General features: G+C 44.8%; 2 protein-coding genes and 1 long non-coding RNA gene across 7 annotated transcripts; 2 read left to right on the top strand and 1 right to left on the bottom strand.

The window, feature by feature from the left end:
- Positions 1–17505: 17505 nt before the first annotated feature.
- Cep85l (centrosomal protein 85 like) lies at positions 17506–97070 on the bottom strand. 3 transcript variants are annotated; one of them, XM_003479744.5, is made up of 13 exons: positions 96856–97070; positions 82093–82251; positions 75413–76188; positions 52365–52483; positions 48399–48516; positions 42394–42573; positions 40639–40791; positions 38942–39096; positions 34204–34321; positions 33682–33732; positions 26196–26303; positions 24454–24685; positions 17506–21293 (listed from the first exon to the last, which is right to left on the bottom strand). In XM_003479744.5, the coding sequence occupies exons 1-13, from the start codon at positions 96899–96901 to the stop codon at positions 21130–21132; spliced, it is 2379 nt and encodes a 792-aa protein (XP_003479792.3). In that variant the 5' UTR covers positions 96902–97070; the 3' UTR covers positions 17506–21129. The 3 variants fall into 3 exon arrangements, with proteins under 3 accessions (XP_003479792.3, XP_063091173.1, XP_063091174.1); XM_063235103.1 differs by having other exon boundaries at positions 38942–39090; XM_063235104.1 differs by lacking the exon at positions 96856–97070 and adding an exon at positions 94484–96577.
- On the top strand, positions 27923–38525 carry LOC134472789 (uncharacterized). Its single transcript, XR_010042777.1, has 2 exons — positions 27923–28170; positions 34102–38525. It is a non-coding gene; the product is annotated as an uncharacterized LOC134472789 (long non-coding RNA).
- Positions 65375–71714, top strand: Pln (phospholamban). Of its 3 annotated transcripts, none has more exons than XM_013143387.3 (3): positions 65375–65554; positions 69837–69941; positions 70630–71714. In XM_013143387.3, exon 3 carries the CDS (start codon positions 70699–70701, stop codon positions 70855–70857), a length of 159 nt encoding a protein of 52 aa, XP_012998841.1. In that variant the 5' UTR covers positions 65375–65554; positions 69837–69941; positions 70630–70698; the 3' UTR covers positions 70858–71714. The 3 variants fall into 3 exon arrangements, with proteins under 3 accessions (XP_012998841.1, XP_012998839.1, XP_012998840.1); XM_013143386.2 differs by lacking the exon at positions 65375–65554 and adding an exon at positions 69053–69181; XM_013143385.3 differs by lacking the exon at positions 69837–69941 and having other exon boundaries at positions 65402–65554.
- Positions 97071–119513: the final 22443 nt, after the last annotated feature.

The following is a 119513-nucleotide window of genomic DNA, read 5'->3' as shown; positions in this document are numbered from 1 at the left end:
CTCTGAACCCTGACTCTCCTGAGCCTGCTTCTACTTCGAGCTGGAGTTAATCCTCACAGGGACCTCAGTTTGACTCAGGGTGGTTTCAACCCTGGTCACTTTTTGGTATAAAAACTCCTAGACAAAGAGTTCTTGTGGCAACTCACTTTCAGTTTCCATCTGGATTACTGAGCACTCTCTTTTCTCTTCTAATAAACACTCCTATCACCCTCCTTTGTCCTTGACTTCATCCTTCAACTTCGTGAGACCTGGACCCAGACTGCAGTCACAGTTCAGCCTCAGGTCTTCAGGACCCATGAGAATGAGGGGCAGGAGGCTCCCAGAGCAGCACTCGGAGCCAGCATTCAGTGCCTCTCCATCCTCCACAGCTCCCGGACCTTGCCTGGAGCGCCCAGCCTAAGAGCTGCAGAGTGTGGACCCTCTGATGATGCCAGCCCTGCAGCCTTTGGCCTGCTGCTGCCCTGGACATCTGGAGACCACCGAGTCCACTCAGTGTCACACTGCTACCACAGCTGGACGGAGGCAGTGCTGCCCTTGGCTGTGTTTCTAGAACTGACATCTGCAGACTTCAAGAATTGGGTTCAACTTTCACCACCCAGAGAGAGGAATAAAAAATAAGCCAGAAACAGCCTCTGCATTTGGGTGCAGGGGCAAACAAGGCTGAGCTGCTGAGCTCAGAAACCGTCGCCCTTTCCTGTTGCTGGATCCCCACTCCCCCAGAGTTTTGAAGCCCGAAACGAAGGCCTGGAATATCACAGGAGTTCAGCCATGAGAATGTATCAGGCATACTCTGGAAGTAGAAGAACATATTTGAATTTATCAGGACAACTGCTCCTCTGGGAGAAGAGGGGTGTGTGTTTTACAGGGTTGCCATTGTTACACATTCCTAAGAGGGCATGTGGCTGTGGAAAGGATTTTCTAATTCCTGAGCCACCTCTTCGTTTCCTCTTGTCTGGGATGAAGTCACTGTGCTATCTTTATAGTTTCATTATCATTTCCCCAGCAACACATTAGGCAGCTATAAACAGAACAGGAGGCAGAGCCAAACGCACACGACCTGGTGGGGGCTGGGTTGGATGCTGGTCTGTATAACCCAAAGCAATCCCAGGGAATGTTAGTTAATGAGTAGAATCCTGCCTGTGGCCTTGTTCTACAGCAAGGAGAAGAAATGTTCCAGGTAATGGCCTGACTCCTAAGGTGAGGTGGTGACTCGTAAATATTCTTTCTAAAAAAGTCGCTGGCTATTGATAGAGAAGAACTTCACTCTTTCTAGTTTACCTGTGAAAATCATTTCAAATGGCATCGGTGGCACCAGAAGGTCAGAGGCAAGACTGCCTGTTCGCCCGTGGGAAGGCTGGCGCTGGCCTCACTAAGACTGAGGATCCATTCATTTAAAAAAATCCCCCGGCAAGGCAGGCTCTCCCCTCGGCGCCATCAGCTTTCCTGTGGCACCCTCAGCCGTCCTTGTGGGCTGCAAGCATCTGCGGGGCCTTTTATCTCCAGGGTGATCAAAGCACAACAGGAAACCTTCCTGACCTCACTCTGGCCTCTGCTCTGGAAAAGATCACAAGTCCTCCCTGGGGCGTTCCGAACACGTGCGTGTTCTTTCCTTGAATTCTGAAGAGAGTTTCCACAGCAGGCTGCTTGGATTCTTATTTTATCACCACACCTAGATGGAATTCTCTGGTTTTAAATGACAGTGTAATATATTTTTTTTCTTCTATAGCTATATTTTATTCATTGAGTGGGGTGTAGCTTGGGTTTGGTCTACTTTCTGGGAATATGTTTTATATGGATTTTTCTAACATTTAACAGCAAGAAAATAATTAAGTGATTAACAAATTACTCTCCTGTTTCAGTGTAGCTAAACCTACTGGGAACCAGAAAGAGTTGTTAGAGTTAAGAAAACAACTTTCAACTCTGTATTTAAAAATAGAAAAGAGGGGAAAGCACTGTTCCATCAAAAACAGAACCTGAAGAAGCAAAATGAACCATGTGCGGACAGGTAAGTATGCAAACTCCCCAAGGCAGGAAGTGGCTGAGAGTGACTTGTGCTCAGAGGGGCTGGGTGTGACAGCTGGCTAGGGAACCACCACCTAAAAAGTCTGTATAGAGACGTAATAACACGTGTTACGGAAAAAGTACAGTGCACACACCAGCATCACCACTTCCTACAGAACTCATTCTGTCCCCTGTCCTCTGTCCTCTGTGTGTGAGGGCCACTGGCCTTGCCCTCTGTCAGCTCCACCTGGGAATTCGAGGCACAGGGAAGCCTGGACTTAGAGAGAAAAGATGCGCTTCAGATCAAGAAAGGTTTTCTAGACCCTGAAACCGGGCAAAAAGAAATACATTCTTCTGGAAAGAAGGGTCCGAGAGAGGGCCTGAGAGGGAGTCACTGGGGGTTTAGACGGGAATGGTGGCCTTGCTTCTATAGTGACCTTGGAGGACACAGACCTAGTGTATCTGAGAAAGGCATTTCAGGGCCACAGAACCTCCAAAGACAGGTGTAACCAGAAAGAAAAATTCTCAATAAAATATTTTTCAAAGTCACTTGTCAGCCAGGATTGGAGTGATCGATGACTGATGGCAACACAGGCAGGAAGTAAGGAATGCAGGGTTAGAGCTGCCGGTGCGCTGTGGGCAGCGTCTGCATTCAGATTTGTGCCCCTGCATCCTCTGAAGCAGAGTCAGGGACACAGACACAAGTTTAGTGGAGGAGGGTTTGCCCACACATCTAGAATCATCTCTACCCTTGTTGCTTTAATTTGGTTTTGAATTAAGTACCAATGTTCTGAGTGTGAATTTAAAATTCTGGCAGTTAAGAAAATAATATGTTACCGAAAAATACAGAAAAAGAAGCATAGGTCCTTTGCTGGTTGGTACAGGGTATATAACAATGGCTTGGTTGGAAATCCCAGTTGAGCTGTTCGCACTGAAGGACACTCTGTGCAGGACAGTGCTTTTTCTAAGAATTATTCTTGTCAGACTCAGAAGGAAAATTCATGTAAAAAGTAGTTTGAGCCTTAAGCAGAATTCGAGAGAAAAATGAGAAGAAAATGACAACTTCCTTAGGTGAAAAGGAGGCCACGCTAGCAAGAAAGGAGAGGGAAAAGGAGATAAACCCTTAAAGAGTCCCGATGTGAAGCTGGGGCAATTCCTAGACTGAGGAGGTTATAATCCGCCCGTCTGCAGAGGCCCGTCACCTCTCCTTCCAGCCAGAATGAAGAGCCAGGCACACATCTTGGATGTCTTCCTACTGCGGGGCCAGGAGACCTGGGATATCACTTTGGGCACTGGAGAGTATCAAGCACAGCACCTACAAATCAGACTGGGACTTTCTGGCCTCGGTTTTGGTTTTCAGGCTGAGAAACTGTGGTGAAGATCAAGAGAGAAGCTGTGACCTTGGCTGTGGGCGAGAAGCTCATGCAAATCAACTGTCCCCTCAGGGCTTGCTTGGATCTCGCACATAATATTCACCAATGCCCACTGGAATTTCAGGGCTTGGTCTGCCTGAAAGCATGTGTTCCTGGCACTTCGGTGGCCGTGACCAGGTGCTTAGTTTCTGTCAGTACCTGGAGATGGGGCAAAACTGCTTCACACCAAAAAAACAGCTATCTGCAGAGGAACCTAGGTCATAAAGCTGTGTACCCTACTGACCAACAGGGCCTCCCCAAGCCGGGTTCCCTGCCCACCATAGACCACACTTCCACACATCTGATCGGCTGGCCCCCCACACTCGGGAGCTTTTGTGGGATTACATTCCCACCCTTGTCATGTGTGGGCCTTTCCAAGATATTTTCTGCAGTCACTGCAGGCTGCTCGCCAAACACAATTGGCACAACAGAGCCACAGGATGTCTGGGGAAGGATGGGAGACTGAGGTTGCAGTGCACCAAAGCCAGAAAGTGAGGCCAGAAGTTCCCATCAGTGCTGTCATAACAACAGTCCAGCATGTGTGCTCAGACTTCACAATAGGGCACAGTCAGTCTGCACTCAGTAGAAACCTTTCTTAGGCTTCCTCCCAGTGAGGGAGACACTACAATCCACTTCCTCAGGTGCTGGACCACAGCAGGGAGCCAGCGGCCATGACACTGCAGGACCCCAGGACAGCAATGCCCTGGGCTAAGCCTTAATGTACAGGGCACGGGGCGCACAGATCCATTCTCAGCGTGGGATGTTCCTGGCTGTTCAGAACGTGGCTCTCTTGAATGAAACCCGTCAGACCTTCCGGTCAGAAGCAAACTGGTCTGACAGCTTCACTAACAGGTGCAGGGAGGAAGCGCCCACCAGACCCATAACTGTGCTTCAGATGGTTGGGGAAGCAATGTCTGGCACAGCAGCTGTCACTTGAGTCACTGTCCAACTAAGTCTATAGTAATCAACTGTCATTCTCTGAGGGCCATTTTGGCCAAAGACCAAATGGCCAACAGAGGTGGGGAGGAATCGCCACTCAAATTCTCCCAGATGGATGGAGGAGCTGACCTCTGCCCTTCCACTGAAAACACAGCACTGTCCCAGCAAACCCGTCTGGGGAAAGGGGTTTGGTGGTTTCCGTGGGTCTTTCCTGTTGTGAAAGCTCGGACTTCACAGGACACTTCAGTGTGGGGTTTCTGCAGGTTCACAAGCCTGCACACTCAACAACGCAGTCTGGGACTGGGGCGCCCATGGCCCTCCAAAAATCTGAGCCTAGACAGGAAATCAAAACTTGGCCATGTGAACCCACCTCAACAAATTCCTCCCAAACCAGCATGGCTTTTCTGCACCCCGATGGGGAACCCCAGGACCCATGCCCATGAGTATTTTCCAAGTTTCTCGTGGCACAAACTGACAAGATCTTGCCTCTTAAATGTGTGAGTTTCCCCTCCTCAAAGGAAATGCTTTACATCATGTTATCTGGGGTCCAGTAGGAACCAAGTCTCAGCATAAAATAAGTAAGAGCCATGTGATAATGGCCAAGCCAAGAGAACCGACACTGCCTCCGCCCCAAGTCAATGACTTCTTCCGGGTTAGGGTCAGGGTCAGGGACTAATTCTCCAGGGCAGAAATCGCCAACTTCTATTTCCAAAAAAGCCTCAGTGAAATTTAGGGGTTTATAGTCCTCTTCAGAGGAATCTTCCCACATATTCCCATGCAAACTCAGGGTCCAGCTCCTCCTAGCAGGGCCTTGCTGTGACACAGACACTGGAATCCAATCTGCCTGTCATTCAGTCATTTTCAAGCTGAAGTCTGAAAGTTTGTGGGATTCGACTCTTGGTCCTTGATGACAGGAAGCAGGATTTCTCTTAGGGCTTTATTTTAATCTTCCTGTGTATTGACCTGGGAATTGAAAGCTGTGAACTGAACTGCAGAGGAGGAGAGCAGGAAGTCAACAAGAAGCAAGCCCTCGCTGCTTCAAAGCTGGCACCAAACGTGGACCACTGCGGGGAGAACCAGATGCCAGCCCTTTCTGACATGCAGGTAAGGAGACAAGAAGAGCCAAACCCCCCTCACAATAAGCGACCAGCTGACCCAAAGAAACATGGGCTGTGATGATAGCAATGAGTTAAAACATAATTTAATGCTTGTAGTGTTCAGTGTTTCACTGACTGTGCAGGCCTAAAGCTGGTAACCTAATCATCTGTTTGGAGGATAACAATATGCAGTGTAGCACCTATTGAGATCTCCTTCTGAAGGTGGTGGCCATTTTAATTTCTTATTATCTTATTTTGAAGTCCTATATGATTCTCATTGTTTTGTTGCACTGGGTTTATTCTGGTTTGTCTTGTTTGATTTTATTGTGTCATAGCAATGAGCAGCTATTTCAAAGATAACAAGATATATTATGGTAGCCATTTTGAATTTACTATTATCTTGTTTTGAAGTACTTTGTTGTATTGTTTTGTTTTTATTGGCTCTGTTCTGTTCTGTTTGGTTTGGTTTTCCTATGTCTGAAGGTATGGGCAGCTATTTTGAAGACAACAAAAGGCATTATGGTAACCATTGTTGATCTCCTGTTATCTAGTTTTGAAGTCCTATATCACGCTGTTTTGTTTTGATTGACTTCAATCTGTTTTATTTTGCTTGTTTTATTCTCTTTCAAATAAAAATTACCAAAAAAAGACATGAATTAATCACTTTTGTGAGGCCTCTGTTGTTACTTGGAGCACCTGATCAAAACTTACCTTTCTCACTGTCACTAAAACTACTCTGTGACAGCAGATCTTAGTCTTCAAAGCCTGGTCTTGCCAGGCAGTGCCATGGTCATCTCACTTCTGACTGCAGCAGATCCAAACAGCTACTCCAGGTTGCCCAGAACCAGCTCTCAGAACCCAGCCTCTGTCTCTGAGCTGGTGTGGGTGTCGCCGAGCTCTGGCTTAGAGCCAGGGACTGGCAGGCTCCAGTGCCCCCACACAGCGCGACAACAGGGACCATTCACTGCCAGTGGACCTCATTCGTGCAAATCCCTAAAGCAAACTCCAAAGCCACACGAGAAGTTGGGGAACTGCAGCTGTGTGAGGTCCATGGGGGCAAGGTCACCGGGAGGGATTGGGAGGTTTCATCTTACTTTATTTTTAGTTTTCTTCAGTGGGCAGCATGCTGGTTTCACAAGCAGAGCTTTTAAGTTGTTTGTTGATCTGTACATTTATAACTTACGTGATTTTATTACTTAGGCCAATTTAGATGCTATTTTTGTAAATGTAAAATTTCCCACATATTCTTGTGAAGTTCTCAGAGACAGGACTGCTCTGTGAGGGGGGCTTTGTGTCTCTCTGAACCTTGCCACTCCTTCTGTGGGAGAGGGGCCTGCTCGCCCAGGTCCTAGCACAGCAGAAGCAGAGCTAGGCACTTTCATTCTGGCCCTCTGGGCTCCCTCAGAGCCAGGCATGGCAGGTGCTGCACTTCTGGGCCTGGCACAGTAGCCTTGGGCTTGGCCTCCCTTCCCCCACAGGAGGGGCCACCAGAGTTCTACGAATTTCTCAGCCAAGGCCAAGGTGCGAGTCAAGGCTCCTCCATTAGCCCAACTGCCTTCAGTTCAGCATGAAAACAATATGCTTCATATCCTGTTGGCTTTGGCTCCAAGCCTTGCTCTCTAATTTGTCTTCATCACTATGCAAGCTGACATCTCGGAGCCGTTTGGCTGTTTCTCTGTGTTATGGTTTGTGTCTGGATGTCCCCCCAGAGCCCTAGAGGCGGGCCTCTAGAGTTTATGACTAATTCATGGTCCAGTGCTGGGATTTTGGGTGTGAGTGCTGCATCCAAGTGAGTGTGATCTACATACAATATAGGAAGGACAAAGAGTCTTCTCTCCATGCTCCTCCCCTTTTGCTCTTGTTGCTTGTGTTGTTTTCCACCATCATGAACTGTTGCCCTATGCCATGTGCTATCCTGCCTTGGAGCTAGCTGATAATGGACTGAAACCCCCACAAACTGTGAGCTAAATAAACCCTTTCTTCCCTAATTTTGGAGGTCAGGTATTTTGTCTCAGCAACAAGAAAAAAGTAACCAAGGTACTGTTTAAATTCTACTGGCCAGAGCTCTAAAGTCTCCACCAACCTGACATCCTGACAGAAGATTCCGGAGAGGAAGTCTCAAGGTCTCTTGGAATCATGTGCCAAATTCTTCATCTGCAACATCAAGCCCTGGTGAAGGCTTAGCCCTAATGACCAGGAGGCCAGGTCCTGAGACTCATCCCCCTGCTCTCTAACATCTGGCCAATGCCATGAGCCACATAAGAAATAGGGAATTCAGCTTCAAATCTGTGAAGGGTCCTGCACACCCCAGGCAGGGCCCTCTGGTGGAGACAAGGTTGGGACACATTACATGTATTGGGACCTATGAAGATCCTGGTGTACGCGGAGTCCACTTAGCAGAACCCGACAAGACCTGGCAGAGCAGCTGTCTTTGCAGGGCAGATGCCGAATCCCCACATCCCTTGGTCCACTCAGGGCAGCTCATTGCCTGGGACAGAAAAAAAGGGAGCAAGTTTGGTTCTCATTCCCAAAAGTGCAAGGGAGGAAGTGACAGGAAATGTAAGTGTGGGCCCTGGACACTGCTGCGGGGCCCAGTTCCTGTCAAGCAGCAGGCTGGCCCCACTTAACCCATGCAGAGCTCCAGGCAGATTGCTGTCCTGACCCTTTTTAAGAGGAGCAGAAGGAGGTGAAGGTGACATTTCCAGTCCTTGCGTTTTCCCTGTGGTGTTAAAAACCAGCAAAGACAGCTTCTATTTGAGTTTCATTTTTATACTTCCCAAAGAGAGGGAAACACACAACACTCATTTTCTGGTTCCATGTCACAAATCCTCATTCAGTTCAGCAGTTGAAAAGAACAGGAGCCCTGCTGCAGGCTGACACAAAAAGTGGTGAGGGCGAAGCTAAGAATAAAGCACCCCAGCAAGGACGGCCCTGGGCAGGAGGGCAGTCAGGCAACTGCAGCCAGAATGACCCTGCCCCTGCACAGGCCCATGGTGCAACATGATTGAATATCTCCCTGTGTGAGGGGGGGCCTCTTGCGTCCCCCAAGAAGCAGAGATCATCTGTGTGCCAGGGACTCACCTTTCCTGACAGGAGCCAGAGTGTAAAAATGGCATCAAAACCCAGTGGTACTGAGGCCAAGAAGCAGAAAGCAGCACTGCCCGCTGGCACTGCCCACTGCAGCTACAGGAAGCCTTGGCCTGCATCTCATGGATGCCGCACTGGCCTGTGGGCACCTGTGGGAGCCTGGCTGGGCCACCCTTCCTGGATCCCATTGCAAGGGTCCCATTCAGTGGCCACAGTCAGTGACGCCATTGCCACGCACTGGTACTCTGTGCCCTCACACTCAGCCACCACGGGCCCTGACCACCACCCTGGCCAGCGTGGGCCTGGGAGCACAGAGCCATCTCAGAACCTGGTGCCGATGGGGCGGGAAGATTCTCACCGACGGGCCCGGGTGAGGGGAGCTGGTGGGATGTTGTTTTTAGAACATTCTAGCAATCAGATTCAGAAGTTCATTCCAGAAACCAAAATTAATGGTGCCAGGTAGGATGCTTCCATGTGATGAATTAAATGGAAATAAGAATCTCCCCTTTGACATATTTTCAAAGCCTTCAGTAATGGAAATCACTGTTGCTTTGGTGACCTCTCGTGCTTAAAGGAAAACTTAGGACCCCATTAGTGAGCCGGTGGTCAGAGCTAAAGTATTCATCAACATTCATTCTGGAGCCCTGGAGAGGAAACTGAATTCTAAGAACCTGGAGCACAGGCTCCAAATCCTGAGAACCTGCACCAAGGACCCTGCACCAAGGACCCACACCCTAATGCTCTCGAGGGCCACAGACCCCCACAGGATGGGGGCTGGCGGCTGGGCACAGAGCTCTTCCAGCCTCCGCACTGCAAAACAGGGTGTAGAGGACAAGGGGCTGGGGATTTAGCTCAGCAGCATAAGCGCCTGCCTTGCAAGTGTTCAGCATGAGTTCAGTCCCTGGTACTTACAAAAGAAAAAAAGAGGACAAGCCTTACTGCTCTAGGGTATTGTTCACGGTGTCAATCTGATGTCAGAAGTTTAAGGGCCAGAGTCCTTGTAACACCCTCAGCCTGTGCAAGAGGAGGACTCCAAGATGGTGTGAGTGCTGCACTCACCCCAGCGGAGCAGCCTGCACACAATAAAAAGCAAATGAGGAGGGGCTGATTGCTTCTTCGGAGGAGGAGCTCCAGTCTTGGCCTTCAGCTAGGACATCATCTCCTGGCTTCTGGCACAGACTGTGTGGCTTCCTCCTGGGACTCTTCCACCTTCCACTGTAGACTCATCAGTGTCCATCACAGACCCATTGGCCTCCTGATGCAGACTTGCACGGGACCCTGCAGTCAGCTCCAGCCCTTGGGCTGGACCTTCAGTCTCCAACGTGCAGACTCCCTCTGCATGCTCCCTCATCTGACTCTGTGGCTGACCATCGTAAGCTGATCTTGTAATTTCTTATACATGTGTCTATCTTGTGTTATACCCATTTCTCTAGTAAACCCTGACTGGTACAGGGGTAGGAGGAAAAGAGGGCTGAGATTGAGTGTGAAGCCAGAACGAGATACCTACAACCAAAATGCAGAGAAGAAATCAAATGCACCCTCTGGAAGGACATCAGGGCCACAGCACTCCAGTGGTTCCAGGAAGCCCACCGGCCTCCTGCTCCCTGAGGAGTGAAGCCGAATGGCCTGACTCACAGAGTGCAGTTCTGATTATCTACCTGCTTCTTCCGGCAAAACAGGCCACTGGAGAAACAAACAGCTGTGCACAGAGAGACCCACAGTGTCCTCAGGCCACAGTGCAGTAACTGCAAGGACGCACCTGACAGCTCCCACAAAGCATAGCACACACCTCCCTGCGCTGGCAGAGTTGAAGCTCCAGGCAGAGGGAGGAGCCGTCTGGGCTGGGTGTCCACAGGAGTCCGGAGTGGCGACTATCCCCTAGCCCACTGCAGTCCTGCATGGTGCTCGCAGGCAGAACGAGGTCCTCAGTCCCATACTTCAGGCTGCACAGTGGCGGGAACTCTGCGAGGGCCATAGTGAGGGTTGTGGTGGCCAAGGAGAGGATGTGGGCCAGATGCCAAGGGGAGGGGAGACCACTGGGCCTAGAGAGGGAGGACTGCGCCTGCTGTGGGAGTCTGGGCCCCAGCAGACAGGGGCACAGGGATCCCATGGCCAGACTGGACCTGAATGTCTAGCAGTCTCGGAGAGCAAGCCTAGCAGTCAGGTCTATGGCACAGGTACCCAGTATAGGCTCACAGCCTCGTCCTCTTCCAGTCTGAGTTCTGGGCAGCAGTTAACACGGCTGGCAGAATTTAAACACAGCCTGTGCAGGCCAGGCGTAGAGGTGCATGACTGCATCCCAGCTCCTCAGGAAGCAGAGGTGGGAGGGTCTCCTGATCCTGGGAGTTCAAAGCAGCTCAGGCAGCACAGCAAGGGCCATCATCAAAACAACAGCACTGGCAAATGTGTAGAAGCGCAGCAGGGACCAGTTAGACACTCACCTCTCTGCCAAGAGTGCCCTGGGATGTGGGGCAAAGCTGGGCTCTGACAAGGAGTGTCCGGGGTTAGGGCAGCTGCACATGTGGCCGTCCCCATTGTCTACTCAGAGTGCACCCTCTCCAGAGACCACCAACACCAAGCTCACCCAGCTCTGTCCCAGCCCTCCAAGCCAGGGGGCTCACAGAGACCTCTGCTGCCCTCACCTGGGAAAACATCCTTCCAGCACTTGCCCCCACCCAAGGCTGACCTGCTTTTCAGCCCTACCAGTGCTACCTGGATCACAGGACAGAAGGCTGTGATGAAGCTCCTCCCCCACTGTCACTTGAGGTCCCAGCTCCAGCGCCTGCTCCTCTCGTGCTGTTTATCCAGACAGGGAATAAACTGCCATCCATGTAAGCCAAGTGTGAGCAGGAACCCAGCATGGTTCTGCTCTGGGGCGTGGGCCTCCCAACAGCAGATGCCTCCTGGGAAAAGCGGCCTTGGCCCTGCCACACAGTGGGAGTCTCGCACTTTGCCCAGGGGAGAGCTGTGTGCAGCTCAAGAAGTGGATGCCCTGTGTGTCTCCTGTGTGGGGTCTGACCCCACCGTGGAAGCCCACAGCCAGTGCACATCCATGTGGAGCTGGCTGACAGGGCCAGACCTGTGCTGGTGACCCTTGGGCCTGGCCAGGCAGAGGCATGGGGATCTGAGTCTCAGGTGACCTCCCAGGCAGGCCAGGGGTCCTCTGACACAGAGGGTCCATGTCAGTGGGCTCTGGTCTCCAGGACTCTGAGGGGATTGGCAGCAGGGGCTCCTGCAGGGCAGTTTGGGCCTTGAAGACTCAGGCAAGCGAAGTGCATTTCATTCATGCCATGATCGGACCCGGGGAAGCCAGTCCCATGTGCTGGACATGGGGAGAAGCTGACAGCCAAGACAGGAAACAATGCCAAAAGCACTCAACCCCTGCACTTGAAGAAAACTCTCTTTTGAGTGGGCATCCAGTCTTATCTCAAACTGGCAGCTGTTTTCAGTGCATTTAATGGTGGCCTGGTCCATGTGTCCAGTGGGGGCTCGCACCCGTGGCCTTTGCACTTTCATCAGCCAGGCTTGGACAGGCAAGCATTCGAGGTTAGATGTGAATCCTCAACAGCCATTCCCTCGTCTGCTTGCCCAGTGACGGACAGACAGATGTTCAGCTGGGATCACCACATCCTTTGTCCCCAGAGGGAAGAGGTAGATGGGGCAGAAGAGCAGCCTTTGAGGGCAGAACTCACACTGCACCACCCTCAGACCCCTGCCAGGGGGAGCAGCACCACTGTTTCCTGCGAGCTCCATCCTGGGCCTCAGCCTCACTGTTTTCACTTCCTCCCGTCTGCAGACCTGGACGGTCCTAATGGGAACGGAGCACACCACCCAGGAGCCTCCGGATGGTCACCTGCAGGTGACACTCGCCTTTTGCACTTTGATGAGTGGACTTTTCCAAATACTCCATAAGAAACATACTATTTTGTTAGTTAAAAAGTATTTTTAAAGTCAGGGCCATGTGCTTTGTATGACCCTGTCTCAGAATAAAAATTAAAGAGGGCTACAGATGATGGGTTGTAAAATATTTATTCTTAATATGCTCAAGAAACAAGTGATAAAACTGAAACCCAGCAGGAAACTGAAAATTCTAGGCCAAGAAAAAACTCTGGGACTGAAAGATATAATAATGATTATAAGAACACAATGGGAGGCTTTCCACATACCTAAAAAGAGAAGTAAGGAACTGGATGATGTGTCAGAAGAGAACATCCAGAATAAAGAGGATCAGATCAAAAGCAGCAAGTGACAGGGTAAGAAGAGGAGGTGCAAGGCCTGGGGCGGGCAGGGCAAGAAGGGAGAGAGACGGAAATTCTGGATAACAGTCCAGAATTTCCAAAGCAAAGGAAGGACATCAAGCCACAGATTCAAGGTTTTATCCAGTCTAAGCAGAGAAAAAAAAAATGAAGCCAAGCCACTGGTAGGTGGTGATGGAAACACTGCTAAGACTAAAGAGAAAGAGACCGCAGGGGTCCTGCCACAGTATCAAAGCACCAAGGGGTCGCACATCATGCCCAGGGAGACTTAGGCCTAGAAAGTGGTTCAGAATATAAAACTCAAATAATCAGTGTATTAACAGAATAAAAAATTCATTTTCAGTGATACGAAGGCACAGGATATGTAGAAAGCTTACTTAGAATGAGTGAGGCCCCAGGTTCAAACCCCTGGAGTACAACACACACACACACACACACAAACCGAAAACCAACAAATCCTGCAGGGAAGCCAGCCAATCACCACTCCCCGCCACCCGCCCCACCCCTAACGCTGCCCGAACCCTGGCCCATGCAGCTGCTTACCAGGCCGAGGTGACACTGGTCTAGGGTCCTACTTAGCGGTGTTGGGAGAGCAGCCAATGCCCTCCTCCCCCTCATCCTCCTTCTTGTTTTCCCCCTTCTCTCCCTCCCCTCAACCTCCATCCTCTCCTCTCCCAGCTTTTCTCACTCCTCCAAGCCTCTCCTTCTCCAGTGTCACCCAGCTGTGTCCCAGTGCCCCTCTGGTGCCAGGTTAGGAGCCCCTGCTCCTCCACCAGACAAGGCCCCCGGTCTCTGGGCCTCTGCTTCCCAGGTCTGGTATTGAGGCCCAAGGGTCCAGATGGAGGAGGCTGACAGGAGAGCACGTGACCAGTGTCCCATGTGGCGTGGCCTGGCTCCACATCAGGATGTCCTCTCTGGGTCTCTCCCGTTAGCCCCTGTGCCTGACCACTGGGCTTCTGTCCATTTTCCTGTGTGCTTCTGTTTCATCAAATGAGGATTTTTACAAAACCAAACAACCAAAAACTACACTGATAAAAGAATTAAGAGATTAAAGTTCAGAAGGAGAAACCAAATCACTTAATGGGAAGGGAAGAGAAAGTAGGCAGCAAAACCATTTCACTGGGCGGAGTGACCATTGGTAGGTAGGCTTGCTGGAGTGAGGCAGGGAGCCCCGAGCTGGCCCTGGGGGTTGGGGGCTGCGATCTGCATGCTGAGTCGTTAGCAGATGGCTCCAGTCCTCTGTGTCTTCCCCACTTAACTGGAGTAGGGGGAGCCCCTGCATCAGCTGAGACTCTCAGCTGCCCTCCCAAATGGGGATGTTAGTTTTTTATTGGGCAGATGCTCTCACCCAGGTGCTGGCACCCAGGCACTGTAACCAGGGTGCCCCAGGTGCCATAATGTTTCCTGCACTTCTCACTCAGGACCCCAGCACAAGCCAATGAAACCCCAGGCTGTGCTGGGTGCAGCTGCCCAGCTGTCTGGGCCTCACTGGCCTGTGGGCTGCTGCTCTTTCTTCTGTGTCCGGGACGCCAGCTGCCACTGTCTGAACGTCCCCTGAAAGCCTAGAACTCGGGGCCCACACTATGCCTAGCTGACTTGGAGACAGCAGGGCCAGGCAAGGTGGGGCTGTCGCTGCCAGAGTGGAGTAAGAGGGAGAGTGACCGCACTGTCTCCCTGCAGTACCCAGGAGCTGCACAGATGCCCGTGCCTCACCCGAGCCTTAGGTGAGGCACCTCAGCCCCAGGATCCAGCACATGCTGAGCCCTGAGCTGTGCAGGCCAAGCCACCACGGTGGTCCAGGGTGCAACTCAGCACTTGCAGCTGCTCGGGTCTGCTCTGGGCTGGCTGAGGACAGCATCTTTGAGCCTCTCACAGCCTTGCTACCAGGGGCAGGGGCGGCAGGGTCCGGGACTTGGCCTGGCTGGGGGTGCCAGGCCCTAGTTGCATGCAGTCCTGTCGGGCAGTGTGGCCTGCACCCTCAGTGTGCTGACCACAGCACTGGCCCAGCTTCCCTGCTCCTTGGGTTGAACCCGGCAGCAAGTGCACAGCCTGGCATCTTCTAGGACCCTGGCTCCCCAGAGGCTCGGGCTGCTGTCCACCTGACGGGTGGGACTGGAGATGAACCAGCTGTGCCACAAAGGGGACCCAACTGCCCTGAAAGCCAAGCTGTCCCAAGCTCCACATGTCACCACCGGGCATTTCTGACTCCAAGTATCCAGCCCCACGCAGCCATGAGGAAGCAGTCAAGGCTGGACCTCGGGACACTCTACTGATGCAGGGCGATTCCCCGAATTGTCACAATACAGTTATGGGCTCCAGTTTGATTTTTAAAACCCTCAAATGACAAACTTTGGAGTGGCAGAGTTTTAGGTTTCTGTCAGATGGAGCCAGGGAAGCAGAAATGACACAGCACAGACAATGAGAAGTCTCTCAGAGCTGCCGAGTGGCTGTGTCAGTGTGGGAGACGGAGCCAGGTCCGAGATAGCTGGAGCCTAAGACACCACGAGACCCATGCAGAGACAGGCTGAGGACAGCAGGCGTCCGCGGTGGCTCTGAACACCTGAGGGCCCCAGGCCCAGGTGGGAGGGACCTCTGGGTACATGTGCTGTTCTGGGGGACAGTGGCCCAGCTCCTCCCCTCCTTTCCCTGCCAGCCCTGGAGGCCAGTCTGGCTCCACTACGCAGTCCACTGTGATGTGCAGCCCAGGTCAGCAGTGCAGAATCCAGCTTGGTTGAACCCACAAGCTCTCCTCTCTGAGGCCCCAGGAAGCAGCACCTTGGTTTACGGACAGCTGTGGTTCTGTCTGTTACGCCATGCGGAGCTTACAAACAAAAACAAAAGCACCCGTGAGCCAAGGCTGCGGTCTTTGTTAGGGCAGTGGATAGCGGACCACTGGTCAGCCACAGCTCGGCTGAAAGGTGTGTCCCCAAGCCATTCTGTGTAGCTGTCAGGGAAATCCCTTCCTAAGCAGGTTGGGATTCGGGCTTGTCCGAGGCCTGGTGCCTTTCCGCATGGCCAGACGTGACTCAATGCACCCCAGTCACGGGGAGGCCCACCATCCCGGTGCTGAGCCACCCCAAGGAGCCCAGCAGCAATAAAAATGAAGTTTCACCTTGGAGAAAGGATAAACTCCTTCTTAACCTGCCATCTGTGCCCATGTCCTCACCCATACAGAGATAATCATTAGCAGAAGGTCACCACCACCCTCTGAGTCACCTGAAAACCACTGGATTATTGTGCATGCCCTATGAAGTGTGGCTGGGGCCTGGGGCCCTTTGTCCCTGCCATCCTGAGGCACCCACCTCCCAGCCCTGGCATGCATTACTAGGTTTATTTCACCGCCCCCCACATCGTATCCCTCACACAGGCAGCTGGGGATCTTGGCCAGGTCCCCAATAATCCCAGGCTATCAGGGTGGCCATGAGGTAATCACAGGGCTCTTCAGAGCAGACAGAGAATGGGAGCAGTGGCAGAGGAACCCAGGACTATGCCTCACCTTTGCAGACGGGGAAAGAAGCCCAAGCTGAGGACCTGAGAAGCTGGAAGAGGCAGAGTAGGCCGTGCGGCCAGCACCCCTGGCAGCCCTGGGGACCCCTGTGCCAGATGGGAGACAAGTGCCGTGAGGGCAGATCCCTAAGAATGCCTTACGGAGCAGATGGGTCACTAGAAAAGGTTCCAAGGGGATCTGAAAGGAGGTGACAGGAGGTCACTGGGGTCCAGCAAGGGCACTGCCTCCCATGAGTTCTGACATTGTGAAGATGCACAGTCCTCTGTGCCTGTCTGTGACATAGCCAGGGCCCAGTAGCACTCGAGCCTGGGAGCTGGGAACTGAGGGTAACTCACCTGAGATCCTTTTTACCTCAGGTGCCCCAACAGAGGGCACTTCCTGGGTTGTTTTAACCACCACAAGTCATTAACTTTAACCACTGTCTTATGGTCAGTGTATAAATGAAAGACAAAACTTCCTTGCTTCTTTATTTGGAAGGGCTGCAGGAGTACGAGTTACGTCATTCTCCAGACCAAACTCTCAGATGCGACTGCATTCCTTTTGAAACCTAAACTTTGTCTCCTTTTCGGCCTGACCTGAGAGACTGCCCTTGCCCAGTCCATACACACTGCGGAGCACAGAGGCAACTGCTGGTCCGAAGCTGAGTGGCCCCGGAGATGGGAGGCTGGCACATGGCCACACCTCAGGGACAGAGCCTGTCCAAGCCCCTCCATCTGTTTCCCGAGCTGAGCTCCCCTCACTGTCCACGACTGGCCACAGGCGACCGTGGAGCCAGAGGGTCGCGGACCAGGGCCCCAGAAACCGCGGGCCCAAATAACCTTCCTCCTCTTCCTCCATGGTGCTTCTCGCGGGTTTCCTGTTCCAGCAAACAGACACTGACTCGTTCACCCACACTCTCAGCAATGTGGGGAAACTACTGGAAAACCAGGAGAGATTTCAGATGCCGACATGGATTTGTAACGGCACAGGAATTCTGTACCTGCGACACCTATTGTCAGCAGTGCCCAACCCTCCAAGGGAAGCTTGAGGAAAGCTCTTCAGGAACTGAAGATAACCCGGAATGGACCACAATGCAGAGGCCTTCCAGCCACAGTCCAAGAAGCCCCAGTACTCAGCAGACTTTGGCCTTGCCATTGGAGGTCGGGAGAGAGCCTGGAATTTCAGACAGACTCTCATATTAACAGTGGGCACGAGGAAGCTGTACATCTTTTAATAAAAAATTTATTTCTCTGTAAATACAAATTCCAATATCAACAAATAATAGTCCAGTGAAAAAACACTAGGCATTAACATTGAAAACTTTTTTAGTTTAATAAATAGAACTTTGGCATTCAAAATTCTAGCTGTAAACTCTATTACAAAACAAACCAACCCCTTTACAAAAAAAAGGAGGCAAAAATGATAGTCAGAAGGCATAAGCCAGCCAGTGGCTTCACATTCCTTTTCCCAGTAATGCTCTTGCTTACGTCAGGGATGCGGTATTTACACGAGGTATCACGGGTGGTTCAGAAACTGAACCGAGATGCACAGCACCGGCCGGGGGACTGCCCGAGCTCCTGCTCTCCGCAACTGCCCAGCACCAATGCGATGCCCAGCTCACGCTCCAAGATTTAAAAAACAACTCATACATCATCTACACGAACACACATATGAACACACACACACGCACATGCATACGCACTCTGTTCTCCAGGGAGCCCTCGCTCCACAGCAGAAGCTGGGCCCGTGACTCCTCACGTGGCCCCATTATGGAAACTCTGCTCCAGGCTCAGCTCTATCTGCAGAACAGGGCACAGGAGCCACACCTCTCAGGGAGCCTAGACATAGAACCAGGCATGCACTCACTGCAGACAAAAGGCACAAGAGGTTCTCTCCCTAAGCAGCGGTAAACACTGGTGTTAGACTTCCTGATCAGACATCACCTCCTCCTATGACGCTCAGTATTTCTCTGAAATACGAAACCTCTCAAAATCCTTCCCCTCCATGATTAAATGTGTGACACACTCACATGGCCAACACTACTGATGGCATCTGGGAGTGAAGCTGGAAACCGTACTCTTTGTATCCAGTAAGAAATAGCTTCTCTTCCGTATGAACACTGAGAGAAGGCTCACGAAGGGAAGCAAGGTGACCCAGCTGAAGCTCCAGGAGAGGCCCAGATGGCCGTGGGAGCAGCCTCCTTGCGCTGTAGTGTGCAGTTGGAGGAGAAAGCCAAACCCAGGGCACCCTTGTGGTGTGGCCAGGGACAGCCCAACGTGCCCTGCACTGAGCTGGTATCCTTACAACACAGGGGGTTCCTTTAAACAGCACCTGAGGGTCCCTCACAGTCCTGTGCAACACGAACTGCCCACCAGGCTACAGGTCAGACAGAGACACACAACACTCACCTCAGGAATACTTTCCAGGTCTGGGGTTGTCTCCAGTAAGCTATTTAGGGATCCCCAATTCAGTGCAGTAAACTGTCACACCAAAACAAATTTCATTAAGATATAACACTGTTAACATTAAATAGGGAATCCTATTTAAAATATTCAAAGGGCCACACTTTTAAAAAATAAATTCAGGCATCGCTCACCTAATCAATGATTACACTTTCTAGAATCAGAGCCACCGAGGATCACAAATAGTAACCAACAGCTCACCCTACTCTCCAACACTGCAGGAAATGATGGCTCTGGGCCTGCAGTCGCCTGCTCGAGTGATCTGACCTTCTGCTCAGAGCCCTGAACCTGAGCTCAGTGAGCGAGCTGGAGTTTACCCATGGCCATGACACATGAGCACCCCACAGCCAAGCGCAGAATGAAGGAGGGCTGGACATCTCAGACTTCCTGCCATGCGCAGGGACTGTCTCAGTGCACCTGGCTGTAGTAACAGCTTCACTGAGCAGCCCAGGCCAGCGAGATGAGAGAGAACTCTGCTTCAGGACGACACCAACACCATCACCATTTTAACACAAGATGGGGTCCTGGGAAGGGCAAGTTTCTGAGAAGTAAAAATCAGAACTAAACACAAATAGAGTAACACTAGTTTTCCTCGCCCAGATTCTCTCCAAGCATTGCAGGCCGCAGACGGCTCCTTCTCCCTGCACCCGGCGCCACTCTCCCCCACCCAGCACACAGCCTCAACTGCAGTGCAGGAGCAGCGCTCTGCTACCTCGAGATATGGGAATTAGATTCTGTAATTTCTTAGAAAACTTTCTACAACAAAAAATTATTTTATCCCAAGTAGGCCAGAGAAGAAAACCGTATTCAAAACAGATGAAAACAAACGATCCTAACTTCATCTTAAAAACAAGACCACTGCAAAACTCTAAAACTAAACTAAAAACCTACAAGACATTTAAGGAAGAAATGAAGGACCCAAACTGGCAGGTCAGTCCATTTATTTCTGAAGTCCTGGTGGGACAGTGTGAGAGTCACTGCTACGTGTGGCTGGTGGGGCCGGGCAGTGCCCACTTCACTGTGAAGGGCCAACTTCACAGCTTAACTCTGGCTCGGCAGAACCCTCTGCACCCCATTTTTGGTGCTCTTTTACTACTCTGACTGTGTTCAAGCACTGACTTTAGAAACCAACTGAGCACACTGGACAGCCATGCTCTTCCAGTCACTAAGTCCTGCCCGGGTGGGCCCCTCAGGGTCAGCGCCTCTGCCAGGCCATCTCAAGTAGGCCCCAACCTGCCAGGCTCCCATGGCACAGGAAAGGGAACTCTTTCCCAGAAACAGCCGCTGATGATCTCCACCACGCAACACTGGTCCACCCCAATGGGATTGGTGACATCTGAGGGTCCGGTCACCATTAAGAGTCCAGAGCTGGCCATGATGCCGGGTACTCCAGGCTGCATAAGTACCCAAGGGAAATCAGGCAGACTTCCGCAACACCAGCCAGCTCTCTGGCACAGGCACACGGATGTAGGTACCTGCACACCTGAACGTCCACCCTGCATGCAACTGCACCACGCCTGACACCTGGTGGAGCAGGCCTGGTCAACTTCACTGTACACACAGCCCCACCTCAAGGAAGCATACCTCACGGGGCATAAAAATCTCAGCTCTGCTTAGATTCTGTTTTGTGATAGGGTTAGTTCAGAGATAAGGAATAGGAGCTGGCTTTTTCCTAAGGTACTTTAAACTTTAAACAGGTACAAAACTGTTAAACTGTAAACATTGAAATGTGGATAAATAAGCTACTCTTCCAAAGTCTCTGTCAATCTGTCTTTAAAAATGATGATCTGGGCCTCAGAGGGCTTGCACTAATCATACAGACGGCTCTGTTTACAATGATACGTGTAACATGTAAATAAAACCTGGAAACATTAAGAGGCCTGCTAAAATCAGTTCAAATGACGTTAAACCTTCTGGTGATACACAAATTCCCTACAGGACCAAAAGCCACCAAGCCACAGCCTCAGCTCGGTGACTGTTGGGCACAAATGGGGGGCCCTGCTTCCTCCTGCCCCACACCTGCCTGCTGCACAGCCTGCCCCGCCAGCCCTCCCTTGGAAGCTCTACACTGTGACCCTTAAAAGCCTTAGAGACTTTGTGAATAACATACACACACACCCAAACCCCACGCACACGTGCACACACAGTGACAGAAAACTACAGGAGCAAACAACTCCTACCCCTTCTGAAGGGCACTGTTCACAGCCTGGCCCTACAATCAGTAGTTTTAGAAAACAGATGTCTTCTTAGACTTTATCACATCTTTCAAATGGTAATTTGATTTTTTGCCTAATAGCCCTTCACAACCTCCTCACATACATCATTTGCCTCAATAACACAAATCCACAGCCCTGCTAAGTCAGCAGCACTTGCGGATGCCCGCCGTCATCATTGGGTGATGCAGTTGTCCCCCATGTCCTGAGCATAGCTGTCGGATATCGTCGTCCTCAGCTGGTCGATGTCCCTCCGCAGCTGACACACGTCCGACAGCTTCTTACTGAGCGTTTCTGGGCTGTGGTCAATCTCCGTGTCTTCAGCTGAACAGTTCATGGCTGTGTAAATAAAGCATGAAGGAATGTCTGACATTTTGCTTTGAACAGACATTCCAGGATTTCACCTTAATCATCATGGAAATCCGTAATACGCACTGAATATGAGTGAGGCTCACGTGAAAGCATGCCTTACTTGACATTATATACTGTAGAGATTACCTAGCTGGTCCTCTAAATAAATTCTGCCAGCTAAAATGTACAAAATTCCTACAGTGATACCACAAATTCAACAGGCTTCCTGGATGACTATATTCAAAATGAAAAGAATATCCTCTGAAGTTTCTTTCAAGCTCATCTAGAGCCCTCAGTGCTTCCCATTAGACAAAAATTTGAAAATGTTTGCATAGCAAGAGAAATTATCTTAATTTTTATGATCACATGCCAGGAACCATTGAAGCTGGAAACTGATCACACGTGCAAGGCTGGAGGGTCACCATTCTAAGAACAAAGAGCACCTGGGACAGCCACTTGAAGAAGCTGCTTCAGCCCAGAGAACACCGACTCCCAAGACAAGCTGAACAGTGGGCTACAAGGACAAGTGTGTCATGTGACATTAAGTTGCTAAAAGGTATGAATAAACGCCTCTGCAGTGAGGAGCCAGCACTGTTCCTCCCATCAGGAGGATAAGGGCTCCATCTGACCCCAGCTTTGTCTGTTCTTATTTTTCTCATCCTCTCGCTGTCCTTAACCCCAAGAACCTTAGGAGCCACATGGGTCACGGACGGCAATCACAAAGTGAGTTTCTAACTGGCACACAAACACTAATTTTCAAAGTACATGGAGAGGCTACTGGGACTCTGCACTCCCCAGCAGCTGGGCCGAGTGGGCTGCTGGCTGCCAGGGTCTGCCCATGGCAGGAGGGCCCGAGCCAGCAGCTCGCCTGACTTCCAGGATGTCCTCAGTACAGCAAGAGGAGCTTCTCCTGCTCCAGCAGCCTGGGAGCTGTTGGGGCACCCTCAGGTAGCTGACACTTCAATAAACATGAGCTCAAACTCTGGCTCTGTACCCACTTGTGGTGAGTGCTGCAGGTGCCCTGCCCACAGGGAAGAGTGGCCACCTCGCTGAGGAAGCAACAGATTCCCACTCACCAGGTGGGCCAAGAAAGCAGAATGCAGGCAGGCACAGAACTGACAGAACAGAAAGCTCCAGTGTGGAGGCTCGCAAGGCAGGCAGGTGGGCACTCCCTGCTGTACCACAGGAGGAGGTTACTTCTGGGAAGCTGATTTCCAATTCCAACAAATCACACTGGCAACAAAAGGAGAAACGGATTCATGGAATGAGAGGACCTGGTGACAGAAACATCGGTCCAAGGCTAGACTCCAAGACCATTAGGTAAAGCTGGCAGTGCAATGGAGGTCTGATGGCAACAGAGCCAGAGGGGAAGGGTGTCATCACCAGCTGGGCAGGAGTCCATGACAGCACCTGCCACCTGTATAAAACCTGGGTCAGGCGGGAGGTGGCTGTGGAGCAACTCTGTGTCTGTGAGTCCCACAACAGAGCCAGTCTATCATACTTGGTGATAGGGGCCCTGAGGCCTCCAGGCAGGGCGGACAAACATCTGTCTACTCAGGGGTCTGCTAACACTAGATGACAGCCAGACCTCAGGGAGGCTATTTGAGTGAGTCCCAAGTGAAGAGAGAAGCCTGGGACCCCATGAGCAAGGGGCGGAAAAGTCCACAGAAAGCAGAACTTGGTGTAGAAATCCAGCGATACGCTGGAGGCCTGTGCAGAACAGGCAAAGGGTGGAGCCAGGCTGTACCCCAGGCTGTCACTACCAGGTCATAAAGACTCGAGGGTTCCGCTGGGTTGACAACCAGCTGGCCAAGCCAGCTTCACACATGCAGCTTGACGACCAAGCGAGTAGGCAGGTGGCAGCTGGGTGGAGAGGCTGCCCATCACTCCTGAGGACAAGGACGGCTCTGCCACCATCAGTGGTGACATGAGGACTACTGTGTGGGTGGAGGTAACAAACGTGGAGGGGTGGGCAGTGCTGCGATGGGGCAGGGGCCCTTCACTTCTTGTCCCAAGGCCATGTCCGACCACAGCACCCCAACTCCCAGGGCCGATGCCTGATCTTGCTGGAAGAGCCACAGCAGCACCAGCGCGCTGGGCCTTCCGCCTTCCCCAGCAGCGCTCTCTGCTCTGCCCTGCAGCCCTGTGGTCCCTGGCTCCACAGCAATGCCAGGTGCACCACAGCATGCTCACTCAGTCTGTGTGCAGCAGGCAAGGCTGTGCCCAGCCCAGTTGCAGCCCCAGTGCCCAATGCCAAGTGAGCGAACACTCTCAGTCTTCAGGGGCTTTTGCACCCATGCTGTCTACACACACACTCTGAGCAGGGGGAAGCTGAGCACAGGGACTCCCCTCACCACGTACTGAGAGTTGGTACTGGTTCTGCCCACAGCAGAATTTCTCTGAGGAGACTGGAGGCAAAGCCAGCCCTATCAGAAGAACGTACCATCTCTCAGAGTGGTCACCCTCTTCCCAGAGTCCCTTTCTGCTCCGCTACAGACCTGTGTGTCAATGCCCTACCCATGTGGAGCCACTGGTGGCAAGGAGCACGAAGGGCTCCCACTGGCTGAGGCCTGGGAGTCCTGGGAAGGGGCGATGCCGAGGGGTCTGCACAACAGAAGTGGCTAGGAGCCAGTTCCTGGGAAAGCACTGTACTTGCACTGAGCCTCTGAGAATCAAGCAGTCATCATCCTGCAAATACTGTACCAGTGACCAACTGGCCGTCACTCATGTCACTGCGGGGGGCTCTGAACCACCAGTGGTCCTTGCACAACCGTCCCACAGGCAGCACAGGCTGGGGTACAAGATGTCCAGTGAGACAGCCATGCAGGTAACAGTGGTGGTTCAGGCTGGCAGTAACGTGTTGAACTACACAAGTATCATGTGGACACCAACGGAAACACTACTGCTTCTCAAAAAGCAGCCAGAAGTCCAGGCACATGGTCTCAGACTGAGCCAAGGCTCCTGCCAGACAGCCTCCATATATGCTGTGGCTGTGGCCCCTGGCCACTTCTGTAAAGCAATGAGGCCATTCTAGGAGAGAGTGGCTAAAGCACAGCCTCCAGAAAGGAAAGCAGGAACAGAGTAAAGGGGAGGGCAGGCAGAGCTCCTGGTTCACCAAGACGGGTTTTCTAATGACTGAACCACTTACACCTGATTCCCAGCAGTAACGAGAGGTTGGGCTCCTTGCCCTGGGCCCTCTGGTTGAGAATACTGCACAGTGCCTTCAAGTCGAACAGGCAGCAGGACATCTCCTTGAAGAGCTGATCGATCACTGCCAGGTCGGAGAGTGGCGCTGTGGGAGGCCCCGGCTGTTGCCTTGGAGGCTCTGACTCCTCACCCTGGCCTAGCAGAGAATGAGACTCTTCTGTCTGTCTGTGGTTCTGCAATGGATCCAAATATCAGCTGTTAGCATAGAGGAAAGGCACTCAAAGCCATGCAGGCTGACAGTTCCCGAGTCTATGAACAGAAGTCCATTACCAAATGTTTCACGTGCATGCATTACACAAACCAACTGCACACACAGCAGGGAGAAAAGAAAAAGACTGGTGTATATGATGGAAATGGTTCTTCCTGACACCCTAGAGTAAGCCCAAGAGAAAAAGCATTAAAGCCAAGCAGTCTCAGGTTTTAAGGGTTTCTCTTATCACAAACATCTTGGTTACACATCCATTGTCCTGTAAATGAGACTTATTTTAAGGACAAAAAAGAACTTCAGGACACTTTCAGCCTCATTCAGTAATTTTGTTGCTAGTGAAAGTAGTAATTAGTTGCTTTGTAGTTACTTTGTCTCCATGTTAGGCAGGCACAGTGGGTGGTACACACCTGTAACCCCAGCATTAGCCACTCCTGCAAGTTGAAGGCCAGCCTGGGCTACACATGAGTTCGAGGCCAGCCCGAACTATGAGGGGCCACACTGTACCACCTGACCACGTGATGATCAACCGGATTGTGTACATGCCTGGACACCGTACAATCCGATTAGGTGAGCAACATTCAACAATGTATTTTTACCCCCTCAAAAATGTGACGTGAGTTTCATGAGGTCTTTAGCTCTGAAGTGCAGCTTCAAGAAATAAAAGGGAAAGAATAAGATGAGTAACAACCAGGAGGAAGCAATTAGACAAACCTACAAGGTGGGGCAATTTACAAGTCTGAGAAAAATGGGCTTCCAGTCTTTAGCAATGCCACATACCCCAGTGCCAGATCCCAAAGGCTTCCCAAGCATACACTGCTAAAATACAGGGACCTGAGGGTTTATAAGACACTACAATCAAATGCAATGAGTAGTCCTTGATTAAATTTGTTTGCAATGCCACTAAAAAGTATGTGTGGAGTGGGGAAATCTGAGTAGAGCCTGGGCAGCCTCACATGCCAAGGAATCATTACTCCAGTCGGGTATGACAATTACAGCTACTGAGGAAAATGTACTTACCCTTTGGAACTGTGTTCTCTGGCAGGTAAGGGTGAAATGTGAGCAAAGTATGTATTTTGGTGTGCGTGCTCAACACAGCCCAGCCCTCCATCTCACACTGTGGAGGCGGTGTCTGTTCCTGTGGCAGGCTACCACCACCACCAAACCCCACCCCCCTTCTCAATGGACTTTCAAGGGTGCTTTTGTTTGTATTCCACTTGTGCCCTATTTTCTCAGTTTGGGGCCTAACTCTGCATAGCATCTGACTTGGCTGGAGTGAAGTCTGTACAACTGTACTCCGAGATACAAGAAAAAGAAAGGTTTGTGTTCCTATCTGATTTAGTCCTAACAGATTTAATTATCTGGCACGTAACAATCAAGCTCCAGTTTAAAAAGTATTCTATTAATTTATACAAACTAAGCCTTGGTTGAAAGAGCTGTGGATCATCTCCCAGGCAATCCAGGTTTCTCCTACTCACCTCAAGCAGTACTTCTGTTAATTTCTGGAAGTTTCTTTCTTTCCTCTCCAGCTCTTCCATCATCTTCTGTGTGGTCAACTTCTCTTTAGAAAGCTTCCCTTGGATGGACTAGGACAACAACAGCAGCAACCACGTCAAGCCAAGCATGGAGCTCGGAGACGGAATTGCTGATCTAATGCAGCAGCCAGTAACACTGGCTCTGCCAGCTGCGGAAGACGGCAGAGGGGTAAAAAGATGCGCAGCACACGCTGGGGGGCAGTACACTCCCCTTCTCTTAATTTTCATTACTGAACTGTAAGCTCCAAACAGTTTCTTTTCTTGTATAGTTCTAATAAACAACCACAAACCTTCTAAAACAACCCATGTCACTTACAGAGCACATAAATTCTGGGCCCATAAATTCTTTCCTGGTTGCATCTAATTGAACACTGTATGGAGATTTATTTACTTAGCTGAATATTTATAATTTCTGGCCTGATGATATTATGTGGCTGTAATCCAGAATTCAACCTAACATTCTTAATGTTTGTGATTGTTTATTAGAATTACATAAAAAAGCATCACAGATAAACTACTTTTTATAACTTGTATTTTAGTAATGAAAATTGAACAGAAAGAGGGCTATTTCCATAATGCTGTAATATTATGATCATTCAGCATCATGCTGAATGCGATAATTAGCTACTAATGTTTCCACAAGAGACTGAATTTAAATCAGCAAGGAAGTGGGCAGTTCTCTGCATGGGAATCAGTCACAAGTGTGCCATAGGGCCACTTGTCCAAAGGAGGAAACTGGATTCAGGAAATAGCATCAAGCTCACAAGTCTCGGGCCAGGCTCAAGGAAACGTGAGAGCAGTTCAATACAGGAGAAGCGCACAGGCAGCAGAGCTCAGGCTATGTGCAGTCCTGGGCTGACCCGGGTGAGGTAGGGCCATAGGCTGGCTGACAGTAACACGCCACTCAACTTTACTCCTTTATCTTAAACTGTATGAAAAAGCATACTTCTGAGGGATAAGCAAAAAAATAGAAAAAATTTTAACTAGTTTTCTTATGGTCTCAAATGAAGACAACATAGAACACAATCTGATTCCTAAGCCAACTCTCCAACATGAAGCGCAGTTCCAGCAGTTCCCAACACCAGCGCTCTCTAGCCCTCTCTCTCTTTTAAAGCATTCTATTAACAAGTAGTAAACAGTTCCTTTTTGGTATTTTACCTAAAATTCACACAAGTGTTTGAAATACATATTAGTATTTATAAATTCAAATGCACAATATATTCTGACACATTAATCCATGATACCAAGTGTTACTTTCAATGTGTACTAGACAGGAAACCTAAGAGACATTTCAGTTTATTCTGCCAAGAATGAATAATGTATGTTATTTCACAAAGGATTTTGCAAAGCATTTTTTGAGATCTAAGATTTTTTTTTAAAAAAGAATTGTTCAAAATGGTGCCATTGTTCTACACAGAAATTAAATGACCTGCATGCATTCTCTTCTGTGATAAATTTTGGGCTTTGTGAAATCACATTAACAACCCGTGGGTGGCTCACTGAACAGGTCTGTCGGGGATTAATAAAAATTTGAATTGTGTCCAGTGTCTACAGCCTTCCTCACATTCCCGGTGAGCATTTAACACATTCTCTAAGTCACGAGCCTATCAGGATCGCTTCTGAGTTAAAAAGCAGGGCTGGGCACATGCGCAGTCTGGTGTGAACGCCAGGCAATGCACCCACGCGAGTTGCTCCAAGTAAGGGAACAGAACCGGCAGGCACGCTTCTCCACCTTCAGCGAGCGACTCAGGAGGAAGTGTCCTGAGAGGCTCACGCTGTCTCACCGCACACACGCCTGCGTGCACACATACACACTGTGTCCTATGCAGTTGCCCGGGTGCCCCTTCATGCCCTCAACTGTGTAACACTGTCCATCCTGGTGAACCGGGAAAGCAAGAGACTCTGCATAGGACTGTAGGTGAGTAACCATGTGGGGGAACCACGTGTGGTCAGGAAAAGGATGCTAACATCTTGGGGGACAGAGAAGGGCTTGAGCAGAAAGTGGCATTTTAATTAAATTCTGAGGCACAAGAGACGGTGTTTTCAAATATCCAGAAAGAAGGTTCAGCTAGGGCAAAGGGCCTGGGGCCGTGGGCCTGCATCTGACATAAAAGCTCGAACGCCATAGTAAGTATGAACGTTGAAGTCAGTTGAAGGGGATCACAAGGAAGGAAGCAGATTATGTGGGGCTCCTGAGTCAGTGGAGAAAACCAGGGGCCTTTCAAGAGTCTGAGGAGAGACCAGCATCTGCAGTGTGTTACAACGGATTTTACCCAGAGACACATCTGCAGTCCTAGCACAAGGTATTCCCAGGGAACAGCCAAGCTGTCTGGGCTCCTCTTTAGAAGGGTGTCAGGCTCGGGAAAAGACTTCCTGTAAAGACCTCTGTCCCAAGGCAGCGGTCTTCGCAGGAGCGGGCCAGAGACCTGCACAACCCCACTGCTCTCTCAGGGTTGTTCACCTGCGCGCAGCCAGAAGTAGCGCCCAGGGCATGCACTGGAAGCCAGCAGCCAGCTGGAGGCTCAGTACCTCCAGCCTGTTTCTGCCATGGAGAGAAGGAAGGCATTTCTGAGCACGTCTGCTGTTGCAGAGCAGGCCACTGTCACCTTTCTGCGGGCACAGCCACCAGAGCTGTCTTCTCTCCCTCTCAACCTTCCCCTGGACTGAGATCAGTGCGAGCCATCAGGATACTGAACACACAGGCTGGCTCCATCCCCAGAGCTAACCCTCAGCCGGGAATCTGCCTCCAAGGGGAAGAGTGCAGCTTCACTGCTCCCTGAAGGAAGAGCCCTGCAATGTCACTGGAAGGGGGCAATCTGGGAAGCAACTGAGGTCACAGTGTGTTGCCTAAAACAAGGACAGCTGGAGTAGGAGGACTCCGAGTTTGAGACCAGCCTCCATAACTGAGACATGGTCTCAAAAACATGCATAAAAAAGATTGGGCCATAGCCCAGTGCTAAGGGCCTGGCTTCAGTGCCCAGCACTGGAGAAAAGCGCAGGTGGCAGCTAGCAGCGTTTGATAGCTGGATATGATCAGAAAAATTACAGACCACACACACACACACACACACACACACACACACACGCTAAGTGTCCAGAAGAGGCAAGTTTATGGACAGGAAACAGACTAGTTATTCATACTGCTGAGGCTAGGCTACAAATTCGCACAAGGGACAGAAGCATGCCTGTAACCTCTGAGGCAGGACTGCCGGGAGTTTGAAGCCAACCAAGGCAACATAGTTCAAGGCCGACCTGAATCACATAGCAACCACCTCTCAGAAAAGAAAAGAAACCAAAGAAGTTACAGGGTTTCTTCTTTTGTGTGTACTTCATTTATTTATGGAAAAAAAAATTTCAAAACAAAATAAGAGAATACACTGTGTATTATCTTCAATATCTCCCACTGACTTTGGAGCCCCATAAAAGATGTTAGCATAAACCTTTCTTTTCAGTGAACCAGGGTACACTGTTGTACAGCTATTTTGCATTTTTGTGCTTTCCCCTCCCATCCTTCTCCCTCTCCCTCATCCTAGCTCCTCTCCTTCTAACGGTTTCTTCCCATTTCACAATATCCATCGTACGTCTCAGTCTTTATTTCAGTTTCTCACACAAGGAGACAGTACGATGTTTACATATGTGAGTCTGATTTATTTCACTTAAGAGTATGGTCTCCCCATAGGAGTAGGTAAAGAATTCATGAACAGGACTCAAACCGCACGGGAAATACTTCCCAGAATCAATAACTGGGACCACTTCTTATTAAAAAGTTTCTGCATGTCAAAAGAAATCTCCAGCATAGTGAAAAGAAAACCCACAAACTGGGAAAAGATTTTAGTGAACTCTTTTTCAGACAAGGGCCTCTTGTCTAAAACATATAAAGAATTAAAGAAACTCAGACCTCCAAAATTCAAAGATCCAATCCAAAAATGGGCATCTGAGATGAATACGCAATTCTCAGATGAAGAAATGCAAATGGCAAATAAATACATGAAAAAATGCTCATCATCATTGGTCATTAGAGAAATGCAAATTAAAACCACACTGAGATACCATCTCACTCCTGAAAGAATGGCCAGGATCAAGAAAACCAACAACAACAAATGCTGGAGAGGCTGTGGGGAAAAAGGAACTCTCCTGCACTGCTGGTGGCTGTGGAGATCTGTCTGGAGATTTCTCAAAAAGTTGGGACTGGAAATCCCATTTATTCCAGCTATTCCACTTCTAGGCATATTCCCAGAAGAACTGAAAGCATCATACCACAGTGATATATGTGCACCTATGTTTATAGCAGCACAATTTGTAATCGCCAGATCTTGGAAACAACCCAAGTGTCCATCAACTGAGGAATGGATAAAAAAGTTGTGGTATTTCTATACAATGGAGTATTATTCAGCTATAAAGAAGGATCACATTGAGATATTTATCAATAAATGGGCGCAGCTTGAGACCATACACATAAGTGAAATAAATCAATCTCGCATGTGTGAATACCGAATAGTTTCCCTAATGTAAGTAATGATTCAAATATATAAAAATATGTGGTAATCATGATTCCCCATTAGGTGGCCTTGAAGCCTTATAAAGGTTTCACTCATTAATTAGAAAGGCTTTATTCTGGGCTTCTTGATATGGAAATATTTGAAGCTAGAGTATATGAAGTTTTATCCAAATATTTCAAGGAAAAAGACAGACACTATGGTAACTACTATTAAGTTGGGTTATATGGTGGTGAAGTACTAGGTTGCTGAAACAGTCATGCTTTGACCTCTATTGTTATATTATTACGTCCTGTTTTATCTCAATCTCCCCCTTATTCTTTTAAAAAAAATTATTTAGTCATTTCTTATGTTTGTCTTAATTAAAGAAAAAATTTAAAAAATTAGGATATATAAATAGTAACTCTTTTTGATTTCCTATTAACTTGTTTTGAAGTCCTGTAATACTCCCACGATCTTGTTTTGACTGATTAGACTCTGTTCCATTCTATATGATAGTATCAAGTTTGAAGACATAGGCAACTACTTTGAAGGCAATAAGATTCACTAAGATACCCATTCTGGTTTGACTATTGTCTTCTTTGGAAGTCCTGTAATGTTTACAATGCCTAAATTTTATTGGTCTTGTTCTCTACTGTTTTGTCCAACTTTATAATATCTAATGAGATAGACAATTCTTTTTAAGGAAACAAGAGACAACGTTGATAACCATTGTTGATAACCTTGTACTCTGTTCTACACCATGTGCTATGTCTATCCTTGGTTTTGACTGACAGCTTTGTTTTGCCATATTTGACTGTATTCTCTCCCCCCCCAAAAAAGTAATAAGCACTAAGGAGTAATAAAATCCAAAATGTGTAAATTTTGTTGTAAAAAAGAGAGGGAAAATAAAGAAAAAAGAAAAAGAGCTCTAACGGATATAACAGCAAGTGTGTTTAGGGGTGTTAAATAGCTGACTATATCAATGTTTTTGGATCATTGAACACAGCTGTTTGCAGTCTCCCTGTTTGAATGTCCACCTTGTATTCTTTGATACTGTGATTTGAGCAACTATTTTCAAGATGATAATATGTAATCTACTAACAGGTGATTTCTTACTGTTATTTTTTTTTTGTAGTTATGTATTACGTGTACCCTTACACCGCTTTGTTTTGTTTTGTGTTTTTCTCTTTTTCCTCTTAAATAAAAAGAGTATGGTCTCCCATTTCACAATATCCATCGTACATCTCAGTCTTTATTTCAGTTTCTCACACAAGGAGACAGTACGATGTTTACATATGTGAGTCTGATTTATTTCACCTAAGAGTATGGTCTCAAGTTGTATACATTTACCTATAAATGTCTCAAATGTATTTTTTATGGCTGAGTAGTGCTCCATTGTATAAAAGGACCCCATCTTTTTTTTATCCATTCCATGGTTGATGGGCATATGTTTCCAAGATTTAACTATTTCAGATTGTGCTGCTATAAACATGGGTGCACATACATTACTGTGGTATGATGTTTTCAATTCTTCTGGCAAGATATCCAAAAGGGGAATAACTCGGTTGATGGGAACCTCTAGTCCTAGATATCTGAGCAATCTCCACACTGATTTCCATAGTGGTAGCACCAGTCTACATTCCCACCAACAGTGGAGAAGGGTTCCTTTTTCCTCACAGCCCCACCAACATTTGTCATTGGCTGATTTCTTGCTGACAGCAATTCTCTCCGGAGTGAGATGGAGTATCACTTTTGTAGTAAAAACCTTCAACGGGACTTCAAGTTAAATCACTTTCCTTTCCTGCAACATACCCTGTACTAGGCCATGACCTGCAGTGGCTCTGTGAGTGGCGGACAACTCAACAAAACGCAGTCCTCTCATTTCTACATCTGTGGGCTGTGAGTTGCGTGTCAAGTGCTCTGCTCAGCTCTTAACATCCAGATGAGCTGTGTAGCCCCCACCCTCAGGAGACTCAGAAGGAAAGATATAAACACACAGGCAAGCTCTGGGGGTTGGTAAGAGAGGAAGAGGAGGGCCTGGCATCATGGGGGGAGGGAAGTGGGGTAGAGACAGCGGTCAGGTCCACCCACTGGCAGGCAGCTCTTCCCAGGGGTCTGCCAGGGGCCTTCTGGGAGGATAGTCTCTGTGTTTGGGGAAACCCTGGGCACTGATCCTGATGGAGCACTTCCTGCATTTACTTTCACAGCAGCTGCACACCTTCACAGTGTAGTGTGCACCCCAAGGGCAGGCGTGCAAAGGGAGCTGCAACATTAGATGGGGAGTGGCACACCTGCAGCCAGGGTTTTCAACCCACAAACAGTACAGAGAAACCAGACTGTTTCTAAACTTTCATCATTTAAAGCTCCCCACAGAGCTGAGACTGCTGGTGGGAAAAGCATGACGGGAAGACAGAAAATCAGGAGAAAAAAAGAGAGCACAACACAGATCCTGATGTTAGGTAGGACCCGTGGGTAACCAGCCAGGGGACAGTGACACCTGCAGGACTCAGCATTCAAGAGACCGTCAGAAGAAAGCAGTTCACTATGGGCTCTTGGGACATCCATGGGTGGGGAGGAGCCAGAGCCAGACAGTGTGGAGTGGGAGCTGCCTCTGGGACGTCTACGTGAAGACGAAACAGGTGCTGGGGCTCTGAGCCGCGTCCTTTCAGGTCACTATGACCCGCAGCACATGCCTGCTCAGCAGCAGAGACATGCTACTTCTGATAAAGAGCAGGTGACGCAAGGGAGGGAGAATGAGCCTCACAACTTTCTGTACAATTTATTTAATGAACAGAATCTCTGAAAAACTGAAAGGATACTAAGGATCTGGTAATTTCCCTCAAGTGCCATGAATGTTTTCATACAAATGTAAATATGCTGTAATACCTTTACATTATGTAAGCAGTAAATCCGCTTGTCACTGAATGAGAATAAAGATGAATACTTCTTACCTGAAGTTCTAAAGTCATCTTGTTAATTTCATCTTGCTGGCTGCTTATTATCTAAAACAAAGGAAACATATCAGTTTGAACCACTTCATTTTCCCCCACTGCTTTCTAAAAATACCAGTATTTCAAGAAAAAAGGAAAGTGTATGGAATTACAAATTTATTTTAAAAGAGTCTATTTATTTTACAAAGGTATTCACAGTAAGTACCCTTTAGCAACATGACCTGGATCATACACATAAAAAATTGCAAGTTTTGCGTTAAACTTTTCTTTGTGCAGTTTTTTAGACTAAATTTTTTAGTCTAAAAAATTAGCAGTTTAGTCTAAAAATTTAGCAGTTTTTTAGGAAAGAAATGTATCCTTTCATCTGGACTTTTACTTAAACATAAATCACATTTGCTTAAATTGCTATTTTCTTTCCAGATAGAAGCATTCAAACTAAGAATTTCGAAGCTATTTGCCCATAAGCGAGGCTGGAAATCACACAGGCGACCGCACACTCTCTGCCTGCCAGGACCCGCTCACCTTGCTGGCCGCCTCGCTTTGTTCTCTGAGGTCATCATTTTCACTCTGCAGCTGTTTTGCATCTAACATGGGAAGGCGAATTCCATCCTCAAGGCATCTTTCTACTTTGTGCTGCAAACTGTTTTAGAAAGATCAGTGTATGAGGAAAAGAAGCTCTATTTATTGATCTGGGCCAATGACTTCAACGTAATGATGTTCCTCCTAAGGAGATTTTTTAATCAAGACCCACAGGAAGCACATGAGTAAGCACAACCATGTTTCACACAAGGAAAGTCGGTAATGATCTGGGGCTGATGATGTCCTTAGAAACGGCAAGGCTGAGACCAGAGTTGCTTAGCACGTGACACCTCTACGTATAGGCCAAACCCCGAATTTTGTCCTCTAGCTTCTCGTTGTTCCTTCTCTAAGAAGAGCTAGGAATACGGGTCCATGTCTATGGCCCTGCATGTCAGCTCAGCGGCAGTTTCCCTGTAAGGGCAATGGTGACCTAAGCCTGCAACATAACATGTCCTCTTCACTGGCAAGAGCAGCACTTTACAGTGTTTACAGCTTGGCTAAATGGTTTGAGCTGCACCGGCAGCAGAGACAAACAGCAGAAGGAATCCCTCTGGCACATTAAACATAAAAGAAGGAAGCAGAGAAAGTGCCAGCTTTGAGAAAAGAACAGCAGTAATGTTCAGTTTCAAAGAAACCATATCATTAACAGTAAGGGCCAGAACCCAAACTATTAACAGCTGCAAGAATTCTAGAGATGCCCCCGCTTTAGCTGATAATCATACTCGAGAGTTGTAGGATACCAAAAGGTTTCTTATAATTGCATTTTGATATTTTCTTTTTCCAATTATTATGCCTACCTGAAGCTTTTTCCATCCTCCAAAAGAAACTTGGCCTATTTATTAGTTCTTTAACTAACAATCTTATTGTACCTAGGTGGTACAATAAGAGCTTCAGGCCCATTTATAAATAATGTCACTGGAGACATTTTTCTGTATCGTTAGTTATCATAAAGTATTTGCTTTCTTAACCAAAAGTGAAAAATATCTATTTCTGACTAAGTTCTTTCTCAGTTCAGTGTCAAGATACTATCTTCCATACACTTAAAGCATTTCAAGACATTTCAAGAGATAAAATGCACTAAAAATAATAGTCTTTAAGGTAAAGAGAAAAAACATCGCAAAAATATTCCCCTTTACACTGGCATCCATGTCCTGTAATACATTCTTCCAGCAGCATAACTACTACTGTCCAAACATCTCTGGTGGAGTACTTTTCTTAACTTATAAACCCCAAATGTTCTGAGGAATTCATGAAGCACGAATCACAGAATTACACACAATGATTAAATATTATGATACAGTTCCTGTCACATAAGTTTTTGAAGTTACGAGGAAGTGGAGACTACACCCAAACCACCAGAGTTGTGACACACCACCACAGTGCTGAAGAACGACACGTATGCTTCTCTGCTCTGTGCCTCCATGTGAAAAAGCAACAGAAAATTCTAGAATGACGCCATCTCAGACTACATCAAGTCAAGTCAAAAGTTAGCAATATTTTCTGAAATGCACTGTACCAAGTCTTCCCAAACCAAGAATTCCAGACTTAAGTGTGCTCCAAAAGCCTACATAAAAGGAAGTCTACATAGAAGAAACAAAAACCTGCGTATGTAAAAACACACAGTGGAATGGAACACATGCAGCTACACAGTTTGGTTTGGGGTGGCGGGGCTGACAGCACAGGACAGACACATGGTGTCTGCTTTTTACCAGTGAAGGTGAAAGGAAAACCACGGCTCAATTCCTGAGGATCAGGAAGCTGTTTTGAGACTAAGGAATTGGTATAAGGTACAGAGTTACACAAAAGGGAAACTGAAGAATCGGCAGAAAATAAGACCAAATCGCAGGTATGTGACTCCTTGGAGCTGAGGTAAGGCATGCTGAAGACTGAATTACCCTGGAAATGAGAACTTTTTTCAGCATCTAAAAAATCATTTTAAAAGGATAGACCAGGTATATTTAAGATTCGGCAGGAGGAAAGCACTATTACATGAAATGTGTACTAAATCATATGGGACTGCTTTAAAAGGTGAATATACAGGGGCTGGGGTTTTAGCTCAGCGGCGTAAGCGCCTGCCTTGCAAGCAGGCAGTCGTGAGTTCGATCCCCGGTACCGATAAAAAGGAAAAAGACCAAAAAAAAAAAAAAAAAAAAGGTGAATATACTGAGTTTATAATTATGTAAACACAAAGGCATTTCATTGACTTGTGTTTATTAGTACCTTTGCAGTTCATAATAACTGCATGTAATATAGGGAGTTGGTACATACACAAAAAGAATTAACCTTCTCTCCCCTTCCCCTCCTTCTATCTCTAGATGCTCTTCCCATTTGCAAGAGTTCGCGCCCTGTTTCCTATTTTCTGTCTCTGATTCTGCTCTTTATTTGTACTTTGGCTTTATTACACAAGAAAAACTGTTACATTTAAGCGTGTGTGTCTGATTTATTTCACTGGCATCATGGTTATGAAGTACATCTGCTTTCCTACAAATGACTGAAGTTTATCTCTTTTTTTTTTTTCTTGGTACCAGGGATCAAACTCACAACCTCATGCCTACCTTTATCCTTCTTTATATCATAATAGTACATACTCCACTATACATAAATTCCCCATTCTCTTTATCCATTCATTTATTGGTGGACTTATAAGCTGCTTCTAAGATCTAACTACTGTGCTGCTTATACACAGGTCAGCATGTGTCACCCTGTAATAGCAATCTTGAACTCTTTCAGGAATAAACCTATAAGAGGAATAACTGGGCTGATATTTCTAGTTTTTTTAAGGAATCTTCCTATTGAATTTTAAATATACAAGTTTATACTTCCACCAATAATGTAGAAAGGTTCCTTTTCTCCACAGTCTCAACTGCATTTGTTATTGTTTGAGGTTTTGATGATGACTGTTTGTAGGGAGCCCTTGAAGCTGGAGACTTATCACATGTGTGGGGCTAAAGCAAGGCCATCCCTGAAAACACAGAGAGCTCAAAACCAGCCACATGAAAAAGCTGTTCCAGCGCCAAGAAGACAAGGGGCCCAGGCTGGCCAGGAAAACACGTTGCTAGGCAGTGGGGTTGAAGCTGACAGTCTTCTTTGGAGGGTATAAATAAATGTGCTACAAGGGTTGAGCAGTTGCTTCCCTCCTATGAGGAGGGTAAGGGCTCCACCTGAGCCCAGCTTTGTCTCCTCTTTATTTTCTCATCTTCTGGCAGTCCTTCCCTCAGGGAATTCGAGTTATCTATAGCTGCAGCTAGTGGCTGCAGCCATTCTTTCTGAAGTAAAATGAAATCTGTGCTGTTTTAATTTGCATTTTTCTAATGGCCAATGATACTGAACATTTTTTCATGTATCTACCGACCATTTGTGCTACTTCTGAGAAAAGTGTATTCATTTCATTTGCCTATTTCTTGTCTGGATCTTTTATTGGGGGGAGGGTATAATTTTTTGAGTTGTTTATATAATCTACATATTAGTCCTTTATTCAAGGAGTAACTGGCAATTTTGTTTTCCTAATCTGGAAAGTGAATTTCTTACATTTAATTTTGGTGCTTTGTAATGTTTTTCAGGATTATTTCATCTATCTGTAGTCAACAGCATAAAGGTTTAAGTTTTGCCCCCAAAAACCATGTCTATGTATGCATCTTAAGTTCCTCAGGAATCCAACCTTAAATTTCCAAGCTTAAACACATACCCTAAAAACACTACACATCCTCTCCACCATTTCCTAGCTGCACTAACTCAGAGATGCTGCATGTGTGGGCTGTTTGAGAGTCCTGCAGTCACCACTGTCTGGGGCACGGCCACAGGCGGCAGCACATCTTGCTGGCCCCTTCTTCCATTATTTAGAAGTTTTCTGACAAAGCTATCAGCTTTTACTTAATTGTGCAGTCTTCAACTGTCAATTTTGTTCTTTTTCATTTTTACTCTTCTCATCTAAAACCTTTGGAAAGATGCATGCAAATGAATTTTAACTGTATCAATGAAATTCTATTTCTGATTTTTTGGTTTTTATTTTTTACTTTTTTTTTTTTTTAAATTCGGTACCAGGGATTGAACTCATGACCATGTGCTTATAAGGCAGGCGCTTATGCTGCTGAGCTAAATCCCCAGCATATTTCTGATTCTTAACAGTACACCTTTAAGAAGAACAATCTGTAATAATAATTACAAATTGTTTTAAATGAAATGCTTAAAAAATACAAACGGTTTTGGAAGACAGGCTGAGTTGATAACAACCAAAGTACATAAATAAACTAAATGCTTGTATTGTTTGGTTGACTATGCAGGCCTGAGGCCAGAGGTCTGAGCATCTCTTCGGAGAATGACAGTACATAATATAGCAAATATGGGGATTTCTTTCTTTTTGTCTTTGAAACCCAGTATTTTTCTGTTCTGATTGTTTTTGCTTTACTCAATATTCTGTTTTGATTAGTTTTATTGTGTTTAGTTTTTGGGCTGATTTTGCTATACCTGATGGAGTGGACATCTTGTGAAGATAACAAGGTCTACTAAGGCAGCTACTGTTGTTTTCCTGGTATCCTGCTTTGAAGTTCTGTACCACCAGTTTTGCTGCTTTGTATTGATTGGCTTTGTTCTGTTTTGTTTTGTTGGATTTTACTACATTTAAAATAAAAACAAATACAAATGACTTAAGAATGAGGTAAAAGGATTCCTAAAGTCTTCTTACCTCTGAATGGAAGTTACTAACTCCTTTTCCTTCTTTTTCTGGCATATTAACTGTGTCTCTTTGTCTTGACATTGTTTTTTGATCTCTTCAAGCTTTTTTTCTGTATCTATCAAAGCCTCTTGCAAATTTTTATTTTTTTCTTCTAGAACCTGCAGCTAAGAAGAAATTTTATGCAGTTCATAACACATGGAGAGTTAAATGTTTCTATTAGAAATTAACATGGTTCTCAAGAATAACAGATTCACTGCTAATATCACATTATATTCATTTCAAATTGAGGATTTAACACTCCTTTTTTGTGGAAGAGTATGGTTAGAAATTTCTAGAAAAAAGTTAATAATCTTTTTATTCTTTAAATTATAATAAAACACACATTAGATTTAGCATCTTAGCCATTTTCAAGTGCATGGTTCAGAGGTGCTAAAGTCATTCAAACTGATGTCAAACTAGAATTCACCTTGCAGAAGTGAAACTCTACCCAGCCAATAACTGTTCATCCATTCTATCTTTCAACTCATCTCCTGGCAAACCCCCAGGCTACATTTTGTTACTAATTTGACCGCTTTCGCACCCCATGTAAGCAGAATCATGCAGCATTTGTCTTTACTAATCTCAAAATATCCTCCAGCTTAACCCAAGTTGTGGCATTAGTCCAAATTCCTCCATGCTTAGGGTATTGCATTGCAAGGTACAGCACCTTTTGTTTTTACTGATCCATTCATGGGTACCTGCACTAATTCAAGCTTTTGACTCTTGTGTCTAATATTACAAATGTTTAGCTTCATGTAGGGTGGTATGATCTTGCATTTTCAGTCTATGTTACTTTCTTGTTTCTGCCCATGCATGTTTTCTCTGCAGTTTTTGAATTCCTTCCTGATTTTAACTTGTCTTAGTTTTATAATTTATAAATTAATTTAATGTAAAGTAAAAGAACGCAAATTTTAAAGTATGCAAATTAACAGCATTCCATGAATTAGAGCAATGATTCTCATTTGGCTGGGTTTTTCCCCAGGGAACATGTGGAAAGACTGCTCACAGCAGGGTAAAAAGGAAAAAAGTGTTAGTGTCACCTAGAGGGCCTGACTGATGCAAGGTACAGGGCAGACCCCTTGCATAAAACTGTCTCCCACCACAGCCAACAGTGCTAAGATTAAAAATCTAGTCAGAAAGCTTTTGAGAAGTCAGAATAGTAAATTAATGGATCTATAACTAAGGTTCCAAGAAGCTAGAATCTGAGTAGATTTGGAGGCACGTCTTTGACTGAGGCATTGCAAAAAAAGAAAAACAGGTCATAAAAGTGAGCAGAGGTCATTTCTTAAACCAAGATTTAAAAAAACTGATGGAAAGGTTAGAAATGAATGAAGCATCCCTCAAATGCTCAACCCAAAGTCATGAGAGTCCTGGATCTCAGAGAAAACATGGAGACACATACAAGTGGGGTCTTGTGTGCATGGGCAGGGTAATCAGACTGCTTGGGAAATTACTTTCCAGAGTGAGGGGACTACCACTGCTTCCTTAGGACAGGAAACACGTATTAATCAGTCAGAGATCTCTTGGCTTAGATGCGTCAAGGTCCCGATTCAAGTTAAACTCTAACGGCAATAAAAAGCACACTGAATTTATAATGAGCCAGTGCCCTTAGAGGACCAATATTGAAATGAACTGGTCTTGGGAGTGAGCACTGTATCCCACATTACCTGCAAGCTCTGGCTCTGCACGTCGTCCAGAGTTGGAAGATCTGCCAGGTACTTTTCCAGGGTCTCAATTCTCCTTTGCTTCTCTTTGTTTTGTTCAGATTCCTTCTGGCATTTCTTCTTCAAGCTGCTGATGTATCTGTCTCTGGTTTTAAGCTAAAGAAAAGGGATAATGAGTGCCTGGCAGTGTCGAGTCACTGAACAACAATCACAAAACTAACATCTCAGCCGCAGGCGCCAGTGAATTCACCCACACCCCATGGAGCAGTGACGACCATCACGAACCCAACTTTTCCTAAGACTCACATTTCCTTCAAATGTTTGTAACACTGCAATCAAGAGCGGAGTGTCTGTCTGTGCTTTTACAACTGACGACAAATTAAGAGCCCAGCAATGACACATTCTCGTCACCACACACTTAAGTGGCCAAAGCTGCCCACACCTTGATGGTTTCCACAGTGTTATTTCATGCTAAAACTATGCACTGAGTCTAAGTGAGTTTTTTTGTATTTGTTTTTGGTACTGGGAACTGACCTCAGAGCCTTGAGCCTGCCTGCAGGTACTGTGCCACTGAGCTACATTCCTGGTCCTGACTTTTAAAATATTATAATCTGACAATGAAAAAAAGTTACTGGGTGCCAGGCGTGGTGGTGTACATCTATAACCCAGCACTTAAGAGGCTGAGGCAGGTGGATCACTGTGAGTTCAAGGCCAGCCTGAACTTTGTCTCGAAAAGACCCAAAAAACAAACAAACAAACAAAAAATTCTTAAAAAGTTACTAGGTAACAGAACAGAACCACTAGTAATAGAACCATCTAGTAGTAGATGACAAAGTAGTACATTTTTTTAACTTTACCACCTGAAATATACTGCATTTAATTTTTATTAGTATGTTTTGCAGCACACAATAATCATATTCCTTGCTCCCTGGGATTACATATACTATATGAAGTCTTCAAAACACACAAAGGAAATGATAAAGGCATCTTTAAGGAACTTGTAAATTAGCCAAAATAAAAGACATCAGACAGTTGACCAAAACACAGCACATAAAATTTCTGTCACCTTTAAAGATAAAAATTCCAACTCACATGTACGTATATGCATATGCACATGCATGCACACCACACACACAAATCTCAAAGAACCATGTATTACTACATTGTCAAACTGCAGAAATCACAGCTGCTCCAGGGTCACATGAATGGAAGGCTGACCTAATGAAACAACTAGCTGGGAGTAACAAGGAATTCTGCAACCACTCCTGCCACCAAGCTACCCAAGGATCTGTGCCTCTTCAATAACCTGGGAACTATAAATGTCCTCCATCTTTAATGATACTACAATGGGGACTGAGGTGAAAATGGAAAAACAATTTTAGTAATAGTAGGAAAGTCAAATATATACATAGGAAGTGTGTGTTGTGCATGTATTTGGCTTTTAGCTTCTCATCCCAGCTTAATAATTCAGTAATGTCCTAACAGATCAACAGCCACTCCGTTTCATTCCAGGGCTTTGGGACAGGACAAAGACACGGGACAACAGGCCAATGAGGAAGACAGCCACTGTGGGGGCAAGTGACTGGGTGACACACAGAAGTTTCTATCCCTGGATGAAAGAAACCTTCAGGGCTTCACAGAAGATGCACAAGATTAATCCCTGGGTGTCAAGGTGTACCAGCGGAGCCTGGTACATGTGCAGGACAACTTCCTCTCCTAAGGGTACTGCTGATGCAACACCACTGCCAAGACTCCTACCTTCTCCTCCAGCTTCTTTCTCTCCTCACCGAACTGGCTTATCCTCTGTGTGAGAAAGTCATTGAGCTGCGAAACATCCTTCTCAGTAGACGCCAGTTTCTGCTCCAGGCCTTCAGACTGGGGCTGGGCTGCAGGTTGCTCCATACCTGTAGTCTGCAGGGAGGCTCCCTCGAACTGCAGCTGTGGGAGAAGAGAGGCAGGATTTTCAAAGTGGAGAAGTAAAACATGGAAGTTCTCAGCCCACAGCAGAGGCTTAATGAAGGGAGTTATTATTTAGCTTAAAAGTATACTTTAAAATGTAAGTAGCAAATTACATACTACATTCCTCTGATAAAAGTTTTACAGAAAAACTAATGAAAAATTTCTTTGTGATGGTAACGTCTAGCTAACATTAAATATGACAAATACAGTAAAATGGAATGATGCCTTTGCTAGTTTAACAAACAGTGCTGAAATTAGACATTCACATATAAAAAATAACATGCTTTATAAAAATTAAGTCGAAGGGCTAGGGATTTAGGTCAGTAGTATAAGCGTCTGCCTCGTGTGAGATTATGAGTTTAATATCCGCTAACAACAACAACAACAACAAAAACAAACCCTTGAAATGGACCATAATCCTAAAAATCAATCAAAATCTTACAAAATTCCTTAAAAAACACATTAGGAAACCTAGGTGTGATCTGTGTTATAGCAATGACTTTCTAGATAGAACACCAAAAGCAAAATCAATGAGAGAGATCACTGATAAACCAAACTTCATTAAAATTAAGAACTTCTCTTTGGTGAAAGACAATGGCAAGCATAAGAAGATAAATTGCAAAAGATACATGTGATTCCAATGTCTGTTACCTAAAATATACAAAGAACTCCAAAATTCAACAACAGACAACAATCAAATAAACATGGAAAAAGGTCTGAATACACACTGGCACCAACAAAAATATACAGATGGCAAATGAATGCATGAAAAGACCTTCGCCACTCATTGTTTAAGAACTGCCAAAGTAACAGTATTAGATCTCTATTCATGTATTAGTTCAGCCAAAATCCAAAACACTGACAACAGAATAGAGGAGCAACAGGGCTCCTCTTCACCACTACTGGGTAGGCAGAAAGGTGCAACTGCCCTGGAAGTTTCTTACACAATTAAATGTTGTCTTACCTAGCAGTTGTGCTCCAGAGCAATTTATCCAAGACACTGAACACATATTCACAGCAAAAACCAGCACACATGTGGTTACAGCAGCTGTGATACAATCAAATACCTATTGAGTCTTCCTCTTCACTTCCTATTATCTAGCTTCTAAAAGCCTGGGGATATCTGAAGTGATAAACATCTCTTGTATGACAGAGGACCTATGGCTGGTGGCCCTTCAGTATCTTTAGAATGGGATCGGGTCACCAGAAACACCAACGCATGATCAGAGGTTGGAGACTGTCAGCAGTGGCAATAATTTAAAAACCAACTGCACCTGGTAAAGATGTTTCATAGAAACCCACATGAACTGAGTCTTGAGTGCTTTCAGCTACCTGAACATACAGGTGCCTGGGTGTGTGAATAACTGAGAAAATGAGAGAGAGAGAGAGAGAGAGAGAGAGAGAGAGAGAGAGAGAGAGAGAGAGAGAGAGACCTGCAGCAGTAACAGAAGCTGTGTACTTTCAGAAGCCCACAGGGTGGGGTCAGACTGAACCGAGGGCAGATCCGGGCCATGCCCATCCAGAATCTGGCTGCCTGCTGTGTGGGGACACAAACCCTACACAGGTGCTAGCACAAGCACCTGTGGCGGGGTAGAGTAGGTAGTAGGAAACACACACCTTTGGATTCCCCTTACCCCACAGCACCTTTATTCCTAACATCAAAACCTGGGAACAATCCCAATTTCCCATGCAGGTGAAGGACCCAACCATGATGCATCCAGACAGTGAATTATCTCGGGGCACTATAAAGAATTCTTTTTGATCCAGCTCTCCTCTTTCTAGGTGTCTTCCCCAAAGAATGAAACCATATTACAGAGATGCATGCATTACCATGTTTATGGCAGCACAATGCACAATAGCTAGATCTCAGAAACTGAGTACATCGAATTAACAGATAAATAGACAAGGAAAATGTATTTATACACAGTGGAGTACACTGTCACAAAGAAAAACACATTAGAAATAAGACACAAGCTCAAATATTGCATGGTTTCTTACATGAGAAACACACACACACAAATACACACTTACATAATTATACAAATAAAGAGCAAAATATAAGAAATAGCAAGTAGAGAGAAGTTCAAATACTTTCCCCAAATACAAACCTCATTGTTTTAAAAATATTTCCATATATATGCCAATTGATTTCATTTATATTACTAGAATTCATTGAAAAGTAAATGCATGATATTTTTTGTAAGAATCTTTTTGGCTTCTGTCTTGTACTATGAGTAACTGGTTTGAAAATGATACATTGTAATAAATACTGCTGTGGTCTTATTTGGTTATGAAATTTTGTTTTTTCATAAAATTTTTAAGGAGAAAAAACAGCAGGGTGTGGTAGCACACATCTGTAATCCCAGCACTCAGGAGGCTGAGGCAAGAGGATCTTTGCAAGTTTGAGGTCAGCTTAGGTTACAAAGTGAGCCAACCTGAACTGCATAGTGAGACCTTGTCTCAAAACAACAACAAACAAGTAAAAAGAACAAGAAATTACTGTGGTGAGACACTATTCTGGTGTATAATACTGCATGATGGATATATGTCATTATAAACTTGCAAACCCAAACAAGGTAAGACATGAAAGGTAAACCCATACCAGCACTCTGGGACACTGAGGCAGGAGGATGTCAAGTTCTAGCCCAGCCTGGGAAACTCAGCAATTTAGCCACTTAACATGAACTTGTCACAAAAATTAAAAGAAGTCTGGGCATGTGGCCTTAGGTTCAACCCTCTAGTACCAAAATAAAAAGACTAACCCTTAACATTAACCACCAGTGTAGGTGCTCAGTGCTAATGATGCAACTGTGACAAATGTCCCGAGGTCTAGGAGGTCGGCAAAGGGTCACTGTGTGGGCTGGGTGAGGGCACTAGCTCTGAGGAACCTCCACATTCTCGACTCCACTTGCCAAGAGCTAAACTGCTCTCCAGAGCTTCCTCAATGTCCACAGTCAACACTGCGATTCCTCCTCCAGCGCGGAGCCAGGCCTGCGGAGCGCACAGAATCCGCGGGAAACCAGGCTCTGAGAGGAATGCAGCCCACCGGCAGGGCGGGATGGCCAGGACTCCCGTCCGTCCCGCACTGCTGCAGCCTCCACGCTAAGGGGCGGCTGTGCCAGGGACACGCTCGGCGTCCCCTCGCATCACAGGGCAGCGTCACACACGCGCCAGAGGGTGGCATCACCTTCGTGTCACACGCCAGCGTCACCTGGTGTCAGACGTTGGCGTCACCCACACATCGCCTTCACGTCACAGCCTGGCGCCACCTTTGCTAGTGCAGCTGCAGCCACAGCCACTGGAGGCCAAGACCACCCAGCGCTAGCTGAGGGGCACAGGCTGGAAGCCGTCGCCGAGCTCAGAGCCGTGCGCAGGGTGGGCCACGGAGTGCAAACGCACTGCAGACCCGCGTGCCTGGGAGGAAACGGAACAGCGCACAGGCGAAGCGCAGCAGACAGAGCACGGTGGGCCCGCAGGCTGGAGGCCAGAGCTCCAGAGGCCCAGAGGCCTAACCTCCCTCCGCCTTTCAGAGGAAGGCTGAAGGCCGTGTCTTTCCCCGGGTCTGTGTCCTCCTCACTGCTCAGCACCCGCGGAGCAGTGAATGTCACCCAAGGTGTCGGCACACATGCGGGTAGACCACTGAGACCTGTACCCATGAAAAACAAGCCACCCTCACAACAATGAGTCTCACTGATGACTGTCACTTCTGCAGCTGCTCCTGACCATGCAGCCTCCTCCAAGTGACCACTGACACTAGACCCGCCTACTCTGGCAGCTCACCCTAGGGGCGTGCAGCATCACCCACACCCAGTGCACTCTCTCCCTCTCATCACAACTGGATCTGGTCCACGTGGCTGCAAGTCACACGGCCGGCCAGTAACAAACACTGCCTCTCTCATCTCCTCACCACAATCGCTGCTTTCCAATGCAGTGTTTGCTGGGCATGATGTCACACTCCTGTAATTCCAGGACTCAGGAGGCTGAGGCTGGAGGATCATTGTAAATCCGAGGCCAGTCTACACAGTGAGTTCAAGGCCAGCCTGAACTTCACAGCAATACTCTTATCTCAAAACAAACAAACAAAAATAAAATGCAGTGTTTATGTACGTCACTAAGTGTGACAGAAGCTGGAGGCTCCATGTTGAAAACCTCTGCCTGGGGTAAATCTAAAGCTATGTGGTTCTCAAAATTTTCTGATTTTACTAACACTTTAATACTTATAAATAACACATTTGAAGGCAGAATAAAGGGGAAAAATTCCACTTAAAATAATTTTTTAAAATCTAAGAATAAACACTTTAACAAAGAGGACAAAATCTTTACAAATAGAAATGTTTATGTTTTACTACAATGTTATCAGGCCTCACTTCAATACCAATGAAAATACCAACACTCCCCCCAGCAGTAAGCCAGTTATAAAGTTGATATAGGAAAACATACAAATACATTTTAAGGAAAGCTCTCAAAGGAAAAGTAGTAACTGGAACAAGGGCTCTTCCGCTTCTCCCATAAGTCTGTTGTAAGGTCTCACAGACCTTTGTTCCTGGCCCATTAAGCTGTGCTCTTCGTTCTGGGCAAAATGAGTGTTAGTCCTATTTGTATTTCCAGCCCCAGACCCTGCCACGCATAACGGATGCCAATGCACCAGGGAGGAGTGGACGAAGGGTGCTCCCAGTGCTCTTTCCTCCTAAGTACTATCATGAGAGCAGAATTTAACAGTGGATGCTCACTAACTGTTTTGGTAAATAGGCTCCTTTGTAAAGGTGGAAATCATTAGAAATAGTTTATGGCAGAAAAAATTACATAGAGAAAAAGAAACAGGATTATATAAATAGCAAATCTGACAACTATTTTCAAATCAAATTATAGCTAAAAGGCTAATTTCTTTTATATAAATTTCTTCTATATATTGTTTATATAAAAACCATAAACAAAACCCATAACCCAATGAAAAGACAATTCCCAGAAAACTAAAGACGAGTGGGTCTTAGACAAAAAGTAGCTCAGCATCCCTCCCGATAGAAGCACATTTGGAAGCCACCGGAAGGGACTGCCCAGCCTCTCCTTCATATGCTCATTCCTGGGAGGACATGCCTGTCACACTTACTCCTGAGAGGAAACCACCTGGTGTACTCGCCCGCTCCTGAGAGGACACCATGTGATGCCCACGCCTGCTCCTGAGTCGTGTGGTACACGACTCCGGAGAGGACACCATGTGCAATGGCTAAGAGGATAAAACCCCACACATGACTCTCAGAGACAGTAACATGACAAGGCCCACACAAGTCATACTTTCACACAAGGCCTGGAAAGAAAGGAAAAAACCAGATGTCAACAATGCATTCTGATACCTTTAAAGTAATGAAATGTTTGTCTGCTGATGCTACCCAGCAACTCTGGACAGAAGTGTTAGAAACTGACCATAGCGGTTCCTGTGTGTGCCTGAAAGGGACACAACCTGGAAAGATACAGACAGGTAGATACCTGCTACCATATCTGTAAAATGCATGAAATACACTACCAGTTCACACCTTGACTAAAATGTCCAAATTTTATAAGCTAAGTATATTATTAACACAAGATACCTTATTAAGTAACAGCTATCAAATATTCTGTTGTCAAATGGGCATAATGACACATGCCAATAATTCCAGGATTCAAGTTCAAGCCCAGCCCAGGGAATTTAGTCACTTAGTGAGAACCACCCCCACCCCCACCCCCACTAAATAACAAAAAGAGCTACAGAGCAGTGCAGAAGTCTTGGGTTCAATCCTCATTACTAGCAGTAAAAGGGGTAGCCTTACCTGCAAATTAGCCACATAGGGATTTTCACAGTTTACATAATGTCCTAACATGGCATGCTGTGCCCGCAATTCATTATCCCTTATTCTCTCATGGAGGTGGCTAATCTGTTGCTTCTGCCTGCAAAACAAAAACTGAGGTTACGTTACAAAGAATATACTTTTCTTGGGGCTGGGGATTTAGCTCAGCGGCATAAGCGCCTGCCTTGCAAGCAGGCAGTAGTGAGTTCGATCCCTGGTACCGATAAAAAAAAAAAAAGAATATACTTTTCTTTAAAAAAAAAAAAAAGAAGAAGAAGAAAATAAGTTAAAAGCAGACCTTTTAGTGCTGCAATAATTTGACACAAGAGTTTAACAACATTGTCAATTTCAGAAACCACAATAGGGAACGTTCAAAGCTACAACGCTGTGCAAGCTGTGGGATGACTCTTTGGTAGACCTGGTTTCCCAGATCCTAACAAAGGAATCAATGCACCCTTTGCTTTCTACTTTCTTTTCACCTCTTATGAGAGATGCTGCCTGTTTGGTCAATGCTATGGCTTCTATCTAGATGGTTCTCCAAAGTTTCATGTGGTCACAGGTGGGGTTCTACAGAGGCAGCTGGATCTAGAGTGTGTGATGGTAGGATTAAGCGTGTCCCACCCTGGGTGTGAGTGCTACCCACCCTCTGGGCAGGTCACCTGCATGGAACAGAAACAGGGCCACTGCCACTGCTTGCTGCTGCTACCTGCCCTGCCAAGAACTGTTTCTCCTCAGCGATGCCCCTCTGCCACATTGCCCTCCCTTAGAGCCAGCAGACTATGGACTAAAACCTCTATAAACTGTAACCTAAATAAATTATTTCCTCCTTTAACTTGTGGGTGTTCAGTATTTTGTCTCAGCACTAAGACAGTCAGGAACTCCACTGACTTAAAATCTCCATTTCCATTCATCCAGAATGTGCTCCACACTTTGTGACAACAGAGCTACTGATGACCTCCAGCATCAGTGTGAGGTCGCCTCACTGAATCAATCTGGGTGATGAGGGTACATCCACCCCTTGCATGGTATCTACATAGGGCTATCCTGCTGTGGAATCACTCTCAGTCTGTGAAGTTCACTGTCAGAACTGAATCGCAGTATACTATACCAACAGAAGATACTCAAACATTCATTCTTTAACTGATTCCATAGGTCTACATAAAAACAACCAAAATCATTTATAAACAAATGACTAAAATGGTATTTGGGTGCTCAAATTTTCTGATAAAATGATCAAGTCTCATTTTAACACTAAAGATAGAGAATAAATAACTTCTTCATTATGTGTCAAAGTAAAAGACAGGTGCTACAAAGTGTCTGTCACAAGCATAGGCTCACAAATTACAGTTCATTAAACCTGTGAGTGTGAGATGCTCTGTGTAGTCCTGACATATACAGGCAGGCCTTCTTTTCACTCTACGATAAATCGTATATAAAGCAAATGACCTAAAAGGTCATTAACCATTTAATTTAAAAGGTACCTACACTGCAGCAAAGAATTCATTGATTTTAAAAGGTCTCCCTGAAACAACAATGTATTTTTACTTCCATATGTAACTAAATGAGAGGTATATATACAGCCTGTTGTCAACTATGACAAGATGGGACATTCTTGAAGTAGTGTCACTAACAGTACTAACTCAGCAGCCTCCACAAGAGTTAGACGTTCTCTCTGTGGGTCATTCTCAAGTGCAATGATTAACCCTTGGCTGATCAACTCAGTGGAACACAGTTCAAAAGTGCCAGCTATTTAAAAGGGCTTTTCTGGACAGCACTAAGGATCGATCCAGAGTCCTGCACACACTAGGCAAGTTTTCTGCCACCAAGCTACAACCCTAACCTGACAATGGGCAAGCGATCAGCAGACCTATGTATATGCAACGACACAGGTTAACCCAGAAATCTGACTGTTTTTTCTATTAAAATGAGGCTATTTTCTCAGAATGAAGATTTGATAATTATTAAGAGTTAAAAACCATACAGGAAAGTCCTCTTCTGTCAGGGAGCAGAGATGAGCAAATTAGATTTAATTAATCAGATTAATTAAACCTCATTATATGCAAAAAAGCATGTTGCTGTGACTGCCATTTTGTAGATGGCTATCATGCATAAGGCAGAACATTAGGATTTTCTTACATATACACTCATTCATTTAATCTTCATGTTATAAAGCTGGAGAAGGGGAGCTGCCTAAAACGCCATTAATCAAAAACTCCAGTTCGTTTCAGTGGCAAAACTCCTTCACCTACGCAGAGAGGTACAGTAAATCAAAGTGCAAGAGACCAAGCCCGCTCTCAGAATCACCTACAGGGTTACAGTGGTAAATGTGAGAGAATAAAGCACCAGTTCCCTAGGTTTTCTGTGATGACCACAAAGCTAATCTACACATTTTTTTCAAGAGACCAGGCATACTCAGAAACCCGGTTTCTACTGTAACTGTTTTTCCTAAACATTTGTTCTGTTTTGACAATGCAGTCATTTACTACAAAGACATACAGAGTAACAAACACATTTTTCTCTCACACGTTGGGTATACTGATATTTTCAAAAATAATACTAAGTAATTTTTAGTAGAGACCTGAAAAGCATTATCAGCCACAGCATGTCCCTAAGCAGGAGGTCCAGCAGGCACTCTTATTCTGGTTCTGTTTAACTGGACAGCAAGTCCTGTCACCCATCTCTGAAACAGTTTCTACATGTGTCACCAATATTTTAAAGCTCCTAGTCTACTTCCTGTGGAGAAAGTTAAGTATTTGCTTCTAATTTTTAGTGCTCTGTATGTTTTTATACCTAAACAATTTTATACTTAAATGTTGAAGCAAAGCTGGTTTCTCTTCCACTGTTTTACACACAATATTAAAAACACTGGTTACTTAAACCTTATAAAAAATGTGCAAAGAAAATCCTAAGGTGGCTTAAAGTACTGGGCATGGCAGGCTGTTTACAGAAATGTCCACAATCAGCAGGTGCACACCTATGATCTTAGAACTTAGAAGGCCACAGCACGAGGATCAAGAGTTTGAGGCCAACTATACTGCCTCAAAGAATAAAATAAATGAAACAAAACAAGCCCACCACTACTATCCTGGTGACTGTGCTGCACCCTACCCAGGGGCACAGTTAGCTGGACCTGCAACCACGACAGAGCAGCGGGAGCAGCAGGCGGTGTAAGCCAGCCACCAGCATCCCCGTGTCTTGGGCAAAGCCAGCGATGAAGGGCACGGGTTGTCTGCATCCCCGTCTCCTCTGTGCAGGCATGCAGGAGTCTGTCACAGCCAAGACACTCGGAGGGGACACCCGGGCTACATCATCCAACCTTCTTCACGCCATCGCCCCTTCCCACAGCACCATGGGGCCATATCTTCATTCTGTCACTTCCTCTGGTCAAGGACAGAGGCCATTCTGCCTCCAGGAACTGCCAGAGCCACAATCTCCAAGGGCCACAGTCCCATGGAGGAGCCTAATGAGCCAGCCAAGTGATCCACTTGATTGTCCGGATTAGCCCTTCTCCTCCTTTACAATCTATGCAAGTTTTGGGTGTCAAAAACTTGCACAGTTCTTATCTCTCAGTTACTTCAAACATTCACCACTGTCCTGTGAGGCCTCAGGCCTCACGCCTGTCTGTGAAGGGCAGGGCTGCTGGAGAGAAGCCCTCCCTTCTGTCAGTGTCAAAAGATGAAGCACAGGGGTGCCATCTGCTGCAGCACTGCCATACCTGGGCCATCCAGACAGGGAGCTCCATGCAGTGCAGTTCACACAGAGGCAACAGGAACCCCACAGACAGACCAACCCTCCACATGTTGGCTCCCGAAAGGCCTGGACTGGGCAGGCCCAACAGGCAGCATCAGTGCACCCATAAATTCTCAAACTCTGAGTCAAGTGCAAAGTGGTTTGTGTCATTAAACTCCATCTCCATTTGCCTGAAATACTGAATAAAAATGTGCTCACCGATCAATAACAATTTCTTTCTGCCTCAGAAGTCCTTCTTTTATCTTCAGCATTGATTCCCACTTGCTGAAATCCTGAAAGCCAGACGGCGAGTAACTCTGCCGCGACACCGTCAGAGCCTGCACAGAGAGAGTGACAGCGTTAGCATACAGAGGGGCCTGAAGGCAGTGCTGAGGGCCCCTCCTGTCTCCCCCAGTCACCTTCATTAGGAAAGAAAAGCACTCACTTCAATTTCCGAAATCACATCTAGGAATAAAACACAACGAATAAGTTCAAGCAGATTGCACAGTAAGTGTGAAAGTCTAAGGAAGGCTTGAGGGCAATGAGATACCTAACATGACTAATGGTAAGACCATGATTAGACTGCTGGTAGCTGGTGGAAGTGACTTTTCATCTTCCAGTACTGGACTTGAACCCAGGGCTTCTACAATGCTGACCAACTGAGCTACACGCCCAGCCCCTGGAAGTGACTTTAAAACAGGAGATGAATCAGTGTCATAGGAAGGAGTACCAAAGGAAGGCACCAAGCTCCAGGAGACAGCACTCCCAGGGGTGATCACAAGAAATCAACGAGCCACTGCAACACTCGGACTCCAAACTTCCAAGCACCATCTCAGCACTTCATCACACGAGGGCTCCAGAATCACACACACTGTCACAGGCAGTGCACCCTGCCAGGGAAATATGACTGCTATGGAGACAATCTGGATGGTTACTCATCTCTACTGTAAATTATGCAGTTCAAAAAACAATGCTGAGAATTTAAGATAAAACTTCAGATGTTTAAAATAAGTCAAAAAACAATAAAAGCCACCATCACAGATAATGCTCCAACTTCTATCAACGAAACAATAAAACTTTTTTCCACATTGGTATCAACAGATTCAGTTCTATCTCTTCAAAAGGACCCACTCAAACTGTAACCCACAGTACATCAGAAAGTGACTTTATTTGGAAATAGGATATAAAGACATATAGATACAGTCAAGATAAGATAAAGCCATAAGGATGAACCCAAATGCAAAAATTCTGGTGTCCTCCTTTTTTTTCCTTTAGTACTAGGGACTGGACCCAGAATCTTCACACTGATCTACATCACAGCCATTTTTTCATTCCTTGAAATAGGGTCTCCTTAAGTCCTTAGGTTCCCCAGGCTGGGCTTCAATTGCAATCCTCCTGCCTCAGCCTCCCAGAGAGAAGTTCACTCCCTGAAAACTATGCCTTATGGCCTGAAAATTAAAATTTGATTTTATATTTTCAAATAATGAAAACAGAAGAAAAATATTTTGTGATACATGAAAATTACACTAAGTGAAAAATTCAGTATCCAAAAGAAAGTGTTACTGGAACATGGCCATGTTTATTCATTGATATATTATTTAACTGCTTTTACAACAGCAAAGCTTTCTTTTGTTTCTTCCCTTGTTGCTCATTATTCTGTATTGTCCATGAGAGTGTGGTATTAACAGGAACCATAAGCCAGCATAACGAAAGAAGTCACAAACACACTCACACATCATGGTCAACTGATTTTCATCAAAAAAGCAAAGATAATTCAGTGGGGAATGGAATCTTCCTATTTGTGCTTTAAAAGATAAAAACATATCCACAAAGATCTGTAGGCAAATATTCACTCAAAATCATCCAAAATGAACACAATTTACACATTCATTAACTAATAAATGGTGCTACATCTATGAAATGCACTACAACTTAGAAATAAAAATAGCAGCTACATGCAACTACACACATGAACCTTAAAAGCATCATTCTAAGCAGGGAAGCCATTCTCCAGGGCTGATTCTGCTTATGACCTCTCAACACAGCAAACTGCATGAAGCAAGAATCAGATCAGAGCCGGCCTGAGGTGGGTAGAAGACTGACACAGAGGAGCAAATTGGCCTCTTGGGCTGGTGTAATCCACGTCCACCAGGCTCGTGTGGTGACAGGACCACATGCCTTGTTCAAAACTCAAGCTATGGGGCTGGGGATTTAGCTCAACGGCATAAGTGCCTGCCTCAAAAGCACACAGACGTGAGTCTGATCCCTGGTAGCGATTAAAAAAAAAAAAAAAAAAACAACTCAAGCTACGCAAGTCCAAAGGCTGAACTTCACCACTGTAAGTTACACTTCAGTATGACTACTACAATGGATATATTTTACTTGGTTTTTTAAAAAGTTATTCCAAGTAAATATTTATATACACTGCATTTGACAATACTAAAAGCAAAAAGAACTGAATGACATCACTTTGAAACAACTCAGACGGGTGTCAACAAAGGAATGGCAAATTAAGTGCGGTCAATGTGTACAGAGGAACACTACAAGGTAATAAAATGACCGTTATTATACTGTATCATGTGGGTGAAACCTGACACAGAACCGTAATCAGACGATGACGGAAGTCAGAAGAGTGGAAATGGGTGGGAAGGGGGGGTGTGGCTATGCAGACTGAGAAAAGGTGCAACTCACCAGAGACTATGTCTCCACCTGAGTGGGGTCATGAGGATGGGGGTGTGTGGGCACGTGTTAGTGCTGCTGAGAGGCAACACAGCTGAGCGCTTTTATAAGTGCTGGACCTCAGCAAAATAAAACATCACGGTCACAGGAAATACCCGCACCTCTCTGCTGGCCCTGCAGAGGTCAAGATGAGCTGCCCTGAGCAGAACGCCATCTCCTCAACTCGCTGGTGCTCTCCTCAAGCGCCTGTGTCTGGAGGGCCACCAGGTGGAGGCCAGAGGGAGGCCAAGGTCACACCAGGAATGGAGGAGCAAGGCGGGTGGGGATGAGCCTGCATGAGGGCCTTGCCCCTGCTCTGAAGCACAGAGACGCTACCACAACAGAAGCTAACCTGCTCTTAATGCAGATCAGATAACCGCTGCACAGGGAGTCAGAAAACAGTGAGAACTCTAATTCAATAAAACCATAACTGACCACGAGATACAAGCCATTGTATGGTGGTTATATTTTGGTAGTAAAAGTATGTATTATTACCAAATTCCAGGGAGTCTAGGTACTATTTGATCAAAAAATATTAAAATTCATGTACTTATAAAATATAAAAGTGCTGTTGTCACACTGTTCTATACAAAATTTCAAGTAGTCGTGTTTCTACTTGACTGCAGCCATTAAAAGTAATCATGGAGAACGTCATAATTTAAACTTAGCTTATAAATAATAAAGCCTTTACTAGACATGAAAATGTGAAAAGTATATAAAGGCTTGTAACTTCCAATTAACATGAGTAAGGAACAGAAAGAATGTCATAAAATATTTCAACATCAGTTTCAAACTCAAGAGGACAGAATTCTTCACTTAGTTATTATACCTAAAAACTGTGTAAGATACACTGTTCTTCAACGGTGAGAGAAGAAAATACTAATCTACTAGTCAAAGAACCCTGAACGTCTCCATGTAGACCCATTTACAGACCTAGAAAGACGTATGTATATACTTCTGCTCGAAATGGCACATTCAATTGTCATAAGTGAACAGGGACCATGGGCATCTAGAACAATCTCAAACACATGCTACTTAGATAAGACTCAGATACTATGAAAAGTTGCCAAAATATGTCACTAATGGTCACACACACTTCTAATAAAAGTTCACTATAATGCAACTGAAAATAGCTCCCAATTCTTTGGCCTGGAGGAATCCAGTTAAATTTAGCTGGTCCCATGCTACCCTCTGCAGCAGAACATCACCTCTGTAGTACTTAAGTCTTTTATCTTGCTCTCCTTCATCTGCCTTTGTCCCTGGCTGGTCAGCACTCACAGCTTGTCAAATAGCACAGCAAGTCTTCCTCTGGCTCCTGGAATCAGCTATCAGCAAAGATACTCTACAAGTGCTCTTTGGTAAAAAGATCCTCAATACCTCACTAAAAAGTAAATACATTCACAGAGCTCAATAATGAAGAAGAATGAAAAATAACAAATAAACAAAATAACCAGAACTTAAAAAGCTTGTGTTCACTAAGAAAAACATTATGTGACTATTCAAAGCATTGTGCATAAAAAAGTATGTAAGACTAAGCCCATGTAATTACATACAAAATACACTGCTGCATATTTTCCAACCAAAAAAAGACGAAAACTAAACACACATTAAAAACATTCTATTAATAACTCTTTTCCTCAGTTACTCATTACAAGATGAAGTCTTCATTCTGACCTTCAAAATTTAAATTATAGAACTATATTTTAATAATTTTTTTATTTCTTTGGTTTATTTTTACTACTGACTCCATAATGCTCTCCTTACTTGTCATCCTAATACACTTTACTGAAATAAAATTCAAGCACAATGGGTTATTTAATGGCAAAAGACGCTGGAAAAAAAATGATTAAAAGAAATCATAATTAAAATAAATCAACAAGGAAAATTCCGATATACATTATAGCTAAAAATGAAAACAAAGAGAACCTTCAATTTAACTTTATTTGAAAGGAGGGACATATTCCTCTCAAAAATCAATCTGGTTAGTGTTTATTATATGTTAATAGTACCGTGTTTTTTTAAATGTCAGCAAAGAAAAGATCCATGCATGAATCATAATCTCTTTACAGCCATGATGCAACAGTAGTGGAGAAACATAAGCTCTATCAAACATAAGAGAAGTAAACCACTCTCTTAAACCAATCAATTAGAAGATGAGATAGAAGAAATGAAGCTTAAATCTTCTAATGAACAGTAATCATGAATTTTACTATAGCCTTTTCCAAATCTTTTATTCTTCTAACTTACTTTTTAAATTTAAGATGAAATATATTAACAGAAGAATTTAATGAATCAGTATCTCATAATTAATAAATCAGATAACTATTACTGGCACTCAAAAAACTAAGATATCTAACAAGGATCTACTCTGCATCCTGCCCAAGGTTATGCATTAACAAAGGTCAGACTATGGGCCCAGCTTCTACTAAAACAAGTGCTAGAATATTTCTGAACTCAGATTACCAAATAAACTTTATAAAATCTTTTGACTTATTTTATATTACGAGATAAAAGAAAAAATATAATGATAAAATGTTCTGGGATCAAAGCGCTGCCTAAATTACTTAAAAATATATCAAATAACTTTCCCAAAAGGGTACAAAAGAATCACCTTAATGGTGGTTCTCAAAGGGGCATGAAGATGACCTCATCACCATCTGGGATGACCTAACTTCCCTTTACCATTCATAAACTACTATTTTTTCTTTTTTAGCACGGCAATTCCGGGCTACTAATGTTTTCTACTTCCATATGTTAAGAATATCATTAAAAACCATTTCAGGAGTCAACAATAGAAAGTCTTCTCAAGGCACAAGAAGAGAGGCAGAGTGGAAACTGACGAGCTCCTGTGGTCAGGACACAAGCTGATCAGTGCCTCTCCATTGTTTCTAATTCTGAGTCTGTCCAGTTCATCACCTGGTCCATAACACAGAACTGACAAAGAGAATCAGCAGCTAGAATCTTCAAGTGCATTTCATAGCCTTTGAGAAAACCCAAAACTCTGTCCACCAGCACAGACTGCCAGTTTAGTCGGCACCACCAAGGTGGAGCCTGATCCCTCAGTCCCCCTGGTGTTTGGGCACTAACTGGCAACGTCTGCTGACCACCAACTGTCTCATATTTAAGTGTGGAGACTGCTACAGCAAGCTAGCATTCTCCATCCAAAGGTCAGCGCCTCCTCTCACCACCTCTACAGCCCTGCACTCACTTTGGTTGGGCCAGCAGGTACCAGGAACCTCATCCTAACCTGTAACTTTAGTTTGCTGTGAAACAGACAGATTTGAAAGTCTACTTTGGAAGTGCAAGATTTCAAAAGTACTTAATTCTCGTAAGTTAAATCTACATAATGCACTGAATTTTTAGATAATTCTTCAAGTTAATTTTTTAAAAATCTGTATTAATGTTACAGTCAACAAAGTTGGTCCCAAATAAGCAATAAACTTGTTTTTAAAAAGAATACATTAATGGGGGGAGCTTAACAAATGGCACTGCCAAAACCATGACCTTGACCTGAATGCTAGGACTGGCCTGGAGCCCATCACTGCCTTTGACCACCTGCCCAGCAAATGAGAATGGAGGGCACAGTCTTGAGTCCTCTTAATTGAGATGGGTTAAAGAGGAAGTACAGCTCTACCGACAGATACCATGGCATGCACGTTTCTGGTACATTAAGTAAGAGACTGGGAAAACATTAAAATAGATGCATGCTTATCAATTTTTTTTCCACTAGGACATTTTACATCTCTTGCTTTATAAGGTAATGTGAATCACATATATCAAAATCCAATTATATAACCTCTATTGGAAAAATCAAGGGTCAGCTGTACTTTTATTTCATAAAACCTCAGCTAAACTACAGATAGAAGCAACCATGTGACAGAAGTTCCTACCTGAGGTGATCAGAGATGCACGAGCAGGGAGGCGCAGTTCACAAGGCACTGGACCTCAACACCAGGCAGAACTCCATGGTTTGCTAATGAATACCAGCGTCTGGCTCTGGCTGCTCACTCACTGTTTCACAGATCACCCTTAACCATCCTATCCCCAAATTATCTTGCTAGCTCATTTTCTCAGGCTCCTCTAGTTACAAATAAAAGCATAACTGACTAATCTTTGAATATTATTAAATTGGATTTCATGTGCAAATCAAATTCACTGAAGAGCCTGATCATCTATGTATAAACTACCATTAGATATAAAGGCAGGAGATAAACAGATTTTGGATTTGTTAACATTCATATAAATCAGTATTTTTATAGTTTATAATGGCAACAATTATACATTACCTAATATTCAATGAGTAATTCAATAAATTGTGGTGCATGCAATGCTCTTACACACTAAAAATAAGTTGTAAAACTTGTAATATATAATCACATGAAAATGTCCAAACACACTAAGAAAAATCGCTCAGTGAACATACTTTTAGATGCAGTTAAGAATCTTCAAAAATTTAAGATCCATGAAGGCAAAGCAATCAACAGCTAGAAGTGTGGCTAAAGGAGTAGCTCACAACTGACTTCTATGAAATTTACATGTTTATTTTAAAAGAGTAGCCTGAAATCGCTTTTTTTTTAAAAAATGTATTTTTCAAGCTAGGTTAGTATGACCAGAACAACTGAGCTTTAATTAGTTTTTTAAAAAAACAGAATAAAGTCCTGAAAATCATAAGGGAAAGAAGAGAGGAAGATAAGAACGACAACCAAAGTCCAGCTCCCCATTCATAAGCCGAACCCAGAGACTCCTGTGTTAATGTCATCACGGCTGGGGGCAGTCCTCATTTTGGGCCCAGCCTGAGGATGGACTGGCTGCTAGGCCCAGCTGTTTGTCCCCTTCTTGCTGCATTCCTCAGACTCCACCACAGGTCACCTCCACCTTGTTCTTGGGGATGTGTCTCTGTTTCACAGAGCCATCAGGACACCAAAGCCAATTAGATAATCAAGTTCCATCTGCTGAAACTCTGCTCTTCAATGTTACACACGGTCAAAATGTAATCAAGTTATGAAATCATGCGCAAGTCAAATCTCAGGCTCTGGGAGCAGGCATTCTGGACAAGAGAGTTCTCACTTCTACCTGCTTTCAGCTCATCTTTTAATAGTATACTAGAAAGGCAAAATAATATTCGAAATATTTATTAACTCTAAAAATATTTATTAACTCTAAAAAACACTGAGACTTCTAAGGGGCAAGCAGTGTAGGGAGATTAGGAAAACATCAGTCTCTATTCATAAAGTCACAGCAAAGAAAATACATGCATCTGTAAAACTCAACTTCTAACTTGTCTGAATTCTAAGAGATAAGCACTTATAACTGAAACAATTAGGAACAAACAAAACAGGGCTCTTCCATACCTACCTCTGAACAACAAAACTCCTCCCACCCCAAACAATAAAACAGGAAGGAAGGTGACACAAAAGTGTAATTCCCAACCAGCCAGTTATCAGATGGCTGAGTTCATGTCCTCTGAAATCAAAGAATGAATTCCAAGGAATAATGCAGATTAAGAATAGGAAAGATTTATTGAGAGAGCTCCTGAGAGACAGGAAGGGTCCTGAAAGTGGGTTGTCACCAAGGCTCTTTGTCAGTGGTAATTTATAAAGGAAAGTCACAATATGCGTCAAACTATGATCAACCTGTAGGATTATAACTGCTTTATTGATCTAGTAGGGAGGCTGGGTTCATAGCAAGGGCTCATGGAAAGAATAAAGGCGTTTTGGGGAAGCTCTGGTCACTCACCTGGATGACTGATGCTAATCTGTATTTTGAACCTGCAGGTGCTAAGTACAATATAATCTCAAGTTACTGCTTATCCCAGGCCTGGCCATACCATCTCCATCTTGAGGGCTGGCCTTCTTCAGATGCGCCTCCAGCCACCATTCTGGTATCTTTATTTTTCACTGACTTCCTTGAGAGCCAAGTTCCTCTCTGTGTATTAATTTCTACCTAACTTAATTGCCTACAATAAAAGAACTAGAGACCAATAACACAGCAGCAAGGTGAACAACATTACAGTGGTACTGGAGGGCAAGGCCAGATGGGAGTTTATCTGTACATAATGCTATCACATTTAGGTGTTTAACTCAGAAGAAATGGACAAAATGGAAAGTTTCAGCATGACTGACAATCCAATTTGTGCCTAAGAATGGCAACTTGGACATCAGGTTGAAGAAAAGAAAGACTAGTTAGCTAATAAACTCTATAAAATAAAGTTCAGAGGAGGGTCCATGAGGCTCTGGAAATGAAGATCCACAGCAGTAATCTGTACTTGGTTTCCTAGTCGTGGCGAGTCCAGCAGAGGACAAAGGGTGAGTCTAATGTTTTCATTCTGTATACAAAACCCATGCAGTAGCCCCAAAAGCTTAGCTGCCAGGTACAGCGATGTTAAGTTTCATGTCTGTAAGGACACAGCAAAAACCATGCGCCAAGCTGTGATCACCTTGAGAGTGGACTAGCAAGGTGGCCATCGCAGACATGAGGGCTGACTTTCGCAGTTGCATCTGTCTCGCAGGACATGTGGTCCTGTTATATTTTAGCTTGGTTCTCCCAGTGTCCTTCATATAAAATACACTATCCCTTAGAAACTGTAGCCACACTGCTGTTTAGTTATGTGCTCATTTTACTTTGAAGTCCGAATTTCCTTGTTCTATTGGGGTAGCCTGCACTACCAGTTAGATTCTCAGAGCAAAATGTTTTGTTTCCACAATACTTATAAACTAACAATTCCCTTGAAACCTCTATGTGCAACAGTGCCTCTGTCACTTAGAACATTTTCTGTAGGTTTACACACACACACACACGTACCCTCTCTCTTCTTTTTCTTAGACTATCTGGCCTCTTACAGTTCATGGCTGAGATATTTAATAAGGAAAGAAAATGTGTTGACAATTCAGACAGTGATGAAAAAGCAAACTGGGCTTGCAAACAGCTGCCAAGCCTTGTCCTTCAGGGACCTCACAACACCTCAAGGGCTTCGTCCCAGGGCTCTTCCTCCCCCTGAGGAGCGGCCTCCCTCCCCTGCCCCAGAAGAGATTCCTATACTCTAAGTCTCCTCCAGTATCCTCTCAGTCTCATTTTTTAAACTGTGTTTTCAACTAATTGTTCCTTAGGTGGCTTTAAAATTTAAGACAGTAATTGTCAAATGTCTAATGGAAAGGCACCCCTGGTAATAAAATAAAATCTCTAGGTGTCTGGGATGACCAACTGAAGAACAAAAATGCTGTGCACTAGCTAAAAGAGCATTGTCATCCTGCTCTATGTTGGCCATTGCCCTAGTTATCTGACCTATTGCCTTTTAACTCCCTTCGCAAACACAGCTGTTTTTCACAGCTGACCAGCCTGGAGCACCACATTGTTGTAAATTAACTGCAGCGGTGCCATACTGTCCTGTATGCATCATCCTTACTCAGGGTAACCTGTTTGCTGTGTCAACCTTTGTTCCCACACTTCATCTTAACCCTTGCCATCATAACTGAAAAGCAGATATTCCTGGAATTAGTAGACCAAAGGCTGTAAATTCCTGTGAAGAAGAAAATGGCTGACCACCAACTTGGAAACTTCCCATAGATTCCCTGTCCTCAAGCAAGGGGGAACAAAGGTCTTCCTCATTTTTGTCCTTCCCCCCATCATTGGTTTTGTGGTTTTTCTTATAAAAGTCTGACAAAATTTTAACCCCATTACACAGCTTTGCAAACTCCAACTGCACTGTGTCACTAGTGCCAGCTTAAATAAAGTGCTCCTTTTTCTTTTAAAGACATCTTGCCTGTTTTTGGACATCTCAGGGTCTCCTTTTTGGGGTACAACAAGAAACAAAAACAAAAACTTCCTTATCTTTAAGATCTTACATCAGAAGTTCATTCAAAGTTTGCAATGTACTGTTTCATGACCCTGTCTATATACTAAAATGCTTTAATTACCAGTTAAATGATCCTCATGTTCAAATGCTCCCTTGAATCCTCTGCCCACCTGACATCATCTCAGGCTGAAGCTTAAATGTTCGGTGTAAAATATTACACACATCACCATACACGTCAGTGAAAAGTAAAAAATATCTTCAGGGCATATATAAAAATTATATAAAAACAAAAGCAAAAAAATAAACTAAGGATTCAAAATAATCACTTCCTCGACTGAGAAGACCAGGGAAACGTGATCAGACCTGTGACTAAGACCTTTGCTATTGTGAACATACTGCCTTTTCTTAGATGGTGATTTCATGGGTGCTTGTTACTAAAACACCAAAAAGTATTACCATTAAAATAACTATACAAGTAAAAGCTGGCTATGCATGTACCAATGTTAAAAGCTTGTAAAGTATTAAAGATTATAGTATTATGAATCCAATGAGGAAAAAAAGAAATTTTTCAAAAGGCTCAGTTTGGGGAACACGGACTTCCAGTATGACCTTTCTTTACTCTTACCCTCTTGGGATTCCACGCCTATCCTACTGTCCTAACCATTCATATCCTTCCCCTCCTCCTGAATGGAGGAGGATTTCTGATCTGCCCCAAAACTTCTGCAGGATAATGCGAACCACCCAGCAACCCTTCACCATGCCCACCTAGAATTTCCTCATCACCATCAGCCAACCTAACAAACAAAGTCAAGAAATCTGGAAAGTGTGATTCCTTTCCAACTCCAATATTCACATAGTGAGTGCCCTGGGAAGTAACGCATGTGATGTGCACATAACATGGTTTTTAAGTCAGTCTGCACACGTGAGGTCACACAGACACCCTTTGTTCAGTCTTCTGTGGTTTCTGAGTCTCTCCAGCTCAGTGGTGCCAGTGCTATTTTCTTAGAATGAGCACAGCGCACTAATAATGGTCCCTTTCCTAAGCTTCACTTTCCAACACGTACGGACCCAGCAGACAAACCTGGAGCAGACTTTCCAGAACTAGTTACAGGGCCCAACAACACTTCTATCTCCACATGGAGAGCTTTCCAGCTGATACACGCTGCTGTATGACAGGACCCATGCGCTCTTCACACAACACACCAACCCATCGGGAGTTACAGCTAGACACATACCTAGATCTGAGTTCTCAGTGCATCCTGTGTAAGCCAGCTGTGTTATCTCTAACAAATTACTGTAGGCCACTATAGGTTTCTCAGCATCCAGTCATCACTGACAAATAATAGGCAATTTTTATTATGTTAGAACGGAAATAAAATGGTTGCAAAGCACTGACAGCAAAGTGTCAAAAATTCACAAATTAATTTGGGGATCACTGTAAGGTGGTAAATTTTCCCTTAGTAAACTTTACAGAGGGTCTTGGCTGAAACACTATTTTTCATTTAGTTTTAGTTGATTCCTTAAATAACAGATTTTCTCAAGAGAAGGATTTTATCTTTCTTTGGAAGAAGCCAAGATCCTGTCCATTTAAGGGCACAGCAGGAGCTGCTGTGGCACTCCAGCCACCCACAGCAAGCTGGGGAAGCAGGCTGTAATCGCTCCCCCAGGAGGCTCAAACACATAATTACAAGGAGCTTCCTGGAGCTGAAGGAGAAATTTAAAAACTTAAAGAGTTTGTATCTCTGGTAATTTAGGTAAATCGAATGCATAAAACTGTATATGCAGACCAGGAGAATGACGCTTGGCTTTTCGAAGCGGTGCTTTACTTAGTTCTATCCTAACATAAACAGCTCTAGAAAGTTCAGACTATCACTGAGTAAAATGTCAGTGAATGTAAGCAAAAGTTTTCAGGAAAGCAAATGCTAGAATAAATAAAGCACAACCTTTTAGAAACACTACACAACTTCAGCATACACAACCCTATGTCAGTAAAGCTTCATTATCATGCAAATGATGAAGAATTTACAGCTTTTTTTTTGCCATTGACACTAAGCCAGCTTATTAAAAACTGGTAGGACTTAAGGCAATTTAATGCAGCTATTAAAAAAATCTCTAATACTTAAATTTGCAAATTACTTTTTGCTAGGGTGATATATAGTAAACTTAAATATGGCAATTATTATTTATAAATGTATTTTTAAATTTCTAACTAAGGAAAACATGAATTAAACACTTACTAGTTCACTGTAAGATAAGGCTTTTATTTTTTAAACCAAAAGCAGTTATCAACCTGGTTTTCTCACACACATTGCCTCCACATACACACAGATCAGACCCACAAGAACAAAATAAGGCAGTATAAAGTCTGATTTTGTGGACATGTTTAATCTTTGTCTTGCAGCATTATGAAACTGTAGGATCAAAACAGCAGTTAACAATTCAACAAAAACTGTTTCCCTAACTGTTTCACTGTTAAAATTCCAACTACAGTAACTACTCTGGCCTTCAACATCATCTTAAAACATAAAAAATAATTATCTCTAAGTCTGAAGATGCAGAAACCTTTAAGAAATACTTTCCACAACAAAAGTTTTTTTTTTTTTTTTTTTATCTGTAATATGCTTTTTGAAACTGAAAACAAAAAAGAGGCATAAAGTGTTAATTACCTTTCCACACCTACAGAGATACAATTGAGACTCCACATTTGGTGTGAGAAGCCTATGTCTAGCCAATCACAACCCAGGTCCAGGGTGACACCCTGAGACCTCCCTGAAACACTCCGTTCCTCCACCTCCTGCAGCTGCTCCCTTAAGCCTGGAACAGTCCGGAAACTCCTAGCCAACTGTGCAGGGACTTCACAGGACCCGCGGGACTCAACTTCCACCACCACAGAGAGAAGGTAAGACACAAACTCGCTGTGGTCTGATCTGGGTTTCTGTAATTTAAACTCAGTGAACTTTTAAAAAGAGTTAAGTCTGTTTTCTAAATTTAGGTTTGAAGTTAGATAATAAAATCTCTGTATTTGTACATAAATGCTGAGGCACTCGATGGCTCAACTTTGTAAAGAGTCACAGTCATCTCAATCCTGGTCATCGGTCTGTTATTTTAACTTTCATTTTTATTTTGCTTTTCAAATGGGAATTTCTGGCAATGAAAAAGCCCTCCAATTATGTTACCATCTTTGGTGGTAGTGGTGGTTTAATAAAACACTGGCTTCATTCGTTACTGTGCTCTCCTGGGAGACTACAGGTCTGGGCAGGGTTATTTACCTCGGAATAGTGTGAGCTGGGGGATCACACTTGGTCTGGGGTGGGGGGGGGTACGCTTGGTCTCAGCAGTCCAGTGGGAAGTCATTACTACAATCCCTTGTGATATTAGTAAAACTGCCTCAGAATGTAAATACAAGCTAGTTTTAAAATGTTCAGAAGATTTTTCCTCGCTCTAAAATCTAGTCAACTTACAATGAACACTTCTAAAAGTTTTATACTTTTAATAATATCTTACATGAATTTAATACTATATCACAAAGAGGTTTGAAAATATTAGTAAACTTGTCATAAACACATGTAGAAAAAGTTGCAGAATAATAATTCAACATTTTAAAAAATAAACTGCCTACTAATAAATATACTTTTGTCAAGTTATTGTCTTATGGAGGAACAAAGAGGAAAGAAAAGACAATGCCCAGGATGGGACACGCCACAGTAAAATTTGTGACTTTCGTTTGAAATCTACTCTACGTTACAATCCTCAATTTAATAAATGAAGTATTTCCTCATTTTAAAATCTCTCTCTCAGGATAGAGAAAGCTACATACATTTTATTTCATTTTCATAATACATATATACAAAAATAAACTTACCTCTAGCATTCCCAGTTCCTGCGTCCAATGGAATTCACTGCAACCCACAGCAGCACTCGTCCACACGCCATGCTGGAAGACGCATCCAGACAGATGCACCCCGTGGCTAAGGTGTCTCTGCCTGTCACCTGCATCCCTCACTTGGGAAACAGCCTCCTCTGCTGTCACACACAGAAGTCACTCCGTGCCAGTGTTTCCTATGCATGTTCCTGTGCCCTTATTCAAATGCCCACTGTGTCGCCCTGGCACCTGCAGTGGCCAGTGTCCCATCACAGACTGCCCCCGCAGCAGGCCACACCCACGGAGCCAAGTTCTGCTGCCGCTGTCACCTGCAGCTGAACAGTGGATGTTCTAGCATTAACAGACAACAGGTTACACTTGCTGGTGCTCAAACAGTCTCACAGTAGACAACAACATCGGTTGCACAATAACACTTAAGTTTTGTCTTTGTGTTAAAGACAGTGCTGGATAAACTCAGATGGGAAAAATGTGAAAGCCACATAAATTACAGAACATTAAGTTCTAACAACAAGAGAACCAGAGTGTTTGCTTTACTGAGAGCTGTCCTGCTACTGTGTCCTACAACTCATAGCAAAATCACTTTCACAGCATTTAGTAGATATAAAGCACAATGCATTCAGGCTATATATTAATACATATTGTTTTGTAATCTCATTGATTAGAGATAGAATATTGACATAAAGCAGTTTAAGAAGATATTTCCATGTCTTTAACATGTATTAAGTGTATTATGTAATGTACTGACAATGTAATATGGAACTATAAATTGTACTACAGCTTTAACTGAAAAAATTCAAGTGTAGATTACCTCTATCAGATAGTATTATTTATTATCAACTGTAAAAAAGGAGTCGGGATTCCCATCATTTTTCTTGGAGAACAATTTTCTGAGTGCCCTCTGCACGCCAACGTTTCTTCACCCTCACTCACTGCACATTTGGCACTGCTGCATCTCTACTTCACGCCCTGGGAAACATGCCAAGCGTAGCTGCTGTGGTCAGAGCTGCGGACACCGTCCCGCAGGAATCCAGCTCACACTGAGCTCCTGTGCACCCTGCACCATGATCAGCAAGGTCTTAACCCAGCCAGGACACTAAGAGGGCACTCAACACTGTCAGTGATGCTTCCAAGACAAATGGAAAGAACACAACCTCCTAACTTAAAGTTATTCTACCTAGAATTCTTTCTTTAATAAATGATATTCCACCCATCATTTTCAAAGCCAGGGATAAAAGGAAGCTACAGATATTCACAGTTACTAAGCAATAGATCCAGGTAGGAAAAGCTCAAAATAACCACAGACATGTTTTTTAAATAACATGCCACAATCAAATAAGTTTCCTATTATTACTTGTTTCCATCATAAAATACACTTTCAATTCACTTAAGTTTGATATCTAAAATCCAGGTAAGTTCTCCTCAAAATTTTCTATGAAAACCATACTGTGGGACTTGACTGCACTGCCATAAATCCCAGCTTTCATCTCTGCCCCTCCATCTACCATTTAAATTTGTTTCCAAGTGCGCCCGCAGCAATCCCCTCTGCCTCTGTGGTGTGCAGTCACTAACTCCCACCTGGGGGCCTGGGGGTCCCCTGACCAGTGCCTGACAGCAGCGAGCAGCAACTCACAGAACGAGGCCTGCGCAGCGCTTGGCAGGGTTCTCACGGTACCTCGAACATGCCCAGCAGTTCAGTAATTTTGATGTTCTCACATACTGTGTTCTCTCACATTTCCGGGGACATCCTATGTCTTTCATCAAGTCCGTCTCCAGAAAAGGCAAATTACTTTTTATTTGCTTATATTCAATTGACAATTCCATTACACTGGAAAAAAATTATTCTTCTAGGCCCTATTGAGAAAAGAACGGTTATAGTAACTTTAAAAACATACTGTGGACCTCTTGAGTTCCTTAACGGTGAATTAACGAATTTACAATCTTTAAACACGAGATTCCTTGTCCTTTCTGAAGTGGTTTTTTTCTCTTATTTAAATCATGGTGGCTTGTAACAGTTTAAACATCTGAAAACAGAAATGTATCATAAAAATAAATAGAGCACCTCGCCTCCAACAAGATGGCATCTCTCCAGGCAGAGCTCTCCTTCCACGCCCAGCACAGCAGCAAGGCGGGCAGGCGGGCAGGCTCAGTTGCGGGCACAGGCAGCTGAGGACCCCCAGTGCTTGGCAACAGGAACAGCAACAGCGGTTTCAGGCACGCTGAGGAGCAGGCTTAATAACCACTCATCTTCCCCCAAATCCCTTGCCCATGCCTCTTATAAAAAGGCAATCTGAGCCATAGCACCTACAGGGTTAAAATAGTATTTTAATGCAAATAAGCTACATGTTAAATCATTATTTCAACATGTAATATAATGAACAGAAATGAAACCTACACCAAAAGCAACGGCCACATGCCAATTTCAGAAGGGAAAATCTCTCTGTGCTGTTGTTTAAAGAATTCTAAGTCAAAGCTTCAACATAGGCAGACTTCATTATGGGGTCAATTTAGGTCTAGATACACGGTGCTGATTTCAGTCGGGGATGGTGGCAAACACCCGTAACCCCAGCACTCTGGAAGGCTGAGGTAGGAAGATCAACACAGCCGGGACAACTTAGCACAACCTGCTCTACGAATTTTAAAAAGGTGAGTTCGATCCCCAGTAACAAAAAATAAAAAGGGCTGGGGGTGTAGCTTCTGTAGCAATCCTGAGAGTACACTAACTTTTCCAAGGTCTTTGGTCTTAAAATCTCTCATTTGAGTGTATCTATTGCTTTGATCACACAGTGCCCTGAAGAAGCCACAGGTCTCCCTGGAGACACAAATGCCAGGTCCTAAGGACCAAGCCAACACAGCCTCCTGGCCACCGCTACCATCTGGGCACTTGCTTCTCTCAGGTGGGGCCCCCTGGCCACCACGGGTGTCCTGGGTGTGTAGAGCATGGAGAACCTGCAGCTGTATCACTCTGCTCATGAGGAACCACTACCATGAGCCAGGGCTTATACAGCTTTTTAAATTCCATTTTTAATATTTATTTCAAATATTTCTTTGTTTTGTTTTGGTTTTATTTTTTGAGACAGGTTCTTACTGTGTAGCCCAGGCTGGCCTGGAACTCGTAGTGAGATTCCTGCCTCAGCCTCCCAAGTGCTGGAGTTACAGGTGTGCACCAACACACCTGGCTGAAACAGAAATATTGATTGAAAATAAAGTATCCCCAAATATTAACAGCCACTAAGCTGGACAGTCAGGTTTTCATCTGTAATGTTTCCATGCACACGTGTTTGTCTTGTTTATTAATCAGGGCTCAGGCCCCACAAGCAGCAACAGGCTGTGGAGCTCGGAAAGAAGGCAGGACGAGAGCTGCGTAGCTCTGCACGAGGCTCCTCTGTCAGCGGAACCGTCTGAGGTGGGTGGTGAGATCACCACAGTGAGCAACACCCCACCCTGGCCCAACAGTCTTCGTAGGAACAGCAAGTCTCCTTAAAATGTTATCTAAACAAGGTTTGCAAAGCAGCAGATCAGAAAGAAGACAAACAACTTGAATCTGTTTCTCGTTTTAACTACATGGCTTTTCTCAATTAGTCTGGTTTAGTTGTTTTGTTTTTTGGTTGATGGAAGGAACTCACTGTGTAGATCAGGCTAGGGTTGAACTCAGGATCCTCCTGCCTCAGCCTCCTCCCTGCCAGGAGGATTTCAGGAGTGTGCCTTGATGCCTAGCTAACCATTTTATTTTGGATTAAAAGCTTTGAGGAAATAATTGGCTGCCTGCATTCTTTTCATGAGACTAGCTCTGGAGCTCAGTACACTAACCATTCACATCCATTGCACAGACAGAAACCACTGTTAAGAATTCATGACCCAAAATAGGCTGTACCTCAATCCTGGCTGCAGGGTGGGGGTGGGTGTTCCTGAAGTCACTGCCCAGCAGGAGTGAGGCTGCATAGCCGAGTCCTGGCAGGGCAGGGCAGGGCAGGGCAGGGCAGGGCAGGGCAGGGCAGGGCAGGGCAGGACAGAGGAAATGCCATGTACTCACAGTGTGAGGCTGCAAGCTCAGTGTCTCGCAGACCCTAACCCCAGACCATCTCTCCTTCCAGGCTGTCTTGGAGGCGCTCTCCATCAGTGCCACCTTGCCACCTGCCCGACACTCCCCTGGGGCCGGCGCCATGGAGAAGGTGCAGCACCTGACTCGCTCTGCCATCAGGAGGGCCTCAACCATCGAGATGCCCCAGCAGGCACGCCAGAACCTCCAGAACCTCTTCATCAACTTCTGCCTCATCCTCATCTGCCTGCTGCTCATTTGCATCATCGTGATGCTGCTCTGAGCCAGTGGATGGGCTGGTGAGGGGCGCAAACGCGCCACGCTCCTAGAACTCTCCAGCCTTGGCTTTCTGACCATCGCAAAGTAGTGTGTAACGCGCCTGCCACTGCAGCCAGTGACCTGCAGTCTCCTCTCCCAAGTCCTCTTTGAGGATGGAGTGAGTAGGAGTTTAATTCTGAAACAGCACAGCTACCAAGATCACCTGCCACAAAGTTGGCTTCATTCTTGGGCTAAAGTAGAATTTAGAATGCACTGTCGAGGTATAGTTACTAGCATTGGCAGCGGTGGTGAACCTATGGCAGGCATGCCCGGCAGGCCGTCTGTACCCTGAAAGCTTCGCCGTCACTGCACCTGAGGCGCAAGCCGTCATGCACAGTGCTGAGTCCACACACTCGCACACACTAGCCAGGAACCCTTGTCCACACGTCGCTTCCAAACCATGAGTTATATTCTTCCCTGTACCAAACAAACACTTTCAGTTTATGAAAATGAAAGAAAGGAACATATTCTTATATAAATAAATTCCACTATTATTTTTTTCAAACAGAATTCTAGTACATGTACATGAATAATGGCTCTATCTATTCTAAGATGTTGTCATCAGCACGTAAGAACTGGTTACCATAGCTATCCCTACTAATCACACAAGAATCACAATAGGGTCAAACCTTACTGTAAGACTGCAGCATTACCTACCTTGTCAGACTATACCAAGAAATCTTTAGACTTCAGAATGATCGTATAGGTTCTTTTCTACTCCAACCTCAGACCAAGGAGAAAGAAAGAAAACAAAAGATTTCCAGTGACAGAAAAATACATTATTTCAGGCATTAAAGAAATAAAATTTAAATCCTTTCCAAATATTCTTGTATTATGTTTTAAAATGAACTTTTTGTTCTATTATTTACTCCAGGATACAATTATTTTTCTTAATCTATTATCCAGGTAGTACATACTTACTTTGTAGGCCGCCCCCACTTAGCTAAATGACAGATCCACTGATGCTAACCTGTAATTACTTTCTTGATGAATATATTTGCAGTCTCCCCTCTGGTCATTTTTGAAGCATTGCAACAACTAATAAGGCAGCAGAAGTAAACACTGGTGCTGGAAATACGCCTTCACCCAAGTTCAGTAACCAGGGTGACTGAGTCTGAACCGCATCCAGGCCATCTGACAGCTGCTGCAGCTCCAGGCAGGGCCTCACCCATCACGCACACCTCACCTCTTGGGAGCAGGGCTTGCAGTGTGAACTGCCTTTGCCACCCAGTGGTCAAAAGCAGCAGCAGCCCTGGCGCGGACCTTGGCTCCTAACTGCAAGGCACAGGCGATGTTGCTCTCCTCTTCCCTCCACCTGGGCGCTGGGCACCCAGGGAGGCTCAGGTCACACATCCGAGGAGGTGCAGAAGGTGAGGAGCCACACAGCTCACCCCACGCAAAGGGCCTGCAGCTGTGCTAAGCCGTCCCCATTCCAGCCAGCTGCACTGGCATGCACTGGCATAAAGGAAGTTTCCCAACTGATAAGTCCAAAACTTTTGTTACAACAACTAAAGTTATCAACTGTGAGTTAGCTTTTCCTAAGTAAATGGAAATAATAACTTGGTTTTTCATTCTGCCTCTGACAGAAATTAAAATCTTGTACTGTGAGAATTTAAGGGTACTATGACTCAAAATGCACAAGAATTTGTTTTTTAAGTGGAACTTACTTTTTACTGTAATGTATAAAGAGGGAACTTTGGGGAAAATAATGTATTTTTAAAAATTACTAAATGTTTAAATACTTGAATTCTAATCTTATCGGGTATTACAAGAGAATTAACTTTGCAACATTTTATGTTGCCTTCTACAATGTAAAAATGTGTATTTGCTGAATGTAAAAGTCAGAGTCACCCATACTAAAATGAACATTCCTGAACTCCATGAAGCTGTTCTTAGATAACGGTGGGAAACCCATGGCACGCACACTGAAGCGGGCTGTTGGCACCACTGAAAGCTCTAAAAGGTTCGCCATCACTGCTCTGTGATGTGCAGATGCTTGGTACTAAGGACAAGACGTGCTCACTATGACCAGTTCTGATCTAAGGGGTGGAGGGGAGCTTTTCCAAATAAAATCTAACCAAGATTTCCTATTACCAACACAAGGGGGCAGACCTACACAGAAGACTAGCTTTGCCCAAGCTTACTTACCCTTTGACTATTTCTGAGTCTTGTCAAAGTGGGACTATAATAAATCTCAAAAAAGATTTGCTCATATGCTCAGTATACACTATACAATGTCTAGAAATTATACATCCAATTATATAGAAAAGTTGACAAATAGAAAAATCAAGCACATTACTAATTAGAACATGCATACAAAAATTAATTATATGCTTTTTAGGAACTTAATGAATGTGTCATACTATTATATGCTACACACAGAGTATAATTAGTACCCAGATTAACTCAAACAGTTAAAAATATTAAAGACAAAACAGGATGCAAATATAAAGAATGAAAACAAAGCTGGTGCTTTTCAGGATATCATATGTCAAACACTTCCAAATTAGAAAACTCTTTCATTCATTTCATTTCATGTTACACAAAACAATGTCCTCCTTTGTTTTATCATATTCTTTATGTAAGAGATCATTTCCACCAAAGATATTAAAATTATTAGATGGTAGTAACACCTTGACTTGTCTCTTCATGTAAAAATCAGACTAAAGAAAGTCACAAAGAGATGACCACAAGGACAGCTTTGAAAACAAAGAACCCTTGGAGGAGAAAGCCCAAAGAGGATGTCAGGGGTTTCATGTGCAGCTGTCCAGAAAGGGAACTGGGAGGGGAGCAGAGGAAGCCGACAGTTTAAGAGCCGGTGGGCAAGCGTGGCGCAGTGGCAGGGCGCAGTGGCAGGGCGCATGGCCAGCAGGTCCAGGCCCTGGTTAGATTCCCAGAAGTGGGCGACATGTACATACTCAAATACACAGATACACACTCAGACACATGCACACTTACAGGGATATATACGCTCAGACACACACAAGAAGAAGATGATGACAATGATGACAATGCAACTCAAGCGTCTGGCTTTCTTTAGCTGGCTTCACCTTTAAAGTTTCAAATTCAACAGGCACCAGACACCAGCCCAGTGAGACCACGTGTGCACAGGAAAGCTGTTCATTGTAGCTTTCTCCCTACATTCTGCAAGAGGAAGCCTTAAAAATACAGTTCTTTCCACAGTGCACCTCTTACTTTCCTTCTCTCCTACACTGCTGGAGCAGAGTAAGTAAACTGATGTTGTTCACCCAGCTCACCCTGCCTATCACACAACTACTGAGCCCCTCAACAGCTCCAAGCTACGTCAAGACACCAAAGGAGAAATCTCGGCCTGGTCCCACACCCCAGGTGTCACAAGTGTTTGGGGAACTACAAGGCGCAGCATTTGAGGAATCAGGCTTCCTGTCTTCCAGTTACATGAACCAATCACAAATCTGGTTAAATCAACACTTTGATCTGGGATTCAGACATCATCTGTTTCTATGTAGTTACATGGTCTAATCAAGACTGTAAAACATTCAAACTAAAGAGTACAGAAGGCACGTTCAATGAATTAAGGTTTTTTTCTGAAAACGTGGCCTATACGGCTGCAGGGAAGTCCTAGGGCTGTAATTCAGATGTATGAGGCTCCCATACACATTCTCTCTTTATTCTTGATTTTAAATTCTCTTCTATGGAAATTTTGCTAATTTTGAAGAATTAATGTTTCAGAAAATTTGATAATTAAAAAAAATCAATGACATGATTTTGGTTTCCCAGTAAAATAGAGTGGTAGAAATTATCTTGAAATAGAAACACTAAAGTCAGGAAATTTACATATTTACATGTTTTCACTGGATATCCCTTGTATATCATCAAGGGATACATACAATTTCTTTTTATGGTACCTGGGATTGAACTCAGAACCGTGCGCTTACCAGGCAAATGCTCAAGCTACTGAGCTAAATCCCCAGCCCTACACTATTTCTTTAATATTGCATTATAATAAAGTGTTTACCTTATACTGATGAACAAAATCTTGACCTTTTTAAAAAATAACCTTATTTGATTTATAAACAATACATGTCAACCATTTTCAACACCTTCCAAATGACTTCAGTCCCACTCTCTCATTTTAAAGATCAAACTGAGGTACACAGAACCTGAGTGATGGGCTGTGACGCAGCAGCAAACGTAACTCAGGACCTGGCACTCCCACGCTCACCCTCCTGCCATCATCCCTTGTCAGCAGCTCTGTTCTGCTTCTGCTCTGTTTCAATTAAGTATGTTTTCCTCTGTTTATTTTTATGCCCCTTTAACAAATGAAACCAAAGTAAAGAATGGGTCATGTTTTTAAATTTTCAGATCATTCAGTGTCAAACCCTTTGCAGGTTTTACAACACTACCATTTATGGACATGCAGGTGGAAATAGGAAACCGTCGAGATTCGATCCTGCCAGTTCCCAGCCCACTGAGTACTGTGCCCTCTGTGCCCAGGCCCCCACTGTGGGGAGGAAGCAAGTGCCAGGTCGGTGCCTTACCTGCAGCGGGGCCTCACTGCCTGGCTGCAGCTCCTCCCCAGGCTGCTGCAGCCATGGCTCCAGACTGTAGGCATCCTCCGTGGTCCTGCCTTCCAGAGGGTTTGTCCTTAACTGCTCTGTGAGCCACATCTGAGTTCGTACGGAGGGCTGGATGGGCACTCCGCCCACTGACTGCTGGCCAAGCACTAAGTACTTGGGCGACCCCAAGGTGTCCGGACCTGCCGCGAGGGACTTGCTCTCGGGTAAGGCACTGTATGTCATGTCCAGGAGCTGCCTCCTGAGAGCGGAGGAGGAGGCTTGGAAGTCCTCCTTAGGGCTGCAGCTCTCAAACTTGTACTTGCAGTCCAGTGCTGTTGCCCGTCTACTGCTGCGCCCCATGTCCTCCGGCCTGAGCACCTCCACGCCGTCATGCAGGCAGCTGGGCCCCACCGTCCTCCACGGCAATGTGGAGGCTGTGCCCCGCCCAGCTTTCTCCAGGCCGACCCTGCACTGCTCCATGTGCACTATGCCAGCTGGGCCACAGCCCTCAGGGCCAGCAAGTCTGGACAAAGATGACCATTTCCGGAGGGGCCGAGAGCCCTTCATGTCCAGACAAGAGTCCCTCTCACCACTATCATGGTCACCCAGTGCTTGCAAGAGGCCTGCATTCCACCTTGAGCCATCAGATGCCAGCGAGTCCCTGTGCTTGGAGCTGGACGGCATCACATGTGCAGTGGGCAGGGTGATGATCGAGCGACTGGGCTTAAACGATAAGGTACCACTAGACGTGGAGTGATCTGCAAAGAGAACAGATTGCTACATTAGGAATAGTGAGTGGGAGAGAGCCTAGAGGAGTCTGAATGCGGCTTCAGGCACACATCTCTCAGGGATGCCCTGGGATGAGCAAGTCGGCATCACTGCTCCTTTTGGGTTGTCAGAGACAAGTCAAATGTGCTCTCAAACGGTACCTTTTAAATATGCTTACATCGTAAGGTGCACTGAAGAACAAAAGTGATTGGGAAACCTATCATATTTATCCTAGTCAGTCTTGTGCCTTTAAGAGAAAAAATGCCACCTCCCTATTGAGAGGTCTTATTATAATCCAGCCTTGAAGTCCCAGGCATAGCTCCCACAGAAAATGTTCTTTTTTTTAATTGTCTCACTATACCATGCAAGTGTGGGTCCAATCTGGAGATTTCAGCATCTCCCAAAACCCCGATTCAAATCACAAACATACAGATAAAGGAGTTCCTGAATGAAGCAATAATTGAAAGGGCTCTGGGAATTCCTTTGCACAAAGTGGGGCCCAGGCCTCCAGTCCCAATGGCACCACCAGAGACACCTCCAGCTGGGACCCAGCACCTCCTTCAGCTCCTCACCGTCTCTCTATAGTCCCCACACTATGCACATTCCCTTCTGGGGGCCCCAGAGCCCCTGGCCATGGGGCAGGTCTCCCACCACATGCTCTGCACAGGCATTGAGGCAGGACCCTCAGAGGGACCAGAAGTCAGAGTGCTCCCTAAACTCAGCTCACCAGCATGGGCTGGAGTTCCCATCACGGGTGCCAAGTGCAAGCCAGACAATACCAGGAACTGGTGGAGTTGGAGGCCGGTGGAGCAAAAGGTGACTTTTACATTCCCTGCATCTTTCCACACTATCTGACTCTCAGGCCAGGATACATTATGATGTTACCTATGTGCCCTCATACTGTTTTAAAGAAATAAAGTTAACACTGGCAATGTTGTAAGTGAATGCAGAGGTTAAGAACTGAGGAGATAAATGCCAAACTGAAACTCCAGTTGGTCTTTGCACAGAAATGCCCAGCAGGTGATGACTGAGGAAAAGCCCACAGGCGGAAGGGTTTGGATGAGCACCACAGTATGCAAGACTGCCTGTGTGGCTCTGCAGAGCCTTTCCATCACTAGGAGAGCTCTCATGCCAGACCACACATTCCCAGCACACCCTGCGAATCCACTGCAGATACTCAGAAGCCTCCAGCACAGGAGGAAGAGTATCCCACACCATTTCCCACAGATACAAGTGATGACAAAGTTGTCCGCTTTCTGCAAAGGTGGCTGCAGAGCCAAGGGTCCAGACCACTGATGGCAAACTGGTCAGAGCTTTCAATGACACAAGCAGCCTGGGCAGTATGCATGCCACATGGTCACCACCACTGCTCTAGACCGTGAGTGTAGCAGGTGGTGAGCACACATGTGTCCCTCCAGAGTTGGGAGTAGTGACTGTTCTCACTTGGGACTCGAGAATCATGATCCAGAAGTTTAACTACAAGCCAGTCCTCAGGCCCCCAGGAAAAGCTGTGAAGAACACCACCCTGGACACACTCTGCTCATTTGCTAACACAGCAGACCATCCAGTGTGCCAAAAGAAGAAAACAGAAGATTCCGTTTTTCTCAGCACGGATGCCTAGTCATTGGACAGGCAAAGGTGAAGCAGAAACAGTAAATCTTCAAACACTGCTGAGGAAAAAGCCTTGCATAGACACACTGGTCTGCAGGACCAGCGCGTACAAACAATCCTAACTCTATGGACCAAAGAGGGAAACGTGTGGCTCACGTGAAGACTTCCGATTTGGCAATAAACTGACACGTGTTCAGGGACAGGAGCCAGTAACAGAGCACTGCGCCCCAAAGGATCCCTTTCGTATGAAAAGTCCCAAAGAAGAAAGTTGTAGAACCAGTGCACAGGGGCTGCCAGGGCTGGCGGGGTGTGGGAAGCGAGAGCCGGGAGAGTTCTTCAAGTGAAATGAACAGAAGAGTCCAGACCAATGTCCCATGCACCGTCCTGAGGCTATCTTCCGAAACAGTGATCTGTCTACTGTAATGGGCAAACTGCATGATACATGACATACATCTCCATGATGCTATCTTTCTAAAGGACAGATACAGGTAGAAACAGGGTGAGGAGAAAAGTCAACCAAACAAAGTCCAGAAAGAAAAGACCTAAGACAACAAAAAATGCATCAAAATATAAAAATTATCACACTATAAGAACATCTACTCAAAATACAACCATTGTCCAATTATTGTTAATCCAGGTAAATGTTTGTAAGAGAGGGAGCTAAAATATAAAGCTCTATTTTGGCACTGTAGCATCTTCCTGGAGTCAGGGTAATTACAAGAAAGACCTCATCCAAAACCAACAAACAAGAATGTTGTGCAGCAGCTCCTCCATGTCAGGATCTCGAAAAGCACTGTCCTAAGCTGCTTCTTTTTATTCTGTATCTTTCCTCAGAGTAAAACTCCTTCATGCTTCAATACAGCTAAAGGAATGGCCTATTCTTTAAAGGACTCCATGAATTATAGCAACAATAGTAGCAATTTTGTGCAAATTTTATGTCTTGTTTTATCAAATGATTCTCAACCATCTCAAGAAGCCATTTCAAATTCTATTATGACAGAAAACTGCTTAACACAATTACAGAATCCACCTTTCACAAATGAGACAGTGCTCAGGCTATTTCTGTATAACTGTCTCTTAGTAACTGTTCACAACAAACTAAGAAACTTTTCTTTATATGCTTATTTATAAAGCAAGATCAAAGTTTTGTTTGAATCTCCCACCCCCCAAAATACCAATTCTGATCTCCAATCAGATTACCGGGAATTTAAAGAACAATCTGAGAGAATGCTTGAAAAGATTCCCTATTCAAAGCAAAACCTATTTCAAAAGCTGGTCAGAAAAAAGTAACTTGTTTCTATATTTACACAATTTTTTTTGTTTTTTCCTTGTTCCCTCAGCAGCTGAATTCACTCACCCATGTTCTGCTGTTCACTCTAGCTGCCAGTCAAGGTGAAGAAGTCTCACAGAGTAGACGGCTGGCCAACAGTCATAAATATTTCTCTCCTACAAAATGTTAAGTCCAACTAAAACCTGACCTCTTAAATTATGAACATGTAGGTCCTTAGAAACAGAACTACTACTTTATGACAGAACAAACAAGAATTTATCTTTGGTTCTCTCAATTCCAGCAGTGTATGGGGAGCAAAAATTCTCAAGATACTGGCAAAAAGAATGCAATGAATTATCAAAAAGATCAAGCATCATGACCAAGTAGGCTTAATCCCAGGAATGCAAGGAAAGTTCAATAAGCAAAATCTGTAAGTATACTACATGACATAAACCAAAGCAAGGACGAAAATTTCATAATCTTTTCAGTAGACACAGAAACAGTCATTGGCAAAATCCAATATCCATTCATGATAAAAATCCTGAAGAAAATAGGTAGAGGAGGATCTTAATATGAAAAAGCCATTTATAATAAATCTATTATCAACACTGAATCAAATGGGAGAAAACTGAAAACTCCCTAAAGCCACGAACAAGACAAGGGTGGGCACTATCATCACTTCTGTTTACCACAGCACTTGAAACATTAGCCAGAACAGTCATGCAAAAGGGAGATAATCATACATACAAAAGGAAGAAGTCAAATTATTTGCAGACTATGTGACCCTAAACACAGAAGACACAACACATCCCACCAAAAGATTCCTGGGTTAATAACCAAATTTAGCAATGCAGCAGAATACAAAATCAACACACAAAAATCAGTGACCTTCCTGTACACCAAAAAGGAACTCAATAAGGAGAGAAGTTGGGAAAACAATACTATTCACATCATCATCAAGAAAAATTAAATACTTAGAAATTAACCCAGCCAAGGTAGTGAAAGATGTGTACCACCAAACCTACGGAACTCTGAAAAGGTGATCAAAGAGAAAAGGGAAGGATGTCTCCTGTTCCTGGATAGGCAGAGCCAAGACAGTCAAAAAGGACACACTTGTGGAGCTATATACAGATTTCACGCAATCTCCACTGAAACACCAACCACATTCCTCATAAAGAAAACATCCTAAATTTTACGGATCCGCAAGAGACTCAACTCAAATGCATTCACACATTTCACCTAAAAAATGTCGTAACACACCCAAACCAAACTAACACAATCTCTGAAAGGAAGAAGAAATGTATCCCCCTCATTGCTGAGTTGTAAAACTAATGAGAGCAGAAGGCAGCCCACTGAAATACTGTGTAGATATACTCTAAACCAAACTCAGATTCTATCTGCAAACACCCAAACAAATGTCATACGTATTACTTAAAATTTAACGTAATTATATACCATGGTAATTCTCAGCTACAGGCTGCAATACAAGAAATCGATACTTTTTAGGCTTTTCTATTGTGCTTGAAATCTAATAAGCACAGATTTAAATTTTTAAGTGGTTAAAAAATACAGACATAATCGTTAACGAACAACAAAACACTGTTGATCAAAGATCAAACTATATAAAGCACAAACACCTGACATTGATATGAAATATTCTAATGCATAATATGCTTTAAAGCTCACATTATGCTGTAAATATCAATCTATGTTCTGATACAAGGCTATTCTTAATCTTTAGCAGCTATGATGGTCACTGGCTGGCTCCAAGGCAGAAACAGCATAGCGAAAGGGCCTGGCAGAGGAGAGCTGCTCAACTCACTCTGCCAGGAAACAGAGAAAGGAGAGGAACCAAGAATAAGAAGGGCCCCTCCCAGGTCACAGCCCAGTGGCCACCTTCAATCTGGCCTCCCTTCCTAATAGTGCAGTCAATCACCAATGAGCAGAGTGCTCCCATGATCCAGTCACCTTCCCACAGTCTAACTCTCAGTACATGAGACTCTTTGGGACATTTTAGACCTAAACCATAACAGAACACACTGTAGAATGGCTTCCATGCTGTGAAAATCATGCAAGGTATGTAAATCCAATAAAATAACCAGTAGTAGTAAGTAGTAAGAAATAAATATTACACCAACAAACATGCCAGTCTTTCCTTCTAAATAAATGTCTTCATTATGCCTAACACTCTTCCCTATTTTGTTAACATTTTAATACAGTGCTTTAAAGAAGAGTATCCCCACCTCTCCAGATAATAATAAATGCAGTCACTATCCTCCATCATGCACACCACAATCCTGGTCCATTTCCATATAAGTCTCAAGCTTGCTTTTATGGTCAGTTTTTGGAGTCCCACTACTCCGTCATACTATCAGCCACAATTCCTTATCCTTTCCTAGAATTTCTGTTCTGTTTGCATTTGTCTGACAATACAGACACTGCTTTATTCATAAAAAGTGTTCTTTTACACTACCTGTTAGGATCACGAGAATGCCTTAAACTCATTCTTTTTTTGCTCCCCTGCAGTACCAGAGACTGAACCTGGATCTGATGTGCTCCCAGTAAGTGCTCCGCCACTGTACACACCAACCCTCAACACATTCTTTATCCTTAGAATATTCTGCATAGTAATGCAGCGTATCAGTAAAAGCACTCTCTGTTTCACCTACTAATAACCTGGCAAGGAAAGAAGCTGAAGTTCAGCTTGGAGGTAACAGCCAGACTAAATATGACACTGATCCAGTTGGTAAGAGATTTCCAAGGGCAAAAATGGATAAAGAGTCCACAGAATCTCTCTGTATGATTCTTAAAATGGCATGTGAACCTGAAATTATCTCAACGTTTAGTTGGGAAAAATGAAGGGAAAATGTAAGATGACAGAGCAACACTGAGTATTATTAAACACTCAAACATTGCCATTTTCAGCTTGAAATGTAACATACAGGCCCTGGCTCTCTGCAGTGCACCGTGGTTCTTTCTCCAGACCCCATTTAACACCAGAACCCCAGCTCACCTTCCACACTGTCGGAACAGGAGGTCCCAATGCCGGTGTCCCCGCTGTCGGAAGCTATGCTATGCCTCCTGACTGGGGTGCTTCGATGGCTGGATGGCGCGGCTGTAGTTGTCCACAGGGACTCGTTACCAGGGAACCATGCCGGTGAGCAGTCTAGGCCTAAAAGGAGCAAACGTACCGTCAGCATACAAACAGTGTCTGTGAGGAGGGAAAAATACACTGAGGATATAAAAGGTGTGTTCTGTCCAAACTAAAAATAACAGATGAGACCTAAGGCTGGTCAAATAAACTACCTAGCACACAAGCATTAATTCAGTGCTGATTCTGCAGCTTCCTCAGACTAAAGAACTCTGCTTTTGACTTCTGGGTGTTGTCTACTTATCCCCAAATCCTAAAACTCTGCCCTGAGTATCTGCTAGGTGGGTATCTACAACTCCCTGTGTGGGCATTAGCTATGTACTGGAGATCCGGGAAAGCTGAACTGAATTGTATGACCGACAATAAAAGCAGAAGCTAGGCTTGGTGGTGCTCATCTATAATCCCAGATACCTACACTCCAGGTAGGAGGTTCACAGGCTTGAGACCAACCTAAGCACCTTTAATGAGTCTTTGTCTCTTAATTTTGAAAACACAACAACAAAAATTCTTTAAGTACTGGAGACTTAGCTTAGTGCAAAGCTCCAGTGCCAATAAAAAAAGTAAATGTACTCATAATATAAAAAATAAGAATAAAATTTTCTACTATATCCTAGGCATTTAAAATTTTAAATTCTTTTCTACTACCACAATAGACCTTCTTTCATTTCTTTATCTTTTCTAAAAATGTCATAGTATAGCATTTTCCCTACTCTTAGCTCAGCCTGTCTTTGAGTTACACTGAATCTTTGTTAGCCAATTTATGGTTCAGTGCCCTGCCAAAATTGATTCATATTTGTTCATTTCTACCTTGTATTTGACTCTGTTTTACCCATCACTTTATTTAACTTAATTATTTTATTATTTACTGTAATGCCACTCCAAGAATAGCCATGGACCAGTGCTGGTATGATGTACCTGCTACAAGTAAGGTACACAAATTAGGATTATAAAACTTCTATAGTAATTGCAGCAATTTTGATCTGTTGAATTTAACAGAAAAGGCTGTAGAAGTACCTGGATTTCCTGCTACCCAGTCAGGGATTCTCACACTGGGTTACAGACTTATTCATGGAAGGCAACAAGCTCTGAACAAGAACCTTATGCTCCCGTGTAAATGACAGCCCGCACAAAACTGACAGGCACGTTTCACAGGATCTGACCAGCCACCTAGGACAGGTCACTCCACAGCCTCTGGCCCCTGCATTCCCACAGCTGCTGTGGCTCCTAACTCTGGCCACCTGTATTCCATGTAGGAGCTGTATCCGCATGAAGGCAGATGGCGTCACTGTGCCCTCACGTCACTTAAAACAGACAGCTCTGAAGATTTCCCAACCAACACCTAGGACATGGGCATGAGATCACCTCTAGCAGTGTAAACACAAGGAGCACAAAATGACAATCTGCACAACTTCATTGCACTCATTTCTATCCCACTTTTAGATGCATTCTCTATGTAAGATTAAAATCAAAAGACCCAAATTAATAAAGCTAGACTTGAAACTCCTTTTCTTTCTAGTAGCTCAGGTTAATGACTTACTTTTAATAACAAGTATGCCTCAAAAATACTATTTTAAAGTTTTGCTTAAACATAATTTATAAATGGAACTTGGGTTTTATAGCTGGATGAAGTACACAGGCACCCTCGAAAACCTTGTGATTTTCTCTAAATGGGAAAACACTCTGAGACTCAGCACAAACACAGCCCTCTGCACTGCACACGCACTGAGCATCTCCTGAGCAGGACTTCTGGCCACCTGCCTGGACTCTCCCGCATCACAGTCCAGTGAAGGCATCCTGCCACGAGGTCTGCTCCAGCCCCGACCTACAGTCTGTGATCTACACCAGCTAGGTAAGGCATCACTTGGGTTCCACACGAACTCAGTCCTGTTCACACCATTATCAAAAAGGACAACCAGCCCACCATTTTCTCTCACAAGGAAGGTAGCTGAAGAAGTATGTTTTCAAGAACACCCTGGGAACAGCATAAACAGAATGAGTATGCGTAAATGGAAAGCAAAGGTAAGAAAAAAATACCTAATCTTACACAGAATGAGAGAAATGAAAACAACACTGAAGTTCCGGGATTTTTAAAAGTATCACATTGACAAATATTTGAAAGACTACGTGAACAAGTAATGTGAAGTTCATGCACCCCGTTCTAAACAGTAGCCTGGGGCCAGGCATCCACTTCCCGACACAGGCCGACCAGGAATTCATCCTGTGGAAACACTAAGTAAGTACAAACACATACAAGGGCACCCCAACAGTACTGCTCAGAATACATAAATGTTTAAAAATAACCCATCTCTGTAAATTGGTCGATAATGCTTAAGTGCTAAAAATAATTTCACCAACTTGCTTTTTTCAACTTGGAAGGGCTCCCAAACATAACAGGTGAGAGAAGCACTTTACAGAGTTGTATGCATGTTTAGTAAGCCCCACTGCTGCGGGAATGTTATACATTTACACGTGGGGTGGGGGGCCTCAGGGAGCCCCACACCTAAACACTAACACGGACTACTACATCTTACTAAAGGAGCCAATACACAATGTAACAGTGACACCATCACTGATTTCTCCTATTTACTATTTATGGAGGACATGCTGAAAATTATGTACACTGATTTTTAGGCTACATGAACATTTGGGTTCTGAGATCAGGAACCAGTAGATCAAGATATAAAAATTCAATAAATTCCTATACCAATTTTTAACAAAACTCCTTAAAACTAAAATAAAAATTCTTGCTTTTATACAATGTAACTATTTTGAACAATATGAAGTACAATGTTACATTTTGACCCACAACATATCTCCACTTCACTTACTGACAAATCTTGGCCAAAGAAACCACTTGTAGATCAAAAGAACAATAGTCTCTTTCCCTCTCTCTCTCAGCTCTCTCAATCTTGCTCTGTCCAACAATGACAGGAAAAAAGCCCCACTGCATATACTAATCTATGGACGTAGGAAAACCTTCAGAGATTAGTTTTGTATGATCCCTGCCATGAAGAATGGCTCGACCTCACCCTTTCTGAAGGGTGAGAGAGTAAGTGATGCCAGTTTCGCAGGGCACTCGAGCCTGTCGGTGCCCCAGCTCTGCAGCTGTAAGCTAAGTCAGCTGCGAACGACAGGAGTGTGCCCTGTCCCCCTAAAACACTGCAGGGAACATCGATGAGTTGGCATGCACCCACAAGGCCCTTGATCTAGAGAAGACACATTCCAACAGACACGGCGTCTGTGGGTGTACTCGCTCAGGTGTCCGCTCCTGCCTTTCTCCAAAGAAGGCTGGCTCATCTGGAATCAGGCTAGCAGCTGTGCTGTTCAGAACACAGCACCTCCTGAAGACAGCACAGATGATTCCTAAGGACCATGAAGACAAACAGCAGCTATTTTGGGTTTCTTTTGACAGAATAAAGTAAGCTCAGTTATCTGTGTGGCATCGAACTCTTGGACAATGTCCAGTATGAGTTGCAGTTAATCTTCTAGGTCAGCTTGACAGAGCCATGCATGCCCAGAAACTTAAGCAAACATTTCTGCAAGGCTACTCCAAGCCGAGATTAACACTGGACTGCTAGACTGGACCACCGGACTGCCTGCCCCTGCACTGTGCTCAGTCCTTCTTCCAGCTACAGGCCGGGGCAGAACTAGAGGCCTACCATGTCCTCCAAGCTTTTCCTGCATGCCTGCCTGCAGCCTCAGACACTGGATTTTTTCTACATCTTAAATGGAAACCCAGGCTTTCCCTAGATGCTCAGGCTTCACACTGGAACTGCATCATCAGCAAATCCAGGTCCCTTCCTGACCACCTCACCCACAGACCTCAGGACTTGGTTGGCCTTCGAACTCTCAAAGCCATTTCCGTATGCGTAATTATCCTCTCCTGGCTGTTTCTCTGGAAACCCCTACCAACAATACTGGGCGAACGCTAACACTGCCTATAGATGCGGGGAGAAGAGAGCAGGAGCCAGAATCTCAATTTCTCACATACTACCTAGTATCATCTATTCAACAGATGCCCATTCAACAGATTTACAAACAGCACTACCTGCTACCTGAGCCAAGACTTTCTCAGGTGACAGAAATGAAGTGACAGAACATTCAAAGACACGCTCCCATTCTGCCGACCAGAAACTCAACACTCCCTCTTTGACTCACAGAAGAATGCTGCTGCTCCTGACTCACAAGGGGTTACACTCTGATATGTGCACTGTTGACTGAAAACATCCCAAGTTACAAATACACTGATTCCCTGACCTGCCAAGCCGCAACTCTGGGAGGCACTGGGAACTGAACAGTAGGTCAAGATCAGACTCCAAAGTAAGGCTTCTACAGCACATGCACCACCTTAGCACCATCATAAATCAAAGCTCCTGAGTCGTCAGAAGAGAGGGACCTGTCCACTTGGCACCCTAAGGAGAATTTTAATTTACTGGGGAAAGAATTACGATCCTGCTTTTGCTAAATTTTTAAAGATAGCAAAACAATTTACCCAGGGGTTCCCAAATGACGAACAAAACAAAATGATAAAATTACCTGCATATCTCAATTTCCTCTTTCCTAAACTCATTTGTTTTAACCTTTGAATACAACTACTTCTTTCAAAAAAAGACCCCAGGACATCTTATGTGCCTAGAACACTTAAGATGATTAACAAACATCATGAATAAAATAAAATTCTAATCTTTTAAGTTTATACTGAATAAATTGAGAGTGTGAGAAAAATAACATGTCTCTAGGCAAGCAGTCACTTTATAAAGTAGGAAGAGCTGCATGTGAAAATGCATACCAGGTGTTTTATTGAGGAAAACTTTTCAGCTTCAGATTATACTGCTAAGTGAGAAAGTCAGCCTCCAGCTACGTCCCATATACTTCTAAATACTGTATTCAGTGATCTCTGGTAACACGTACCTAGCAGGCCCTACCGCATGACAAGGTGCAATGACTGTAGGTGACTGCAGGACTGTTCTCTCCGGAACAAAGACAACAGCACAGATCCCGAGGCATGGTGTACTCCAGGATAGTATGCTGCATTTGTGACACCAATTTCAACTCTTTTCAATGAATGCTCAGCTAATACTTATTTAAAAATAGGTATTTCTGACACTGAAACACAGGAAGATTATTGTCAAATGTAGGAAGGACCTATTTTATTTTGTTTTGAAGTTTTTTATTGGAAGCAAAGATGTAGAGAGCATCATTTCTTCCACCATTTATGAACGTATCTGTAGCTGTGCTTAGAAGAACAGCATCTAGTTTTCCCACTGCATATTTAATGACAGCTCTAAGCCAAAATGAAAAACAAAAAAGGAAAAGAAAAGAAAAGCCCAGTGGCACAGCGCCTGCCTGGCAAGTGCAAGGTCCTGAGTTTGATTCCCAGTACCAAAAATAAATAAATAAAGACATTTTTAAAGAGAGTTTTTTAAGCAATTTACAATTTTGTATAAGAAGCTGGCTATAAAGCTAATGCAAAGGGTTTTTCAAAATGTAAGTTACCACCCAATAGAGGGTCTTAAAATCAACTTGATACCAATCTTTCGACATAAAAGGGAAAGTAAACTAGAAAATATCAAAATGCATTTACCTGTGTCACATAGGTTGCAAATATTTTACATTAAGCATGTCTAAAATGTTAACAAGTACACAGTACTTCAGTGTTAAGTTCAGATGATAGCCTTTGACTACCTCTACATGTCAAATGAAATCCCTACGTAACCTAGTTGCAAATAAATCAATCCAGGAAACGTGACACCGCTCTTTCCTTGACGCATCCATTGCTTCACTCTACTTGGAAGATAGGAACTGGACTAGAGCTCTCCTGCCCACCCCACTGTCCAGACCAGTGGTGGTGAGCCTATGGCATGTGCTGCCTGTTATCACAGAACCCTAAAAGATCCGCCATCAGTGCTCTCAGGCTGCAGGGAGACAGGGCCCAGATCCTGGGGTGGCCCCACCCTGGCCTCTCCCTCCTGCTGAAGGGTCTGCTCAGCACAAGATCTGTCCAACCAGCCTGTGCTTACGCCATCTGTGGTTACGCCTTCTTGTACCATATGAAGTCAAACTCAAGACTCGGGCTGGCAAAGTGCTGCACCAGCTGGCCACATTTCTGGGCACTGCACTTCCCCAGCCCTTAGAACAAGATAGGCCAGACATACTGACCAATCACCTGGCATAGCAGCCCCTTCCCAGGGCTCCAGCTGCTCCTCTCCCCTAACTCCACTTTACTAGCTGCCTTTCTAGGTTCTTCCTTAGAGTATTAACTTCCACTTTGTTCATTCCCAATATATCATGCAAAACTTCAGCAGTACATTTACCAAATCACTCACAGTAGCCTTTGTGTGTCAAACCACCTCCTTCTTGCCAGGCAGAGAACAGTGACAGAACTTTCCAAGTGCACAGCACCCAGTGCCAGGATGCACACTCAGCTAGGCTCAATAAATGCAGCCATTATCACACTGAGGACCCAATAAATGTTCACAGAGTAAAACTAGAATTCTGGAAGCCTTACAACTACAGCGACAAAAATATCCTTCCCCCTGGAAGAAGGATTAAAACAAGGGTTTTGTTTGGGGGTTGTCTGTTTACTTTAAAATCCAGGATATTTTAAACTATCCCTAGAGCCAGTGTGCATTTAAGTATCTATTTAAAGACCAGTAAATATTTATTAAAGCAGCTCAGCTTTTTAAAATGTAATTTTAAATGCTTAAAGAGCTGATGACCAAAATTCCTAATAAATACTGGAACACAGTCTCCAGTAAGTCAAAAAGACTTAAAAAGCCTCACACAAACATCAACATTAAATCACACAGAAAAATATGGCTATCAGTAGCCAGAAAGAGGCAAGCCAGAAACTACAGCGCACACCACACTGGTGAAGCCCTCAATGGGAGGGCTATAAGAGCCCTGCATGGTATTTGTGCCCACATCTCCGCGTTCCACACGGATTCACCACTGTCTACCTCCAGTGACTCTGAGGTTCTATTTTTCTCTTAGATCAGTGCAAAAGAGTTCGGACATCGAGGACAGGCACCTGCCTTCAAGTGTGTGCACTTCCTAGTTCCAGGGAGATGGCAAGTAGGTCACTCAGCCTCTCTGCACATCGGCTCTGAGGAAAGGAGAGTGTCCCACATTAGTACCTCCCAGGGATAGTGTGACAAAGCATCATAGCAAGACATGTTTAAAATCCCAGAGTGTAACTAAGACCTCAATAAATCTTCTGTCTGATTATTACTGTACATGTGCTGAAATCTTCCAGAACAATAACTAAAAGCTGTTTTTAAAAAAAAAAACTGCAGATGACTTGCAAGAAGTGGGAAAGGCTCGCACTCACTTTCGGCCTGTAAGTACAGAAGGAAATGTTTTACTAAGCATATACACACATATGTTCGATACTGAAAGAGGGAAACCATCTAACAAACACTACGTAACTGACCTCTTCTGCTGGTGTCTGTGTGCACAGCAGCCTCCTCCCTGCCAGTGCCACCTGAGCCACACCCTGTCCCAGTGCCTGGCTAACCCACCTCACAGCCTCCCACTCACAGTCAGCCCAGCCGCAGAGCCCAGCCAGGATGTAGCACCCGTCTCAGACACCTGGGCACCGATGGGCACACAACGTCCCATGCACACACAGCTGCCCACTCCTCAGACCCCGCAGCGGGGTACACACAGGAATCCCCCCAGGCCACCAGGAGAAAGCATGAGAGGTCATGATTTTCAGAAAAAGTAGTGCACTTTCACCAGCGTTTACCATAAGAATGACCACCCAGGCCTTTTTGGCCTGGACATCCACAGGCCACATGACACGTGGGTGATCAGAGCATCGTGTTACCCTCACGGAAACTGAGTAAGGGGGAGCATGTCTCACTGGGAGCTCACAGTGCCGTCCTCCAGTAACTGGACACCTGTGGGCCACCACCGCTGTGCTTGCGCCCAGTGAAGCAGACTCATGTATTATTTGGTATGGTTTTATCCCAACTGAAACAGTGGACTTAAAAGTATTTCTGCAAAGAAATCACCCAAAACTAAAAACCCAAAATACTGAAAATACAAGTAAACAAAAAAGTAGCCAAGCTGATCCCTTCATGCATTATTCCCTAAAGTTAAAAAAAAAAAAGAGGCTCAGATCTGATAGTAATTTTCCACTTGGCATTTTCATTTTAAAAAGCAACAATGCGTTCCACTGACAGTAAATATGATACTTTTACAATAAAGCTCTCAACAGATGATTAATATACTTTGAAAAGTAAAAAAAATGAAGATCTCTTGTATATGCATGACTAAAAAAACTCAATGTCAATTAAACGACACCAAGAATAATATGATCAGTCAGATCTCATCACAAGTGTTAAAACACTTTAAAGCACATCTAAAATTTGCTAAGCTATGACCACTTTTGCTTGCACACAACAGGAACATTCAGCTCAAGCTTTAGTGGTGGCTACCCATGTTCAAAGCAAGGAATCCACTGGTCTCTGTACTCGCCCAACACTCCATGCCTGCCCCTCTTACTAGACAGCAGAACGCATCTAGGAAAAGTCAACTACAGCCGGAGAGGGGAGGAGACTGAGAGCTGTGTTCCTCCAGTCCATAGAGAGCTAGAGATCCACTCAGACATGAGACGCTGGGTTTAACTAGAGGTGAAATTCTAGGTCACAGGAAAGTAAGAATAAAACAGGATCAAGTTCTAAGACTGAGAATGAAAGTCAAGTAGTCCTTAAGATGGCTCCACCCACTTAACATGAGGCTAGCACCTTAAACTAGAGAGACCTGCTTACAAACACTAGTTAGGCAGAAAAAATAAAATCAAGCTCAGTGTAAATAAATGCATTTTCCCACATTTAAGGATTTAATGCAATTTTTTTTTTTTTTTTGAGACAGGGTCTCACTATGTAGTTCAGGTTGGCCTCGAACTCACTGCAAATTTCCCAAGCGCTGGGATTATAGTTGTGCACCCTCACACTGACTTTACTCAGATTTTTAAGTAACCAGTAGAGGTAACTCTAAATATAAAAGATGGAAAAAGAAGTCGGCCAAAGGCATAAGGTTTGTTAAATGGAAGGAGTAAGTTTTAGTGATCTAGATCTAGTACTTCACAGTGGCCATGGTTAATGTTTAGAAATCGCTAAAATAGATTCCTAACTTTCTCCTAACACACAAAAAATAAGTTGGAGAGATAACAAATATGTTAGAATTGATCTTTACAATGAATAATGATCAAAACATCACACTGTGCCCTATAAATTTATACAATTATTTTCCAACTTAAAAAACAAAATTTAAATAAGTAAAATGTAAGAAAGAAATTGGAAAGCTCTTTTTACTAACCACTACAAATAACTTTTACAGTATGACCACTAAAAGAATAAAAATAGGTTCTTTCAATATGACTTGGAATTTTCTTATTCCTGATTGGTTTAGGATTATGGTTAAAATTACTTCAATTAAGAAGAATGATCAGGGCTGGGGAGGTAGCTCAGCGGTAAAAGCACCTGCCTGGCAAGCGCAAGGTCATGAGTTCAATCCCCAGTACCACCAAAAAAGAAAGAAAAAGAATGATCAGGTGAATGAATTACTCTGACTTCCACAAAGTATGAATTCAAACAAGTAAATATCCACCAAGGGCTTTTCAGATGAAAGGACTCTAGGTGGTAGGGGATCAACCAACACAGGTAAGATTATTTCCATCTATGAAAAATGATGCATCCACTGATTTCAGTGTGGGGCAGGGCACAGGCACCTATCCTCTAACACGAAGCAAATTCAAACAAGCATTCTGGCAGCTATTTGAATAAGAAACATATATTTAATTTTGTAAGCCTTTCTGTTTAAGAAACTCTTAAAATGACGTAAAAACTACTGAGATTGTTAATATAACTACTACAATGGTAAGGGAATATTCCAGAGGGTTTTACCTTCCACATGGCATGTAACTTTTTCATAATATTGCCTAATAGATAAAATATTCTTCTGGATAATATTCCAAAACTAAGACGCCAACTAGAAGAAACACCCCTATCAAGATGAATTTTCCTAAATAACAAAATTGTTACCACTGACCCATGCTACAAATGCTACTTTAATTGATGTAGCCACTGACTTCCAAAGGAAGCAGAGCAGGATAATTATTCCTGGATAAAACTTTTATTTTTCTGACACTTTGTCCAATAAATTTAAATGCAAAGCTGAAACACATCTTGGTCTTAAATAGTTCTAAGTCGTATTGACAAAAATCTCTGTCTGGAGTTTTTTAAATCCCAAATTAAAACAATTTCAACTCAAACTTTTTAGTACATTATTGAAAAAATGAGAAGGAAAGCTATTAGTAAGAAAGCTTCAAAAAAGCTTCAGAAATGTCTAACAAAACCACAATTTCTTAAGGTGTCTAGGTCTGCAAGCTCTGCCTCTGCATACACTGCATACCCAACAGGAAACACGTGGTCAAAAGCTTCCCCCACTCTCTTCCTAACAAGAACTAAACAGTGCGGTTCATTTTAGAACTCTGAACTTTAATATGAAAAAGGTTTTCTGTCCCTAGTGCTGGGAATTGGGCCCCAAGCCTCACTAGCAAGACAAGCACTCTATAGCGGAGCTACATCCCCAGACTTTCTAAGAGTCGCAAGACCAAATCAATCAGCCTGGCCTTGAACTTCCAATAGTCCTGAGCAGCATTTTTTCAGAGAGGCATCAATAAAGCAATAAATGTTACTCAGTGGACACCTATGCAAAGAAGAGAACAGTTTCTGAGCTGAGTCTGTAAGTCCTAGGGACTTAATTTAGCACTAGCAAAATCTTAATTTATCACAGGTGAGAGGAAGCAAATACAAACGTAGACAGACTCTCGGCCCAGGAGGTGGTTAACAAGAGCACACCTCAGCATGTGCTGCATGTGGGCACACACCACATGGGGTGTCCAGGAACCTGAGGCCTGCCGTCCAGGACACCTCCCTGGGTCACCTGTGCTGTGGCAGGTGGGAAAGGTCAGGCAGCCCTCATGGGTCCTGCAGTCAGGAGCACTCACTCCAGCTCTGCCCTTATGGGGCCAGCAAGCAGCACAGCTCCATCTCCTCCTCATCCTCTTACTGCCCGAAGACAAGGCACTAGTGACCAGCCTGCCTCGGCTGCCCTCCGGACCCTGCTCGGACTCACTGCTGCACCTCAGGCTCCAGCACCCTCCCCAGTGCCCTCCGCCAGCCTCATCCAGCTCCTGACTTTCAGCACTTCCCGAACAGGCATCTCTTCAGTTGGGCCTCCCCCACCCCAGTGATGTCCCTCCAGCTCCACACTCCACATCCCACCTGGGCCTCTCGAAAGGAGGTGACACTCCAGGTGGCCCAAGCAGAACTCTCGATTCCCCTCACTGCAGCTCAGGGAACGGCTCTTCCACAGTAATTACCGAGCCAAAACTCAGAGGCCACCTCCAGGCAGCAGTGACACCACAGGTACCCCAAACTGCCCTCCTCCCCCCCGCTGGTAACCTGAAGAGACCTTCCCCAGCCTCCCTACTGTGGCCCTCCCCACTTTTGGCCCTCCCCACCTTCCACAGAAGGCAGAGTGCTGGGCAAACAACAGCCACAGAGAAGTCTGCTGTGTTCCCCAGTCACAGGATGACACTACACACCGAATGACCAGTCACCCCTGCCTTTCATGGCCAGCTCCCTCTCTTATACAGAGCACACCCTCTCCCCACAATGCCTGGCCTGTGTTAGTGCCCGGCCTTTCCCCTCCACGCACCTGCTCACAGCCCCTTCCATCTCGGAGCTGGAGCATGCCTCCCTTCGTCTCCAGTCACCACAGGACCTCCTACAAGGCCCAAAGTGCTCTGCCCATCCTCTGCCCTGTCCTGCTGTCTGCTCTTCCCACACCTAACTGGCTGACCAACCTCATTCCCGTTCTTTATGTTCTTGTGTTCTAATCATTCCCATTCCTAAAGTAAATGGTCTGACACAATAAACTCTCCTTTGAGAACACTGCTTCAATAATCTAAAATAATAATTTCAAGTATGAAAATATAATAATACTAGGTTCGAGTTTAAAAGTTACCTGAATGATCATATTCTCCTATCTTTAATGCACAATTTTTGGGAACTAATTAAGCTCTGAAACTTAGTGAAATACTATCTAGGAGACCTTGAACCTTCACTGGTTTTGGGAGTCCACATAATTCTTCCAGTCATCAGAAAAATCCTGATTCCCTAGCGCCTTTCTTTTCTTATCCTACAGGAATATTCACAACATCGTAACAGTATCAGCTCACCACATATCATCTGGCCTCAGATTAATTTACCAGCTTCATTCAAGCCAAGAGGTGATCAAATTCCAACTGCTCTCCAAGTTCATTTCACAAAAGTCATCACTGAAATTGAGACTCATGCTGGCGGCCCCATGCCTACTACATTCACTTCCACTTCCTTCTTGCTGGTGATGCTACACTGTTACCATGGTATACCTGGGCCCATCTTAGAACTGCAGCAGACAACCTTATTACTGGAGTAATCCACCAGTTAGTGCCACGATCATTATGACATCATTCAACACCCACAGCAGTGCATCAACCACAAAGAAGCAGACTCAAGGCTTGGAGCAATGAATGAATGACACTTTAGCTCATGTTGTACCTGCTTCTTGTAACAGTCCTTTCAATACACTGAAAATATCTTCTACCCCAAAATGTGAAGAGGAGTATTTAGTGTAACCAGCTGTCGGTAAACATTCAAAACATTAATATAGCGTGGTAGATTTATACACTCCTCCACACCTCTTTGAAGCTAGAATACATTTTGAACACAAGGTTATGTTAAATGAATCCATTCAAATGCACAAAAGAGAAATCCCTTAAATTCTATTTAAAATCAGCAAAATCCCTTGTTCTGTTTAAAATCAGCCTTCTAGCCATTTTCACCCAAAAAAGTGAGAGAAGCATTTATCTTTGTATGGAAAAATAAGAAAATACTGTTGTGTTTTACAACATAGTTACAGATAAAGCTAAAAAAACTCTGGAGAAAGCCATGACACAACTAAATCCTAAAGCGGAGAGCAAAAGTTCAATATTTCCCAAACCATTTACCTTTTTTAAAGCTACTTCCTTAAAAAAATAAATAAATAAAGTTTCCCCTGTTTCAGAAAGCTCATTCTATTACCCACCTCTTGTTCCCCTTTAGTCTATCCATATGCATAAGAAACAAACCCCTCCAAAGATCCCTAGATTAACTCACATACTGACATAGTCATTTTAATATCAGAAATGATTTGTCTAACACTGTTTTCACATGGTCCTCAGAGTCCAAAGGATAGCTGATAGATTCAGAAGACCTGTTCCCTTTGTTTTCAGGTAAGGCCTAAAACTGCTCAAAACAGTCAAAAGATATACTAACAGTATTTCAAAACTACAAATTCTCATAAAAAAGAACTAAGTTGACTGAGACGTCCCTATATTGACTTTCACTATCTTCTCATTTCTTAAAAACCAAGCAAGCTGTTCACTAAGGTATAACTTTTAAGCTAATTTTAAATAATATCAAGTAATTGTGTACTCAAGATGACAATAAGGAAACAAAAAACAAATACATCATTGTTATAAAAATGATCCTTTCTCAGCGTATAGCTGAAAAAAATTACCAATTATTTATCACTGCCAAAACTAAGACACGCTTTTGCAAAAACACGGTCGAAATCTCTCGTGTGGGTAATTTATGGTGTCCTCTTCCGTACCACTCTATGCCAGAACAAACGTGCAGAGACTGCAACACAGCATTCAAGCTTCCCTTATTTCACTTCTAAATAACAATGGGAACATGTGGTGCGCATCCCGCTTGCCTCATCGAGACAGGTTAGGTCTGAGGGGCTGCAGACCTCGCAGATGGCTCTGGGTGCGATGATGGACAGGCTCACTCTGCAACCCCTGGGGACCAGCATCTTCCTGGCCGAGGTCACAGACTGCAGAGCCCATGGTGTCCAGCAGGCAGCAGAGCCTTCAACTGCTGTCTCCTCAGCACAAATAATGCAAACCAAGTCTATTGCTCCTCACGAGCCTCGTGCCCATCTACAATGCTACCATCTGCACAACAGAGCAACATCTGAACTCAAGAGAATAATCTCAGGTCTAAGTCCGACTTTTAACGTTGTCCCCTTAAACGCCGCACCACACTCCCCTCACTGGCCAGAGAACTGCAGGATCTGAGATTTCCCCAGGGTGTCTAGGCAGCAAGGACGCGGCCGAGGCTTCCCGGGAGCCCAGTGCCCAGTGCCCATTAGGTCCTCGCGAGACAACCCGGGCTGAGCCCGGAGCCTGATACCCCCCTACGGTCCCCGCGAGGAGGTCCGGGGCTGAGCCCGGAACCCGGTATCCGTCCAGTCACCGCGGAACGGTCCAGGACTGAGCCCGAGGTCCGGTGCCCGTCCGCTCCCAGCAGGACGGCCGGGCAGGCGGAGGCTGCACGGGCGCTCGGTTCCGTTACGGCGCTGGCAAATCACTGTCTGCGGCCCAGCGCAGGCCGGGCCTCCGCACCGGCGACGCGGCGCGAACCGCGGTCCTGCGGGCCAAGGAGGCCGGGCGGGGCCCTGAGGGTACCTTGGCGGGGCCCGAGTCCGGCGGCCCGGAGAATCCCGGGCGCGTCTCGCCGAGCTTACCCGGCGCGGGCCCGCGCGGCTCCCCAGCCGGCGGGCGGCCCCACATAGCGGCGCAGGCTGCGCTTGTCCGCGCTGGCTCCGGCCTCCTCGGCGTGGCTCAGCGGCGAGCGGGGGCCGCAGGGCCGGGGATGGCCGCGGGACAGCTGGCGGCCATGGCTGGCGGCGACAGGCGGCGGCAGCGCCGGCTCCGCGATGGGGTGACACGGGTCGGGACGGTGGCTAGAACCCGGCGGCAGCTGCCTTGCGAGGTCTCAACCGCGAAGTCCGCCCGCCCCCTCCGCCCGCGCCTCGGGGCGGGGCCTGGGAGGCGGGGCCTGGAGGACGTGGCGTCGGAGCCGGCTCCGTGTGCGTGAGGCGGGACCTGCCGGCGGAGGGCGGGGCCTGCCGGCGGAAGGCGAGCATCCGCCACAACCTCGGCCGCGTGGGGTGGGGCGAGGAAATGGACGGGACCGGGGCGGGACCGGGGCGGGGCCTGGGCGGGGCCGGGGCGGGGTCGGGGCGGGGCCCGAGCGGGGCAGAGCCTGCAACCCGCTGGATTCCTCGCTCATCTCTCCTCGGTTTTCCTCTCCGCAACCCAAGTGCGCCCCAGGCCTGGCCGCGCTGCGCTGCGGCTCTGGGGAGCTCCTACCCCGGGGCAGCCTCTGGGAGGGCCTGGCCAGGGGAAGTCTGAGGCAGGCGGGCTGCGGGGCCATCCTGCTGAGAAGCGGCCAGGCGAGCGCCGTGCCGTTTACTGACTAGAAGTGGCCGCGGGGACGCCGGGGAGGAACGGTGGGGTGGACTGAACGGGGCTCCACGGGGCCCGGGTGTGGGCCAGAGTGCAGAGCCCAGCCGGCCTCCTGGCCGCAGCTTCCCGATCCTACTGCGAGGACAAAAGTTTTCTTTACCTTGGAAATGCGATCGTTCCAAACCTTAGATGACTCACACAGGGACTGTGCCTTTAGTGAGTGCCAGATGGGCGGGAATACCTGTAAGGGGCGGTGCACGCGGCTAGATGGGTCAGGAACCAGAGCCCAAGGCCCTGTCATCTAGTTAGTTGAAGGTAGGTCCAGTCCAACCCCCACCAGAACCCAAGGCCTCCCTCCTGGTACCGTGAGTCCAGTGATACCTTTGTGGTTCTGGAAGTTTGCTGACAGTCCTCGGTTTGTATTTCTTTTCGTGAAGACACTGTAATTGGGAGATACCGCTTAGGACATTTAGAAGTAAATTACATCCAGGCTTATATTCTGTCACTCTCTGCATCATAGTGTCCTTTCTTTGACTGCAGCTCTACCTCTAGTTGCCCTCAGGTGCACCACCAGCTATTTCTCTACCCCACTGATGAGAGAAAGTGACAGAAGCAGGAGGAAGGGGTGAGATTGGTTTTTTCTCAGTGAACTACGTTAGCTCACTTAGTATCACATGATAAATTTAGTAAAAACCCTAAAAATTCCAAAAAGATAGTTCCAAAAGAACTATCCAAAGCTACATAATCGACTATGTCCAAGTATACATCTTTCCATGTTTACAGTTACCATATTAACTACAGCATTTAATAATTACAAAACTTTTTTGATTCAGCCTAAGAAATGTAGGAAAGTGTTGATGTGAATTGATTTTTCGTGAGTTTAAAAGCCCTTGATATTTTAACTTTCTTTCAGTTTCCCCTGGAACCTCAACAGTATTTAGACGGCATCACTTGCCCAGGTTTTCTGCCTGTTTTGATGAACGATAGGTGCCTCCCACAACAGCCACAGGTGAAGCCGAGACCATGTAAAGTAATTCCACACCTGTTTCGGAGTGAAAGCAAAGATGAAACCTGGGCAGTTGGCCTCAAAGGTGAAATTTTCATGTTTCTGCCAATTAAAGTAGGTAGGATAGTGAGCTAATTTGATGAGAGTCCTTGAAACTCTAGGTGAGAATACAGTGCAGATGGAGCAACCTTAGCTGCACATTTCTTCTCATGTGAGTAGACACAGAGCCTCTTCTGTGTTCATGGTTCACACATGGCACACTCGTGGGAGGACCCATGTCCTCAGTTTTATGATTTAGTCTATCTTAGTGTGAGACAGAGCTTTAAGACAATCTAACCACTCCAGCCCAATGTTGCAAATGGTGTGTCTGTGTTACATTGAGAGCTATTTAAAGACCAATGGCAGAATCTTACAAGCAAAGAGTTATTACTGAACCTAAGCGAAAGTTGGTCTTAATCACGTCCCACGAGCAGAGCCCATATGGAAAGCATGAAGACAGGGACTGAGTGTGTGATAGCAACCAGTGTGAATGTGGCTGCTCAGTGGAAATGGAGGTGCTGACATTAGGGGAGGGGTATTTGAAGGACAGAGGTCAAAAGGGGAAAGCAGTCCACAAAACACTGTATTTGGTAACATTGTAAGGCTGATGTGGTGGCACACACATGTAATCCCAGCATTCAGGGGACTGAGGCAGGAGGATCACCGTGAGTTTGAAGCCACAAAGTGAGTTCAAGGCCAGCCTGAACTGCAGAGAGAAACCACATTTCAAAAAGACAAAAAAAAATTACACTCTTCATTTATAATATTGCACTCCAAAAAAGACATTTTGAAATGGCAGTCTGAAATCTTTTTTTTTTTTTTTTTTTTTGTCTTTTCCCTTTTTATCGGTACCGGGGATTGAAATGACGACTGCCTGCTTGCAAGGCAGACGCTTATGCCACTGAGCTAAATCTCCAGCCCCCTGAAATCTTATATTTGTGTATAAATCTGTGGTCTGATTAAGTTGAGTTATCTTACATATATTTTCTGATCCAAGTTTGTCAGATTGGGTGAACCACTACTACAGAGTTGCAGAGGGATATAACAGTGGATGCAGATGATAATTTTTAAATTCTGAAATGTTGGAAACCTCAAGAGAGTTATATTTACAAAAATATGAACTATCAAAAATAAACAAATATGTGATAATTCAACCAACCAGTGATAATTGAAATAGTTGCTAAGGAACAACTGCCATGAGATAAAATAAGATGAATGAATGAATTATAAAACATTCAAACAGCAAATAAGTAATGCTGGTGTATCAGGGACCATGATTTACAGTCTTTTCCAGTCCATAAAAATGACGAGTTACTCAGTCTATTGCAGGTTCAAATCCCAAATAGCCACAGGAAAATAAAACTAAGAATTTTTTTTAAGCTGGATCTGAGAATCTTAACCTGATAGCAGAGAATATGCAACAAAGAGAATTCAGCTATGCAAGAGAAGACACTTAGCTATACACTTGGTCTACACCTCCATTCTCTCTGTATCTGTATTTAAAGACCTCTTTTATTATAAAGTGACTCCCTCCCAGGATTGTAGTAGGGATTAAATGAGCAAATGTGTTTTTTTTAAACCTTTTTCCTTTTTATTGGTACTGGGGATCGAACTCACGACGGCCTGCTTGCAAGGTAGGCACTTACGCTACTGAGCTAACCCCCCAGCCCTAGCATTGTGCTTCTTATAACAAGGATATAGACAAACCTACAATCCAGAAATGAGCCGCTGCTCCATTTCACCAAGTCCATGTGGCTAGGTCAGCTGTGAGCTGTGTTTTATATGCACTCGAGGGAACGAGGTACAGGATTTGTGGTGAAAGAACTATTGAGAAATGGCTACCAAATTCCTGGGGCCAAGTGAAGAGAAACCTTTATTTTAGGGAGGGAACCCCTGAACTTCAGTGAGATGTCTGCTTAGCTACTGAAACAGAGGAAGAAAGGCAGGGGAGGAGGCTGGCTAAATGGCCAGGCCAAGCAGACCAGCACCGATCATCTGTCTGGCCCTCAGAAGGTGGGAATGCGCCCTGCTCTTTGTCTGTGGGTTTGGGTTGCAGTGGCCAGAGGACAGTAGGGAAGACAGAGAGCCCTGGGCCCTGGGTGGGGAAAGCATCTACCGAATAGTCTTCCATGGAAGTGTCCTTGTGCGCTGCAGCTGCTGAGTTCAGGAAGCAAACCACAGCTTCCCCACATACAGCTGCCTGCTTGACCTAAAGCTGTCCCAAATGGTAGAATACAAGGCTATCCATTGAGGGCTACTGGTAGCAGGTACTGGAGAACCCGCTAATCTCTACTTTCCAAGGCCTGAGACTTCCCACTTAGCCAGCTGTGTCCGTCCTGAGCTTAGCGTTATCTCCACCTTGCGGATGGGGAGATCGGTGCCAGAGCAGTCAGCTTGGGCCGCACAGGAAACACGAAACAGAACTCAGATCCAACTCCAAGCCCAGGTTTTTCCACCGTGCTCTTCAATGTGTAACAAATAAAAAATGTAAGATTTTTCTTCTGGTACCACCCCAGAAGGAAGTCACTAATTCTGGGATCCCTGTGTAAGCACGCTGAGCCCCGCTGCCACTGGGACTGCGGCCTGACTCTGTGGTCTGGGATTTTCCCTCACCAGAGCCAGCACTGTGCTCAGGGATGAGGTGGCAGAGAGTCAGATGCTCAGGAAAGGGCAAGGCAGCCTGTGAGGACCAACACAGACAACAAGAGCGACAGAGGTGGGCGAGGTAGAGGGGAGCCCAGGTTTCAGTCGAAACACAACTGGAGAGAGGGAGAGGGTGAGGAGGCTAAAGAATGTTGCCTGGGGCAGGAAGGCAGAGGCCTGAGGTGCACAGGAAGGAAGGCTCTGAAGGCAGCCTCACACACAGCCTCTGGGCAGCACCACGGCAGGGCCTGTCCTTTCCCAGTACCCCAGCCAGGGACTAACTGGGATGGTCCTGAGGCCCCGTCCCAGGCTGTGTCCTCCCCTCCATGGGCAACTGAGGTCTTGTCAGGCCTCCTGCCCTCAGCCCTACACTCTGCCCTGTCACCTTCCACAATGGCACCTCCAGGGCACCGCTCAGCCATCCCCACCCCACGGTGGCATCTGCTTCCTGCAGAACTCACTGATACCTGTAAGGCCTATGCAGATAGAGGAAAGCCAGGCTTCCATTTCTGTCTGAAACAGGGCAACAGGGTTCCTGCAGCCTGCAGTGGCAAGCGCTCTGCAGAGGGGATGGCACATGAGGAGGGGACCAGGCTGGGGGCATTGACTCCCCAGCCAGGCAGGTGTGAGGGACACTGGCTAAGAGGATTCTGGACACCTCTATCCCCAGCGCAGGAGGAAGAGGCCCCGGGCACTCCAGCAGGCAGCCTAGTCCTGGGCTGCAGTGAGACCCGGGCAACCCAACCGATGCCAGGAGCCAGCTGCGAACCACCCCCTGTGGCCACCAGGATTTTCAGTCAGCTGCTCAATCACTGATGGGTCTAACTCACTCCTCAATCATTTCCATCACTAACATGATTCTAACATGGTAAATATTACCTCGAGGCAGTAGAAGAGTATGTTAGTATGTTCACTTTGCAAGCTTTCTTTCCCCAGAATTTCCAGCTCATTGCCTACCTGGTGAGGAAGTAGAGGGATGGGGAGGGGGGCGGGTAACCAGATGTAAAATCACTAAAAGTCCTGAAGGGTCCCAGCTAATTGGAGAACAGATCTTTTCAGGAAGATACCAGGTCTGAAATTTAAAATAGTATTATAATGTATTCAGAAAAACCTAATACAAATCTAGCCATAATTAGCAGGTTCATGAGCAAAGAAATTTTTTTTCCTCATTGTAAAAATAGTATAGTACATGTAAACACAGAATGATGGAATAGGAAATAGGAACCATTCATTAGGCAATGGTGTGTGGTGAAAAGAGGTAGGATAGACTCAGAGTGAAATATTGGCCACTTCACCCCAACTCTGGATAGTTGGTTGATTTTTGTTGAGTGACATGCATATACATCCACACAGCAAGGTGAGGAGATTCTGGACCCAAGTTCCTGCTCAGCAAGGAGAGATTCACTTTATATCATAGTCCTCAGTCTCTTATGTATGGGAAACTCTTTTTTTTTTTTTTTTTGAGACAGGGTCTCACTGTGCACAGACTGGCCTTGAACTCACCTTGTAGCCCAGGCTGGTTTCAAACTTGCAATGATTCACCTGCCTCAGCCTCCCAAGTGCTGAGGGAAACTCCTAATTACTCTGTTTTGATCATCTAGATACTGACTGGAAAAGTCACAGGCTGACTAAATTCAGTTTACAAAATATGGTATCTGTATTTAAAAATACATAAACAAATCAACCTAAGATATCACTTTAAAACAGTACAACTGTTATGACATAGTAATGATAGGAAATACATGATAAATATGAAAGGGGAAGTAACATCTCTAAATCAGGACATTTAATGAATATTTTAATAGGAAATAAAAGTTTAAACTGACATTTACCAATTAAAATTTTAACATAAGCCTATCTCAAACACTTTTTTTTTTTTTTTTTTGGCTATCGTGTCTTGACACATAGTTCAGGCTGGCTTTGGACTTGTGTGCTGCTCAGGCTGGTTCAAGCTTGTGATCCTTCTGTCTCAGCTTCCTAAATACTGGGATTATAATCATGCACTATCACTCCTATCACTGATCTCCATATACTTTTTTTTGGTGATTTGGTGATCCAGGGCCTTTGCATGGAGCTATATCCATAGCCCTTTTTATTTATTTATTTTCATTTTGAGATGGGAGCCTTTCTAAGTTGCTGAGTTTCTTGGGCTGGACTCAAACTTGAGATTCTCCTGCCTCTTATTCCCAAAGCACTGGGATTACAAGTAGGCACCACCACATCTGGCTTCCAAATACAGTTTTTAAAGTGCATTTTAGAAAAAAAGTATGTACTATCTTATATTGGACATATCTAAACTAAATTAAATTTGGCTTTTTAAAAGCTTCTACTTTTAGCCATAAGCAAAGTACTTCTTAAACAGCTCTAACATTCTGTAATGTTATGTCTGGGGAATCTATTTTTAGCTTACTCTCTAAAACTGAATGCAAAAATATCATCTCACAGAATTTCTTTTTTACAACTGTGGGAAGACTTAAAAGATTGTTAAGTGGGCTGAGGTGTGGCTCAGTGCTTTCTTTGCATGCACAAGGCCTGGGTTCAATCCCTAGCACCACAAAAAAAAAAAAAAAAAAAAAAAGTTTTTAGCCAGGCATGAAGATGCACACCTGTAATTTGGGAGGCTGAAGCAGGAGGATTGCAAGTCAGAGTCCAACCTAAGCAATTTAGTGACTCAGTGACGCCCTATCTCAAAAAAAGTAAAAAGGATTTGGGATGTAGCTCAATGTAAAAGCCCAAGTTAGGTTCAATCCACAGTAATGCAACGGTGATGATGATAATAATAATAAATAAGGGCTGGGGTTACGGAGAAAGATGTTTTAACTAGCCGAATAACCAATCCGTGCATGCATTATTGTAACTGAGACGCGCAGTTCATTGCTCAGTGCCTGATAAGTCCCAGGTCCCAAGCTGCACACTGGTAGCACGACACACCCCCGGACATGTGTGAACCCGTTATTCTAGTGTCCAGCGTCCAGCGTTAGTGTGTGCTCACACACCCACTGTGGGAGACAGCACAGACATAGAAACCACCACGGCCAGAGAAAAGGAAAGGAATCGCGAGAGATCTACATGGGGTGCGCGCGGCGCTGCCCTCCCTGGGCGCCTTCACCGCTGCATCGGCTGTGACGCAGGAGCCCCTGGGCAAAGAGACACAGAGACAGCTGCTCTTGGCTCTGGCAGAGCCTTGGCCTCCAGTTTGGGGCTGCTGACACTACGGTAGAAGGACACGCGGACCTTTGCCAGCCTTGGAAGAGGCGAGTGGTGACTGCAGCGCCTGCTCCTGGAGTCCCTGGAAGGCCAGCGTGGCCTGGCCCCGGCCCAGCACCTGAGTTTGGAAGGGAACATCCAATGCCACCATTCACCCTGGCGTGGCCTGGACCCGCAGGCTCGGCCCCGCAGCTGTTTCCCACAAAGGTCAAACACAGAAGAGCAACAAGACATTTGTCTCCGTTCTGACTGGGGCTCGGCCACGCTGATTTTTCACAGGCTTGTCTTCTTCCCACAAGCCAGTCTGGAGAACAGGTGGCACCAGTGGCATGGAGGAGGGAGTGCAGTGGGCAGCTGAGCTTGTGTCCTGTGTCCCCGTGGCAGGGTACCTCGCCCCAAGTACCTCCCTTCCTACACACATGGAGCCACACTAGGTATGTGGCTGCTTTTTGCTGCCTCTGTGCCCAGGGTGCTTGCCCTGAGCAAGACCCTCTCTGTGAGGCAGCTTCCCAGCACGGTTACTGCCACACCCTGGAGGAGGTGTCAGCTGAAGGACACCACAGAGCGAGCCTGGGCAAGACTCTGTGCCTTTAGCCCTTGTCAGACGCTGGCACAGAGCTGGACCCTGAGTGTCACCATGGAGTGGCAAGGCGACCTGAAGGCTTGACAAGTGAGGACACTGTCCCTGGACAAGGGATCTGCAGACTGCAGGGCCTTGGGAGGCGGCCATGCTGCTGCCCACAGAGAGTGGGAATTTCTGATGAAGTTTTCCTCCTCTCTGCTGATGCCTCCAGCCCCGCCTCCTACCCATGCCAAGGAGACGGTTACCAGGGGAGAGGTGTCAAGACATTCAGGCAGGACAGGAGGATGGTCTGACATTATTAATGCATGCTGTAATTTATATGTCATGCTCTGGAAAAACAAAAAACAAGGCATTTTAAAATGTAGTTTATTAATACATTTTGATTAGATTTATTATTTTCTTTTAAAATTAAATTTGTATAAATCATAAGATATTAATTTTACTAGAGATAATGATTAATAAATATCCAGAAATATTATGTGCTTATTTTAGTTAAAATGTTTAGGATTCATACATTAGTGAACTAGATTTTAGATACAAAGTGCATTGCCTAATATCTTTACTTTGTTTTATAAAAATAGACAGAAAAAAGTGACACCAGCTGTGAGATCCTAAATCTCTAACAATATAAATGTAACATATTATTAGTGGTAGGACTATATATTATTAGTGGTAGCATTATTTGGCAACATAAGATTATTTTAGTTTTAGATAAACAGTAAAATCTTGGTACAGAATACCCGGGAAAAGGTAGGGAAGGAGAATCATGCGCTAGAGGCCCCTGGCCCATCTGTCAGCAGTGCATGGCCTCGAAGGCAGGCACGCGGCTAAGCTGGCCACAGACCAGGACGGCAAGGCTGCAGCAGAGGTGCAAAGCCGGGGTCCTCAGTGTGGACCCAGCCACAGGCCTTGCTGCGGGCAGAGGAGCTAACACTGTTTCGCTTGCAAACTGCTTCCTTAGCGAGTACCCTCATCTTTCTAGGGACAAGGGACAGGTAACTCACACAAGAAACCGAGTGGTACCAAGAGGAACTGCCAAGTGAGGAGTGGGTACCACCTCTCCTCTTTGTACCTGATAAAGAGTGGCTGGGTCTTCTGGATGAGGAAACTGAGACACAGGGTGGTCACACCCTGTGTGACACAACAGAGACACAAACAGAGCTGAGTGCAAACGCAGTATCCCTAACTCCGAACCTGAGCTATGCGAAAGAAACAGGGTCAACTTTGATAGTAACCAAAGATTTAACAATTAAAATATCTGGAAATGGAGATGCACTGGAGATGCTTGTGTGGAAATTAAATAATTTAGGGAATAATTCTGGGGAAGTTTTGCAGAAACTGGCATTCTCACATACATCTGGTGACAGAAATGGGTCCAACTCTCTTAGAAAGCCATCTGACAATGTGTGCCATTCAAAACTAGAAAATAAGACTCTTTGGTTCAGTAATTTTCTTTTTGGGGGTTATTCTCCAAAGGAAAAAAATATCAAAATATACAGACACACGTGCACAGAGACACACACCAAAGAATCTATGCTGTAAATGCCCAAGGCATCTCTGTGGTGTTAGTGGAATGTAACATACAATCTAAACTCCCAGTCATAGAGAAATAATTAATATTCTGAAGCCTTTAATATTTTTGGAGGCTACACTGCAATTTGAGTAATGACTATGATATAACATTAACTGAAAAAATTCAGGGTAGAAATTGCATATCCTCTTGGATTAAATCAGTGAAAAGTAAGCATTACACGAAGGAGGGGGACCAAGAGTTTGGGGTGAGGCACTAACAAGAATTAAGATAAATCGGTGGACCAGGTCCCTGTGAGGAGTGTGATCACTGCATGTGCGACGCTCACATGGAGCAATCAAAAGCAAGCACAAGACAGAGTTCAAGAAGAACTGCCCCCAAGTGCTGAATGCAGAGTTTATATTAAGGTGATGACAAGATGAGTTTCTTTCTCCTCACTGCCAGATCTCTGGTCATCATGACCTGATGGACTGGTTTTGTAATGTAACATAACTAGACATTACCTGCCAGGAGTGGCGGAGCACCCCTGTGATCCCAGCACTTGGGAGGCCAAGGTAGGAGGATCACCATGAGTTCGAGGCAAGCCTGGCTACGTAGTGAGTTCAAAGCTAATCTGAACTACATGGGGCTGGGGGTTTAGCTCAGCGGCATAAGCGCCTGCCTTGCAAGCAGGTAGTCGTGAGTTCAATCCCTGGTACCGATAAAAACGAAAAAGACCAAAAAAAAAAAAAAAAAAAAAAAAGCTAATCTGAACTGCAAAGTAAGACTTTGTCTCAGAACAACAAAAAGGTGACTATCACAAGTTTAGCTTTGCAAATAGGCAGCTGTATCTGATAGGAGCTACAATCAAGGAAGAGGAAGATGAGCCCCCAAAGGATGGAGAGTCAGTGTAGGGTCAGGGGAAGGGGACATTGGCGAGTGCCCACGAGGACCGGCCACCGGCCTGAGTGGCTGAGAGAGGGACCGGGCCACACAGCTGGAAGGATGTGGCATGCTCCTAGCCAACAGCTGCACTTTGTGTCAAGGAATATTTCATCTTCGGCTTTATGTTCTGGCTTTTCATAAAATGCAGCGACTCTAAACTTTTTACAGTCAAATTAATTCCACAAAACAACTGCTCAGAGACACAGCAACATAATTATGAGTTGTGCTTCTGGCTCCCAATCTTCGGTCTAAAAATATTCACAGTGCTGGCATCTCAGGAACACGAAGCCGTCACCTATTCTCGGCTGGTGGCTATCTTGGTTGTGGCTTACTGGAAACCAGATCACACGCGCATAGCTGCATGTTTTTAGAATGTGCTTGAGGCTCTCACCTAGGGCAAGCTGACTCTTGGAGGGATTTGGAAGCTTCACTCCTCTCCCTGCCGGTGCCCCTGCAGCCCACCGGGCAAAACCCACTCCAAGCAAAGGCCCACAGGCACCCTCCGGAGACCCAGGTGGAGCCAGGCCCACTGCCCTCCACCAGCTACAAAGCATCTCCTTAACCACAGACCGTGGCAGGATGAGAGGCGCTAGCTGTCTCAGGTACTGAGCCTCCCTGGCGTGGGAAGCCTGCCCACTGTGCCTCCAGCGCCAGCACCTGGTCATTCGGCTACTGATGCCGTGGGGAGCCTGGGGACGGGTGGGCACAGAGAGGTGCTGGTGCCATCTCGCACTTGCGCCTCCTGGCTCCTGCCCGTCCTTCTCGTGTAGTGTCCTGCACAGCCAGGCCTCCCGGGTACCGGCACCTCTTGGGTTTGCGCCTCATCATGGGCTGCCTCATTTTATCCTGTGACACAGCATCCTGGCCTCCTCACTCTCCAGAGTGACATCCACAAATGACTCTTGGGTGACAACTGTTTACATCTGGGAAGAAGGCAAAGAATGTCTCCTCAGTGCTGAGTGACAATAACCTGATTTGGGTGTTTATGAGGACCTTCGTTCCAGCACAGCCCCAAACTCATGCTCTTTGCGGAACTTCTTCCTGGCTCCCGGACCCTCAGAATCTGTACTTCTTTATGCAGAGCTGTTTGCTGTCTAACAGGAGATCCCTTCTATCCAGACAGAGAGGGCCATAAAGACATTTCCAATGTGAGAGCCCTAGGAATCCGACGCTTTCAGTTTGAGGTGGTTGAAGTAGCACTGGCTGCACTGCTCTATTATTATCCACATTTTACACAAGGCCCAACAAGTTTAGAGAAAATAAGAGGAATGGGGCCGGGCCTGAGTTAAAATCTTGGCTTGCCAGCTCTGACCTTAAAGTGGTTCCCACTCCACCAGGATGAATGCAGGAGTCAATACTGAATGTTTACACCATGCCTGGCTCTGGAGCCTCGAGCGTTGTTAGCCCTTGAGGTCCTCCCATCAGCTAACCCCAGTTCACAGGCAAGGAGGGCAGAGTCTGCTCAGGGCCACCGTCCGGCAGCCCAGCTAGGGGTTGGAGCCTAGGCAGGCATCTCCCAGGTTCTCAGTAACCGCTGTCCTCACCAGCTCCAGCCCAGCTCTTGCAGAGCTTTCCCCAGCTAACAATGAGGCCAGCTGCACGGGGCAGGCAGCACAGACAGTCATTCCCTGGCAGCCCAGGCTGTGAGCTTTGTGATGCTTGCTTTCAAGGCCAATCTACAACTTGGCCTCTCCTTGTCTCATGAGTCGACACATTCACTCCATCCATCTGGTTGAGAATAGATGCGCTGCGTACATGAGGTAGGGTCCAGCACTGAGCAAAGAAGGCAGCCTCTAGGTCCAGGCTTGGTCCTGAGGAGCAGGGGTGCCTGTGGCCCTCGCGGCCCTAGCAAATAGTAAGAGTCTCACATCAGCAAAATATCAGTCCACATTGCGGAGCTGCACTTCAAGTCTGTGTGGAAGAAACGTCTAAGGTGACTCAACAGGAAAGAGAGAAGCCGCTCTATCTCGATGTGGGTGGTGCTGGGGGAATTCTGCAGAGAACACCAGACACTGGGTTTGGAGCAGTTCTGAGTACCAGCCCTGTTCCAAGTGTTCAGAGGAGAATCGTGTCACAGAAGGTAGAAATCCACACAAAGGCATCCATCTCGGAGCAGACAGAGTAAGGCTTCCTCCAGCCTGGTCTAGGCAGGATGTGCTGAGACTCCAGGTTCCCAGCTAGTGCTTCAGAGAAAACTTCATTTGTGCAAAGAAGGGCATTAGAGGAGGTGATTGGTACTTGATAGAACTGTTTCCTTAGAAGGTTGAATTGGCTTTGATTTCTTTCACACCACGGTTCTTATCTATGGTTTGATTTCTTACCTGGACATGACCAGCTGACCAAGGTGTCTCAGTAAAAGACAATAGCCAATATTTGTATGTCTTCGCATAGATCTGGGTTGTAAACAGGAACTAAAGCAGTGGTTTCAAGCTGCACTTTCGTGGTCTGATTTGCAGCCAATGAACCTTGTACGCTATACATGAACACAGCTATTTTGGTATCTCATTTGTATATTGGAGTTCTGCAGTTCCCTTCTGTGTAGGACTTGGGAGAAAGTCCTCACTGTAAAAAGGGAACACTTCAGAATATGACCATTTCTCTGCTCAAGAGTGAGGCCCAGAGGCGTTAGCCGATTCGCAGAGCAGCAGAGGAAATCGGAAGCCCTGTCCACTCTCAGACTCCATCTCCAGGCCCTGACCCACGTTGAGGCTCGAGAGCAGGCCCCATCAGGCCACAGGGCAAGGCTTCCTCACAGACACCAAGCACTGCCCAGCCACACTGGCCTCTGAGGTTAGGTGCTGCACCTCCTGAGCCCACCCTCATAACTGTCACTGCCTTAGCACACAGTCCCCCAGCCTCACCCTTACATTTGCAAAAGGTAAAATGGCCTCAGAGGTGCTGATTCCGCAAAGAAGTGCACAGCACATAACCAGAACGGGGCCCTAAATCCAAACTCCTCATTCTCAGTGAGGCAAGCTCTATGGTGTGTCTGTTCCCACCACTGCCTGTGGAGCCAGGAGAGCGGACATGCAGGGGCCGCTCCCTGCGGAGGGCGGGAGAGGACACCAGAGCTGGACTCGGGCAGAGCTTTGATGAGATCGCCAGGGACCCTGTCCCACCATGCAGGTTGGGCCACACCTTACAGGAGGTGGCTCACACTGAGGAGCAAGCCTAGTCCTCACAGAGAGATGGACAGCTTTCTGTTCAACAAAGTTACAACTTTAATGAAAGGTACTGTTGATTTCATGCTGATGGTTTTGCATTTTTTCAGCCTGCTGAAAATGTATCTGCTGTTGTACTGAGCTTTGTGAAATGTTTTTAGGTGAAAAGTGAGGAAATTGGGGGCCATCTGCTCCAGGCTAACATGAGGGAAAGAAAACAATACAAAGGTAGGATACACTTACTTTAAAGCATATTTTTTGCACCTTTTCCTGTGTTTCTGCTTTAAAGTTGTAGGCCTAAATTACTGCTCTCTGTTTTTTATGTTGAATGGCTGCTAATTATCTAGCTTCAGTTATGATGTGTGGTCAGAAAATTGCCCTGGAGCCCAGCCCTGCATTCCTCCCGTGTCCTATCCTATCATCTGCAGGAGGGAGTCGGGTTTCCTGCCAGAGCTGCTTTGCAGAAGTAACCAGACAGCAAACTGTGAAACGTGAAGGAGTCCTCTGACCCGCGGGCAGGATAGGAATAACAGTACCTCAGCAATTAAGTGCCTCTGAAACACATGCTTTTGGGTCACACTGACCTGCAGAACCGGACCAGTACAGGGCATGAGCAGGGCTTGAAGACCCCACGTGGATCCCCATCCCAGCAGCCCTTGGGCCCACCCAGAGGAGCAGCTGCTCCCTTCACTCTGAGCAGCTGGCCCTCTGAGCTGAGAGCTGCATGGGGTTGGCTCTCCTGCTTTGAACTGCTCTCAAAAGTGTGAGCCCAGCCCAGAGCCAGCTCAGAGGCCCAGCTTATCTCCTCCCCATCATTGGCCACCTTCCGGAGGCCTTCCAGCTCCCACCCCTCCCTTCCTCACATTCCATGCTTTGTTAGACAAAAAAACAAAACACAATAGAAGACAGCATTTCCTTTTGCAAATGTTACCTCAGCACAAGTAACAGCTCAGAGTCTAGATATTTTCATGATAAATTCACACTCCTAGCCACACACAGCCACGCACACGCACACATGCACACACACATGCACATGCACACCCCCACACACAGCCATCCATCTGCGAAAACTCTATTTTTGAGGTCAAGACATAGGCGCTCAGGACCTCAGGGTCCTACCCAAGCTTCCCTACACAGGGCTGGCCAGTCTGTCAGCTGGGGAGACCGAGGAAGAGCCCCACTACTGAGTTTACCTTGCCAGGGAAGCACTGTCCAGGTGCGAAGGGTTTGGAGGTGGACTCAGTTACAGTGGCCAAGACCATATAGGTGAGCAACAGGCTCTATCTTCTCTCAGAACTCACCTGTGAGTGCAGGGATGACCCAGATAATCTCAGCCTCCCTAACAAACCACCTCTGAGCGAGTCCAAGACTTCTCCATAGCCTGCAGAGCAAGATCCCGGTTAATGAGGAACCACACACATAATGCAGTGGAGAAATTCTCACCCCCAGACATCCAGGGCGTCGTAACTTCCTAGCACCACACCTCATGGTGTTCCTGGTGACCCGTTTGTAGACGGAGCCACAGCTCCCAAATGCAGAAAGCAGAGCGACAATGCATACAGCGCACACTGCTCCAGATAAGTGTGTGCCACAGCACACTCTGTGCTCTCGTTTAGAGCACATGCCACCTACCAGTCCAGCCCACTGGAAAGGCTGCCGCTGCACCAGCAGCCCCATCTGTCTCACGTGCACTGCATCCTTGCACTGGGAGGTGACACGCAGGAGCTGGTGTGCCCCTGGGCTGCATAGACCCACACTCTCTCTGCCATTCTCACAACACAGTGGCCTGGTGGCATTTCTCAGAACACAGCCCAGAGGTTCGGTATGCAGCACATTACTGCAGCTAAATGGTCAATAAGAAGTGAGGAGACATCAAGCACAATACAGTGCGGAAGCTGGACTGTTTCATACTCCTCATTCTCTCCCCATCTGCCGAGTAGCTTGACAGCCCCTCTACCCAGAAGATAGTCGAGTCCCCACTTGCCCCTGTGGGGCCTGGTTGTGTGCTGGCTGCGGCTGACAGAAGACAGTCTGGTTTTGGAAGGCTCTGCAAAAGGACTGAACTTCTCCCACCTCTTTGCCCTCCTAGCTAACTGAGCCCTGATCTACAGGGGAAAGGAAAGGCAGAGTTGACCAAAACCTTGAGCAAGAAGTGCAGGTGTTTAGTGGAGGAAGGCTCTGAGACTGGTACGTGGTCATTGTGCACAGCGATCACAGCCAAAATCTCACTGACACACAAATGCGCAGCTTCTCAACCTTTTCACGCACCTCATGGGAAAATGGGCATGGCCCGAGCATTTTATGGAGGCTACAGAGCCTCACTTTAGGCTGAGCGTGGAAACATGCTCATTGCAGCACCCCTAAGATGATGGGCAGTGAGGATGATGAGGACAACAGTGTCAGGTCGCCGTGAAGGTCCAGCCTCTCCCACTCACTGACCCTACAGCCCCATTACTACCTTAACTGGGGTCAGTCAGGTTCTCTTCGCCTGGTGACCATACCAAATGTTTGAGCAGGACGCTCAGACAGTTCTGAAGACATCCTGGCAGGGACACAGAGGAACTCTTCTCCATGAAAAGACACAGCTTAAACCCATCAAAGAAGATTAACTAGATTAATAAACTCAAACGTTTCTACCCATAAAACAGTGACTAATAAAAGACAACTCAAAAATCTTCAGAAAAATCTCTACCAAGAACTGAAAGACTCTGGATTATCAAGATAGAAAAGAATATGACGCCCTACTCAAGTTTTAACACAAATGGATCACAGACCTACCTGTGAGAGCTAAAACTGTAAAACTCTTAAAAGAAAACATGAGCACAGATACTTGTGACTGTGGATCTGAGAGCAGAGTCTTACATAGAACACAAAACATACAAGTAATACCAAATAGGTGAACTGGACTTCATAAAATTTAAATTAAAAACTTCTCTGTTTCAAGGAAACCCACAGAATGAGAGTGAGGAAAAAAATATTTGAAAGTCATGTAATCAATAGATTTGTATCCAGGACTTTGACAACCCAACAAGAAAAAGAAAATCCAATTAAAAAATCTGAGTAAACATTGCTTAAAAGAAGATACACACATGGCCAATAAGCATGTGAGATGTTTGACCTTATTTGTTATTCAAGTGAAAATCAAACAATAATGAGATACAACCTCATCCCCTGGGCAATGATTGTAATGGAAAAGGCAGACAATAAAAAGTACTGATAAGGTCATAAAGGTCTCTCCACCTAACTGTAAGACCTTGGTGAGTCTGGCAAGAGTGTGAGTGACTCCTTCCTGCACACAGAAAACATCAGGCAGGGTGAGGAGTGTGCCAATAAAGACCCCCCAAGTTGGAGAAAATCAAAAGGTCTCCTGAGATACCCAGGCACACAATAGGGACACAATAGGGCCTCAGTCCACACAAACACTATAGACAGGGAGATTTGGTGGCCTGGAATAATCTGAAGATAAAGTAATAGCAGGAACTAAAAGTTGACCTACATCATTACTACTAGGCTTGTCAGCCCAGGAAGAATATAGGACTCACCCAGCTGGCCGTGCAGTGGTGTCTGGCCCACCTCTTCACTGAGGGACCTAGCAATTGGACAAACATCAATCTTACATTAGGACCCCAAGATACACACTACCAACAGATGACACTAGTGGGACTGAAGGACCAAATATTAACTCAAAAGGGGAAAATGGCAAAACAAAAAAGCAAAATGCAATCCCAAACATCTAGTGCACCAAGAGCAAGTACAGGAGAAACTGAAATAGAGGACATCAAAAGTAACACACTGGAAATCTCTGAAAGATAGCATGTGGAATAAAAAAAACCATAAGGCTATAGAGGAAATCAAATCAAAAGTATTCTCCCATGTACAGATGGAAATAACAACCATAGTAAAGGAGTTGCTGAGCACATCTGAAGAAGAAATAGAGAAAAAAAGTACAGGAGCATGGAAAACTGATTGAAACCTTGAATGAACAATATAAAAAACAAGAGAATTCATGAAACAAACTCAAAGAGACATCCAAGAAACAAAAAATTCTATTCAGAGCTGTCAAAACCATTTAAATGAAGCTGAGGATAGAATTTTGGACCTTGAGGACAGGATTGCAATTAACAATCATGAAAGGATAAAACTTTTAAAAAGCAATAACAAAGCAGCATGAAATGACAATCCAGAAGCTTCAAGATGATGCCAAGAGAAACAATATAATAGGCATCAGTGAGGATGCAGAAGTTAATGCAAATGACATAACAAAAATATTCGCAGAAGTAACAGCAGAAAATTTCCCAAACATGGAGAAAAAAATCTGATATGCAGAGGCATATGGAATGCCAAACAGTCACAACCAACATAAATCTACCCCCAGACATTTAATAATTAAGATGCCAGACACACAGCATAAAAGCAGAATACTAAAAGCTGTTAGAGAAAAGATACAACTCACCTATCAAGGAAAACCCAGTAGAATCACAGCATACTTTTCAGCACAAACACTCAAGTCAAGACGAGCTTGGAGTGAGGTGTTTCAACCCCTGAAAGAAAACAACGTTCAACCCAGACTGATAAACCCAGAAAAACTTTCATTCAAATTTAATGGAGAAACAAGATACTTCCATGACAAAGAACAACTGAAGAAATTCATGTCCACCAAACCAACCCTAGAAAGAGTATTGAAAGACATATTAGATGGAGATAAAAATAACCACAATCCCCAGAACAACAGCAGAAAGAAACCACCATGTAGGACAAGCAATTAAACAATGGGGGAAAGCAGAGAGCAAACAACTGAAATATAACACGGCAAAGTCAAGCCAGTACATATCAGTGATAGCCATAAATGTAAATGGCCTCAATTCACCTATCACAAGAAACAGAGTGACAGAATGGATCAAGAAACAAGAATCTACAATATGCTGTATTCAAGAAACAATCTGACCCAAAAGGAAACCCACAGATTAAAAGTCAAAGGATGGAAAGCAGTATTCCATGCAACAGGAACCCAGAAAAAAGCACAGGTAACTATATTCTATTTGCAGACAATGTGAACTTCAAACCTAAAATGACTAAAAGAAATTAAAGAAGGTTACTACATACTTGTTAGTGGAAAAATTCAAGAGGAAGAACTAACAATTATAAATATATATGTACTAAATACAGGAGCACCCAACTATATAAGACAGATGCTAATGGACCTGAAACCAAATACACAAGAACACAATCATAACAGGGGACCTTAATACCCTATCGTCACAAAGAGATCAACTAGACAAAAAGTCAACAAAGAAATAATAGAACTGAATCATACCTGTGAGCAATTGGACTTAGTAGATGTTTACAGAGTGTTCCACCCAACCGCATTGGAATATACATTCTTCTCAACTGCACATGGGACATTCTCCAAAATAGACCATATATTATCCCATAAAACATTCTTAAGTACATGCAAAGGTATTGAAATTATGTCATGCATAATATCTGACCATAGCACACTGAAATTGGAAATTAATGGCAAAAGAAATTGCAAAAACTGCATAAATACATGGAAATTGAATACCAACCTTTTGAACAACCAGCGCACTACAGATAAAATTAATGAAGAAAGAAAGCAATACCTACAATTCAGTGAAAATGCAGAAACAATATACTGCAATCTGTGGGATGCAATGAAAGCAGTCTTAAGAGGGAAATATATAGCAATAAATTGTCATATCAAGAAAACAGACCAAGCACAAATGAACAACATAATGCTTCATCTCAAACTTCTAGAAAAAGAAGAGCAAGTTAAACCCAAAACTCATAGAAGAGAGGAAATTGTACAGACTAGAGCAGAAATCAATGCAATTGAAACTAAAAAGAAATACAAAGACTTAATGAATCAGAAAGCTGGTTTTTTGAGAGAATAAACAAAACTGACAAACCTCTAGCTAACCTTATAAAGAAAAAGAAAGAAAAACCCAAATTCATGCAATAAGGAGTGAAAAAGGGAAATTACTACAGATCCCAAGGAAATTAAAAAGATCATAAATACCTGCTTTGAAAATCTCTACTCACATAGAGTGGAAAACACAGAGGAAATGGACAGATTTCTAGAAACATATGAACTACCAAAGCTTAACCAAGAAGATATAGCAATTTTGAATAACCCAATATCAGCTATTGAAATTGAAAATGTAATTAAAAACTTACCAACAAAGAACAGCCCAAGTTTTGATGGATTCACGGCTGAATTCTATAAGAAATTTAGAGAAGATTTGATGCCAATACTCCTTAAACTCTTCAATGAAATTCAAAAAGAAGCAATCCTCCCTAAATCATTCCTGGAGGCAAATATTACTCTGATACCCAAACCAGAGAAAGACCCAACCAAAAAGGAGAACTATAAGCCAATCTCACTAATGAATATTGATGCGAAGATTCTCAATAAAATACAGGCAAATAGAATACAGCAAATCATCAAAAAGACTATACATCATGACCAAGTGGGATTCATCTCAGGAATGCAGGGATGGTTTAATATACACAAATCAATAAATGTAATACACTACATCAACAGAACCAAAAACAAAAACCACATAGTCATCTCAATAGATGCAGAAAAAGCTTTCAATAAAGTCCAGCACATGTTCATGATAAAAACTCTTCAGAAACTCGGCATTCATGGTGTCTACCTCAATCTTACAAAGGCCATCTATGACAAACCAACAGCCAACATTATCCTAAATGGAAAAGCTTTCACTTTACATTATAGAAAATTTATACATTATACATTATACACTTTACATTTATACAAAAACTGAAAGCTTTCACTTTAAAATCAGGAACAAGACAAGGATGTCCACTATCACCACTCCTATTCAATATAATTCTGGCAACACTAGCCAGAGCAATCAGACAAAAGAGATAAATAAAAGGAATAAAGATAGGAAAGGAAGAAATTAAATTATCACTATTTGCAGATGACATGATACTCCATACAGAAGATCAAAAAAACTTCATTAAAAGACTACTAGAAGTAATAAACAAATTCAGTAGTGTAGCTGGATAGAAAGTCAACGCTCAAAAATCAAAGCATTGCTGTACACAAAAAAACTCACTAGAGAGAAATTATGGAATTATCACCCTTCACAATAGCATCTAAAAAATGAAATACTTATAAATCAACCTAAGAATGTAAAAGACCTATGTGCTGAAAATTATGCTACGCTAAAAAAGGAGATTGAAGAGGATATTAGAAAATGGAGGGATATTCTTTGCTCTTGGCTAGGAAGAACCAACATTGTGAAAATGGCCATATTCCCAAAACTGTTTTATAGATTTAACACAATCCCAATCAAAATAACATTAACATACCTCACAGATCTAGAGAAAACACTCCTAAAATTCATTTGGAAACAGAAGAAACCTAGAATAGCAAAGGCAATTCTGGACAAGGCAGGAGGCATCTTAATTCCTTACTTGAAACTGTACTACAAAGCCACAGTGATAAAATCAGCATGGTACTGACAAACAAATAGACCTGAGGATCAATGGAACAGATTAGAAGATGAAACACAACTATAAAGACACTCAGCCATCTGATATTTGATAAAAGGGCTAAACATGTGCACTGGAAGAAGGACAGCCTCTTTAATAAATGATGTTGGAAAAATTGGCTCTCTATATGCCAAAGACTGAAACTAGATCCATGCACAAAACTAAGGTCTAAATGGACCAAAGACCTAAATATTAAAACAGAAATATTAAATCTACTGGAAAACAAGATAGGTAGAAATCTTGGAGACATAGGGGTAGGCAGAGAATTCATGAACAAAATGCAAACTGCATGGGAAACACTTCATAGAATCAACAACTGGGATCTCATATTATTGAAAAGTTTCTGCATTTCAAAAGAAATCAACAACAGAGTGAAAAAACCCCACAGAGTGGGAAAGAATTATAGCCAGCAACCCCTCAGACAAAGGACTTATATCCAGAACATATAAAGGATTGAAAAACACAAGCCCCCCAAATTCAAAGACCCTCTCCAAAAATGGACACTTGAGGTGAACACACAGTTCTCAGATGAAGATATATAAATAGCAAATAAATACACAACGAAATGCTCACCATCACTGGTCATTGGAGAAATGCAAATTAAAACAGCATTGAGATTTCATCTCCGGAAAGAATGGCTGCCATCAAGAAATCAACTGATGACAAATGTTGGCGAGGCTGCGGGGGAAAAAGGAACACTCCTCCACTGCTGGTGGGAGTATAAACTGGTGCAGCCACTATGAAAATCAGTATGGAAATTTCTCAGAAGACTAGGATTAGAAGTTCCATTTCAATCCAGCTATTCCTCTTCTGGGTATTTTCCCAGAAAAACTGAAAAGGTCATATCACAGTGATATATGTGCACCCATGTTCATAGCAGTGTCTGAACAATTTGTAATAGCTAAATCTTGGCAACAACCACGATGCCCATCAACCACAGAGTGGATGAAAAAGATGTGGTATTTTTATACAATGGAATATTACTCAGCTATAAAAAGATGATCTTGAGACTTTCATAGGCAAATGGAGACAACTTGAAGCTATCCTCATTAGTGAAATAAACAAGAATCATATTTATAAATATTACATTGTCTCTAATGTAAAAAGTAATAAGAAATGTACGAGTAATAAAACCCAAAATGTGTAATTGCTATTTTAGAAAAGAGAGGAAAAGGAAATGCCCTAAAGGATATAACTGCATGTATGTTTACGTGTGCAGGTAGATAACCATGTTACTAAGTTTTTGTTGGGTAGCTGGACAGAGCTGTCTGCAGTCTCACTTTTGAGTCCCCACTTTG

The sequence above is a fragment of the Cavia porcellus genome, unplaced genomic scaffold (assembly GCF_034190915.1).
Source record: "Cavia porcellus strain 051 isolate PalLab524CR breed Dunkin Hartley unplaced genomic scaffold, mCavPor4.1 scaffold_24, whole genome shotgun sequence".
Taxonomy (NCBI): Eukaryota; Metazoa; Chordata; class Mammalia; order Rodentia; family Caviidae; genus Cavia; species Cavia porcellus.
The sequence above is the reverse complement of the archived record's forward strand: the minus strand, read 5'-3'. Positions and strand labels throughout refer to the sequence as shown.

What these genes read in the sequence shown, in the direction of transcription:
- Cep85l (XM_003479744.5), bottom strand. Translation starts at nt 96,901, where the DNA reads ATGTGGGGCCGCCCGCCGGCTGGGGAGCCGCGCGGGCCCGCGCCGG. An exon ending in AAAGAAATTGTTATTGATCG is followed by an intron (nt 48,517 to 52,364) that starts GTGAGCACATTT and finishes TTTGTTTTGCAG; the next exon opens with GCAGAAGCAACAGATTAGCC. An exon ending in GAAAGAAGCTGGAGGAGAAG is followed by an intron (nt 40,792 to 42,393) that starts GTAGGAGTCTTG and finishes CCTTTTCTTTAG; the next exon opens with CTTAAAACCAGAGACAGATA.
- Pln (XM_013143387.3), top strand. Translation starts at nt 70,699, where the DNA reads ATGGAGAAGGTGCAGCACCTGACTCGCTCTGCCATCAGGAGGGCCTCA.